Source organism: Notolepis coatsorum (assembly GCF_963971535.1).
Source record: "Notolepis coatsorum genome assembly, chromosome: 2".
NCBI classification, from domain to species: Eukaryota; Metazoa; Chordata; class Actinopteri; order Aulopiformes; family Paralepididae; genus Notolepis; species Notolepis coatsorum.
In genome coordinates this window covers 96,744,061-96,888,239 of record NC_140166.1, presented here as the reverse complement: position 1 = coordinate 96,888,239, position 144,179 = coordinate 96,744,061, and positions in this window count along the sequence as shown.

The window sequence follows — 144,179 nt, the reverse complement described above, 5'->3', positions numbered from 1 at the left end:
GGAAACACCAGTATAAAATAACTGGGTAAAAATCCCCAAATAACCACAGTAAATGTTATTGTAAATAGTTTGAGCAAGTTTGTAGGCTGTGTCAGGTTGGTACCATATGTGCCCAACTACTCTGCCAGGGCTGCCCTCCTCACTGACCTGCTCAGTCAGAACTGTCCCAACCTGTTGAAGTGGACAGATGAGGCTGTTTTGGCCTTTAAAGACATTCAGCATGAAGTATCATTCATAATGTATAACATCTCTCTGATCGTATAGTGGAATTACCCTTCTCTCTGCGTTTGATGCATTTCAATTTGGTTCGTTTGCAGAAAGTAGGCACGGACGAGATGTTTTGAATAAAACAGCTGTGTTTATTCATTCCAATAAACACAAACTAAATGAATCAAACAAGTACTGAATTTACTTTCTATGTCTAAAATCATCGTCTTCGGTTTGGCTGTTGGTTCATGTCTCGTTTGCTGCCCTCCTCACTGACCTGCTCAGTCAGAACTGTCCCAACCTGTTGAAGTGGACAGATGAGGCTGTTTTGGCCTTTAAAGACATTCAGCATGAAGTATCATTCATAATGTATAACGTCTCTCTGATCGTATAGTGCAGGGGTAGGCAACATGCGGCCTCGAGGCCGCATGCGGCTCTTTAGCCAATCAGCTGCGGCTCCCTGGCCCCCCAAAAAAAAAAAAAAAAAAAATCTTTTTTTTTTACTTTTTTTTTTACTTTTTTTTTATTTTGGAGATCGATGTCATACTGTGACACTGAAATTAAAAAATATTTCATCAACTAAGATATTTAGTCAACAAAGGGCTTACCTGTATGCCTGATATGTGGTGCGAAATTTGCGAACAATGAAAAATTAACTTTTTATTTGATAGATTTTCCACAAATAAGGGAAGGACTCTAATATAGCTGCATAGTTCAGGGTTTTATTTCAAAGTAGGTCTACAGATGCCAGTGTTTTTTCTCCTTTTCTGTGTTTTATTTCGAAGTAGGTCTACACATGGTATTCTTTTTTCAAAGTGGACTACTTTCTATTTTATAAATGTTCCACAAATAAGGGAAGGACTCAAATATACCTGAATAGTTCAGGGTTTTATTTCAAAGTCGGTCTACAGACACCAGTATTTTGTCTCCTCTTCTGTGTTTTATAAAAAAATAGGTCTACACAGCCAGTATTTTTTCTCCTCTTCATAAGAGTTTAAGGTTTTCCTTTGATAAAAACAGGTAAAAACAGCAATTAAAAAGTCAAAAATGTTATTTTTGTTGCTTTATAATCCCACTAATGCAACAAACTGTGTGCTATAAGTATAAAGTATAATAAATCGCAAATTACTTTGGGTATGTAATTGTCAGGCGTTTTATGCTAAATGTGGGGTATGCTTGGGGATATATAAAACGTTATACACTGTGTTATCTTCATTTTAAGGGTAAATAGGTTGTGCGGCTCCCTGAGCATTTTATTTTGTGGGACGGGGGAAAAGTGGCTCTTTTGATAGTAAAGGTTGCTGACCCCTGGTATAGTGGAATTACCCTTCTCTCTGCGTTTGTTGCATTCAATTGGGTTCGTTTGCAGAAAGTAGGCACGGACGAGATGTTTTGAATAAAACAGCTGTGTTTATTCATTCCAATAAACACAAACTAAATGAATCAAACAAGTACTGAATTTACTTTCTATGTCTAAAATCATCGTCTTCGGTTTGGATGTTGGTTCATGTCTCGTTTGCTATAGTCTCTGTTCTCGACTCGTCTGGTGCCGGCGTTCTCCCGTTTTGTTGTTTCAGGTCGTCTCGGCAACACGAGGCTCGTCCTTTGTTTGTGCTGGTTGCCCCGGCAACCCTGGTCTCCAGCGATCCTCTAGCACAGCGCGGGTTTCTCCTTCCAGGATCGTCTTCCCAGCGTCTGTCTGTCTCCCATTCAGCTCCACCTGCATTTAAACCTGAAGCCACCTCCCTGGTCCCTCCCCGTCATGTGACGTCGGCCCAGGAACATGGCTTCTCTGATTGGCTGAATTACTTTAGATGGTATCCATTTTGTTTGATACGTCATCCTGAATCTGAGAAATCACCTTTCAAGGTGACCTGTGAGTTGTTTCGGCCATTTTGGATCTTTAAAGGAACATGATACTATTTACATCTAGGGACTATTTGAATCATTTCGTGCCCTTATATGGAAGTTTACAGTTCTCGCGGCCCTCTCTCCTTAAACAGAAATAGAGAATACGTGGCTTCCTAGTTTATCAGCTACAATATACTTTGCCATGCTTTGATTGTCTTTACATTAATGAGATTATTCTTTATTGACTAGACCAGGGGTCGGAAACCTGCGGCCTCGAGGCCGCATGCGGCTCTTTAGCCAATCAGCTGCGGCTCCCTGGCCAAAAAAAAAAAAAAAAAAAAAAATTTTAACTTTTTTTTTTAATTTTTTTTTAATTTTGGAGATCGATGTCATACTGTGACACTGAAATGAAAAAATATTTCATCAACTAAGATATTTAGTCAACAAAGGGCTTACCTGTATGCCTGATATGTGGTGCGAAATTTGCGAACAATGAAAAATTAACTTTTTATTTGATAGATTTTCCACAAATAAGGGAAGGACTCTAATATAGCTGCATAGTTCAGGGTTTTATTTCAAAGTAGGTCTACAGATGCCAGTGTTTTTTCTCCTTTTCTGTGTTTTATTTCGAAGTAGGTCTACACATGGTATTCTTTTTTCAAAGTGGACTACTTTCTATTTTATAAATGTTCCACAAATAAGGGAAGGACTCAAATATACCTGAATAGTTCAGGGTTTTATTTCAAAGTCGGTCTACAGACACCAGTGTTTTGTCTCTTCTTCTGTGTTTTATAAAAAAAATAGGTCTACACAGCCAGTATTTTTTCTCCTCTTCATAAGAGTTTGAGGTTTTCCTTTGATAAAAACAGGTAAAAACAGCAATTAAAAAGTCAAAAATTTTATTTTTGTTGCTTTATAATCCCATTAATGCAACAAACTGTGTGCTATAAGTATAAAGTATAATAAATCGCAAATTACTTTGGGTATGCAATTGTCAGGCGTTTTATGCTAAATGTGGGGTATGTTTGGGGATATATAAAACGTTATACACTGTGTTATCTTCATTTTAAGGGTAAATAGGTTGTGCGGCTCCCTGAGCATTTTATTTTGTGGGACGGGGGAAAAGTGGCTCTTTTGATAGTAAAGGTTGCTGACCCCTGGGTTAGGTAATAATCACAATAAAGAGAATAGCACACTCATATGCTCCAGAATAAACTTTTAATTTATAAGGTTTCGTCAGGTCCATGAGGAGTAGACGCTGGAAATGCGGTCAATGAAAAGTTTATTCTGGAATATATGAGAATGCGGGTTCTATCCTCTTAACTAAACATTAAATACAATTTAATTTCTCACAAAATGTTCCTAAATCTAAAATGATTTTCACTGGCACACAGTGCCTAACTTCGGCCGAAAGATTCAGCACCATGGACAGGTCAGCTCAAACTAATTTATTTTGGGATGACATGACAAACGCTCGTAGGTCAGTTTGTGTGGGTACTAGAGACATGACCATGATCACGTGCAACTGAGTCTCCTGAACGTGTAGAGATAAACTCATTTGGACCTTCCTACACTGGGCTATATGGTAACTTTCACGCACCTACCGCATAATACCGCTGCAACAATGCATTCACCTGTAGGGGGTAGGTGCACGAACGTTACCATATAGCTCAGCGTAGGAAGGTCAGATCGAGGGTTTATCTCTATGTGTTCAGGAGGTGCACGCAAATACATCGAGACATAGTCGTATTTATTATCATTATAATTATTTAATTCCGACGATGTCTGTGGAATCGAAGCGACCGCAATCCCCAAGGACTTGTCCCAAAGAAAGCTGTTGAAAACACGGCGCACACTGGTCTGTTCGACTTACGTCCGATTTACAACTGCCTTTTCGAGTTCGTAAATTCTACATAAATCCTAAAACAAATTTACAATACGAAACCATTCGAGAATGCCGAATAAGTTTGTAAATTGAGTTATGAAGGAATTCCTTGGTAACTTTCACATATGCCCATTCAATAATGAGGACCAATGATAGTAACAGTTACTGTCTATAAGACCTATTACTATCTGCTGGAATGCCGCCATCCTGATTCCACCGGCACCCCCCCACGCCACTCAGCAGGGGGGAAGGAGGAAGCGTATACCAGATGAAGCCCACCCCTACTGACCAGACCCTATTACCAGGCCAGCCTGTCACACTATCAAAGAACCCCCCGAGCCTGCTGCTTGTTTTCATCCCATTCTACTAGGATCCTGTCGGCTGTCATATGGCTGACGTTTATGGGTGATGAGTTTTGCCTCGTATGGATGGATTTGGTTCGTAAAAGTTAACTTTTTTGTACACGTTTTACTCGTGGGAGTGGAGTAGCCAGGCAGGGAGGAAGTAATTGGTGCTGGAAAATAAATAATTTAAATTAGATTTAGGTCTAGTTTCTTTGCAAAAAAAGAAAGAAAATACAAACATGTTCCACAGATTCAAGGAAATATAGACTTGTTCAAAGGATGCATAATGTGTCTCCTTTAAAGTGAGCTGGCAGAAAGACAGAAGAGAAGAGACACACTGCGATGCTGCCTACTGAATGTAATGATGTATTCCATGAAGAGCAACAGGCAAAGCCCACGTAACCTCATGCTGTCCGGTCCCGCTGAGGCGACGTCTTAGGGTATACAACTAAAGTAATGTAACAAGTGATATGTGTAATACATTAGTAAGTAAGTAACGTGTATTTGTACGGCACATTGCACAGATACAAAATCACAAGGTGCAGAATTAACAGCATAAGCTATAAAACAGACAACACAGTAGTTTACAGTATCAGCAGATTAAAACAAGCTATAACTAGTTGAAACAGGACAGAAAGAGATGACCACACATGAGGAAAGATAAAATAATGATGCCATTAATTAAAAGCATGTCTGAATAATCTTTTTTTTATCTGGCTTTTAAAACAATGGCAGGATTCTGCAGGTCGCAGTGGTAAGGGGAGTGTGTTCCACAAAAGTGGTGCAATGGCTTGAAAAGCACAGGTTCAAGGGACGGCTAATAGTTGTTGTTGATATTAGATTCAATTAGATTTAATTCAAATGTATTGTCATCATACAGCACAAGTAGCTACAGTACAACGGAAATCAATTTGACATCCAACCAGAGTGCAATAGCAATAGTAAAGTAAAGTGCAATAACAATGTACAAGTGATTCAATTGGAGTATATATAAATCAGTAGTACTGATTAATAATGCTAATCAGATGTATGTACAATGTTATAGTATTATGTAGAAAGATACATACATAAAAATACTATGGTAGTAAGGTATAGATTCTATTTTATGGCAATAACATTCAGGTTTCTAACGTTAAAAAAATATTTCATGCCAGGACCGCTCAAATGTTCAGAAAATATGGCTATAGGGCTTAACAATGAGAAGAGATCAGACAGTTTCATGCAGGGTGTCCTCCACAAGTAGCCGCATCTCTGGATATAATGTCCATGACTGTATGGACAAATGAATTAGGAGATACACTCATTTGAAAATGTAAGATCTTGGCCTGATGGTGGCGCTAGAGGTAGGGGCATGGGGTCACTGAAATCAATATGGTTCTTCCTCTCGTGGTGATGAGTGTGCACCGCAAATTTTAAATGATTTGAATTAGAACTATTCAAGTTATCGTGTTCACACCCAGACGGACGTGGCAGTGGTACGGGTGAATAAATAATAAATAAATAAGGAACAGGATAAAGATTGTTAAACAGAGTAAAAATAGAGAGGGACAACAAAAACAAAAAAGGACCAGATATCAAATGCCGTTTTGAACAGGTGTGTTTTGAGGGATGTTTTTGAAGCAGGGGAGTGACTCTTCTTAACACTGTCAGTGCCCATCACGTCATAACACGTTTTATCAGCCCAATGCCTGAATGCCCACAACGTTTATTAGCGTTATATTTTTTTATTAGCGATCTGAATTCATATTTCCTCAACCGAGTCTCCCGTTGGTATGCAGCCCCTGTAGGAGCTCAGATGTGAAAAAACCGCCCCCTATCGTCTCCCAGATGGTAATGCACCCTTTTGGAATGGACTCAATGAAAATGGATGAGAAAAGAAAAATCCGGAATCCACATTTTACTTCTCAGGCATGTAACCCGAGCCGATCGGATTCATTGTGGACCCTCAGAACAGCGTGGAATACATATGTACAGTATGTAGCGTTGGATCAATAAAAGCGATCGATATTTGGAATGGCGATCAGGAATTGGAATAATCTTTTTGGATAACATCTGATCTCAGGTAAGGAATCTATTTTACCAGTCTTAGGATAATCAGACCTGTTTTCACGGAGATATAAGCTTTTCCCCTATGTGTGTGTGTGGCTGTGTGCGCGATCGCTGATGAGGAACTCAGATAATCGATTTCAGCTCGCATACGTACACATATACTATCGATAATCTAGCGTTTATTTGAAAACGATTCATGAATAGGCCGAAAAATGACAATGTTTTTGTGTATTCTAGAATATTCCAGTAAACGTCTTTTATCGTGGAATCTTTTTATTTTCCTTGAAAACGAGGGCTTTTCAAAATGCTATAAAACGAAAATGAACCGATAAAAAAACAATCCGCTTCGACAATGTTGACTGGAAAACGAGTCATTGATAAGCGACGGGCAGATTAGACACATAGCCATAATTTAAAACATAGATTAGGCGTTATTAACGCTAAAACATTGAAGTGGATGGTGGGCATTCAAGCACTAAATCGTGCGCCCCCTGCTGTCACTGAAAGTGTTTTAAGGGTTCCAGAGGGCATAATATCATAATCGACACAGTCTCATAATAAAACATAAATAAAGTACTAATTGACCACAGGAAAAAAGGTACATAATGTATCTTATGTTATAGCCAGTGTAATAACAAACAAAGCGACCAGGAGTCAAACCAACAATGATTGTGGTCACAGATGAGTGCTCTCACCACAAGACTAATTAATTAATTACAGAGCAAATTATCGCGTTATGAAAATTAACTCAAAATTATTATGATTATTATTATAATTTTTTTTTTTTTTTTTTACTTTATTTTTTAGCGTTTATCGCTTTTCTGGTCAAGCATGACCGACAGTTGTAGGGTGAAACGGGAGAGAGAGCAGGGGGAGACATTCGGCAAATGACTGCGAGTCCGGGAATCGAACTCGGAGTCAACCAGATCCGTGACGCAGCACGGAGTCCCGCGACGCAGCGCGGTAACATGGTGTGCTACTGGAGCACCCCTATAATTATTTTTTATCTCATTCATTCCGTAAGAACATAGCATAAACATTTACAGGGCGGCCGGGTAGCGCAGCGGACTAAGCGTCTGTCTACCACCACAGAGCCAGTGGGATCGAATCCGGCTGTGGTGCCTCCGGCTTGGCCGACCGTCCATACTAACACAATTGGCAGTGTTAGCGGGTGGTAAGCCGGCGTGGGTGGGTCCTGGTCGTTGTAAACAGCGACTCCTACAGTTCGGTCGGGGCGCCTGCACAGCAAGGGAAGGATCTGGGAGAGGTAGTGTGACCTTCCACACATTACACTCTCCCAGTGAGAGTCCGCGCTCTCCGCGGTGGGCTGGCTACACATGTGTCGGAGGAAGCATGTGATAGTCTCCGCCCTCCCAGACCGACGGTAGGTGGGAGAATGCGCAACGACCAGGAAGGGGATTGGGAATTGGCATAACGACTAACATTGGGATGGGAGAAAAATGGAAAAAGATAACAATACATATTTTTTTTCTTACTTATTTTTTCTCTGTTGAGTTTTATTTGAATTCTCACTTTTTTATGGTGTTAGTATTTTTCTCCACTCTTTTCTTTTTTCTGATGGTTCCAACATAAGTTAGTAGAAGGTTCAAATGAATATATCAATGAAGGTATATTTTTCATTTTTCACACTATTGTTATTACATTAATGGGAAGGCGCAAGACCAAAAGTGACATTCTATTGAATTAGAATGAAAGTTTTAGATCCTATGGCAATTAGCATAGGAAGATTAGGGTTATTAAGCTCAATTTGGGCAACCCGGTGTCTTAAGGGAGGGAGTCATACGCGTAGGATGTGTCTATGGAACACAGTCCTGTATGACTCCCGGAGGGAGGGGGAATTAGGGGATTATTATTTGTATATATGCAGTGTTGGGCAAGTTACTTTAAAAAAGTAACTAGTTACAGTTACTAGTTACTTCTTCCAAAAAGTAACTAAATTACTTACTCAGTTACAAATTATAAAAGTAACTAGTTACTTCAGAAAGTAACTATTGCGTTACTTTCAAGATTTTTTTTACATAAACAACATACACAAATCTAAACTATTTTAATGTTGCTGTGGGACAAAGTGAGACTAGCCTCCAATCAAATGCCATGTAGGCTATGTAGATATTATAATTACTATGTTTATATAGTGGATCATACAAATACAAACAGAATAGATGTTTTGGAACTTTTGATATGTATTGCCCCTCAACAGGCCACAACTGGGCAACATTAAATTATGCTTGTTAAGCACTATACCAAAAATAAATAACAAATATATACTGATTGATTGAACATTTTAATTAACAGATTTCAGAATGGGTACAATACAGTACGGCTCAATACACACAATTGTTAAGGGGATGCAGACCAGAGAAAGAGTTTCGTCTTGTTTACATCAGGGTCCCCCATTTTCAATTCATGACATTTATGACGAAAGTCTTTCTCTGGTCTGCATCCCCTTAACAATTGTATGTATTGAGCTGTACTGTACTGTACCCATTCTGCAATCTGTTAATAAACTTTTCAATCAATCAATCAATGACATACACAACATACAGATATAAGAATCTAATCGAATCATCTAAACTAATCTAATCATTACATTTAAGACATGCATGACATACAGATATATATATATATATATCTCTGAGCACCTGAAGCCTGTGCTATTAAACCAGGAAGTGCAGCACTGTTGATAAGGCTGTCAGCACTGCAGTAGAGCCACTCAGTGCCCTGCGCTGCAAAGAGTGAACACAAAACGCTCATGGACCCGCGGTATCATGTTGACTGAGTCGCTTGTGTTGTTCGTTGGATTCGTTTTTGAGCTCAAAACGTACACTACACGGACCGCGGTCTCATGCTGACTGATCAGTGATCGCTTGTCTTGTCGCGCTGTGTGTCAGACTCTGGATGCTTTAGACACACCCGCCCACCTCCACCTCTGATTGGCTTACCATGACATTGTATTCAACCTCAGCCAATCGTCAGCATGTATGCTTGGCTCGCGCACTGTCCACTAAACAAGGAAGAACATATTATTGCCTCTCGGCGCAGAGATTATGTCTGATGAAAGAAACAGGTTCATTCATAGTAACGCGCCGCATTTTTTTGTAGTAACGGTAACGACGTTATTAAGATTGGAAGAGTAATCCGTTAGATTACTCGTTACTGAAAAAACGAACGCCGTTAGTAACGAAGTTACTTATAGTGCCGTTATTCCCATCACTGTATATATGTATGTTTTTAAGCTCGGCTCTCAACGGGACCTCAATAGTTGGATGTATATCTATTGTAGCTTTGCACTCCAGAAGCATTACCAACAACTACACAACAACATGTATAGATTATGGCTAGTTTGAATATAATGATCTGGAACACTGGGGGAATAAATAATCAACACAAACGCAAAAGCGTACTCACACTGATGAAAAAAGAACAGGTTGACGTGGCTCTGCTAAGCGAAACGCAAATTTTAGAGAAAGACATAGATACATTAGCGGACAACACATAGCATAACATTAGTCACTCTTCCTTTGGAACGAGAACTTGTGGAGTTGCCATAGTCGTTAGAGGAAAGTTGAATATTGAATTGAAGGGAGTATGATCTGATGCAGATGGTCGGATAACTATAGCTAAGATTGTACACAAGAACAGGAAAATAGCGTTATACGCCCCAAATTTGTACGAAGTTAGTTTCTTCACTACACTTACCAGAGCAATGTTAGACCTTCCCGAATACTCATTTATAATTGGTGCGGATTTTAATGCCATTTGGAATCCAAGGATGGACAAATCTTACCCCTCCTTTTCCAACGAACAAAAAAATGCATCTAATGGATTGATTTAAAGGATTGGTCGAAGATTACAGGTGTAAATGACTTATGGCGATCACTCAACCCCACGACCCGGAAGTACTCTTGTCGATCTGCGAGACATAACACATTATCCAGAATAGATTATGTTTTTGCATCCCCGAGACTATTTGATAACTATGATGTGGAAATGATACTCAATGCATTATCAGATCACTGTTATTTACTCCTAAAAGGAACATTTGGTATACTATCATCCCGAGCCCCAAGATGGCGATTTAACTCGATGCTGCTTAATAACAAGGAATTCATTACACAAATCAAAGAAGCTCTTACAGTATTCCTACGGAGGAACGCGAACTCGGTGCAGGACCCTAGAATATTATGGATGTCGGTAAAGGGAATGATCAAGGATTTCACTGATAGCTTTTCCTCCAAAATACGCAAGAATCGATGCTCAAAACTGGCTGAACTGGAAACGCTTTATTCAACGTTATTTAATTCTTTACAATGCAACAACTCGGTTCGACTGGAAAATCAAGTTAATGTACTAAAAAAAGAGATTAACGCCATATACAGACAACAATCTGAAATACAAATACGCAGCGCAAGACAACATCAGTACTCTCAAGGTTCCAAACCAAGTCACCTATTAGCTATGCGATTAAGAGTTAACGCAAAATTTGCAGATATAACTACCATTAAAGCACAACAAGGACTTGTTACAGACCCTAAAATAATAAACGCTACATTCAAATAATTCTACTCCAACTTGTATATATCAGAAACGACCTTCGATCAAAACAAAATCTCAAAACACATATCTCAATCAAATTAACCTCCCTAAACTTTCAGAGGATGACGCTAAACAGTTAGAAACACCGATCACACTAGAGGAACTCAAGAAGGCCATATCCGAAATGCAAAGTGGTAAGGCTCCTGGAAGAGACGGTATCCCACCAGAAATGTACCTCTCTTGTTGGGACATATTTGGACCCTTATTACTAAATATGATTTTATACTCAGTCAAGGAGGGGAACTTCCATAAGAACGACAATATTGCACTCATAACAGTCCTCCTTAAAAAAGACAAAGACCCCTAGTTATAGACCCTTAAGCCTCCTCGGAACCGATATCAAACTGTACTCTAAGGTATTAGCCATCAGACTACAAAAGCATATGACGTCTTTAGTTCATCCGGACCAAACTGGCTTCATAAGAGGCCGCTTGATCACTGATAACATAAGACGATTACTACACGTACTAGATGCTAACAAGGACGACACCACACCTAAGGCGATGCTGTCCCTGGATGCAATGAAAGCTTTTGACAGGTTGGAATGGTCGTATCTATGGGCAGTATTAGAAAGGATGGGGTTAGGAAAAGGTTTCATTGATATGATTAAAGTATTATACAAAGACCCATCGGCCATGATTACAACAGGTATAATCACCTCTGGAATCTTTCCGGTATCACGCTCAGCTAGACAGGGTTGCCCTCTTAGTCCCGGACTATTCAATCTATCATTAGAGCCTTTAGCACAATATATAAGACAATCCCAATCCCTAGAACCAATCGTAATCAAGGGCACACAACATAAAATTAGTTTATATGCGGACGACGTAATACTGTTCATGTAAAACCCTAACACCACATTGCCTCATCTGCTCAAGTTGATTGAGGACTTTGGAGATTTATCGGGATTTAAGATAAATTGGCCGAAGTGGGCTTTCCTTCAACTTAACGCCCCTACAAAAAAAATATAACCCTCCCAGAAGAGATACCTATGGTAAAACACTTTAGATGTTTGGGAGTTGAAATATTCCCTACCATAAGCCAAACGGTGAAGCACAATTACATAGAAATCCAAAACAAAATCAAAGACGACCTTGACAGGTGGTCAAAACTTAAAAACTCAGTACAGGCACGGGTATCAATAATTAAGATGGACGTCCTACCTAGAATCAACTTCTTCAGCTCAATGATACCGTTACCCCCTCCAGAGGGTTACTGGAAAAAATTACACTCCTCCACATACAAATTTATTTGGAATAACAAACCACCACGTATAAAAAGATCCACCGCACAAAGAAACAAAGCAGACGGTGGTATGGCATTTCCAGATTTTTTCCACTATTTTAAGGCGTACACTTTAAGACCACTGACAACATGGTTTGATCCCCAAGCATTAGTATCCTGGAGAAATTTAGAAGAAAATATAGTAGCTCCACATAGACTGAAGGACATAGCATACACCAAATTATCAATTAAGCAATGCGAACGAAAATTACCATAATTACTCATGCGATCCGGATATGGCGTGAAACACAAAAATAATATTCTAACCCACATAAATGGCATAATCATACTCCCTTATTCAATAACAATGCACTCTTGATTGGAAAACGACCTATAAGATTCCCTATATGGGAAAAGCAAGGCATACACTCATTAGGAGATGTTTTCAACAAACTGGGTTTTTGTAGCTATGAAGAAATACGCAAAAAATGTAATCTCACCGATTCCACATATTATTTTTACGCACAGTTATTGTTATGTTTGAAGGCTCACGGTGTTCCATTAAAGATACCAATTGTACACCACAGATACCACAAATTCTTCTATGAAAGAGAGACATTGAGAGGTTTTGTTTCAGATTTTTATAATCAATTACTAACGTCCTCGTATGAAACCCTCTACCTAGACTCAGTCTGGAGGAGGGATATACCACACCTGGAAAAAGATTTTGATTGGCAAGAAGCCTGGGCAAATGTTCGATTTACATCAAGGAACCCGGACCATCAACAAATCAATCTTAACTATATTCACAGGACATACTTGACTCCTATAAGACTGAACAGAATGGGTCTTAAACAAGACTCCAAATGCTCCTTATGTACAAATGGGGACGAGGGGACATTTATGCACATGTACTGGGACTGCCCACCAGTTAAGATATTCTGGAAAGAAGTGACCCAGCAATTATCAAATCTCTTAACTCTGAATATACCTGTACACCCCTCTGTATTACTGCTGAATGATGTTTTTGAGTGTGCAGTACACCCACAGCTAAAGAGATTGGTTTTATCGGGTATCACAGTGGCTAAAAAGCTGATAGCATCACGATGGTTTCAACCAGAAAAAATTTGCCGGAAGGTCTGGATTATTACATATCTCGATGTGATTTATCAAGAAATATCTACAGCAAGAATGTTGGGTCTCAACGAATCCAAAATGACAATGTGGTTAGAAGTGGTGGAGAGAATAAAAGCTATCATATAATGGTAGTGTCTGGTTAGGAGCGAGGGATAATGGATGGATTATCCAATGGGGGGTCCGGGAGGGGGGGGTACGAGCTAGAGCATATGTGTGAAGGGTAATAGATAGCAGGTATTAGGGGTATATCCTGTATAATACATTTAACTAATTGGTGATTTCAATGGATGTGCACTGTTAATTAATGCTTGTATATCTTATCATGTGTTGTCATGTTTGTTTATATGTTTGTTTAAAAAAAGAATAAAAAAATAAAATAGAAAAAAAAATTAAGATTTTTTTTTTTTTTTTTTTTGCATGTTCTTGGTATCTGGTTCTAGGGACATCTATGGATCTCAGGGAATGTATTCCCAGTGTCAGAAATACTGTGTATGTTACAATTTTTTTTTACCTTTGACTGTGAATAACACCATGCTAAAATTGACCAGACCTGAAAAATCTAAGCAAATGAATAAATGGAAGATGATTAAACAGAAGGTTATGTATATACAGTACTGAATTATACCATCCGGACACATGCAATTTGAAATATGATTCTAGAATATAGAATATCAGTCCTAAAATGGTTATGCGATTAAAATGTGATTAATTAGATTAATTAATTACAAATCCTGTAATTAATTAGATAAATTTTTTTTATCGCCTGACAGCACTAGTTTTAACATGTAATGGGTATGGTTAACACTTTGATCGCCATGGTTAAATTCATAATTTACCATCCCTAGCCAGCTCTATTTGTCTATGGAGAAGTTCCCCTTCTTTGCAGGGCTATAACTTTTTAAATTCTATTGCTAAATTGACATTATTATGGCCCATTCAATGTCCTATATCTATTGTTCAGGGTGTAGCAACGTTATACTTTTTCATTCACATATTCATACTAAAATATGGTCTAAAGTATAAGTATGTTTTTATCGTTTTCTGCAGCTTTCTCCAGAACTTGATTTATAGCCCCAAATGCATTATATTGATGATCAAATACAGTTTGTTAGCGATCGGTGCCAGATAAAAAAATTCAACTGGAGGTACTTCTAGAAGTTACTACGTATCATCTGATGTTGACCGGATGGGCGGGGGGTCGTTTATAATTCCGTGGGCAACGTTATATCATTCATCTAGTGTGGGTCATATGATCATCAGAGCAGTTTATATGGAACACGTTAGAAAATAACTTGTCACCAGAGACATTCTTCCCCTGGAGAGAGAGAGCTGTACTCTGTACTTCCCTGACATCTGAGTGGCATTTGTGATGTCACTAATAGGTTGAACCTCCCATGGTGGTAATAGTGGTATAATTTAGACACACATACATGGGAGTAGGTATTGACATGGCTGGAAGGAATATAATCCGCTGATTTGATTCATATTCATTGATCCTTGCATTCTCATTGAGGGCAAAAGTGTAGAGATGATGACATTTTTTTATTAGATTAGATTCAATTGTATTGTCATTGCACAGAACAAGTACAGTACAACAAAATTAAATTGGCATCTAACCAGTGTGTTTGGTACCATGACCTACTGTACCAACACTGAGTGAGCATTATGAAATGCCAAAATGATGGCACGTACACTTCAGTCTTCACCCAGCCTTCACTCAGCCTTCCTCCAGCCTTCACTCAGCCTTCCTACAGCCTTCCTCCAGCCTTCACTCAGCCTTCCTCCAGCCTTCCTCCAGCCTTCCTCCAGTCTTCCTCCAGCCTTCACTCAGCCTTCCTCCAGCCTTCCTCCAGCCTTCACTCAGCCTTCCTCCAGCCTTCATTCAGTCTTCACCCAGCCTTCCTCCAGCCTTCACTCAGTCTTCACCCAGCCTTCCTCCAGCCTTCACTCAGCCTTCCTCCAGCCTTCCTCCAGCCTTCCCTCAGCCTTCCTCCAGCCTTCACTCAGTCTTCACCCAGCCTTCCTCCAGCCTTCACTCAGTCTTCACCCAGCCTTCCTCCAGCCTTCACTCAGTCTTCACCCAGTCTTCCTCCAGCCTTCACTCAGTCTTCACCCAGTCTTCCTCCAGCCTTCACTCAGCCTTCACTCAGCATTCCTCCAGCCGTCACTCAGCCTTCCTCCAGCCTTCCTCCAGCCTTCACTCAGCCTTCCTCCAGCCTTCACTCAGCCTTCCTCCAGCCTTCACTCAACCTTCACTCAGCCTTCCTCCAGCCTTCACCCAGGCTTCACTCAGCCTTCCTCCAGCCGTCACTCAGTCTTCACTCAACCTTCCTCCAGCCTTCAGCAGGGGGTTGAATACGCTTTCATTGATCAAATATGGAATTAAATAATTCCTGAAGCATAATGCTCAACTTGAATCTGGTATCCATCAGTTCACACATGTACACAGCCTCAGAGGGTTGACAGTGTTGACATGTCCACAACATTCCTGAAGTTGTCATACAAAACCTTACTTACTAATATGACTTTTTATTCTCATTCTGTTCTTGCCAGATGAAACAGAGTATTGATTGATTGAATGATTGAAAACTTTATTAACAGATTGGAGAATGGGTACAATACAGTACAGCTCTAATACACACAATTGTTAAGGGGATGCAGACCAGAGAAAGACTTTCGTCTTGTTTACATCAGGGTCCCCCATTTTCAATTAATCAGTACATATATGACATACATGACATACAGATAGACTGCTACATCTATACATTTATGACATACCAGAAGCAAAACTGTACATTGGGATATTGCCAACCATACTAGGTAATTTACATTGGATGGGGGGGGGGGGGGGGGTGCACTGTACAAACAAGCAAAACTGTACATTGGAATATTGACAAAACCATACTATGTAAATTACTGTACATTGGAGGGGGTTGGGTTAGGATATTTACAGGGGCCAGTTTCGAATTGCAGTCTCCCGTAGGTGTTCCTTGAGAGTGGTTTTGAAAGTGGGTAGTGATTCACATTCCTTTACAGCTTTGGGTAGGGCGTTCCACATTGATGTGGCATAATTGCGAAACGTGTTTAGTCCCTTGTTTGAGCCGAATCTGGGTTTAACATGATTTGTGGAGCTCCGTCTGGTGTTGTGATCGTGGTATTCACTGACCTTTGGGAAGTATTTTGACATGTACATGGGTACCTTGTGTAGTGTATCTTGTAGACCAGGCCCATTGCAAGTTGCTGTACTCTGTCGTCTACTCTAAGCCATCCTAGTTTGTCAAAGTGGGCAGGGGTGAGGTGGGTTCTAGGAGTAAGGTCAAGCAGTAGTCTGACCAGTTTGTTTTGAGATGTTTGTAATTTTGTTTTTAGTGCCTTTGAGGTGCTTTGGTACCATGAGGTGCAAGCATAGTCGTAGTACCCTTGAATGAGTGCTCCTGCCAGAGTCTTCATGGTATTCTTGTTTACCAGTGAGGAGATCCGGTACAAGAATCGAGTTCGTTGGTTGACTTTTTTTATTACATTGGATGCCATTTTGTCACAGGAAAGATTTGCCTCTAGGATGGAGCCCAGGTAGGTAATTTCTTCTTTCCTTGTGACAATATTGTCACCCACTGTAACTGAGAAGCCGTCGGTCTTGCTGAATTTGTTATTTGAACCGAAGAGAATGGACTCTGTTTTGCCCATGTGTAATGATAGTTTGTTATCAGCGAGCCATATCCAGATTTTGCCTAGTTCCGAGCTGAGGAGAGTAAACACTTATTGAATAACATTTTGTATAAATGTGTTTTTCTCCAGCTCCAACTATTGCAAATACTACTACTACTACTACTACTACTACTACTACTACTACTACTACTACTACTACTACTACTACTACTACTACTACTACTACTACTACTATTAATACTAATACTAATAATAATAATAATAATAATAATAATAATAATAATAATAATAATAATAATAATAATAATAATAATAATAATAATAATAATAATAATGATAATAATGATAACAACAACAATGTGATTGTACTTAGATTAGCTTAGCACCTTTACTCTGTAGCTTTGTCATATACAGTATACAGAATAGATCAGGCTACTAAACCACCTTACTGGCTGCTAGTAGGGTCAGGCTACTAAACCACCTTACTGGCTGCTAGTAGGTCAGGCTACTAAACCACCTTACTGGCTGCTATTAGGTCAGGCTACCAAACCACCTTACTGGCTGCTAGTGGGTCAGGGTACCAAACCATCTTACTGGCTGCTAGTAGGTCAGGCTACTAAACCACCTTACTGGCTGCTAGTAGGTCAGGCTACCAAACCACCTTACTGGCTGCTAGTAGGTCAGGCTACTAAACCACCTTACTGGCTGCTAGTAGGTCAGGCTACTAAACCACCTTACTGGCTGCTAGTAGGTCAGGCTACCAAACCACCGTACTGGCTGCTAGTAGGTCAGGCTACTAAACCACCTTACTGGCTGCTAGTAGGTCAGGCTACAAAACCACCGTACTGGCTGCTAGTAGGTCAGGCTACCAAACCATCTTACTGGCTGCTAGTAGGTCAGGCTACTAAACCACCTTACTGGCTGCTAGTAGGTCAGGCTACTAAACCACCTTACTGGCTGCTAGTAGGTCAGGCTATGTTACGACCCTGGCTCAGAGGGAAGCAACATAAAGGGGACACAGACATCAACAGTCAAGTTTAAACCAAAAGGTTATATTTATTACTATAACTAGCACAAACAAAAGGTCAATGTGGTGGAAGGGAGGGAGACACTGCTCCCACAGTGTCTTACAGCAGTAGTGTGTCAGCATGTGTGGGCGGGGGAGGGCCTTTGAGCCCTGACAGGCAGCTGTTCAATTAGCAGCAATCAGCTGCAACACAGGACACAGGATTAACCAAAAGCATGGTACATAACAGCATACTGGCTGCTAGTAGGTCATGCTACTAAACCACCTTACTGGCTGCTAGTAGGTCAGGCTACTAAACCACCTTACTGGCTGCTAGTAGGTCAGGGTACCAAACCATCTTACTGGCTGCTAGTAGGTCAGGCTACCAAACCATCTTACTGGCTGCTAGTATGTCAGGGTACCAAACCACCTTACTGGCTGCTAGTAGGTCAGGGTACTAGGTCAGGCTACTAAACCACCTTACTGGCTGCAGTAGGTCATGCTAACTAAACCACCTTACTGGCTGCTAGTAGGTCAGGCTACTAAACCACCTTACTGGCTGCTAGTAGGTCAGGCTACTAAACCACCTTACTGGCTGCAGGAGGTCAGGCTACTAAACCACCTTACTGGCTGCAGGACGTCAGGCTACCAAACCACATTACTGGCTGCTTCCAATCCTACACCTCCTCCTGGAGGCTGTGATCCTCCACACCCATCTACAAACTTTTGGGAGCCTTTAGAGCCTTCAGCGTGTCCTAACGTCATACCCACACCATCACCAGAATAACTGTCTATTAGGACAGCGGTTCTCAACAGGGGTGCCTAGGCACACTAGGGTGCCTCAGAGAGCTGCCAGGGGTTCCTTGAGATTTCTAAAAAAAGAAAAAAGAATATATATATATATATTTTTTTTTAATATGATTAAAGAAAAAAATCACTAAAGTGCTATCTGTTGCAGCTGCACTGTTTTCCATGAAAATACCACATTTGGATAAGTTTGACCATTTCTCAAAAACTGATGTTTTGTTAGATTTTTCATTTGTCTATTGGACAAGTCCGGCAGAGAGGAAGGATGGGAGAGAGATATGGGGGAAGACATTCGGCAAAGGTCGCCGGGTCCGGGAGTCTAACCCGGGACGGCCGTGCTGACACCCTGAAAATCATTATTTAATAAAACACAGAAAAGGATCACCAAGTTACCCTTGATAAAGAACCCCTTTACAGACAACATTGAGACAAAGCTTCCTGACACATCTACATCCAAACTCTTGGAAGAACTCATTGAATAAAGCATTACATCACGCGCAGGAGTGGGTTGTGAGAATTAGAACATGCCTAGGGGTGGTCGTTAGGCCCGAGGCGCAGCCGAGGGTCAATAGACCCCCCTAGGCATGGTCTAATTCTCACAACCCACGACTGCACGTGGTGTAATGGCTTTTATACAACTGGCGCATTCATCCAACCGTATTGCTATACAATAAACACACAATAATTGAAGATTTATTGAAAAAAACACCTGCAGAAAAAGTAGTTCCCATAAAAAAAAGGAGAAGTTGCCTCGATGTGGAAGCAGCTCAGAAGTGCATCCAACTGTTCTCAGTAAGACATCCAACAAACTAACACATCCAACTGTTCTCACTGTCTCTCAACTAAGACATCCAACAAACTAACACATCCAACTGTCTTTCAACTAAGACATCCAACAAACTAACACATCCAACTGTCTTTCAACTAGACATCCAACAAACTAACACATCCAACTTTTCTTTTGTTTTGAACCTACTTTCTATAGAACTTCATTCTTAGATGCTTCTATAGAAAGTAGGTAAAAGTTTTCTTTGCCCTATAAGAGGGGATTTTTCGAAAGAGAGCGACTTCGAAAGAGTGCCTAAACTTAACCAGTTGGAAACAAGGCGGACAGTAATAAAATTAGCAATCACTCAATCAATCAATTCAATAATTCACGCTCACTTAAAACAGTGCACGTCCCAGCTGCTTCTATAGAAAGTAGATAAAAAAAAAGAAGAACAAAATTTGCAATTAATCAATCAATCAATTTGCACGATTTTTATTTTGTTCCACAATGACTCATGACCCATCAATTACATCATCCAATATTGTTTAAGAAACTAACACATTTGCCATGACAGAATCGTTTTTCATTTAGTCTTTATGACCCTATCACCATATCCTTTCGTAACGTTTACTGTCCGGCGTGTCTGCCATCTTGCTTTCACTTCTAAAAACTTGCATGGCGGAGTGATACTAATGCGGTTGTGGGCGGGTCCTGGGACCAAGAGCGTGGGGTTATGACAAATACCCACGTGTAACTTGACTGTTTCAGCCAATCAAAATCGCGAAATTTGCATGCCGTTGTATAAATCTCATCTGATACCACCTGGAGAGCTCGTTTCAGTGAAGTGCCCCTGGAAACATGTTGGTCTGAGTGTGGTGCTGAGTACCAAGTATCTCATGATGCAGCAGTTAAGGTGTTGATACCATTCAGCACCACATATCGATAGGTGATGTAGATAACCTAGTTATATTAGTATTGGCTGAGTGTCCCGCTCTGAGCCTTATGAGATATCCCTATCTCCTATGATACCTATTGTATCTCCCACGAACAAAAAACTACATGCACCCCACCTGTATGGGGCTCCGCCCCCATGGTGGCACCGCCCATATAGCAGTGACTCTGGTCACCACACATCCTTCCTCGCCAAAAAACCCGTCCCAGGAAAAGATTCCTCAAGAGGGAACTCAGGGCCGCGCAGAGCGGGACGCTCAGCCAATACTAATATAACTAGGTTATCTACATAACCTATCGTTATATGCCGTATTTGCTATCGCGTCCCGCTCTGAGCCTTATGAGATATGGGGAAGAGCGGACGCGAAGCCCGACAAATGTACCCCCTGAGGACCCGTAAGGCCACATCAAGGGGTGCGGGGAGCCCTGTCACCCCATCCTCCCTAATGAAGGGGGGGCGCAGTCAACTCCACCTGAATGCGAACAAGAGGGAAACTAGAACCCCTTGAACACACCGTACAGGCGGAACCACGTGTGACTCAACACACTGTGGCCCATACCCATACACTCCTGCTACCCGACCAAAGGACAGGAAGCAGGAAAGGCCACAGACCCCAGAACCGCCTGGGAGACAGAACCCCCGGTCATGTCCATGAGGTAAAACCTTACAAAGGAGCCCGGGGAGGACCATGAAGCTGCAGCACAGATGGCCTCCACCGAGGCCCCACCCAGCAGAGCGGCAGAGGCAGCCACCCCACGAGTGGAGTGCGCCCTGACGCCCCCAGGGGGATCCTGCCCAGCCAACGTGTAGCAGAGGGTAACACCCTCGCACAACCAATGGGACAGGCGCTGCTCCGACAGTGCCTTACCAGCACGAGCCCCACCGTAACAGACAAAAAGCTGGTCGGTAACCCTGAAGTCCTGAGTACGGCTGAGGTAAATCCCCAAGCACGGACTGGACATGACAGGTGAAGGCCTGCATCTAACTCACTAATGTGAGGAGGAGGACGAAACGCCTGAACCACAATATCCCGGGAGCGGAAGGAACTCCGGATATTCTTAGGCACGAAAGCAGGATTAGGTCGCAGAGTGACACCGCAATCGGTCCGAAAAGACAGGCACTCTGGACGTACCGAGAGAGCACAGAGCTCACCTACGCGTTTAGCGGAAGTGACAGCCAGTAGGAACGCGGTCTTGAAGGACAGCTGTCCCAACGGCGCCTGCTCGAGCGGCTCAAACGGGGCCAAGGACAACCGACCGAGGACCAATTGAAGATCCCAAGTCGGAGCCAAGGAGCGTTGCACCGGCTTAACGCGTCGAGCGCCAAGCAGGAACGCTTCACAAGAGGGTGGCCGAACAAGACATCCCCTCAAACCCCTCATGATAGGAGGATATAGCTGCTGCATATACCCTCACCGTCGAAGCCGACAGTCTATCAAGGAGAGACTGGAGGTAACTAAGGACAGCATCCAGGGGGCAGGAGACTGAGTCCCGGCCCCCCGCCTTACACCACACTTGGAACATACGTCATCTGCCCGCGTAAGCGCAACAGTGGAGGGAGCATGCGCATTCCAGATGGTAACACCATCAGGATCAAGAACCTGCGCCCCTCAACGTACCCGTCCCAACAACTGACCTAACAGATGTATGGGGAAGAATCCCTGGCTGCACGGCATCGGTCCCAGACCTGCCTGGCCATGTCCAGACGTAATCCTCACCCGTCAGGATGAGGACCGCCCCGCGACAGTACACCTGCACCCACATTCTCCCTGCCGGGGATGTGGGGAGCCCTCATGCCGCGCAGATGGAGGACGCCCATAGCCAGCCGCCCGCCGCCTGGTGCAGACAGGGGGAGCGTACTCCTCCCTGTCTGTCGATACACGACACTGACGTCGTATCGTCCGTCCTGATCAACACCATTTGTGGACCAGAAGGACCGCTTCCAACACCAACACATTGAACGTAGCGCAGACCGGGCAGCATGGTTTGCCAGCTGCCCCCTACTGCGTTGGCCCCACGCGTCACCAGCGAGGGAGGCGTCGGTGAAAACGCGACGTGAGACAGCGCCGTAACCGTCCTAGGACGGAACCTCCCGAGCGTGTTGACAACACGCTCTGAGATGGATGCCCATAGCCCTCCAACCGTTGACTGGGAAGAGGAATACTCTACATCCAGTCTACAGCAACCCCAGGCTGGTAGAGACCTGCCTGGTACGAGACCTGACGATCCACCTTGACCGCGAAGGACCAAAACGTCATCAGGGCAGAACACTCCGCAACCCCGGACGACGCAGAGGCCCCAGTGCGGCCTCCACGCACTTGGTGAAGATGCGGGGAGCCAGAGAAAACCGAACGGCAGCCTCTGGTACTCATACGCTAACCCTGCAAAGGAAGCGTAGGTAAGCCCTAGGATGGAAGATCGGGAATGCGCATACGCATCCTACAGGTCTATGGAGGAGAACCAGACCCCCACCTGACAGTGTTCAACAGGTAGGAGACGATCCAAAAAATGCTGAACCTTCCCATGGGACAGGTCCAGCCTGGGTCTTACACCCCTCCCTCCCGACTTCTCGGGCAGAGAACACCGGGAGGAGAACGCCACGACGATGGCTTGCTTCGTCCACAGAGATTGGATCTCGTTGACCAGAGCTGTCACAGCTGGAGACCCCGAAAATAGGGTCTGTACCAAACGTGAAAACGGGTGGGGTTGTGTAAACACAAGTCCCCGCCTCAGCGTTTTCTCCATCCACCTCGACATATGGTACTGCCGTAGTCATATGTGACGACCCTCCCAACGCACCCGCCGTCACGTGGCGCAGGTCCACCAGGAACTGTAGATAGTTGGCCCGGTCCCCCCGCTGTGCGTAGCCAAACCTGGAACCGTGCGAGGAGCGCGTTCCGTGTCGGAACACCTGACCCTGACACCACCCACGAGGCAATCGCACCCAAGGGGGAACCCCGACAGAAAGGGCCGGTCTGATACGGGGGGCTTCCGATGAAAAAAGCCCCCCCACTGAACACCCCTCCAGAACATGCTGAAGGAGTTGTTCTCCAGCCGGACATGCAAGGTGTAAGGCCCCCATGGGTTCCTACACACCGTAGCCCTGCAGTGATATTACTACCACCCCAAATCAAGTGAGCTGCGACCACTTGCCAATATTTCAGGAGTGGGAGCCACCAACATGATACCTGGCCTGGCGAAGGCGAGGCCGGGGAAGCCCGCACTGTGTGCCACAAAAGGTTTCGAGCCCCCCTGCTGACAACACTTAAGTTGACAGACGTAACACCAGGCTCAACCAACACAGTTCAAGGTGTGGGAGCCGCTTGACAGCACAACATTCTCACGGACAGACCCAGGCTCAGCCATAAACTGGGTGTCAGCCCCTGTCCCCATGAGAAGCGAAAAGGGGGGGGCCGCCCGCGCATCAACGAAGGCACGCGGCCTGCAGCCAAAGGAAACAATCAGAGCCCACTTCTTCCGCTGGTGTTGGGGAAGGGAGTGATCGGAGAGCGGGCTGCTCGCGGCAGGACGGTGACGGCTTGTTTGTTCAAGCCGAACCCATCCTACATGGCCGATCCCTCGGCCGCCAAGGCTGTCGGCCTTGTGGACACCTGACCGCTGACGAGGCCGTGCTCTCTCTTCTTCTGGCTGCGCGGTGTGAGGCGGTGTAGGGCCTAGGACAATACCGCCCGCGCTCCAGCAGAAGACCAAAAATCCCCTGCGGAGAGGGGAACCCTGAACGGTTATAGCTTGCGGCTGGGTCAAAGCTAATAACGTCAACAACCTCGCGCGATGTGTCGACGTCGGCTGGCCCTCAAGGCCCCTCCACCAGACACCATTTTTTTAATAGAAAAAAACAGCAATTCGAACACAGTTCTAATCGTTGCCAATTCCATACCGTGGCGGTACAAGCCTTAACAGCCCACCAGCCACTCGCCAGGCCGACCCACCCATGGCGTCGGCCGGGCGGGGCATTGTTTCAATATGTCAAAAACAAAGGACTGATGTTAACACGGAGCACCAGTGGTGATTGCAAACAGCAACCTCCACTGTGGTGTGCACCATGAAAAAGGTTAAATGAATAAAAGAACTAAACCACAAAATACTGTAGAATGAGCAAACCCATACACACAAAGTTAAGGGGAGACGGACCAGAGCGAACTAGTCCCGCCTTCATTCAAAATATTCACAACAGGACACCAGCCCTAGTTTAGCCCATTTACCAAAAAAGGTAAACAAAGCCCCCCCCTGCACTACTCCCCCAGTATACCGATTGACCGTCAGTATGAATGGTTGAGAGGAGAGAAAACTGTAGCAAGACAGACCTTCTCATAGCAGAGTGACAAAACGAAACAATAGCCCACTACACAGGGCCGCCTCAGGGGGTGGGGGCCTCGCGTCTAAAAACGCACAGGGCCTCACATTTCCCCCAGGCGGCCCTGCCCTTATACTACTGCAGCCTAGCGCGAGGCGACGTGGGACCCAAAACAACAATTGCCTGCGCACAGACACGCAACATGTTTACCATGTCGGCTGGACCCATAGCCCCACTACCCGACGCCAACCCAGATGGGAACACCGTTCAACAAACCCCGCCGGAACACAAGGTAACATACCTGGCTAGGAAACCTAGCCACGGCCTACCCTGTTGTCAACCCATTTACCCAAAAAAAGGTAAATAGGACTCAGCAAAAAAAACCACAACAGCTACCGACTGACCTTCATTGATGAACCGGGCAAGAGGAGGGAGAGTGACAACATCTCACGGCGGAGACATTAGAACAGCGTAGCAATTAGCAGTAGTAATAGCATGCAGCATTAGCGATAGCATGTAGCATAGCATTAGATGTTTTAGTAGCACGCCCAAGACAGCTTGGAAACCGTTCCCTGCAGTGAACGTTCACCAAACCATCCTGCCCCCGGCGCCAACACACAACAGGGTTGTGTAACAAAACAAACCAGCATTACTAACACTAATACCCATGCCTGAAAGACACAGGGCCTACCTGAGTACAAGCTGGCCCGACAGCCAGTCTTGTACAGCTGAACCTCGATGTGCTGTCATCAACGAGGAACATCAACATAGGCCCGTCGTGTCGCCGAAAACATGCGTCGAAGATGCCAGGGGCCAGCAACCTCCGGTAAGCCCTCAACATTCCGAATCTTCCTTAATCTTTTCATCCTACTAGTTATCGTATGGTGCACGCATCCAAGTACGCTGGGACGAAAATAGAGGAAGGATGTGTGGTGACCAGAGTCACTGCTATATGGGCGGTGCCACCATGGGGGCGGAGCCCCATACAGGTGGGGTGCATGTAGTTTTTTGTTCGTGGGAGATACAATAGGTATCATAGGAGATAGGGATATCTCATAAGGCTCAGAGCGGGACGCGATAGCAAATACGGCATATAACTGTGTGAAGCATGGCTTTTCATCCATGACAGCTCTGAAAACTAAATATAGGGCCAAGTTGAGCCTTGAGGATGACATGCGTGTTGCCTTGTCAAAGATCTCCCCACGTATTGACGTATTATTAGCCAGCATCAGCAGACCTCACATTGAGCTAGAAATGTCCACTGAGTGAACGAGTGCTTATATTCTGTATTTATTTATATTTTTTGAGAAATGGTAACTTGGTGATCCTTTTCTGTATTTAAAAGAAATACATGATTTTCTGTTTTTGAGAAATGGTCACACTTATCCAAATATGCAATTTTAATTGAAAACAGTGCAGCTGCAACAGATAGCACTTTAGTGATAATTTTCTGTAATTTTATTTAAAAATAATATGCTATTTGATTTACTACTACAAGCAGTGTAATGTCAACAGTACTAAGCCATTTAGACCTGAAACGCCATTTACAGTAGACCTTATTTTGAAAGCAAGCACTTTTGTCATCATTGTAGCAAAAAATACAGGACCGGAAAAGTCTTTATCGTATATAGGGGTGCCCTGGAATATTTTATTGGACACAGGGGTGCCTTGGCAGCAGAAAGGTTGAGAACCCCTGTATTAGGAGACGTCCTACCCCCAGGATCCCAGTTTTCTTTTCATTTGTAACATTACATTTTCCAAATAAATATTTACGTCTGTTACACCTTCATCTGTTGTCTTGTTGTATTACTGTGTTGGTAAACTTAGATCTTAGTCACGGTTGATCTCCTCTCCTGTGACAATAACAATCTGTATCGTCCAAGTTATGTCTCCAAGTTAACCATACAAATAACAGGTTTCTGAGTGGAGGCGATTGTTGATCCGTATCTCCAAGGAAACACTGTTTCTCTGCCAATCGATTTTGTTATCACATTTTCATCTGGGCCTTGGAAATAATTTCCCTCGGGCCAGTTATAATAAGGGCATATGCATGAATGAATATTACTTTATAATCCACAGTACAGCAGAGATACAGTATCAATCAATGGCACAACACTTGTCATTAACTCTGAAATATACTAACAGCGGCTAATAGATTGAGCACAGTGTGACAGTGAGCTCTATTTCTACACAATAGAAATTATATCATGCCATCCATATTATGACATAGCGTATAATGAGGGAGTAATAACAGCATGTAACAACTTTGTACACATGCTCGTGCACACATGCAAACAACACGGTTGAGATTGGTTTCCAACAAACAACCAGAAACCATTTTGATTATTGCCTTTAAAGGCCCAATACATGATCCAAACAAAGAACAATGAACAAAGACTTTTTTCATTCACTAGTCGACAGACTGACTTGATACGATGATGTAACACTAGAGTAGATTAGATTAGATTAGATTCAAATGTATTATACAGCACAAGTACAGTACAGCGAATATACGTTTGGCATCCAACTAGAGTGCAAATGTAAAAATTTAGTTAACGGGAGACAGTGGCTCAGGAGATAGATCGGTCGTCTGGTAATCAGAAGGTTCCCGGTTTGAGTCGAAATGTCCTTGAGCAAAGTGGATAAAGTGGATATAAAATATAGAAATTAGTTACTACTGAGTAATAGTGCTAATCAGATGTATGTACAGATCCAGATCTTAAAAATCGAACTTCTGCCAGTGCTGTAACCCTATGGAGATGTTTACCTTTTTTGCAGGGCTATAACAATTTTAATATTATAGCTATATCGACATTACTATGGCCCATTCAACATCGGGTATCTATCGTTCCAGATGTGGGAACGTTATATTTTTTCATTCATACATTGTCGTGTTAATACCGTCATGAATATAAGTATTTTTTTAAGGTTTTCTGCAGTAATTCCTAAAATGCGAGTTATAGGCCCTGACGCATATGATAGATTATCAATTGGCGTTTCTTTCCTATACACGCTATATTAAAAAAATTCAAATGTATATGATCGGTATACATTATGCTTCATCATGCGTGAAGGAAAGGGGGAGGGGGGGTCGTTTATAATTCCTTGATCGTCAGTAGCGTCTTTTTTTTACTGTGGGTTGATACGTTGATCAGATGGATTGCCGTGAAATAAATAAACAATCGGGCTGAAAATAACGTTAGATTCCCCTTATCAAATCGCAGATGAGACTGGAGGAAAAATATTCCAATTATTTGACGTTGATCTGCTAGATCAATTACCCGTTTGTATGACGCAATAAACGCCGAAATCATATTGATTATTGCGTTTCAAAAGCGATCCCAATGCACTCGAGTGTGTATCTAGATCCACGCTACAAGATAGTACTGCCGGAGGATTCTCCCAGATGCACCGAGCGCCACTTCCGGTTTGGCTTGGAGTGTAACTCGCCCGACATCCACCAGGCGGCGGTATTGAGGCATTGCAATATCAGACAGGGTCCAGCTGCATCCCCGGAGGGAGCCTGGATGAATTATGAATGCCATGGCGAAAACATTTAATATTGATCCCAAAAACGAGTTAACTCGTTTCTGGCGTCCAATGTGCAGAGCAGAGCAGAGCAGAGCTCAGAAGCCTGAGAGCTGCATCTGTACAGTGTTGTAGTATTAATATGTACAGTGATACAGGTATACATACATTATGGTAGTAAGTCATACTGGCCAGCAGTGTAACTACCCAGATAGCAAAAAATGAGTGAATCAACGTTGAAATAGGGTTCAGCAGAAATATTGAATCTATGTTGAAGCCTGACATCTAAATTATATAGATCGTTGTCTATGACCCTAACGTTGAATCAACGTTAGGTGTCAACCATAGCTGATACTATATCAATGTTGATTCAACCATCATCTAAATGGTAATCTACATGCACATTTTAGTTGATTTTATATTGAATCAATGTTAGACATCAATGTTTATTCAACCATAATCTAAATGGTACTCTACTTGTACATTTGTAACTTGTACATCTACTTGTAACTTGTAAAGTTAAGGAATCAATACTGATTAATGTACATTTTACATTAAAATATTGCTGCTGATATATATACATCATAACATTACATGTTTTTTTCCTGCTGTTAAACACACTATTGTTAAATAAATAATAATACAATTCTTATATGACCATATTTCCAAAAATGTGTGAACAAAAATGACAACATGGCTTTTAAAATGAAAATTTATTTTTTTCTAGGGTATCAGAACTTCCAGTGACTAAAACTTTACAAAAAACAAATAACAGACCTTATAAAAGGCTTTCATTAACAATATAGCCACTGCCAGAATAGTGACACACATATTGTGTGTGGTGAGCACACGCATTCATGCACAACAAAGACAAGATTGCAATCATTTTAACTATAAATTTATGAGCTCAAAGTATGAGCTCACTACTGACTGAAATGTCCAACAAAAAGCATCAATTGTCAAATAATATTGATCACATTAACTAGACTAGATGTTTGAGGAAATTAGAAAGGGAACAACAACTTAACCCTTGTGTCTGATCAGATTCGTATTTGTTTGATAACTTTGCAGTGATGAGCCAACATAATATGTGGCATAATCTTTTAATTATCTTGTATTTTTTTTTTTACTCTTCATAAATTGTTTATTCCACTTCAGCCCGATCATAACCACCACATATTCTTTTTTTTGTCATATTTAACAACTCTTTTCAGAAAAGTGGGAGTATTTCATTACAAAAATAATATAAAAAATTGTTATGATCAGGGCTGAAGTTGAATAAAATATTTATGGAAAAGAAAGTGGGAAATTATTTCAACATAATCTTTTTATGGAGTTTTTCAATTTAGTCCCCTAATAAGAGTATAATACTTTAGTTTTCAGACACAAGGGTTAAATATAAACAATGGCATAGGATTTGAATTTAAACACAGTGGAGCTTAGATGATCTACAGTTGTCCACGACTTATCCTCCAAGGCATCTGCTATATAATAATCTTCAGATTTACTTAAGTGTTATTAGTAGGTTACAGCAGTAAGCATTAGTTTGCTCAGTCAATTATGGCCAATTCGTTTTATATTGTTTAATACAGTTAAATAAATAGATAAATGAAAAGCAATTTTTTTTTTATTACAACCCCCCCCCCCCCCCCCCCCCCCCCCCCACTGTACCGAAAATAATACCGAACCGTGTCTTCAAAACCGAGGTACGTACCGAACCGTGGATTTTGTGTACAGTTACACCCCTAATGTTTCTATAACTCTCTCCCATATAACTCTCTCCCATACCCTTAACACCAACCGCTAAAGTGCCCTTGAGCAAGGCACTAAACCCCCAACTGCTCCAGTGGAGTCGCTCAGTGGCCAACAGTGTCAGACTGTGGTTGTACTGGGGCCTAACAAAATTAATAGTTGGTTTCAGGTTGGTTGTCAGTTTGGCCATGGGTAGGTAGGGAATTTATTTTATTTAATTTTTTTATTTTATTCTTTCCCACGGCGACTATGGATAGGGAATTTCTTTATTTAATTAAAATGTTCACAACAACATGGATGCATGTACTCTGCCAGCATGTTTAATATCCATAATACAAAATGTTTGACTAAGATTTCTATGAAACTCTATTAAAAAAAAAAAAAAATTTTTTTTTTTTTTTTTTTTTATAATTTTTTCTAAAAACTCATAAAATATATTGGGTCGCACCTAAATCGGCAGGGTCGGTCGGCAACCTGAAACCAACTATTAATTTTGTTAGGCCTGGGCAGCTCCCAGGTGTGAATGGAACTCTGTGAATGTGAAGCAGGGCAGGGCGTAGCTGAAAAAGAGCATCTGTGCTCAGCGAACCTACCCTGGGTAAATAAAGGTTAAAATTAAAAATAAAAAAAATAAACACTGCAAGAACAGGCTGAAGCATAAGTCATTCAAGTAGATGCCGTCCATGGAAGAACAGTGTCCAGGGTAATTCCTTGTACTGTATGAACCAGGGAAACAGTGTGCTGGGGTACCCCAAGTTTGACTCTGGTTCGCTTGACAATTAAGTTTGGGTCACTTCGGTTCCAAGAACAGGCTGAAGCAGCATATTCAAGTAGATGCCGTCCATGGAAGAACAGTGTCCATCAGGGTAATTCCTTGTACTGTATGAACCAGGGAAACAGTGTGTGCTGTGCTGTGCTGGGGTAGCTGTGCTGTGCTGGGGTACCCTAAGTTTGACTCTGGTTCGCTTGACAATTAAGTTTGGGTCACGTCGGTTCCAAGAACAGGCTGAAGCAGCATAAGTCATTCAAGTAGATGCCAGGGTAATTCCTTGTACTGTATGAACCAGGGAAACAGTGTGTGGTGTGCTGTGCTGTGCTGGGGTACCCTAAGTTTGACTCTGGTTTGCTTGACTTAAGTTTGGGTCACTTCGGTTCCTTGAGATGCCTCCCTCCCGGTCTGGCGCATAACGAAGCCACTTCTTGACAGTTTCGCTGTAGTCCTGGTCGGTCAGCTTGGGGTCAAACTGTCGGGCAGCAGCTGATAGACACAAAAATAAAAAAGGGAGGAAGAGAGGTGGGTGAGATGATGTACGATGATAAGAGCACCCGGCCCTCACTTCACACGAGTGCGATTTTTTTTAATCACTCAATTACTCACTCTGTAGGTCTACAGTAACAAGCTACAGTCAGCATCCAGTTAGACTGGACAGGAAAGAGAATTAAGCAATCGCCTAGCCTGACACCATCTAGGCAATACAATGTGTATCCATGCACTTCTAGATCTATCACAGTGTTTAGAGGGTCTATCACACCCTCTAAACACTGCTAGACCCTCTAAACACTGTGACAGACCCTCTAAACACTGATAGACCCTCTAAAGACTGTGATAGACCCGACAAACACTGTGATAGACCCGACAAACACTGCTAGACCCTCTAAACACTGTGATAGACCCTCTAAACACTGCTAGACCCTCTAAACACTGTGACAGACCCTCTAAACACTGATAGACCCTCTAAAGACTGTGATAGACCCGACAAACACTGTGATAGACCCTCTAAACACTGTGATAGACCCTCTAAACACTGTGATAGACCCTCTAAACACTGTGATAGACCCTCAAAACACTATGATAGACCCGACAAACACTGTGATAGATCTATCACAGTGTTTAGAGGGTCTATCACAGTGTTTGTCGGGTCTATCACAGTGTTTGTCGGGTCTATCACAGTGTTTAGAGGGTCTGTCAGTGTTTAGAGGGTCTGTCCCAGTGTTTAGAGGGTCTATCAGTGTTTAGAGGGTGTGATATACCCTCTAAACACTGTAATAGACCCTATAAACACTGTGATAGACCCTCTAAACACTGATAGACCCTCTAAACACTGTGATAGACCCTCTAAACACTGATAGATCTATCAGTGTTTACAGTGTTTGTCGGGTCTATCACAGTGTTTAGAGGGTCTGTCAGTGTTTAGAGGGTCTATCAGTGTTTAGAGGGTCTATCACAGTCTTTAGAGGGTCTATCAGTGTTTAGAGGGTCTATCACAGTGTTTAGAGGGTCTGTCACAGTGTTTAGACGGTCTGATACAGTGTTTAGAGGGTCTGTCACAGTGTTTAGAGGGTCTATCGGTGTTTAGAGGGTGTGATAGACCCTCTAAACACTGTGATAGACCCTCTAAACACTGTGATAGACCCTCTAAACACTGTGACAGACCCTCAAAACACTGATAGACCCTCTAAACACTGTGATAGACCCGACAAACACTGTGATAGACCCTCTAAACACTGTGATAGACCCTCTAAACACTGTGATAGACCCTCAAAACACTGTGATAGACCCGACAAACACTGTGATAGATCTATCACAGTGTTTAGAGGGTCTATCACAGTGTTTGTCGGGTCTATCACAGTGTTTGTCGGGTCTATCACAGTGTTTAGAGGGTCTGTCAGTGTTTAGAGGGTCTGTCCCAGTGTTTAGAGGGTCTATCAGTGTTTAGAGGTTGTGATAGACCCTCTAAACACTGTAATAGACCCTACAAACACTGTGATAGACCCTCTAAACACTGATAGATCTATCAGTGTTTACAGTGTTTGTCGGGTCTATCACAGTGTTTAGAGGGTCTGTCAGTGTTTAGAGGGTCTATCAGTGTTTAGAGGGTCTATCACAGTCTTTAGAGGGTCTATCAGTGTTTAGAGGGTCTATCACAGTGTTTAGAGGGTCTGTCACAGTGTTTAGACGGTCTGATACAGTGTTTAGAGGGTCTGTCACAGTGTTTAGAGGGTCTATCAGTGTTTAGAGGGTGTGATAGACCCTCTAAACACTGTGATAGACCCTCTAAACACTGTGATAGACCCTCTAAACACTGTGACAGACCCTCAAAACACTGATAGACCCTCTAAACACTGTGATAGACCCGACAAACACTGTGATAGACCCTCTAAACACTGTGATAGACCCTCTAAACACTGTGATAGACCCTCAAAACACTGTGATAGACCCGACAAACACTGTGATAGATCTATCACAGTGTTTAGAGGGTCTATCACAGTGTTTGTCGGGTCTATCACAGTGTTTGTCGGGTCTATCACAGTGTTTAGAGGGTCTGTCAGTGTTTAGAGGGTCTGTCCCAGTGTTTAGAGGGTCTATCAGTGTTTAGAGGTTGTGATAGACCCTCTAAACACTGTAATAGACCCTACAGACACTGTGATAGACCCTCTAAACACTGATAGACCCTCTAAACACTGTGATAGACCCTCTAAACACTGATAGATCTATCAGTGTTTACAGTGTTTGTCGGGTCTATCACAGTGTTTAGAGGGTCTGTCAGTGTTTAGAGGGTCTATCAGTGTTTAGAGGGTCTATCACAGTCTTTAGAGGGTCTATCAGTGTTTAGACGGTCTGATACAGTGTTTAGAGGGTCTGTCACAGTGTTTAGAGGGTCTATCATAGTGTTTAGAGGGTCTATCAGTGTTTAGAGGGTCTGTCACAGTGTTTAGAGGGTCTGTCCCAGTGTTTAGAGGGTCTGTCCCAGTGTTTAGAGGGTCTATCAGTGTTTAGAGGCTGTGATAGACCCTCTAAACACTGTAATAGACCCTACAAACACTGTGATAGACCCTACAAACACTGTGATAGACCCTCTAAACACTGATAGACCCTCTAAACACTGTGATAGACCGTCTAAACACTGTGATAGATCTATCACAGTGTTTACAGTGTTTGTCGGGTCTATCACAGTGTTTAGAGGGTCTATCACAGTGTTTGTAGGGTTTGTAATCACTCGTTTAGCATTTCAAATATTTTAATATTTAAATAAATAAAACTTACATCAACTCCGAGCAGCAGTTTCTCCGTAGGCTCCTTGAAGTACACCATAAGGAGTGTTCTTCGAAGCCTCTGGATCATATCTGGCCAGAACTTCCCTGATCTCCGGGTTGTCCAGTTTCTGGCAGAACTGCAGGATGGTCCGTCCTCTCTGACCCAGGGCATCTTGGATCTTTTGAAGGGCATCGGTGTCTGTCAGGAGGCCAAAGTGGGAGAAACAATTAGATCTGAAATTAGTTTCAAAACGGTTGCACTGTGGGGAAAATTTAAAAGTACAGTAGATTACAGTAGATTATTATCTGTTCTTATGCATGCCTGGTGATACTAAATCCAAATTGAACTCAGGCATTTGAAAGATAATATATATATAAATGTGAAATATTATTGTGAAATAATAATTAAATGTGAAATATTGCTATGTTATTGTGAGATTACAAAATCTGATGTGATATTACAGAGGATTTTGATTACAGTATTTTATTGTGAAATAATAATTAAATTATGTGAAATCAAAGGATACTGTATGAATGTCACTGTAATATGACACTCATAGCAGAATTAGTTATCAATAACCTACCTGTATAAATGTTAAAAGTTGTTGCAAATATTTTTTTCCCCTCATAAATATACCACTATATACATTAATTTCTTATATTAGTTTTAAAATGACCATTTAACAGTTTAACAGTGCTCTGAAAATGCTCTGAGAACATGCGGTCATCATTCACTGTTTTAAGCACAAACACATTAGGGAGGGAGGGAGAGAGACAGGCCCGGTTTACCATGACTTTTTAGCAAGCAAGGTAGCAGCAATGCTAAGCTAACTGATTGTGCCAGTGTATCCTGTTAAAGAATACATCATAAGCCACATTTTGAAACGTTACTGAAGTTAGCCTACATAAAATGTATAACAGTATATACAACAGGTGGATATCACTAAACACCAAAATCAAGAAACATTCATCATAGCTAACTGCTAACGCTACTAGCTAAATTAGCTTCAGCTAGCAGGCATGAATAACGGTTAATATAATATTCTCTACCATGTAAAAACGAACACGGCACTACTCCGCTGGCGTTTGCAATCGAAAGCATACATACAACATACAACATACAACATACTCCCATAATCTAATCATCATACATTTCACATCTCTTCCCCTTGTTACACAAACATACAATATCAATATACAAATACAAACATTTGAACACAATGCCAAATATTTCCTCACCCGTTATCCATCCCCAGAGCGAATGAAAAGAAAAAACAGCGATCCGCGTTGTAACGCGCATGCGCAGAAGCGCACACGCACAGCAACCGATGTACACCGCGACAACGTACAACTATTATCACAAAACACTCAGTTTCGTCCTAATACAATGCCACGACATCCACCGCGTCCTCTAATACTTCCTAACCATCATTTTCAAAACTCTAATCATAACACATGTTGCCCGCAAACTCACAAAACAGTCGCACGCAAGCTAACAGCCTAGCCAGCCTCATGCTCCCCTTCTTAGGTCCCACAATATGACGTCATCAACCCGCGACTGCTTCTCCATAACAACATCGTCTTACACTTATTACCGCATTAAATATAACCATTAATACGGCCACAATCACACCAACGAACCACTCGACTCGCTTCTTAACAACAATATCTTCCAGTGTTTCGTCAAATCTCTCACCTCGCCGCCTTAACGTCCCTAGATTTACCGTGGCTCTTCCACAGAGCTAAGCTAGTTAACCCCAACTCCCAATATGACTCCAGTGCTTGCACATTGTATCTACCGCTTGTTACATTACTTCTTTCAATAGTTTCGCTGCACTCATTTTCACCGCGCTTAAGAGCGTTAGCCTACATAAAATGTATAACAGTATATACAACAGGTGGATATCACTAAACACCAAAATCAAGAAACATTCATCATAGCTAACTGCTAACGCTACTAGCTAAATTAGCTTCAGCTAGCAGGCATGAATAACGATTAATATAATATTCTCTACCATGTAAAAACGAACACGGCACTACTTCGCTGGCGTTTGCAATCGAAAGCATACATACAACATACAACATACAACATACAACATAATCGACATTATTGCCATGCAGTACTCACCGATGCAGAGAGACATGAGGTAGCAGCCAGGAAGCTGCCGCACAGGTGCATTCTGGGAGGCGGGGCAGCACAAGTGCAGTGCAGTCTGGGTGATGAGACAATGACGACAGCATGTTGAGCAGCATCCGTTGATTCAACATTTATTAGATATTGGCATTTCAATCATTAAAATGCAACCACAAAACAATATTGATTCAATGATATGTTTTCAACATTAGTCAATTGCTTTAGCGGTTAATGAGTGATTCAACATCAATCGTCGACCTTAACCAAAAATCAAGCATTGTGACCATAAATCAACATTGAATTAACACCTTTTGCTATCTGGGTAGTAAGGGTAGGGATATGTACAGCTATACGTATAGTATCTGCATATGTGTAGGATTATAAGCAGTTATATACAGACAGATGTAGATAACAGGTACATGAGTTTTGATTGTATTTTGTTTTACGTTCGTATTGCTTCTAAACACTGTAATAAAACAGAAATATATTCCTTCCTGTTAGGGTGACGTCTAGGTTTGAACCCAAGAGCAGAACACAAGGTACAGGAGAATGAGGCGGTTTAGGGTGTTTAATGGGTACCAGGCATGACAGGGTTGAATTTACTGGAATGTGCAATAAGGGTGAGGAAGGTCACTCCATGTGAACCCAGGCAGTGTCCAGGCTGGAGACATCCACAGGGTGGATCCGAGGGTGTGTGATCCTACACACAGAGAGAGCAAAGTTAGAACAGGCAGGTTCAAACACAGAGGAAGCATATAGATTAGAGTCCTAGTACCACGGTAGTTGAAGCAACACTCGGACGGGGAGTGGCAGGGGCGCAGGCCTCATATCCAGGCTTGGTGATGACCTGATGAGTCTCAGGTGTGTAGGTTGACCCAGGTAGACAGCGTGGGGATGGAGAGACAGGAATTTGCCCATATACGGGCGTGGAGACCTTCTGCCAGACAGGAGAGAGAGAGGCCCTGGCTGTGGTTGTAACACCTTCCTACATTAAGAAAGATCCAAATAGGGCATTTTCCATCAACAGATCAAACTCCTCCATAAGACCACATGTGAATATCATCCCATATTGATTTGGTAAACAGAACATCACCCCTTGGAGCTTTAAATCAAACAAATAAACATGTTTCATATTATACTCCATCTCCTATCCATGGGCTTCCGGTGAATGTAACATCATCTGAACCCTCGTAAATATTCTGTGTATGAAGTGACAGATTACATGTTCAATCTTTTTTCATTTCTTCAGCTTGCTTCCCGTTTGCCCTCCCAGTAAGCACATGTGACTAACCATCAGACTGTGAAATGATCTAATTTAGTCAAATTGTGAATTAATTGGGTGTTGCTTAGGAATATCATGCCCAGAAAAGTATTCCCTCTCTCGCTCTCTTCTTCCTACTTTGTATCTTTTGATTACAGCATGGATTGTGACAACTATACCATAAATTCTACTTTGGTTCTGTCAGCGCCACGGAATCGCAGATCCTTTATAATTGCAGCCATTTTGTTAGATGTTTCCATGGACACGGCACGCTGGTTTTCTAAGAGAGTGTGGAGCTACTGTTTGTTAAATGATTTTCCCTGCTGGATTATTCGGTGCATTAATGGTGTCCAGGTCTTGAGTGGAATCATACTGCACAATTGTAAGCAAAATATCAAAGCTAAGGGGTGGTATAATTCAAACAAGTGGAACAAGTAAAAGGGCGCAACTATTGCTCTCATTTCATTCAATGCATTTTAAAAAGACATTACGTGTGGGCCTGTCACAAAGCCAGTATTTATATATATATATATATATATATATATATATATATATATATATATATATATATATATATATATATATATATATATATATATATATATATATATATATATATATATATATATATATATATATATATATATATATATATATATATATATAGGGTATATATGCCCTATATATGCCCTATCAGTTTTATTATATGTTAAATAAATATAGGCAATAAAAGGTGGGATACTACCTATCATGCTAATATACTTCTATGCACTCAAGAGTGTAGCATTCAAGTTCAACACTATTTGACAAACAATACCACTTACCATTAGCTGCCAGAGTTGTACCCTTCCTGCTGACTTGTTGTTCGCAATTCGTAAGTGGCTTTGGATAAAAGCATTCAGTTAAATGACTAAATGTAAATGTAAATATTCTGAGCTACACCTGCTCACAGCCGGGGTTGAAGCGCTGTGCAATCAAAAGGATTAAAATGTGTTGCTCTGAAAACAATTGTTATTCAAGCACTCTCTATGATTCAGTGATAACACAAATGAATAGAATACTTAATACAATGGTTCTTCAGACGTTAAATACATTAAATATAACCTGCAGAAATAGTCGTTGTCATAGCAACAGCTATAAGACCAACATTCCCAAATCAGGACCTGACCACACTGTATGTTCAGACATAAGACATTGAACACACTCAGCTCAACATTCTTTACAGTATTAGTTTTCCATTATTTGGTTCCTTTCTGGAATGTGCTAAACGCACACTCATATACACACACACATGCACTGTATGTGCACTAGGCCTCAAACCTGCCACAATATGTATATTTTGGTGCACATAAGGAGCATACAGGCCCGTGTTATTCAGTTAAATTATACAATGACTCAATAAAGTTGTCTTATTGAAACAAGACATCAAGAGACTAGTTCCTTTCTTCTTCACAACAACAATATACTATACATGTGTTGATATCTCTTAGAACTGTGGTCAGTGTGCAGTGTGACTTACTTGACTTAAACCCTTTTGCTCTTTGGGGAGCATAGGTCATTCATGAACTCTCTCCAGCTGGTTCGGTGTTGGGCGATTTTCTCTGCTTCCTTCCATGATGTTCTTTCTTCCTTGAGATCCGCCTCGACAGACCTTCTCCAGCTGTTTCTGGGTCTTCCTGGCTTTCTCTTTCCCTGTGGGTTCCAGGTTAAGGCCTGCCTAGTTGTGTTGGAGGATGGTTTTCTTAGGGTGTGTCCAATCCAGCCCCATTTCCTGCGTTTGATTAGGGTTTCAAGTGGTTCTTGTTGAGTGGTTTGCCAGAGCTGTGCGTTTGTGATGGTGTTTGGCCAGTAGATTCCCAGGATGTGTCGTAAGCATCTGTTTATGAAGGTTTGCAGTTTGTTTGAGGTTGCTTTTGTGGTTCTCCATGTTTCTGCTCCGTATAATAGAACTGATTTGACATTGGTGTTGAAGATGCGGAGTTTGGTCTTTGTGGAGATGTGGTTTGAATTCCATGTTTGCTTCAGTATTAAAAATGCTGTTCTTGCCTTCCCTATTCTTGCTTTGATGTCTTTGTCGCTGCCTCCGTACTTCCCCACGATGCTTCCCAGGTATGTGAAGGTGTCCCCCTCATCCAGTGCCTCTTCGTCCAGTTGTACGGCCTCTTCTAAATTGTGGTTAATCTTCATCTCCTTTGTTTTTGCTTTATTGATGTGTAGTCCTGTGGTAGCTGCAATTATGGCAAGTTTTGTGAGTTTGGTCTGCATTTGTGTTTGTGTGTGTGAGAGGAGGACTATGTCACCGGCAAAGTCCAAATCCTCTAATTGAGACCACATTGTCCACTGAATGGCCAGATTTTGTTCGGCTGTGGTTTTTTTCATGATCCAGTCGACTGCCAGAAGAAAGAGAAAAGGGGACAGTAGGCAGCCCTGTCTGACTCCTGTCTCTACTGTAAAGCTGTCTGTGAGCAGGCCGTTGTGTATTACTCTGCATGATGATTGTAGGACTAGGTACAGCTGTTGGATGATGGTTATGAACTTCGTTGGGATACCGTAATGTGCCATATAGTGTCTCTGTCTAGACTGTCGAATGCTTTGTGGAAGTCGATGAATGGAGAGATGTGTTCCATTCCAGGGTCTGTTCTATGATAATGCGGAGGGTGGCAATGTGATCTGTACCGGATCTGTCCTGTCGGAAACCTGCTTGTTCTTCTCGGAATTCTTTGTCCACTTTTTGGACAGTCTTTCCAGGATGATCCTGCTCAAAATCTTCCCTGGCACAGATGTGAGCATGATGCCCCTGTAGTTGTTACAGTTGTGCAGTGTGCATCCTTTAAAAAGGCCTTAACGCTTTGCATGCCACGCCCGAGATTTCTCGGGTTTACCCCCCGCGGGTTGAATGCCCACTCACGAGAATTCTCTATTTTTTTTTTTTTAGCGATCTGAAATCATATTTCATCAACCGAGTCTACCGATGGAAATTCAGCTACCTCAGGCGCTCAGATGTGAACAAAGCGCCCCCTATCGTCTCCCAGGTGGTAATTCACCCTTTTGGATTGAACTCAATGAAAATGAATGAGAAAAAAAAACCTGCACTCCACATTTTACTTCTCACTCACGCAGCCGGCATCTACCAGCTTCATGCTGGACTCTCAGAGCAGCGGGGAATATGTGTTTTACAGTATACACCGTGAATCAATAAAAATATCGATTTTTTCGAATGGCGATCAGGAATTGGAATAATCCATTTGGATACCATCTGATCTCAGGTAAGGCATCTATGTTACAAGTCTAACGATAATCAGACCCGTTTTCACAGATATATAAGCTTTTGTGATTATGTGATTATGTAATATGGCTGTTTGACTATGCGCGCCGTCAGGAAATAGGAGAAGCGATTTCTCAGCGCGCGCCACGAGCGTGCATGCGTACACATATACTATCGATAATCTAGCGTTTATTTGAAAACGATTCATAAATAGGCCGAACAATGACAACTTTCTAGAATATTCCAGTAAAAGGCGATTATCATGGAAACCTCTTTTTTCTCCGTGAAAACGAGAGGTTTTCTAAATGCTATGAAACGGAAATGAACCGATAAAAAAACAATCTGCTTCGACAATGTTGACTGGAAATAGGTCATTGATAATGCGACGGGCAGATTAGACACATAGCCATAATTTAAAACATAGATTAGGCGATATTAACGTTAACATTGAAGTGGCCTTGGGCATTCAAGGGGGTAAAAAGGAATTAAGCTTGGGCAGTCAAAGTGTTAAAGGATAAAATAATTCAGGAGTACAGTCTTGAGTAAAACATCAAACATTTGTTGTTGTTTTTCTTTAAAAAAAAAAAAATATATATATATATATATATATATATATATATATATATATATCTTGCAGCATCTTTTACGTTTTTCTTTCTTATATTAAAGTATACGTATTTAGTTTTTAAGAATTGTAAAGGATATAGGCAAAAATAAGCATGTGCTTCAGCCTATTCCTTTTTTCGGTAATTGAGTTTGGATTTTGTGTGTGAGCTTACTTTGAATATGTACATTTGTGATATTTTTTTTTTATTTTTTTGAAAGTCCACACAAGTGTGTTTCTGATTGATCTGTAAACAAAGACCGAAAATAAATGATTCATCATCATCATCATCATCATCATCAGGTCTAATGCTGGTGTAATGTGGTCAATAGTGCTCCCACTTGCCGTCATACCAGAGGTGTATACTGTATGTGTGTTTTGGTCTAGTGTTCTGTCACTCGAAAACATGTGTGTAGTTGCTTTTAAAAGGAACATGTCAACATTATGGGAAATAATGTGCTCACCGTCTTCTCCAGAGTCAGGCAAGAAGTTAGATACCAATTTCCTCTCTGTGGGTTCAGTAGAAAGCTGTCCGGCTGCAAGCTAGCATGGCCTAGCACAAATTAAGCCTACCAGTAGTTTGTCTGAATTAACTAGCATACGTTCTTTACAATATTGCACACACAAAGACATATGTAGGCCTAAAGTCAATAGCAACATATGGTAGCCTACAACAAGGATTAAGTAATCAATGACAAAGGCGGTTGCTGAATGGACAGCTCCTCAATAGGTAACATTAGCCCATTCAACCATAACACACAACCAGAGCACACACTGTCTCTGACTGACTTCATACTAAACAGTAGGCCAGACAAGAGACATTTACTGCCTGAGTTTTAACATAATGCATGAATGAATGTCTTACCTGGTGCAGAAGGTGTCTTTTATTATTATTATTATTATTATTATTATTATTATTATTATTATTATTATTATTATTATTATTATTATTATTATTATTATTATTATTATTATTATTATTATTATTATTATTATTATTATTATTATTATTATTATTATTATTATATATATATATATATTTTTTTTACAGCTGTCATACCGATGTCTACTAACATTACATTGACATTACAGTTTTGCTGTCAGATCGCCCTCAATGCAGCAGAGCCAGTACCAAGAATCTCTCCTGAACCATTACAGATCTGAGCCAGTTACTAATCCTCCTCAAAGCAGGGACATTTCACTCCGACATTGCTGAAGGCAGAGTCGGTACCAGCAGGAATTGTTGAAAAACTTTCAGCAGAGTTCCTAGCTAAGTTAACGTCACCAGGGTGTTTCAGCTGAATTCTCATGTGGGCTTCTCCGCCGTCTTTCTGCTGGGGCAGCACCGGCTTTCTATCTGGGCCTCGAAAACTTTTTGCACAGTTTTCTTTTTCAGTGCAGTCATTTGGGTGAAATCTGGGGCAGCTACCTGTCATGGTGCCCGTGTCAGGCAGTCTATCACAATGTCACTGTGTGGTGAACCAGATCTACTGATGTTGTAGTAAAAGAAACACACTGTATTACTTTAAAGGAATTGAAGGTAGATCAGTGCACTACATAAAACTATGAATTCTGTGTTATGAAAACAACAACAGAGTCTTGCTGAGACAGCGACAGGATGTCTGTCTGTTCTCTCTGACTCGTCACCAGCTCTGCAGCCATCACACTGCTGCGGGCGGCGGGAGCAATAGAAACTCCATTTCTTATCCAGTGGGAACACAAGGGAGTTAACCCTTTGTGGGGCAGATGTAAACTATATTGATTATATATGATATAAACTGCATGATGGGAATTAATATCAAATTAGTGGCAGGGACCATTTCAGGTCATCAGAAAAGTGGTAGGAACATGTCCCCACCAGCCCTACCATGGAGGACGCCCGATGCCTGTGCCTATTAGGGCTGTCCCCGACTAAGGATTTGGATAGTCAACTTTGATTGGCCGAAATTAGCCGATAGTCGACTATTAAATACATTTTTTTATCATTCCATTTGGGCTGTGGGGGTGCTTAATGTCTGAAGGAGTCGACGTAAGGCTTCTTGTCCTCTGCAAAAGCATGCAATTGGTCCACTGATGGATACATCTTGATATTTGTCTAGTCTAGTGTGTTCATTAGATGGGTAAACTCCTCTTTCAGTGCCTCTGTGCCTGTTTTCTTAGGCAGTTAGCCTCTGATATGCATGCCATTAGCGTTAGCCACGCTTCTAGGCCTCTTTTCTTTTGGAATGAATGCATTTTTTTTTTTTTTTTTTTTTTTACATTTAAAAATAATAATATTAAAACATTTAAAAAAATTCATTCGACTAAGAGGTTGGCAGTCGACTACGGCTCCTTTCGATCGATTAGTTGACTATTCGACTAATAGGGGTCAGCCCTAGTGCCTATACATTGTTGACCTGACATCTCCCCTTTGTTACATTTGGCAACAATTGTACAAGTTCAAATGTAACCAAAAGTTTCAATTGTACAAATGTAAAATGGCAAGAAATTGGTCCTGCGGTTAACTAACTAGTTCATATTTTGGTTTTAGATTGTGCTGGAACCAACTTCAGTTCTAACGCCGGTGCCTCTGTCAAGGGAAACAGTGTACCTAGTCTACCACAGCATGGGAGGAAACCAGAGTAATCGAGGAGAACGTGAAAACCTTGCTGTGAGGCAACGGTGCTAACTGCTGTGCCACTGTGCCGCCCACGTGTCCCCTATAACCAATGGCAACTGACCTCCACTAACATCTCCTGACAGGTAGACATAGAACACTGTGTGTGTTGGGTTTGGAATAAAAACAATATGCTAAGCAACCAACGTTGTCAGTACCGAATGCTCTTAGATGGTAAGATGAAGATCTTGATCTCGACCCTGCGGCTTATATAACGGTGCGGCTTATATGTGGACAAAACCCGAAAATCGAAATATTGCTTTTTTTTACTGCATTGAAATGTTATTTATCTGTTCCCTTATTTACTTAATACAACTTGTAAATGAGTTAATTCTTGTTATTTGTCCGACAGTATTGTGTCCCAATGGAAGTCATTCTCTGTAGAGGTAGGAACTTAAAGCTCAATATAAGAACGGCCATGCACCACCACCCACAGAATCGAGAAAGAGCAATCAATCTGTCAATCCTTTCCGTGTCCGGGCCAGGTGAGGTTTCCCGTGTTGAGTCAAATTAAGCCGCAGGCTCCACTCCTTACATAATTAATTAAACATTAAAACACATGCGGCTTATAGTCCAGTGCGGCTTATATATGTACACATCATTCAATTTAGCTGCTGCGGCTTATAGTCAGGTGCGGCTTATAGTGCGAAAAGTACGGCATATGTTAGGATGAAGATCTTGTTGTAGGTATATGTTAGGATGAAGATCGTGTACAGTAGGTATATTTTAGGATTGGGAAAGCATTTGCACTCTGTACTGTTTTAAAATTGTGCTACTATGTATTGGTTAATTTATTGTTTTCCATAATGTATTGTGTCTTTCATTGAAAAGTGGGAGGGAGGGGTTGGAGGGGGGAGGGAAGGTGGAGGGCTTTTTATGACTGTATTCTTGTATTATGTGTACTTTTACTGTATATGACTGTTTTGTACATATTCATTTACTGTCTAGGACTACAAATGGAAATTTGCTCCTTGCTAAATCAGGTGAACCCATCTCCTTGTTTACCACAAATTATTAAGGTACTGTCCTTTTCATAAACCAAAATAAACTAAACTCACATTACTACGCTGCACGGGACACCCAAGCTTTAGAAGTACGCTAGTACAACTGTACACATTGTTTGGTAAAGCAGCACATGCAGGAGGACTGTGACATAATAAACTCTGCATGTTTGAAAGCCCACCTACCTGGGTTCCATCCTAGAGGCAAATCTTTCCTGTGACAAAATGGCAACCAATGTAATCAAAAAAGTCAACCAATGAACAAGATTCTTGTACCGGATCTCCTCTCTGGTAAACAAGAATACCCTGAAGACTCTAACAGGAGCACTCATTCAAGGGTACTGTGACTATGCTTGCACCTTATGGTACCAAAGCACCTCAAAAGCCCTAAAAACAAGACTACAAACATCACAAAACAAACTGGTCAGACTACTGCTTGACCTTACTCCTAAAACCCACCTCACCCCTGCCCATTTTGACAACCTAGGATGGCTTAGAGTAGACGACAGATTACAGCAACTTGCAATGGGCCTGGTCTACAAGATACACTACACCACTAAGATACCCATGTACATGTCGAAATACTTCCCAAAGGTCAGTGAATTCCATGACCACAACACCGGAGGGAGTTCCACAAATCATGTTCAACCCAGATTCGGCTCAAACAAGGGACTAAAGACGTTTCGCAAATATGCCACAACATAACAATGTGGAACGCCCTACCCACAGCCGTAAAATTATGTGAATCCCTGCCCTCCTACAAAACCGCTCTCAAAGAGCACCTACGGGAAGCTGCAATTAGAAACTGGCCCCGGTAAATGTCCAACCCCCCCCCCCCCCCCCCCCCCCCCCCCCCACCCACCCACTCAACTCCCTCCAATGTACAATTTATTCCCCCTCGAATGTATACCGGTATATCTTTATATTTTCTTTTAGGATCTCTGTCTCTTAACACATTAACTGCCACAGAGTTTGCCCGTCTCAACCAGTCTCTGCCACCACTCTAAGCCTATGGAGATGTTCACCTTCTTTGCAGGGCTATAACTTTTAAAATTGTTTACTATGGCCCATTCAACATCGATTATCTATCGTTCAGGATGTAGGAACGTTATACCTTTTCATTCATAGATTCATACGAAAATACCGTCTAGAATATAAATATGTTTTTATCGTTTTCTGCAGTAATTCCTAGAACGTGAGTTATAGGCATAAACGCTAGATTATCAACTGCCGTTTGTTGCCGATACACGCTATATTAAAGATTTCAACTGTACATGATCCTAAACGTTATGACTGATCATGCGCGGATGAACGGGGGGGGGGGTCGTTTATAATTCCGTGATCGTCAGTAAATGCTTTATGTAGTATGGGTGATATATTGATCAGAGCAGTTTGCATTAATAATAATAAACAAACACGCTGAAAGTATCGTTACTGTCCTCTTACCGTTCGCCGATGAGACTGGAGGAAAAATATCCCACTTTATTTGACGGCGATCTACTAGATCCATTTCCGGTTTGTATAATAATAATAAACGCCCAAATCATATGGATTATTGAGTTATGGCAGCGATCAATATACACGGATGTGTGTCTAGAGTCCTGCAACAATATGTGAGTGCCGGACGCATTTTCCAGATGCACGGAGATCACCAGAGATCCATTTCCGGTTGTAACTCGCTGATCATCCACCAGGCGGCAGTATTGAAGCGTTGCAGAGTTGTGCAGGCTCCCACTGTATCAGCCGAGGCTGGGTGAGGGAATTATGAATACCATGGCGAAAAAATGAAATATGATATCAATAACGTCGTACGCCGTGGTTTGGCAGAATTAGCATGACCTTGAAACACGTTGTACGACATTATTGGCGCCAGATGTGTTAAACAGTACTGTATATTTGTATATCTTGTATGTCATAAATATCTGGATGTAACAGTACTGTATATCTGTAGGCCTATGTCATGTATGTCATAAATGTCATGATGAATTGAAAATGGGGGACCCTGATGTAAACAAGACGAAAGTGGTCTTGCATCTGGTCTGCATCCCCTTAACAATTGTGTGCATTGAGCCGTACTGTATTGTACCCATTCTGCAATATGTTAATAAAGTTTTCAATCAATCAATCACTGCTTTGTTCATGCTTGCTTTGTTTGCCATGCATCTTGAAGCAAACAATGCAGACGCTATATATTGTAGCGTCTGCGCGTGTCCCCTTGGCTTCAGCAATAGGGTCAGGTTTATTCCTTGTGTGAACAAACAGCTACAACATGGGTTGGGAGCAGTGCTACAACACTAGACAACTAGACTAAAGAACCACTTTACCCAGCTAAATAGACTAAAACACCACTCCACCCAGCCAGCTAAACTAAAGCACCACTCCACCCAGCCAACTAAACTAAAGCACCACTCCACCCAGCCAACTAGACTAAAGCACCACTCCACCCAGCCAACTAAACTAAAGCACCACTCCACCCAGCCAACTAAACTAAAGCACCACTCCACCCAGCCAACTAAACTAAAGCACCACTCCACCCAGCCAACTAGACTAAAGCACCACTCCACCCAGCCAACTAGACTAAAGCACCACTCCACCCAGCCAACTAGATTAAAGCACCACTCCACCTAGCCAACTAGACAAAAGCACCACTCCACCCAGCCAACTAGACTAAAGCACCACTCCACCCAGCCAACTAGACTAAAGCACCACTCCACCCAGCCAACTAGATTAAAGCACCACTCCACCTAGCCAACTAGACAAAAGCACCACTCCACCCAGCCAACTAGACTAAAGCACCACTCCACCCAGCCAACTAAAGCCAGATCCCAATTCCCTTTCCCTTGGCCCTGCCCCCTCATTTTGGAGTGCCCTCCACTGGGTAGTAGCCCTTCAAAACGAAGCTACAAGGGGTAGGGGTTGAAATCTTTACCTAGGAAATGGGACATAACTCGTCATCAATAGTAAAATGATGTAAAAGACTTACGTACTACTGTATGAATCAGCGTATTTTTTATTTTTTGCAGGGCCTAGAAGTTTTATTTTAGCGTTTACATTTGTACTCTGGTTGGATGGTGTATTGTACTTGTGATGTATGATGACAATAGATTTGAATCTAATCTCATTTTCAGATCAGTCGCAAATCGCTTCCGCACTACCTGTTGAATACGGGAGTCAGCACGGAGCAGATTCAATGCTGAGCCTCTCGCTGTTTTGCACACAGCGCTCGCCTTTTAAGGATCTGGCGGAGCCTGTCTGTATGCAAATTCAGGTGTACGAGAACACGCTTTTTCATTCATGGGAACCCAGCTGCGATGATTTTTGCCACTTACGGAGACCGCTTCACGCGTTCAGGAGGATTTTTGTAAATGTGTTAGTACAAACTTTTTACCAAGATATTTACAAAGGTACTTACGAACATGGCAGCGTGTTCAGAAATAGGTCTCCAAACTTCATTCCTCTGTGGTGCCGAGGATTGTTCCGTTATCCGTTTGATATAATTAATCAAATGTCTAATCTAACAAATTTTGTTTGCTCATAATAGATCAATAAAAGTACAGGGACAAACAATTATGTTTCCATGATTTTATTAAAACTCATAATAACACTAACTGCCTATAAATGGTTTTCTCCCCAAACGACAGGATGATGCCAGTCTACTCCGCTGCTCTATTTATAATCAATCCGTTTATTAATGCTTCGTGAGATGCAAACCAAATGGGCTTTCAAGTCAAGTCAAGTCATTTATATAGCACATTTAAAAGCTCAAAGAGCTGACCAAAGTGCTGTACAGTAACTACACAATTAAAAACTATCGACATAGTCACACAGTGGAACAGAGGACAATACAACATGACAAAAGCGAGCAACTTAACCTGGCAGTTTCTCCCCTCCTCCATTTTCAATTAATATATTTAAATGGGTAGGGTTTGTGAAATAATATTTCATGATGATCTTGTATATTTTTGTGGGAAATATTAGTAATCCTTTTTAGAAAGTTGTGCTACGATCAGCAATTTATCTTCGCTGCTCCCCTAGATTTTCAAAAGCCTAGAGAAAGGTTGTCTTAACTTCATATAATCATAGTTATGAATGTCAAATTGATGTAAATATTTTTCATCGTGGGCTATGGCTTTCGAGACCTATTTCTTAAGTGTTGTGGCTATCCTATCAATGCTGCAAATCGGGAACACAACATCACAGTATTCTGTCAGGCGTTGTGCCTCCTGGTGGCATATAACAGAACAGCAATCAACCGCGTTTTGCTGACGGTAGACTGGTAGACAGACCTGTTTGCTCCATCTGTACCATGCTAGACCATGGCTAGCCCCAGCCAGGGTGAACAAGGCATTACTAAGAAGTGATTATTTGGAATCAGCTACAAACCTGGTTCTGTCCCAACCGTCTTTCCATGGTCCACTGCAGACAGTGGGTCGGATGCTTCTGACAACACCACTACATGGCGCTACAGTGATCTCGTCTGCTGTGGCCGTATGAACTCTGTGCTACAGGGACTTTAGGGAACCAGTTCCTTCAAGAAGCGGTAAGGATCCGCCTGGAGGCAGTTCATTTATTTCAATATTCTCCAAATACTCACCACAGACAGTCCAAAGCAAGTTTTTAGTCTATAGTTAATTGTTTGTTCACCAGCTCTGCATTTTCGTGACCACATGCTTATAATTGTATAATAACTCAACTTGGCGCATGCACACTAGGGATGGGTACCGAATTAGGTACTTTTAAAGGTACCTACCTAATCACGTCGGTACTACCGAGTACCGATTCACGTGAGATCCGCCGGTGCCACATTTCAGTACTGTAAACAAATATATATATATTTTAACATCTTTTTTGAACTTTTTCTTTTCACGTCAATGTTCACACGCACAATATACGCTTAACTAGGATTTGACTTGATTCAACAACAAAGCAGTCGGGGCAATGGCAAGCCGAAAATGGTCGAAAGTGTGGTTATTTGAAGTTTGGATTTTGTTTTTTTACAACTGAGGTAGGTAGATTACATTTTAGAGACTAAGGCCCCGTTTAGACGGAAACGCTAGCAGGTGAATCCGCAAAAAAAAAAATTCGGATGTGCCTTTCGGTTATACGGAAACGGCGTTTTTACGGGGTGAAACCGCAAAAAAGTGAGACTACCTTCCAGGGTGGAATTCCTAGAAACGCAAAAGCTTTGCGCTCTCGTCTAAACTGTTAAAACGTATAAATCTGATAAAACGATGACGAAAGGTTTGTCACGGCTCTGGTCGCGCGTACTGCTTACGTCACAGGTAGCAGGTATGCGCCAGTAGCCGAGACGTAAACAAAGCAAGTATGTCTGACTTATATCAACGGAGATCACCTGAAGGCTACATTTGCAGTACTTTTAACCCTTTCACTGCCACACGACAGAAGGTTACCCCTTTACGATCACACAACCGGCTGTCGTGTGGCAGTGAAAGGGTTAAATACACAAGAATCTGTCCCGCGGCGTGAGTGGACCCACTGTCTGTGAGTGACTCTGCTTTGGTGCAATCACATTCCCCATCCACAGTCTGCGAATCAGAGGCAGAGTAGGGCGGGTCTTCACAGCACGTCATGTGACATATGCGCCAATCGTGTGACAGCGGGTCTCCGTCGTTACAGCGTCGTCTGCACGGAGAATTCCACTCCAAAACGCTCGTCTAAACGTAAAATTAAAAGTGAAACCGCAAGATGACTTTTGCGGTTTCTGTTCACAAAACGCTCGTCTAAACGGGGCCTAAAGTACCGAAAAAAGGTACCGTTGGGTACCGGTACCGGTATCGGTTCAAATGTGAAAGGTACCCAACCCTAATGCACACTGTAACGCTGAATTTGCCAGGTGTAGGGACTTATATTGTGGTAGTTGTCAGGTGTCCAGGCGGGTCTTTGATAGGTGATTTGATATCAATGCGCAGATTTGAATGGCTTGTATTAACTCTTTAATTGCCAGACCCGAGATATATCGGGTTAACTCGCCATGTGTTGGCTGCCAGACCCGAGATATCTAGGGTTTTGGTCGTTTTTTCTTTTATTCAATATTTTTATTCATTATTCATCCACTGACCTCGGTGTTGCCAGATGAAAGGATTTTGAGATCGCCAAAGTGCAATACCGTCCGCATCCTGCCTTATACCTTATATCTGTGTATATCTGTGTTACACTCAAATGTCTCAGGGGGCTATATTTAGACCGAGCCGAGTAAGTCGCTTTATCCGACAACTTCGAAACGCATCTGGTCCATAAATTGTGCCAAATTAATACTGGAAATCGCGATCAGACAATTGGAATATTCTTTTTGGAATACCCCCGACCAGAGGTAAGGACTATCTGACGTAAATTTCAGCTTGACCCAACAATGTTTTGATACCGATCCAGCTGATCAGCGTTTTTAGTGTTCAATACGAATGCCGTTACTGGCAATCAAAGCATCAGAAACGACCCCCCCCCCCCCTTTCATGCATTCATGATGAAACATACAGATGCAGCCATTAATAATCTGTCGAACAACGTTTGGGCACCATATTAACGGTAACAATGGCGAGTAGGGGCACTCGAATACAGCTGGTGACAACGGCCCGACGCGCCGGCTGTCTGTTCATTCACGAGCTTCGCGCTCGACAAAGCTTTTTGTTGGGGAGAGAGAGGCAGAGAGAGAATGAGAGAGAATGGACAAAATGCACTGCAATGTTGTGTTCTGACCACATGTTTTGGCTAAAATACATGTATTGTATGCCTCGTTTTATTAAATGTCCTTTGGGCGCAAGCGATTGATAACTGTCAACATTGAAACGGCACAGGCCCTTGTTTTTTTTTAAGTGGCTGCTTTTATTATGAAATTTGTAGCACCGCTTTTATTATGAAACAGGAAACACCTCCACTAATGTCTTCAACTCAGCTCACTACCTCACTATACGACCACAACGCTGTTATTGTAATGCTTTTTGGTAACTAAACACGCAAACATTTCCACTGGAGTTTTAATCTTTTGTGTTTCATGTTCTGTGAATATTGCTGCTTTATTGTGTCTCCTTTCATTGTGAATATTGCTGCTTTATTGTGTTTCATGTTCTGTGAATATTGCTGCTTTATTGTGTCTCATTTCATTGTGAATATGTCTGCTTTGTGTCTCATTTCATTGTGAATATTGCTGCTTTATTGTGTCTAATTTCATTGTGAATATTGCTGCTATATTGCGTCTCATTTCATTGTGAATGTTGCTGCTTTATTGTGTCTGTTTTGTATTTATATGTAAACCTCAGAAACCTAAGATTTTAAATAAAGGTTGAAATCAAATCAAATTGAAGCCAAACAGGTTGTGTTGTGTGTTTGGCTTCATAGGGGATGTGCTGATCCCCTATGTCACTGCAGTGGCATCAGTGGCAAGGGGGGACATTACAGCTTTGTCCAAAACATCAAGCGAGGAGTCTCTGTGTCATGGTCAAATGAAAGTGTGAGTGTAGTGTGATGACCTCCAGGGAGCCATGCTGCTGTCTCTGTCTCTGGTTATCTTACACCAAAGGTCCCCTCAATGACAATTTATTATTGCTCTCTTGCTCGACTTCTCCCTCTCTCTCTCCCTCGCAGTGACATTGCCATCCTTCTTGTGAGAGTACCAGCGGACTGTGTGGCTGAAGCTCCCTAAAAATAACTTGCTTCCAGTCAGGTTGTAAGGGTCTTGATCTGTCTTCCTGCCAAGCTACCTAATCCATTTGAATGTACTTTTTGTCCCTTCTTCTTTATTGGGGGGGGGGGGGGGGGGGGGTGGTCAGCTCAATCTGTTGTCCTCATTAAAGGGATGTGTCACTTTAGCTGCATTTGTTAAACAAACCATCTGTCTTACCTCTATCTAAGGTCATCTATTAGTAAGCTAGCGACCACTGTCGTCTCCTCCCATGTGTCAGGCTCCTCATTCACTTCCATTCATTCTGAGGACAACTTTTAAAATATTACTTTTGAATTATAAACTAATTATACAGCAATATCATTCTGTGTAATGTACTTTTCTGCCATTTTCTAATCATCAGTATAGGAACTATTTCTCACTTGAGGTGTAGTTTGACCAACTGTCAACTTCTCACAGAATATTTAGAATCTTTCTTCCAGCAAGGCAGCAGGTTACCATGGTAACCACTCCCCAGGACATGCCATGCAGGACACACACAGCACACTCAACCCTACAACCCCACTGGGTCTGCTTTTATTTTCCAAAGGTCATAAATGTGTCAATACATCAAATACCAAAACAAACGTGTATGAAATACGCCAAAGTTTGTGTATACTTCAGAAGTATGATATTTAGACTTGGTCCTCAAAATAAATGGAAGTGAATGAGGAGCCTGACACCTGGGAGGAATGGTGGTGTTGACAGAGGATGACAGGGACATCAGTGGTCACTAGCTTACTAGTACAGTACATGACTTTAGATAGAGATAAGACCAATTGTCTGCCATCGACTAAAACACACTTCTTCAATGAATATATGAAATGCTTGATTTTATTTAATTTTATTGATGGATTAAAAACACACAACAAGGATCCAAAGGATAACATGAGAAAGAGTAAGACCCTTATTTCCGTCATGGTCCCAGGGCTGTTAGGCCACAACAAAAACACGACAATGACACAAAACACATACATTTAAAACATTAGAAGACTAACCTATAGCTAACATTTTATATCACACAATATCTAAAAACTGATTGGAAACCCATTCAAACTATAGGGGGCTATTCCTCTATTCTGTCCATGAACCATTTCCTGACGCTTCTCTTGAAGCTGTGGATGCTCGAGCTCTGCTTGATGGGGATAGGCAGCTTGTTCCAATCCTGGTTCCAGAGAAAGTAAGGGAGCACTGGCCCAGTTTGGAACGGAAAGAAGCAGGCATCAGGTTTGCTATGCTTGCTCTAGTTCTGTGGTTGTGGGATTCACTGACCGGGGTGAAGTAGTTCTGGAGGTATCTAGGGGACCTTTGGTTTATAATATTGTGCACTATGTTGAGTCTGAGCTGAGTAACTCTGGCCTCCACAGGAAGCCAGTTTAGCTCCTGAAAGTGACTCCTCCCTATGTGGGTGCGGGGGCCAATACCCATTACTACCCTTACCAACTTGTTTTGGGAAACCTGAAGCTTATTTTTTATGGTCTCTGTCAGGCCCTCGAACCAAGACATGCTACCATATAGTCAAAGTGGCAGAGTACTAGGCTATTTGCTAGTAGCCTGAGACTATCTCTGCCAAGGAGGTTGGCTTTCCTAGCTAGGTACCTGGGCCCTCATTCATCAACGTGTTCTACGCACAGATTTGTGCTTACCCTGTGCGTACGATCATTTCTAAGCAAAGAGTGGGATTCATCAATTTCAACTTGAACTTGACTTCGTGCTTATATTTACGCACAGCTCGGACCATGCGTACCTGGCGCCCAGTGGTAGAATATATTATTACAACAAGGAAATGAGCTTCTGTGCATAATAACACTGGATGTTCTGTATGAACCGTAATTCATTATAGTTCATTGTAAAATAGCAACAGTAGTGTAATTATGGTCAAAACCCTATAAATAGCATTTGGAATAATAGATCTTTCTCTCAGAATGAATGCAGCATGGTTTATATAGCGTTATCGGAATATACGGGGTGTAGGCTACTGACTGACTGCGCTCCGCGTAGCTTGATTGATTGATTGATTGAAAAGTTTATTAACAGATTGCAGAATGGGTACAGTACAGTACAGCTCAGTACATACAATTGTTAAGGGGATGCAGACCAGAGAAAGACTTTCGTCTTGTTTACATCAGGGTCCCCCATTTTCAATTCATCATAAATCATAAAGCTCAACTCGTTATTATTTTGCGCACAGACCGCCGAAACACGGGAACGTTTTGATTATATTTAAAAGGCTTTACGTTAAACGAAACAAGTGGAATTTCGAAGCTGTAAGCAGAATACAAGTCATATGAATATAGTGTTCTTCCCCCTTTTTACTGTATAAGAAAGAATAGAAAACGCATTGCAATGACACCAGATAGTGGACAGACTATGTATATGATGGGATTCAAGTTCATGTATTGAAAGGCAGGCTACATCATACATGCAGTGAGATTCATTGTTCTTGTATATGCTCTCGTATTATTGTTTATATAGTGTTGTGAAGGGCCAGATTAAACCGAATATATATATTTATTTATATATATATATTTAATTGTATTTGTATATTCTCTAATATTCCCTGATATCCCTTGTATATTTCTTGTACAATATGCATTGAATATCCATTCTAGCCTACTGAACATCCCATAATAGTCTCCATTCTACTATTGGTCGAGACCTTGGTGCCAGGCTGCCATACCCCTCAGACCCAGTTCAAACGTACCGCTCGACATGTACGAACAAGTCCTAGTTCCGCGTAGGAATTTGGCTACCGCACCACTAATGGGACTATTTGTTCATAGTATCCAGCCTATAATCATTAAAGTATCATTGCTGTTATTCCTTAACTATTCCAGGTCGTATATTTACCACCTGCGCCTTCAGAGATTGGACATTATCTATTGATATACCGACGAATACTCCTTGCCATAAAAGTGCATACTATTTCAATTCATAAATGTAATTAAGTGATTAAGTGCTTATTCTACACACCATCGCTGTGTAGGAAATAAAGACCTGTTTCTAATTCGTACATTTGTGTTGGATCCGTTTCATCTACGTGAGAGTGTTCATGATAATATATTTATGCCGTGTACTGGGTGGCCGAATATTAAGTACAAAGGTAGTGGTAGTAAGTATCATATCTAGTAATACAGTCAGGGAATTGTACCCCTCAGTTACAATTGGTCCTTCGAGCCGGAGGGTAATTAGTGTAATATTAATATAGTGTTATTAATATTGAAATGGCCTATGATGAACACTCCACGAAACGATCCTCCTAACCAACGCCCGCAGCGCGAACGACGGCTCCCTCAGTACTTAGAGGCTTACGCTGTCAGTCAACAACCTAGTCTTCTACTAACAGTAAACGCGGTAAAACTAGAAAGTAAAAGTATGTCTAACCCCAACGCCCAGACTACCCCGACCATAGAGGCCCCTACGGGCTCTAATTTAACTGACCAAGTTCATGGTGGGGACCAGTGGGAACCAGACATGACTTCACACCCCGCCAGTACTGAAGAAGTAGTCCCCGATGAGTCCCGGGAGGAATACAACGCTACCGAGAGAGAACTCGGCACGGAAGAAGACGGGGAGAGCACAGTGGAGATAGAGCTCCAAGGCTCCGCAAGGAGTACCCCGAGGGAAGGCTCCCCTATACAACCGCCTTCTCCCAGAGAGGCAGAGAGGACCCTACAGCAGGCCTTCCTCATCAGCCTGAACGCCGCTGCTGAACGCGACCGACTGCAGATCCAGCAGCGAAGCGAACGCGAGCAGATACGTCTAGAAATAAGACGCATTCAGATGGAAGAGAATGTGGCCCGAGACCGAGCAGACAGCCAGCGAGCAGCTGCTGGTGCTCTACGGGACGCAGAGCGCGACAGACAGCAAGCGCAACTAATAGAACAGCTGATCAGACGGACAACACCCTCTCCCTCCGCCAGAGGCTCCAGGAACTCGTCTAGACACACCTCCAGGGCGGCATCCCCTAGCCGAGTAAACAACCCTGAACTTGACCAACAGACGAGGTCTATACCCCCCACAGACCACCTCCCCCCACCGGTCCAAGCGAGACCTAGCAACCGGGAAGGAGCAGCATATCCTGTGGAGAGGCTAAACCAGAGACTACAAGCACTGGATGACCTAACTGAAGACGAAGAGGAAGAGGAGGAGAACCGCGCCCGAAGACAGCACAGTACTCTACCGGACCAGGAGGTCCGGTACAGCCCAGGCTATACTCCCGCGGAGCTGCGCTACAGACCCCCGACTCTATACACGGGTGAGCACGACGCACGACCCGCACCGAGGAACAGCACCTGGACAAGCGGGCCATGGTACACTGCCGGTACCAGCCCATACCAAGGAGCGGGAGGAGACTCGCCTAGGAGGCCTCCCCCCCAACGCTCGCCGATGTATCCACAGTCAGCGTCATACATTGGCACGCCTATGGTACCCGACTTCATCCAAGAGAACCGGGCCCAATATACAGAACTCTGCATGTGTCTGGAGACCATGTTGGTGGATGTATTGGATGAACGCCACAAATACGCCATCCTACTGCAGCACTTAAAGGTGCCCCGTGCACATAATATAGCGCTCGCCTACGCGACTTCCACCACCCCATACACAGCAGCGCTGGTAGCATTGGACCAGAGGTATGGGCGCATATGGGATTACGTGATCCAGGAGATCCGACACATCGACCGCTTACCCCCAGCAATAGACAATCGAGCACTGGACGACCTGTCCATCAGAGTGCAGTCCCTGGTAGGGATGTTGGGAGCGCAAAGAGAGAAGGGGAAGTATGAACTTTACGCCAACTCAAATGTGGAAAGGATCCTGGAGAAGCTGCCGCCCGCTCGTCAGGAGCGCTTTAGGCGGCAGAGGGACCACAGAGACCCGAATGGCCCCGAACCGAACCTCCTCGATCTAGCAGACTTCCTGGCGAGAGAAGTCAGCAGCCTACGGCTAGATACATTCGGACGGAGCACCCCTGGCTCCAGAGAAGGAACCAGACGACTAAATGATGGAAGAAGATCGGTGACTGTGATGCACCAATCGGAGTCAGTACCGAGCAGCAGGAGCCACAGTACCCCCTCCAGAACGGAGAAGTGGAAGATAGTGTGCCCCTACTGTGAGAAAGAACACTGGCTAGCGCAATGTGACTCCTTCCCCAAGCTGAACGCGGAGGAAGCAGGTCAATGGATAAAGTCCAACAAGCGCTGTTTTCGCTGTGCGCGCTCACACATGGCAGCCGAATGCCGCTTAAAGAAAAGGTGTACCAAGTGCGATGGAGCCCATCTGGACATACTTCACGACCACAGACGGCGCCCTTCACCTGCACCATCCAGCCGCAAAGCGAGCGTCATGTACATCGATCCCGCCAGCAGCAGTGGAGCCCGAGTACTCCTAAAAGTAGTGCGTGTGACACTAAGCTACCAGAATAAAGTCCTGGACACTTACGCCGTCCTCGATGACGGGTCAGAGAAGACCCTGCTGCTCGCCTCCGCTGCGGCCCAGCTAGGGCTGCGGGGAAGCGAAACCCAAATGACAATTCGGACAATAAGACGAGATTTGAAGACGATAAAGGGCGAGAATGTCTCATTCTCTATCGCAGCAAGCGGCCAGCCTGAGCGACGGTACCAGATTGCAGACGCTTTCACCAGCCAAGAAATAGGACTGTCGCGGTACACATACCCCGTCGCCAAGCTGATGGAGAAATATGCACATCTGCGCAAGTTACCGATCCCGCTCATAGACAATGCTATGCCGACCCTGTTGATAGGCTCCGACCATGCAGACCTCATTGTCCCGATAGACCGGGTTCATACCGGACCCCGAGGCTGTCCTGCAGCAGTCGAGACCCGTTTGGGATGGACTCTCCAAGGCCCGCTCGCCAAATCTCTCAACCGAAGTACAGCCACTAGATGTCTCCACTCCCGAGTCACAGAGGGAGAAACCGCACTCCTGCAACACGTAGAGCGGCTATGGAGCTTGGAACAAATGCCCTTTAAGAATGGAAAGAAAGACATTCGCTCTAAAGATGACATTTACGCCATTCACCTCCTCGAGACAGGGACCAAGAGAGTCCCGGTCAACGGCGTGTTGAGATACGCCACGCCACTCCTGCGGTGAGAAGGAATGCCTACTTTCCACGCCAAGACAGACGCCATAGAACGGTACCTGCTGAACACGGAGCGGCGCTTAGCCAAGAACCCCGCCCAAGAGAGTGTATACCGCGCTGAGATTGAGAAGCTCATCACAGCGGGACACGTCACAAAGATGGACATTAAAGAGGCTGACCAGACCACTGAATCGTGGTACGTGCCCCACCACAAGGTCCATCACAACGGTAAAGACCGCATAGTATTTAACTGCAGCTACCAGATCGGATCCCAAAATCTGAATAAAGAGTTACTGCCCGGTCCCACACTCGGCCCCTCCCTACTCGGCGTTCTACTCCGCTTCCGCCAGGAAAAGGTGGCCATCAGCGGGGACATTAAAGGAATGTTCCTGCAGGTGAGATTAGTAGAGGCGGACAAGCCCCTGTTACGGTTCCTATGGAGAGAGAAGCCAGGAGATGAGCACCCAGCCATCTACCAATGGGAAGTCCTCCCCTTCGGAACGACGTGCAGCCCCTGCTGTGCGACATTTGCACTACAGAAACATGTAGCAGAGGACCCAGCAGCGGACGAAGAGGTCCGACACAGCGTAAAGAACAGCTTCTACGTAGACAACTGTCTACAAAGCCTTTCAACCCAGGAAGAAGCCGAGGCTCTCCTGATTAAACTCCGCGCCTCATTGATCAAAGGCGGCTTTGATCTCAGGCAGTGGGCCAGCAGCGATCCGCAAGTACTGCGCAGCCTCTCCTCCGAGGACAAGGCAGCCAGCAGCGAGACCTGGATGGCTACAATCCCGGGAGAAGCCCAGGAGATGACCCTGGGATTGGTGTGGCGATTCAAAACAGATTCGCTTCACTACAGACACAAGCCCCTGACTACGGAGCAGGGAAGGCCGGCGGCGGCGCCGACCACCAGACGGAGTGTGTACACAACACTCGCCCGACAATATGACCCGCTAGGATGTATTCTACCGTACACCACCAGGGCAAAAATGATTGTACGAGCATTGTGGGACAAGGACCAGGGCTGGGACGACCCCATTCCCGCACACCTTGCATCCACCTGGAGAGAGTGGGAGATGGAGCTCCACTCACTCCCAGGCGTTAATATGCGCCGAAGCTACTTCCCACCCACGGTGAGGCCAGAGACATGTAAAATGGACTTACACGTCTTCAGTGACGCCTCAGAGGTCGCATACGGATCAGTAGCCTACTTGCGGGCCCAAGACCAAGGGGGAGAGATCTACACAGCATTTGTCCTCGCCCGCTCGAGAATAGCCCCACGCAAGCAACAATCTATCCCACGTCTAGAGCTCTGCGCAGCCCTAGCCGGAGCGCACCTAGCCACGCTCATCCAACGTGAGCTCACCATACCGGTGTCTAGAACAATCCTGTGGTCAGATTCCACGACGGTACTCGCCTGGATCAAATCGGACTCATGCAAGTACAAAGTCTTCGTGGGAGTCAGAGTCACCGAGATTCAAGACTTAACCGAAGAGTTAACCGGAGAAACAGAGTGGCGCTACGTTGATACAAAACAGAACCCAGCTGACGTCATCACCCGGGGGATGCCCCTGGATGACCTCACCCGTCGCAATGTCTACAGTGACGGCCCCGCATTCCTAAGACTCCCGGAAGGACAGTGGCCCATGCCTATCCCGAGGGAAGCAAGTCCAGAGGAGGTGGAAATTAAGAAGTCTGTGTTCTGTGGATTGAGCACCGTAGCCTCCACCGACCCTAACATAAACGATTGCACGTCCATAGAGAGTGCACAACAAAGAACATTCCTGCGGTACCACCCGGAGTGCAAGTCCCCCGCTGATATGTCAGCGGCTAACTACGAGGAAGCAGAATTGCTTCTACTGCAGCGAGCCCAGAGAGACTCGTTCCCCGATGAATTGGCCTGTCTACTGGTCGCCTACGCAGAGCCCCCAATCTACCGGATGACATTAAATACCCGATCGTATTGAACAGCCGACACAAGGTCACAGAGCTGATTATAAAGAAATACGATGAGGATGTACATCACGCAGGAGCAGAAACAGTCCTCACGGAGATTGAGGGAGTACTTAACTCGAAGCCCCTCGGATATGTCTCCAGTGATGTGGCGGATATCGACCCAGTTACCCCCAACACACTCCTGATGGGGCGGCTAGATCCTGCATTACCCCAGACAATGTACCGGCCTGAAGAAGCGAACGGCCGACGAATGTGGAGGTACAGCCAAGTATTAGTCGACAAGTTTTGGAACAGTTTCCTACTGCACTACCTACCGTCTCTACAGACCCGCCAGAAGTGGGTAAAGGAGAGAGACAATTTGACAGGAGGAACAGTCGTCATGATTATTGATCAATCACTGCCCAGAGCTATGTGGCCGGCCGGCCGCGTAAGCAAAGTGATCACCGGTGCCGACGGCAAGGTCCGAGCAGCTGAAGTGCTCGTCCAGGGTCGCACTTACACCCGTCCCGTGGCAAGGCTCATAGAACTGCCTCGACTCCCAGACACAATCGATGATGACCATGACCCTACAACCCTATGACTTTGTGAAGTTGACTGACCCCTACAGCAAACCCTTATGTGTAAATAGACAACGCGATTAATCTGTCTCCGTTTAACTGATTAGGTCTGGGACCTATTCAGGGGGTGGCTGTTGTGAAGGGCCAGATTAAACCGAATATATATATTTATTTATATATATATATTTAATTGTATTTGTATATTCTCTAATATTCCCTGATATCCCTTGTATATTTCTTGTACAATATGCATTGAATATCCATTCTAGCCTACTGAACATCCCATAATAGTCTCCATTCTACTATTGGTCGAGACCTTGGTGCCAGGCTGCCATACCCCTCAGACCCAGTTCAAACGTACCGCTCGACATGTACGAACAAGTCCTAGTTCCGCGTAGGAATTTGGCTACCGCACCACTAATGGGACTATTTGTTCATAGTGCGTATATATACTGCGCTACTAAAGTAGGACTTTCTTTTCAGTCCAGTTTCTTACCCTCCTACCATCGGTATTGAGACATCGTGTATATTAATATTTGAATAGTCATATTTGGCACTATATCGTCGAGTTGGACGTAGTCTATTAAGCTAATAATAGTCTGTTAATATATAGTGCTTCGTGCGGTGAGAATACTACCGTAGTCAGTACCCCATCGTTTCGGGCAGAGAACTGGCTGCTTACCCAGGGTGGTTGACCCTATGTGAAGCTGCACCCGAGGAGCCCCAGAGCCGACGAGCGAGTGGACCTGTATACCGGATTATTCTACCGACGACAGCCCGCCTTCCCAGGCACGGATTATGCTTTGGATACTTTGATTATTCTATGGATAAAGACCCCCGACACTACCGTGTGTTGGAACCCCCCCCCTGGAGAGGACCGCAAGGTGAGGAGACGCTCTGCAAGACGAGGTCTCTCCACATCTCTCCCCCGTGGACCGGAGAGAGCCGGCCCACAAAGAGTCCACCTGCTTTCATCTGTGGTCCAAGGATCGCCGGCGCATTGAACGTCACTACAGTGGGTTCTCCTGGGATACCCTTGGCCGGACGAGGCAGCTGGATTCTACCCCCCCCCCCTCCTACTCCTGTCGGCTTACAAGCGACCGGATTAACCCCCTCTAGTGTATCCAGCCTATAATCATTAAAGTATCATTGCTGTTATTCCTTAACTATTCCAGGTCGTATATTTACCACCTGCGCCTTCAGAGATTGGACATTATCTATTGATATACCGACGAATACTCCTTGCCATAAAAGTGCATACTATTTCAATTCATAAATGTAATTAAGTGATTAAGTGCTTATTCTACACACCATCGCTGTGTAGGAAATAAAGACCTGTTTCTAATTCGTACATTTGTGTTGGATCCGTTTCATCTACGTGAGAGTGTTCATGATAATATATTTATGCCGTGTACTGGGTGGCCGAATATTAAGTACAAAGGTAGTGGTAGTAAGTATCATATCTAGTAATACAGTCAGGGAATTGTACCCCTCAGTTACATATAGGCTACCCAATACTGACATCAAAATAGATTGTAGTATGCCTCTAGAAATCATATGCAGCAGGTAGAAAATTTACGGGAGATCCATCGCGATTTGGAATAAAATTGAGGAGAACTTTAATCCCTGGGTATTAATCAAACAACACGGGAAAAGGCAGTCATATTCCAGCGCGGTCTTTATTAGCCGACAACAAAATAGATGCCTCTAAAAATCATATAGCCAATCGAACACAACTAATAAAGGCATTCATATTACAGCACGGTTATAATGACACACAACCAACGCCAAACAGTGGTCAACGAACGGTCTTTATTAGTATTTTGAGCTGTCCAGGCAGAATTGCAGCAATGGTCTTAGGGAGCCGTTGATATCTGACATCACCGTTTACAAGTCCGCCTTTTATTTATCCCATAATACGCGATAGTGTCTTCTTGGTTCGACAGCAGTGAACAATCTTCGTGGAGTTTCTCAGAGTTCCGCTCGGGTCAGTCCATTATTTCACATCCCATGGGGGGTGTTTCCTCATTTTCATGACCATATATGGATAATCATGCACGAGCATTGACGGTAGAACAAAGTGGTATTCATCAACACGGAGGAGCATAGAGCCTGCGTACGCACGTGTGATGAATCCCGACTTCCCTGTGCGTACACTGGTTCTACATTCCGTGCTTACGTGTGGAAATAGAACATGTTCTACGCACACATTGATGAATGAGGGCCCAGGTGCGGGCGTTGACTTTGCCCAGTACTTGGGGCTCCCGTCTATCATACAGCCTAGATACTTAGCTTTTCTTTTGCTGTTTAAGGGTTACAGCTTCTAACTGGATATTAAACTCCCGTGCTTTCCTGAGCTTGGGCTTGGAGCCCAATAGTACTGCCTCTGTCTTACCTAGGTGAAGAGAAAGCCTGTTGTCCGAAAGCCAACTGCTGACCCCTGCAAGTTCTTCTCCTAGCATCTGTTCTAATGTGTTCTGATCCTTGTGTGAGACTAGCAGGGCTGAGTCGTCTGCAAATAAAAACAAGTTACATGAGCATGCTGCTGACATGTCATTATGTACAGTAAAGAAAGGAGCGGTCCTAGCATGCTTCCTTGTGGGACCCCACATACTATGGGCCTGCCCTCTGACATAGTGCCACTGACCTCAACCCGCTGGACCCTATCAGAAAGGTAGGAAGAGAACCATCTGACCACTGTCTCAGACATACCCAAGGCCTTAAGCTTGGAGAGCAGTAGGTCATGGTTCACTGTGTCGAAAGCCTTCTGCAGGTCCAGAAGAACTAGCCCACACAGCTTACCTTAATCTATCTCCCTGATACTGTCTGTAAGATAAAGAAGACATGTTTCAATAGAGTAGTACTTCCTAAAGCCGGATTGGAGATCGTACAGCAGGTGATGGCTGCTTGCATATCATGCTAATGCTTTACTACTATGCACTACAACACTGTTTGATGAACATTGTTACTCAGCTGAAAGAGTTGTACCCATCCTGCTGACCTGTTGTACATAATTTGTAAGTTGCTTTGGATAAAAGCGTTCAGCAAAATTTATGACAAAATGTCAAATGTATTGCTGGATTTTTTTTTATATATCCCTTCATAGGACCCTATCTGTGTGGAAACTTGATTTGACACTTCTTAAACTACGACAAGTAAGTTGAACGGTAAAAGTATGTTTATCTAGGGTGTTCATTGAACTAGTGGGATTTGTGACGTGTGACGCCGGCCTGTTGTTTCAATAGTACCTTAGTATCTAAACTACTAGTATTGCTATACCGGTGGCACTGAGGCCTGTTACTAAAGGAGAACAATGTTTAGATCACCTCTTCTCTCTCTCTCTTGCTCAATCATCTCTCATCTCCCACTCCCCTACCCTCTCAGTCCCCAGCCACTCTCTAGATCTATCTCCTCCCGCTCTCCCTCTATCATCGCTCTCTTTCTATCTTCTTCCCCCCCTTCCCTCTACCTATCCCCTCGCTTCCTCGTTTAAAGGTGTGATCTTACATTGTGAGTTGTCGTGTAGAGTGAATATTATCAGAGTTACCATAAAGAGGAATGTGAATATGTCGCTTATGATTTAAGTGAATATTTTGACAACCATTGATATTGAACCCAAAGGAGGAATATGTAAATGATTTAAGAGAATGGTTTGATAACCACAGATATCGGAACAAGGTAGAACTGTAAATTAAATTATACGACTTGAATGAATATTTTGGTGACCATTGACCTTGATAACCGGAGACACAGAAGTAGACGGACAAATGTAATGAATGCATATGTAATTAATGTAAATAAGATATTTTTGATACAGAGTATTTGGTTTAAATAAAACTCTCAGAGAAGATTTGGAGTAGAACTGAGCAGGTCATGTCTTCATTCCTCTTGACTACTACTCTATGCTTTCAGGGAGTGAATGATGACCGGCCGCAACATGATTTGTGATGTACACCAGGTGGAAAAATAATCAAAACATTGAATATTTTTTTATCATTATTTTAGGTCAGAAAAACCGGAACTCGATAGCCTTGGGACCCGTAACATTAACTCATTCAACGCCATACCCGCCATTTCTCGGGTTATCTTGCCAGCGGTTGAGCGCCATACCCGAGATTTCTCGGGTTTTGATCCTTTGATTTTTTTCCTCTGATCCCCGTTCTAAACCATCATTCTGTGTCCCTGGCTCGTTTGCCTATGTTGGAATTGCAATGCCGATCGAATCTCACCAGGTGGCAGTATTGCCTACCTTTTGAACTGAGAAAGAAATGGATCAGGAGAGGCAATGAATGAACCGGACCATCGAGACTCGCTCTGAGGGGGAGGAGCTCTTACAAAGCAATCTCTAGCAGATCTGCTCGCCTCAAAACCTATAGTGTCCCGTAAACATGTGTAATTACATATAAACAGCGTATAACAGAGTAATCGCGATCGCCGGTGGGATCATTGGAATTATTCTTTTTGGATTATCTTCTGGCTAAGGTAACATAATATGTAACGATCACAGTGTCTTACTTTACCGGACATAAACCGAGCGTTTTCTAATGATCGCATTTTCGGGGTAAGACTACCCCCCCCCTTGATAATTTTGTGAAGGCACATGTGTACATGGTATATACCTTTGATTTGGGAGTATTTGGGGTTTCAGGTGATCAACCAGAATGGTTTGGGCTTATTGTATATAATGCATTTTATCTTATCGATCCATGGAAAAAGACTGGATTATCTTGGAAATGGACGATGTTTAGCGTGTAATAAACTACAATCTACAGTGTGTGGAAACAAACTCTTTTTTACATGTTGGACTAGAAATAGTGTCTGTCAAATGAAATGAGCCATACTCAGTGATGGGCAAGCTACTTGGGAAATGTAGCAAGCTACACTACAAGTTACTCTCGATTAAATATAGCTCAACTACAATGGAAGCTATCCCCAGATAAATGTAACAAGCTACACTACAAGAACATGTCAAAAATAGCTAGCTACATCGGCACTTTTTTTTTTTTTTTTTTTTTTTACTTCATTATCAAGTTTCCACCAAACAGGCAAAAAAAATGCTAAGTTTCTTTTCTATTCTATCTTTATGTATTATTTATCCCTAAACTCTGCATCTTCTGGCTGCCTGATACCCTCTCCTAGCTGAAACCTGCCCACTTTATCAACCAAAAACACTTATTCAATATCTGAATTTTAACTAATAATAACTGTCTTACTGCATTTTACTATTATGCTACCATGTCTATACTACCACCAACTATGCTAATATGTCTATACTACTACAGTATAGTATGTACTACTCAGAGTATAACACTCAAGCTTGACACTGCTAGACAAACAATACTATTTATCCTTGTCTGCTAGATATGTACCACTCATGCTGACTTGTTGTACACAATTTGTAAGTTGCTTTGAATGAAAGCGTCAGCTAAATGACCAAATGTATTTAAATATGTAACTCACAAAACATTCCATGGCCCCAAAATCATGTGGGGACCCCAGACCACAGATCATATCAATCACCATGGTAAGTTAACAGACGAAGAAAGTGCCAACACACAGCCCAATGCTGCAGTGCACGGCGGCAGTTTAACAACATTATTATCCCTTACCTTAGATACGCTGCGCCTGCATCCCACAACTTCATCTTTTCCATTCATTCATTCCATGGAGAGACATTGTTGTTATTGACATCATCTTCATCAATGCCATCACAAGCCCTGGAAACATCGAATCCCTCTGCCATTTCGCGCGGACTGGTTCGTTCATCAGTGGTCTGTTTTGATTTTCACTTCCTGATTTGCGGTTGGAGTCCCGCCCTATCCTGCCTCTGATTGGCCTACCCGTAAAGTTTTGGCCTAACCATACCCAATCGTGAGTCGTCATACTCATATCAAACCAACCAACCAATCATAGTGGGTTTTCTACGTGGAGTTTTTTTTTCTCCTTATAGTCTAGACTGTTTATATATATCTATGATCTAAGATATAGTAGCATTGTCGCCGTTGTAGCGTTTCCTCGTCGCTACTCACTACTTCGTTCTATAAATAGCTGCGTTACAGAAAACGCTACCCTGGTTAAAAAGTAGCGAGCTACCAGCACGCTACTGAGAATTGTAGTTAAGCTATGTAGCTTTGCTACTTGTAGCAAGCTACTGCCCATCACTGGCCATACTATTGTCTCCATAGCTATAATATAGATTATAGAATATACAATAGTGTCCACAAAGATTGTGAAATATCACGGAAATGGTCATGAAAAGATGGCGCTAGACAGTGAAGGATGGGGGAAGCTTATGGAGCTCAATGTGTTAAGTATTTGTTTGTAGTTTAGTTCAAGTTTATGTTTGGTTTGTTTGTGTATTCCCCACTCTGGTTTTTCCCTCTTCCAGCGTTTGCTGAGAGGTATTCTTTTGTAGTTTCAGTTTATGTGTTTTCAGTAAAGATCATATTATCACTCCCCGCCTTGTTCTGCCTGCCTCCTCACCTAACTGTCTGCATATGGATCCCACCACCACTTCCACTATGTCTAACCTTGACATACATACAGATGCAGCCATGAATTGTGGTTGGACCAACATTTGGGCACCGTATTAACGGTAACAATGACCAGCAGGGGCTAACATTACCTCGCCACTCCCTGTCCCTGACCCAGTCCTGGGAGTTTTGAGATCCTGCATAAAATAAAACACACACACACACACACACACACACACACACACACACACACACACACACACACACACACACACACACACACACACACACACACACACACACACACACACACACACACACACACACACACACACACACACACACACACACACACACACACACACACACACACACACACACACACACAGGCCTCAGCATGAATGGAAAGTACTAATCACAACAGTTTTCCTTCAGTAGGCTAACATTACTAACATTGCTGTCACAACCAGGACAACCACTTGTCTGGTAACAAACCATCATTTGACAGTTCTTTTGTAGTGTATACATAATTTATTTTAGCTAGTAAAACAATATGTAATAAGTGGCTTCTAGATTTTGGAGCCCACCAGTCACTGTGGCTGATCAGACAAAGTGTCTTGCCCTGGTCACTAAGCACAACAGGTTATTTGCATAGATTTTCCACTGACAACTGTTCAAGCCACCTTATATTTCTTTTTTAAGTTCTCCCATTTTTTCGACACCTGCTGGGTGGTCACCTTGCCCTCAAGGCCCAATTCTTTAATCAGTGACCTATACAGAGACAATAATACGGGTTAACGTTATAATACGTGGGTGTTAATGGAAATGAACAACGTGCTAACATTGCAAATGTAAACAGACAGACACTCACTCCCACAGCTGTTTGGCAGCATATTTCTTTTTGGTGAACTGCTCATCCTTCTCCGTCCGATAGCGGATCAGCAGCCTGGTTTGTTCGGTTGTCCCTATGGTATTAGATGCATGTTAAATTCGCGATTTTTTCTTGGTTAGTCATGACAATCGAATGACATAATCCAACATATGTGTAAACAACTAACATATTCCATTTAACTGTATATTAACAGGTCACTTTTAACATCTCAACAAAGGTTATGGAGATATTTATGATTTTTGGAAACCTAGCCATACAATCCATGCTGTTCCTCATACCAGCTTAAATGAATTATCATCATCATGAAACATCATCATTGGGCAGAACCATTAAAGTGTTGTGTATGAATTATGAGTCAATGTAGTCTCTCTCAAGCCAGCCGCTCTTCCATAATCCTCAAATGCTCCAGACAACACTTCTGTCTTGACCAGTGTTAATTTAGTTGACTAAAATGATGACGAAAGATGTTCATCAACAAAGGTTATTTTCATGACGACAACGAGACGTGACGTCACGTTATTGAAGACCATGTCACGCTAACGTGACTAAATAGTTTATTAAATATCGTTGACAACAACTGAGGACACAAAAATGTAATTTACAAAAACCAGGATGAAATTTCTCTTCATGTATGTTGATATTGTTGACTAAAACAAGACAAGACAAAATAATTATAACTTTTCTTAATGCCATCGTCCCGAGTAGAGCAGTGTGACGGGGAGCTCTGTTATTAGCATTAGCTGGAGCTATTTGAAAAGCTAGTTTTAGCTTAACGTTACCTTGGCTAAAGTTGGGACTATTCATAATCCAGCTGCAGACCTGCAAGCAAAGTACAGCAAGTTGGCAAAGGAGTATTCCAAGGTAAATCACTTTTTCACCAGTAACGTTACATTATTTCCATCTAGCTCACGCTAACTGGCTAACCTAGTTCATGCTAACGTGGTCACTGATCGTGATCGACCTCTCGCACACAATTAATGACATGTTGCGGACAGCCATACCGGTGACAATGTTTAGCTTTTAGTGCCAAATGATAAGAGTCTGAGGCGGAGTCTCAAAAGAGAATGTTGAATATTTATTGTGCATTAAAAATCACAACAGAGCCTCTAACCTAAACGGAGCCTTCTGGAAGCAAGTGCAACAACGTATAATGTCCGTGTGGAACACGGACCAATGTGCCAACAACCTTTCCGTGGGTGAAGCATAGTTGTCATTTAATGATACTAATACTAATCTATACAATCACCTGTTGTTGAATAATTAAATACTATTACTTTCTAGTTATTACTAAAAAACAGCATATATAAAACAGTAGCTGTAAAAAAGAAAAGAAAAAAAAAGTTTTATAATTTATATAATATAAATTTTTTTCTTTTTTGTACATTAACTAAAAATAGACAAAAATGTCATCCGTTTTCGTCGACAAAATCTAGACTAAAACAAAAAAGACAAAATTGAGACAAAAGCTGACTAAGACTAAAATGCTCAGACATTTAGTTGACTAAAACTGACTAAACGAAAAATAAATGAAGATGACTAAATATGATGAAAACGAAAAAGGAGCACTTGACACATGACTAAGACTAAAACTAAAATGAAAATAGCTGCCAAAATTAACACTGGTCTTTCTTGACACTATCAATAAGATTCAACATTGCCATTAACGTTAGATATTATCACGATAACGCTAGTTGGTTGAGTTCATTTATTATACTGTGCAACCACCACTAACGTTAGCAAAGTTAACGTTATAATTGAGCTAAGCAGTGTTACTGTAGCTTAAAGACGTGTTTCACCATGTTAGGCTACAGTAGGCAGCTGTATTCTAGTAACGTTAGTCATTGTGAGATGAATTGTCGACTGTTAAAAAAACCTACCGTGCTGTTTTTATTGGGCACAAAGTTGTTATTATTAATCCATTTCTGGCGAATATCTTGGTCCTCTCACTGCACAGCCAGGAAACAATCATGAAGTAAAGGCATTCAGCGGCCTCTCTCTCTCTCTCACTCTCTCTCTCTTGTAACACTGTTGACGTACTATCGCTGTTATCGACCAAAGGACATTTAATAAAATGAAGCATTACAGTATATGTCTAATGTATTTAGCCAAAATATGTTGCTTGAACTACGCTATTTAATTTTTATAAATTAATTAAATAAAATACAAAAACGGGAATCAAACCCTGGTCGCCCGGTTCAGAGACATACATTATACCACTACACCACTGCCTGACACATAAAATCCAATGAGATTCTGTCATCTTATATTTTACTAATAACTGTTACAATAGTTGGTAAACAAACGTGATGCTGAAAATATACACGTTGACTGCTGATTTGACATGTTTTAATTATTAATTATTTTTCTATCCACTTTTTCTCCTTATTTTTCTATTTTTTCTCCCATCCCAATTTCATATTTCCAATTCTCCCCTCCCCTGTCTTGAACGTTGCTCGACTATGCCTCCCAATGGTCGGTCGTAGGGAGGATAGAAGCATTGCATCACGTGTCCCCTCCGGTACACGAGGAGGCAGCCTGTCGCATCTTTTCATCAGACAGAGCGGACTCTCAGTGGCGAGGTGTACCAGGGTGCGATCCAAGAGGGGAGCCCGGGGAGCTATAGCTCCCCTAGATCAGACATCAGCTCCCCTGGGGGTCTCTAAAGCTCCCCTGGGAGCTGTATCATCATCGTGTATAATAATAAACGTATGCTATTTTGGATGTATGATTAATGATTTGCGTGTAGTGGCTACTTACTGGGACACAATTCACGGCATTCTAGCCTTTTGTGGTGTTTACTACATCTCCCATGACCCTTAGCGGGGGATGACGTAGATAAAGAGAGACAGTGAAAGTTGAATGGAAGTGTTGTTTGTGAGAGTAGCGTGCGTAATAAACTAGTGTTTTTGCATCGGAACACGACTCCGTCTACGCTATCATTACTGCATTCCTACATTTGTGACCCTTGGACGTATTTCGGAGATTATATCGAACATGTCAACTGAACAACAGAACGCAGATCGCAGAACTTTGAACGCAGTTTCACTCAAGCTGCGCAGAGTGCCAACGCTTGGTTCGCACGAAGCCCAATTCGCTCTCAGGAATATTACCGCGGATGCCACCAAGTACTACTATGTGGTAGCAGCCCTTACGAATTCAACGGCAGCGAGAGTGGTGAGTTTGCTGGAAAACCCACCTACACATGACAAATATGTGACTATAAAAACACGCTCAGACTGCAGACTGCGCCGCGAACCCCCCCCCCCCCCCCCGGGCTCACCCAAAGATGATGCTATGGAACGCATGGGCGGCTCACACTACCCTTGCTACTTCCTGTCTCTGCTGTGCAGGCGTCCCCCAACTGACCTGTAGGAGTCGCTGTCCACAACGCCCAATCCCCACCCATCGACTTCCCCCCACCTTCCCTAACACTTCCCCTCCCTTTCCGGTATAAGCTGATCACCTGGTCAACTGACCCCACCCCTTTCCTGTCCTGTATAACTATCGACTATCGACGTATTCTGTGATTCTAGGCACTCATTACGGGATCCCCTCGGCCAGGGGCTCGTTGAGTCCCCTCTAAGCCAATTCTCCTATTGACCTAATCAATTTGTAACTACCAACTATGAACCAAGTGATTTATTTCCACCACACTGTGATGCCTGGTTGCATTCTGAATGGTGACTTCAATGCAAACCAAATCAATGCTATTTGTCGATACTGGAAATTACTTACGTTGTGAAATCTCAGAGCGTAACAAGGAAGGAATACCTTGCCAGTGGCATTTGGTCAACGGACTACCTACCAAGCCTTCCTTTAGTCTTCCTTTATTAATCCCCTTGGGGAAATGCAGGTGTCAAAGCAGCATGGGGGCCTTGGGGGGGTATATGTAGGAGAGGTAATGATAATAATAATAGAGCATAGAACATAGAACAAAGTGCAAAGTAATAATGATGATAGTGATAATAGTGTAGTAGTAATAGTAGTAGTCAGTGCTAAGTGCAGACGCCTTATGCAGCATCACTTTTCACATCAAAACAATCAAAAGAATGCACGTTTAAAAAAAAAAAGATTAAGGGAATCAAACTTGTCACAAACGGACCATAGGATCCACAGCCAAGCAGTGTTACCAATTGAGCTAGTTGTCAATGTTAAAAAAGGGGGGATTACTGCTACATAATGCCGCCGCGACGGAGCTCCGCCGCGGCAATATTATTAAACAGCGGCTCTGTCATTGAAGTGGGAAAAGTGAGCCGTATTGTATATTAGTACATTGCATGAGTATATTGTATAGCGTATGGTAACTCTGCGGCGTTGAAGGCGGAAAGCGGCGGTGAACCACAGCAGCCTCGTTGCCGCGTCCTGGGGCTACCGCGGGGCGTGGCCGCGGCGGGTCACGTGCCTGTCGGGGCCAATCAGGCCTACCCCGGAAATAGGAACGGTTGCGGAACTGATACAGGCCGCCTGGACGCTCCCGCAGAATACGAGGAGTGCTCCTGCTCGCATCTTTGTACATTCCCGTATTCTTTGTAACCTGTCAGCATGGTACCTATCGGATTAAACAACCTAAACCGCTCCATTCTCCTCTCCCTGTTCTGCTCATGGGCACCAGCTTAACGCCACTGTAACATTTCATTGTTTCACCCCTCACTCGAAAATCTACTCTGCTGCAATCTTGTCAGTTTTACACGTATGATTGTGTACAGTGTAATGGTGACGTGCTTTGAGCAGGATAAACTTATAACTTATAATGTTACAGTATATAAAAAGACTGTTTTGTGCAGTAAGTTAAATGAAGCTGCCACTAGGGGTGCTGCCGCACCCCCGCACCCACGCACCCCCCCCCCCCCCCCCCCCCTTCCAACGTCTCTGTCAGTAGTACTCATTTATATATTTTATATCCAGTTTAATCCCCTGTACATTGTATATTACTATTGTAATTTACTGTCACATTTGCACTCTGGTTGGATGCCACATTTATTTTGATTGTACTGTACTTGTACTGTATAATGACAATAAATTCAAATCTAATCTTGTTGAACACATGCAGCGGCAGACATTTGCCTCACCTCTATATATAGAAGGCATCTCTTCTGAATTCTTCAGTGAACATCCACATAGGTGATTGTGACAGAGCCACTGTTCCACTGAACACAACAGCACTTCCTCTATCTGCATAGAGTTGATTGAGGGACATCGACCCCCCACACACACACACACTGATTCAATCAGCCCATAGAGCGCTCAGCATGTAGTACACTCAGCTGGGGGCTGGTCTTTAAGCTCCTGCTTATGAGTCCTGGGTCCTCACGTCTCATCCTCTGCACAATGTCACAGGGAAACAAGGATGAGGAAACACTCCGAGTCCATAGTATTACAGACATACTAGTATGGTAGATAGTAGTATAGACATATTAGTATGGTAGGTAGCACTGGCAGTTCTAGACCCTTTTTAGGGGGGCTGTAATCTCAGCCCCCCTAATATTGGGGAAGAAATTATTTAGCAAAATTATTTATTTACTATTATCTTTTATTTAATTGTATTACATTTTATTGTTTTTATTCTTGTTTTATTCTTATTATTCTTCTTCTTATTGTAATGTTCTGGGATTTTGTGTGTGTCGCTCAAGTTGTATGGTCTTAGGGGCACCACTGATTTACGACAAGAAATTTGCTCTCAGGCAAATTTCTGGCGATTTAAGACATATTAGGGCTGGTAGCGAGATTCCCCAAATTTTCCTGAGATCGGATTTGGCCGTGGCTGAGAGCAGAATTTAAGAGTGCTGAGGAGCACACTTATGATTGATTGACTGATTGAAAATGTCATTAACTTGACAGACTGTGGGTCTCATTCCCGAATATTTTCCAAAGAGTTCTCTTGGAAGACTTATCTTGGAACCGACTGAGACAGAATCAATTACAAGTCCCCAACGTGCAGGGAAGATGTCTTAAGTGTCTCAAACGGTCACAGCTGTGATATCTGCGTTGGGGAATGAAATCTCACGTGCGTCCCCGTTCAGGTCATTTGCATACAAAACAACGCCTCCAGAGCTCCTTATAAGGCAACTAGTGATGCAGCCGTGTGAAAATGGACGCGGAAGCGCTTTGCGACCCATCAAAATTGTATTAGATTAATGTATTGTCATCATATATAGTACAGCTCATGGTGCACCTGCCGCAGCGTGCGCGCGTGCACACACACACGCACACAGTACTGTATAGCCTATGCGCGTAATGAATGAGCGCAGTATAGGCTTATTATTCCATTAATGACTTGTTTCATTAGGAGAGCAGCAAAGACACACTGCGCTGCCTGCCCCGTAGACCATAGTACAGTCAACCATGCAGACCGCTCATGGTACGCCCGACTCTGGCGGCCTTAATATGTGTACAGTACTGTACAGTACAGTACTGTACACATATTAAGGCCGCCAGAGTCGGGCGTACCATGAGCGGTCTGCATGGTTGACTGTGGTTGACTGTATTACTATATATGATCTGCCCTACGTACAGTATAAGTACAGTCTGTACTTATACTGTACGTAGGGCAGAGCATATAATATAGTATCTACTAAATCCTAATGAAACAAGTAACTAGAATAATATAAGCCTACTGTTCATTCATTAGACACATAGGCCATACTGGCGCACACAAGACTTGTTATTTGCAGTGTTGGTGTACTAGGCTACATAGTGTATTTCAATATCTGTTTTATTGATTAATGATACATTTGAAGGAATGCAAGTTATAGCTATATCAAACAAATGGCTGTCCCATCGTACCAATCATGTTGGCTATAACCTGCATTCTTTCAAATGTATAATCAATCAATAAAACAGATATGTAACAAATAAGAAATACAAATTCCACAGAAGGCATTAAATAATTATTATTTTCAATCATTTCCCAATAATTGCATAATTGTGTTTGAATATCTGAGTAATTAAAGTAATTATACATTATTATCTAGAAATAAAAGTGTATTGCACTTTGAAACGGTTTCCTTGCATTATTATGCTATTATCATTATATCAGTGAACATTTTTCTCAAAACGGCAATAATATCACTTATCGCAATAATTAATCGCCCAGAAAAACGTGTTATCGTGACAGGCCTACATATTAGTATGGTAGGTAGTAGTATAGACATAATTTATTAGTATGGTAGGCAGTAGTATAGATGTATTGTAAAACTTAAATTAATAGCCCAGGTGTTACGATAATACAAAAGGCAGTGTGGCAGAACCCGAGGACAGATGGACCCGAGGACACAGGAGACAGACGGAATACAATAATGATATTTAATATACAAAAGAAAAGAAAAGAAAATCATTGAACATACTAAAACTAACAGGGCCTAAGTGGGGGGAGTGTGTGGATGCCCACGGTTAATGTTAATGAGATGTGTGTGTTTCAATTACAGTATGTGTGTGTGTGTCTAGCGTGCAAAACTCATGTGGTGTAGGATGTTAATGTGACAGACTATAGTTTTCGTGTGCGTGTAGTACCAGTCCAGGCGAAACAGAGTAAGGGGGGGGGGGTTATCCAGAGGAGCGAGCTATGAGTGAGAATGAATGGGGAGCGACACAGGGATTTCTGGGGTGGAGGTACGGTTCCTTGATGGGAGAGAGGAGAAGATAACGAGCGTTAGAACAATAACGAAAACACAGGGGACCGGAATAATCCAACACGAGAGAAATATACAAAGACTTGGAGAGACGTGTGGTCAGTACAATCAAGCACTGAGAGATGGGTTGTCTGGCTCTTAATGCAGCAGGTGTCTCTGCCTCCGGGTGCGCCAAGCTGCTCCGCATTGCGCTTGATTAGACTCCACAGGTTGTGACGAGGTGGGAGCCACAACACCAGGTTTTTATTTGCTTCAAACATTGAACACAACCGGCTTATATTTGGGACAGGCATCCATATGGGACTGGCCTATAATTCCTTTCGCCGAAAATCCTTGCTCAGCAAAAATGGGAAATACTATCAAAGTGTTTATTTAAACCAGTATGAATATTACCTGCATAAAAATGTGGCTGTCAAATTACATATAATTTATGAATCATTAATTTGATCTCGCTCTGAGAGATAGCATTATCATTGTAGTGTCAAGAGAGAGAGAGAGAGAGATTCGGGAGGAATGGATGTTGTCCTCAGAGAGTTTACTGTTGCTGTAATGGTGAGTAAAATCATAGTTGTCATGCAGGCATGCTGTATGTTTGTAGTTAACATTATGCACTAGCAAGCATTGTGTTGTGATGCTGAATAGCAGTTTTAAACCATGGATGATTGTTGTATGTGTATGTTGTGCACAGTAGATGGATTTGTTTGTATTGTGTGAATGTTGAGTTTTGCTCAGCATTAACTTATGATTTACAAATTATGACAAAAAGAAAAACAAAACTGCATCAATGAAAATGATTAATTGAGACCCTGCCGTTTATTTGTCCAAACATGTAGCCACAACTGCCGAGTAAATAATTGGGACTGCGTTTAATTGGGACTCTGCTTTTAAAGATTTATGGTAATTCCAAATACGTTTTCCTACATTTGAATGAATAGGTGTTTAATCCAGCGGTGAGTCGTCCTATCTATGTTTAAAATAACAAAGAATGAAGGACAAAAACTCTATAGAAGAGGTGGAAGAATTATTACTGTTATTATCAAAACCACCGGGTATCGACCGTTTAGATGGAAAGCTACTAAAGATTGTGAGTAGCCAGTAGTCACACCCGGCCTGTAAACAGGACTCTGTTTTAATTGGGGCTCTGCCTTTAAATTAAGTTTTATGGTAATTACAAACACGCTTTGCTACATTTTAATAGGTGTTGGTGTGTCCCTGCTGTCCCATATTAAGCATCATAGCCATGCCTCACTGTTATGCCCTATATCTATACTAACCATCGACCACATTAGGATGAGGTTGAGAGGAAATGCCATAGGTCAGGAATCAAATCATTGCCAAATTGACACAACTAAATGTAGGATATTTCTGTTCACAATTCAAATGTCAAATGTAAATGTCAAATGATAAATGCTTTATTTTTTTTATGTAGTACTAGGAATTATCATTCCTATGATCCTATTCCTGATCCATTGCTATCATCATTCCAATATATGTTGATCTGACGTATGTAAAGAGAGGGACCCAGATGCTGCACTTGATGTATTTATGAAATTGTCGCTTCCAGTGATTGATAAATATGCACCTGTCAGGAAGCTAACTGTCAGCACTGTGGATTGATGAGGAGTTAAATAAATGTATGGGTGATAGAGATACAGCAAAAGTGGCAGCAATTATGTCTGGCAGTTCATCTGAATGGCAGACATATTGTATAATAATAAATGTGTCAATTCCTTCTTTGTCAAACTGAGATTGAGGTCTTAAACTCTGCAACAGAGGGGAGACTGTTGGAGTTCATTCCATGAGCTAGGGGCACCATAGAGAAATGCAGATTCACCCTGTTCAGAGAAAACTTGGGGGACCTTAAGGGGGGACAGCACCCCATAATAGGGGGGAAAAAATACTTGAATAGATATCATTATGAAACTTTCCCAGTTTGTTATGTACATATAAACTAAGAAAAAATATATTACAAGTGTTCTGAATTTTATGTTTATATATGCAAACGAGGCACTTCCACCATTAAATATGCACATATTTGCATGTATCGCCAAGACTCGCATCACCAAAATGGATAATGCCAGATAAAAAAAACTTGGTTTAATTTTGTTGATACATTCAAAATGAAACTTTGTATATGGCTATGTCCTCTTATCAGCCCATACATCAGGAAATATTGTCACTATCACAGTGGCGGCTGCTGACCAAATTTGTTGGTGAAGCACAAATTATTATATTATATAGTAAATTATATTTTTAAAACATCCCCCACTGTGTGTGTCAGTGGTCAGTGGACACAGATGAAAACATATTAACATTAGGTGACGGCGCACCTGACCAGACACAGATGCAAAAAATGACATATTCGGTGATGGCGCACCTGACCAGACACAGATCAAAACATATTAGGTGACAGCGCACCTGACCAGATCAAAACATATTAGGTGACAGTGCACCTGACCAGAACAAAACATATTAGGTGACAGCGCACTTGATCAGATCAAAACATATTAGGTGACAGCGCACCTGACCAGATCAAAACATATTAGGTGAAGGTGACAAGGAAGCCACAGACTCATACCCCCCAACACTCAACTAACCGCCTCGGACAGTCCTTCATACCAGCGGCCATCAGGCTCCACAACAGTGGGCAGGGACTGTTGCCAGACATCGACCTAGAACTAATAGGAACCCAAGTAGGACAATAACACTACCTTATGCATACTGCACCTTATGTGGATACTGTGATACTGTGAATAATGAATAATGTATATTTCAGTTAGTTAGATAGTAAATTATAACACTACCTTATGCATACTGCACCTTATATGACACTGTGAATACTGTGAATATATATTTCAGTTAGTTAGATAGTAAATCATATTGACTATTTGTTTACACCCCCCTTCCCCCATGCTGCTATGATGCCAGCATTTCCCCAAGGGGATCAATAAAGGAATATCTTATCTTATCTTAAAAGGAAAGATGAAATTACCTACCTGGGTTCCATCCTAGAGGCAAATCTTTCCTGTGACAAAATAGGATCCAATGTAATAAAACGAAGTCAACCAACGAACTAGATTCCTGTACCGGATCTCCTCTCTGGTAAACAAGAATACCTTGAAGACTCTAACACCTCATGGTACCAAAGCACCTCAAAGGCACTAAAAACAAGATTACAAACATCACAAAACAAACTGGTCAGACTACTGCTTGACCTTACTCCTAAAACCCACCTCACCCCTGCCCACTTTGACAACCTAGGATGGCTTAGAGTAGACAACAGAGTACAGCAACTTGCAATGGGCCTGGTCTACAAGATACACTACACCACTAAGATACCCATGTGCATGTCGAAATACTTCCCAAAGGTCAGTGAATACCACAACCACAACACCAGAGGGAGTTCCACAAATCATGTTCAACCCAGATAAAATCATAAAAAAATAAATAAAAAATTTATAACTTTTTTTTTAATAAAAGAAAAATCATCATAACTTAGAAATGAGATTGCATAGGTCTATGAATCGATATCGTGATTTTGTTTCGATTAATTGCCCAGCCCTACTGTGTACAGTAAGTTAGCTTGGTGATCATCATTGTGATGTAATATAAGCTAAGCTAAAAGGTAGCTAACAAATTGGCTAGCTACTGTTAGCATACAAGCTTTTACAAACACTGTACTTACTTTTTCATCCACAACTTTCTTTCTGATCCAGATGCATAGGGGCTTGTGTCCACCAGGGACGTTTTATGAGTTCCCAGCGCCGCGCCTCGCGTTTATGAGCTCTCGGCGGCAGCGTTTTTTGGCGGAGCGCTCCCAGCGCATAAAGTTCAAAAACTAGTTCAACTTTTTGAAAGGAGCGCTCTCATCAATGTAACTCATCGAGGAAGGGGCGGAGCCGCGGCTGGCGCGAGCCTCATAAAAACGCTCTGAGCTTTTTTTTTTCTTTTTTTAAAGCGGTCCGCCTTGAAAAAAAGGCTTTTAGTGGACACATAGCCTAAGTCCTCTCCATGTTACTGATTTATACGTCGGCCCTTTGGTGCAAAGTTTCATTTAGCCTACAGTGCTACTGCCACAGTAATGTTACTGACTGGGCTCTCCAAGCCCTCTCAAAGCAGGAAATAGAACCTAGTTTTGGTATCAAATGTACTATAAACCTGGCTATGAATGATATATATCAACAAAACTTTCTAGAGAAAGAAGCATAATATGGATGGGAAGAAATGTGGAAAGTTTGGTGTGTGTAGGTACTAGGGAAATGGAGTTCCAACTCTTTGTGTGTAAGTAAAATGCATAAAAACGAGTTTTTCAGAAAACAACCTCAAAGTTTTGTATTGTAAAATGGCATACATTTTTTTTAAACAGCTATTTACAAACAACACCCAATCAAACCATTAGTAATAGACAACCTAAACACATGCCTGATAACTGAATAATAATAATGATGTTATTGAACTGAACAGAACTACACACAGGCTACAAACAGTGTAGTAACAGTGTAGTACAGTGTAGTACCCCCTAATAGGCAAAATTATTATTGACAAACTTTCCCAGTTTGTTATGTACATATAAACTAAGAAAAAATATATTGCAAGTTTCCTGAATTTTATGTTTATATATGCAAATGAGGCACTTCCCCATTAAATATGTGCACATTTATGGAGGCAATCAGGCAAAATGAAGTCAAATAAACAACTAAATGTGTGTTATTGACATTTTATTGTCACTAGTTTCATAGAAGACATGTTTAGGAAGCAAAATATAACAAAATCTCTATCGTCTAAAAAAAGCAAAAAGGCAATTTTGGGGGTGCTGTCTTGCCTTAAGGACCAGCCAGTCACCAGAACGTAATTTAACAATAAGGGTCTTAAACATGAACAATTGCCAAAAAGAAGAAAATGTTATGAAACTAAGATAAATAATATAAGGCATGATGGAAAATAGCTCTTGGGTCTTTAAATAACAAGCAGAAAGAGCAACTCATGCCATGCTTCATTGAATCAGACGTTTATTACTAAACCTTTAGACATTGGCAATTATTGTAATGATTACTTTATGGGCAAAGTGAGTAAATGAAGGCAGGGAATGCCAACATTCAGCGGTGAGTAATCCAAAAAATAATAAAGGACAAAAACTGTACCTTTGAATGTAAGAAAATGAAGTCATTCCACTACCCAAGAATGCTAGGAATGCCTTTACTGGCTCTAACAGCCCATAAGCGCATCGCCTGTTCTTAACAAACTCTTGGAAGGAATTGTATTTGACCATAATCTGACGAGTGACTTGCAGCTCACTTAGAGAGGGCCATTCAACAGATACAGCACTTACACAAAGGACAGATGATTGGCTGAAAGTATTACTTTCAAGGAGGAATGAGTTCTTTCATTATTTTCCAGTAGGCCAAGCGTATATTATGTTTCCATTGCATTATAGCAGGTAGGACACAGTTATTAGTATCTGCACCTTTGGTTACACTGACTACATGCTCATGTGCTTGTTATATTCAGAGTTAATTGCTGCTTATTTTTACTTTTTCTACTGTACTATAATGTTTAAGCATTACATCATGAGACAGAGTGGGTTATAGCAATTAGATCACGCCTATGGTTGGTTGTTAGCAGTGATGCAGTGGTGGTCCCACGGGGTACCACGCCATCCTAGCAGTTTTCTGAGCAGAAGTACGCGCAGTCGCGCACGGATGTGTACGCGCAGTCGCGCACGGATGTGTACGCGCAGTCGCGCACGGATGTGCACGCGCACAAAAATGCACTCCACTCATTCGTTGTGCGCTAAGTACCCACTGTCTTATAACAATAGCGCAGGTCGTCAGGTGTCTTCAACTACACTACCCGGCACTTATCTATCACCTAGACTTTGCATAATAATAGGATACCAATACTAACATAACAAAGAACGAGAAGTGAAAAACCAAAATACAAGCCCTGTGGGTGTTTGCTTGATCTGTAGAACTCTCACTATGTGACAAATGGTCCCGACTGCAGGTGAAAATCTGCATAAAATGTATACCTAGGTAAATGGAATATTGCTCCACTTCTACAAGGGCTATTTGCATATTCTTGGTATCTAGGAACATCTATGGACCTCAATGAATGTATTCTCAGTGTCAGAAATATTGTGTCTATTACTAGGCTTGCTTAAATTGTGATGAAACAAAGAAAAATATGAATTATGATTTTTCTTTTCATCTTTGACAGTGAATAAAACAATGATAATAATGACCAAACTTAAAAAAACTGCCACTGAGCTCATTCAGTACTCTCTTGAGATCATGTGTACAAAAGATCTAAGGAAATTAATAAAGGGAAGATGATCAAACTGAAGGTTCTGTATATACAGTACTGAATTCTCCCATCCGGACCAATGCAAGTTGAAATATTAATATAGAATATATGCTTATACATTACCTTATTATAGCCAATTCGCACATTTATATATATACATATAGTATCTTTCAAATGGCCGAGTTCAATTTGGATATAGTATCACCAGGCTTGCATAATAGCAGATACTGATATTTACTGTAATCGACTGTACTATTTTATTTCCCCCACAGTGTAACTATTTTGAAACTAATTTCAGATATAATTCTTCCTACATGGTACCAATAGTGTGGAGAAACTGACTGCGTTTCAATATTTGTCAAAAACGTTACCTTTTGTAGCTTATTATCGCGAATCATAACAATTATTGATATGATTCATTCAGAACGCTGAACTTTGAACCACCATAGTATGTGACAGGAAGTGTAGATCGGAGAAATTTCAACGCTGGAAGATAGCTAGCGATCTCCTCTACAACAATTCCCATGGTTCAACATTTCCATTTCCGGTTCCGGGTCAAAATAGACGATCGCAAATAGAAAACTTAAAATGATATAAGTACACTTTTAACCTATTGCTAAACTATTGCCAACCTAACGTTTTACATTCTACATGTATTTGTGACATAGTAGTGATGTTTCTACTTGAAAACGGTTGATTTTAAAATCACAAATTATTTTCATCTTCATAAAAATATGCCTATATGATAATAAGGTCAAAAGGGGTCAGTACCGACCCCGTCGAGTGGAACAGGAAGTTGTGCTTCAGAAGGAAACGGTCCTTCTATAAACTGTAAGTTACATTGTTAATTTAGTTTGTATTTACTTTTCTAGTTTAAGTTAATTCAATTAAAGAAATTGTAACTACAATATTGTATCTACAATTACATTTAAAACATTGTTTGTTTTTCAACCATATCTGTTGACAATATAATTTCTTTATATATTGAAGGCTACATCCTGCTACCTTTTTCAGCTTCTCTTTCAAGGCAATATTTACAAAAACTAAACTAAAACTAGTAATTTCCTATACAAACATGTTTCCTACTATTTATGCATAATAATCATCTGTTCTGTGCTACCGCGAGGGAACATGTATGCGCATTCGCGTGCACGTGGCGTCCAGGCAGTTCTGATATTACGACTGCATCCCTGGTCGTTAGATCCCCATAGGCGTGATATAATTTCTATAACCCACTCTGTCGTGTGATGTAATGCTTTTATACAATGGCCGAATTCATCCAACCTTATTGCTATACAATAAACACACATTAATTGAAGATTTATTGACAACCATCAGCAGAAAAAGTAGTTAAAAAAAAAAAGAATTGCCTCCGTGTGGAAGCAGCTCGGAGGTGCGCTGTTTCAAGGCAAGAATGATGTGACCGTGTGTTATTGGTTTGATTCAGGGGTCTCAAACTCAATTTACCTGGGGGCCGCTGGAGGTAGAGTCTGGGTGAGGCTGGGCCGCATCAAATATTCCACACAAAAATGGTTTCAAGTATTTATTTTTATTTTTATGGAAATGTATGGTTGAAACATGCAAACGTTCAAACGCACACACACTAATAAGCATTGGAGGCTTTTAACCAGGGCCAGACTGGGGAAATCATTCAGGCCAGGAAATATAGTGCGAAATACAGCCCCAGTCAGGCCACTTTTTAAGCGGGGGGTCCCCCACCAGGAGATTTTGTGTTACAAAGACTTCATTTCCTGCATTCTGGTGCAGGAATTGTTTTATTTGTACCCTTTAAATGCCAGTGTTTGTGATGACATGACTGCAAAAAAATTTTCTTTTAATAAAAATCTTTTTTTGGGATCATCTGGGGGGCCGCAAAATATCATCCAGCGGGCCGCAATTGGCCCGCGGGCCGCGAGTTTGAGACCCCACATTTTATTAATGTCCACCTTGTTTCGAACTGGTTAAGAACTGTTAAGAACTTCATTCTTAGATGCTTCTATAGAAAGTAGGTGCAAAAAAAAATAAAAGAGAAGTTGCCTCCCTATGGCTTTGTGTCCACCGGGGACGGGGAAAAATATGCATGCTCAGAGCGTTTCCAGAGCGTCTCGTGACTCCCGCGGCTCCGCCACTTGCTTGATTTTGATTGGTCGGTGGAAAAAAAGTTACCTTGATGAGCGCCGCTCCTCTCCAAAAGTTGAACTAGTTTCAACTTTAGGCGCTGGGAACGCTCCGCCCAAAAACTCTAGCCGCTTAGAAAAAGGAGCACGCCTGTCGCGTCTGTATCATAGAAATGAATGACAGAAAGGAGCTGACAACTCATAAAACGTCCCTGGTCGACACGGGCCCTATAGGAGGCAATTATATTTTTTTACCTACTCTCTATAGAAGCAGCTGGGAGGTGCGCTGTTTTAAGTGAGCGTGGGTTATTGAATTGATTGATTGATTGATTGAACATTTTATTAATGTCCGCCTTGTTTCAAACTGGTTAGGCTTAGGCCCTCTTTCGAAGTCGCGCTCTTTCGAAGTCGGTTATGCTTAGAGTTTGGAATCAGGGCTGGTGGTCTATCTAAAGATAAACTCTAAGCATAACCGACTTCGAAAGAGGGCCTAAGCCTAACCAGTTTGAAACCAGGCGGACATTAATAAAATGTTCAATCAATCAATCAAACACTGTGGCCCATACCCACACACCCCTGCTACCCCACCAAAGGACGGGAAGCAGGAGAGGCCACAGACCCCAGAACCGCCTGGGAGACAGAACTCCCGGTCATGTCCATGAGGTAAAACTTTACGAAGGGACCCGGGGAGGACCATGAAGCTGCAGCACAGATGTCCTCCACCGAGGCCCCACCCAGCAGAGCGGCAGAGGCCGCCACCCCACGAGTGGAGTGCGCCCTGACGCCCCCAGGGGGATCCAGCCCGGCCAACGTGTAGCAGAGGGCAATGCCCTCGCACAACCAATGGGACAGGCGCTGTTTCGATAGTGCCTTACCGGCACGAGAACCACCGTGACAGACAAAAAGCTGATCGGTAGCCCTGAGGCCCTGAGTACGGCTGAGGTAAATCCCCAAAGCACGGACCGGACATGACAGGTGAAGGCCCGCCTCCAACTCACTAGCGTGAGGAGGCGGATGAAACGCCTGAACCACAATATTCCTGGAGCGGAAGGAACTCCGGATATTTTTAGGCACGAAGGCAGGATTAGGCCGCAGAGTGGCACCGCAATCAGAACGAAAAGACAGGCACTCTGGTCGTACCGAAAGAGCACAGAGCTCACCCACGCGTTTAGCAGAGGTGACGGCCAGCAAGAACGCAGCCTTAAACGACAGCTGTCCCAACGGCGCTTGCTCAAGAGGCTCAAACGGGGCCAAGGACAACCGACCGAGGACCAATTGAAGATCCCAACTCGGAGCCAAAGAACGTTGTACCAGCTTAACGCGTCGAGCGCCAAGCAGGAAACGCTTCACAAGAGGGTGGCTGAACAAAACCTCACCCTCAAAACCCTCATGATAGGATGATATAGCTGCTGCATATACCCTCACCGTCGAAGCTGACAGTCTATCAAGGAGAGACTGGAGGTAACCAAGGACAGCATCCAGGGGGCAGGAGACTGGGTCCCGGCCCCCCGCCTTACACCACTCTTGGAACATACGCCATCTGCCCGCGTAAAGCGCGACAGTGGAGGGAGCATGCGCATTCTGGATGGTATCAACCACAGAAGGGTCCATCCTCTCCAGACTTACCCTCTCACCAGCCACACCAGCAGACGTTGGCCAAACACCGGGTACTGAAACAGCGACCCATGTGCTTGAGAGAGGGCCGTCGCCGACCAAGGAATAACCCATGGCGGAGCGACCAGTAGCTGGATCAAGACCGGGAACCACACTGCCGTGCCCCGGTCCGGCGCGACCAGGATCACCGGCCTGCGCTCCCTCCGTATCCGCTCCAACAGCTGACTCAACAGCTGTAGAGGAGGAAAGGCGTAAAGAAGGCCGGGCGGCCATGAAAAGATCGAGAAGGCATCCACCCCCAAGGGGGGATGATCTGCCCGACTGACCGAGAACCACAAGGGGCACTTGTGAGAGCATCGGCTCGCAAACAGATCTACCAAAGCCTCCCCGAAGCGATCCCAGATCTGCCTGACTATATCGTGGCGCAGCTCCCACTCGTCGTGACGAGGACCGCCCCGAGACATCACATCTGTGCCCACATTCTCCGCACCAGGGATGTGGAGCGCCCTCAGACTGCGCAGCTTGCGAGACGCCCATAGCCAGAGTTCGACCGCCGCCCGGTGCAGGCGGATGGATCGAGTCCCACCCTGCCTGTTGATATACGCCGCTGCCGTCATACTGTCCGTTCTGACCAGAACCTGCTCGCCTACCACCAGGTGGTCGAACCGTTTGAGGACCAGGAGGACCGCCTTCAATTCCAACACATTGATGTGCAGGGTAGACGGGCCAGCATGGACCTTCGTCCAGCTGCCCCCCACTGCGTTGGTCCGACACGTCCCTCCCCAACCCGTGAGAGAAGCGTCGGTGAAGACCGTGACGTGTGAGTGCCTGCTGCCCATGGGGACCCCAATGGTGAGGATACCCAGCCTCCTCCAATGGGCGAGATCTCCCCATATCGACAAAGGAACCGTCAACCGTTTCCATTTGTCCCTCACCGAATCTATTCCCATACTGAAAAAACACCTCTGTATCCTCCTCATGAAGAGGAGGCCAAGAGGAACCACCGTGTGAGCAGATGCCATCATACCGAGCAGGCGCATCACTTGCAGCGCCGTGACCGTCCCTCCCAGACGGAAACCCCCGAGCGCGTGTAGGATAGACACCCTCCGTTGCTCCGAGAGGGTTACAATCATGGGCCTTGACCTCAACGTCAAGCCCAAGTACTCCACCTGTTGACTGGGAAGAGGCGTACTCTTCTTCCAGTTCACAGCAAAACCCAGCCTGGTGAGGAATTCCACCACCAGCCTGGTATGAGACCTGGCAACCTCCTCCGACCGGCTGAGGAGTAGAATGTCGTCGATATAGACATAGAGGCTCCAGCGCAGTCGCTACACACATGGTGAATGTGCGGGGAGCCAGATAATAGCCGAACGGCAACCTCTGGTACTCGTACGCTACGCCCTGAAACAGGAACCGCAGGAACTTCCTGTGAGGAGGGTAAATCGGGATGTGAAAATACTCATCCTTCAGGTCTATGGAGGTGAACCAGTCTCCCCTTCTGACAGCAAGCAGCAGGAGTTTGACGGTCAACATTCTGAATGGTCTCGTTACGCGGACAGATCCAGTATAGGTCTGACCCCTCCCATTTTTGGGCACCAGAAAATAACAGAAGTAGATGCCTGACATCGCGTCCTCTCTCGGGACCACGACTACGGCCTGCTTCGCCAACAGAGATTGGATCTCGTCGGCCAGAGCTGTCACTGCTGCTGACCCTGACAATAGGGTCGGCACCAAACCTGAGAACGGAGGGTGGGGCAAAACAAGCCCCTCCCTCAACGTTCTCTCTATCCACCCCTCCAAACGGCATTCTTGTCGCCATATGTGAAAATAATCCCACAGTGCACCCGCCGTCAACTGACGCTGGGCCGCAAGGAACAGTAGATAGTTGGCCCGGTCCCTCCCGCTGTGCGACGCACCCAAGGGGGGACCCCGACAGAAAGGGCCGGTTTGATACGGGAGAAGCTGCCATCAAACTGGTTGACACACACCCTCCCCTGAACACCCCTCTAGCGCATGCTGAGGAGCTGTTCTACAGCTAGACATGCAAGGCGTGAGGACCCCATGGGCTCCTACACGCCGTAGCCCTGCAGTGATATTGCTATCACCCAAATCATGCTCGCCTCTTCTTTGCAGACCACTGCCGCTCTCACAGGAGTGGGAGGCATCAGCGTGACACCCCGCCTGGCGAAGGCGAGGCCGGGATAACCCTTGCTGAGCATTCAACCGAAGAGGCCTCGAGTCCCCCTGCTGACCACTGTAAATAGTCACAACGTGTGGTGCAGGAGCCACGTGACAGCACAACATTCTCACGGACAGACCCAGGCTCAGCCATCAACTGGGTGTCAGCCCCTGTCCCCATGAGAAGCGAAAAGTGGGGCCGCATGCGCTTCAAAGAAGGTTCGCGGCCCGCAGCCAATGGAAAGCGATCAGAGCCCTGCTTCCGTAGGTAACGGAGAGAGGATTGAACGGGGAGCGGGCTGCTCGTGGCAGAATGATGACGGCTTGTTTGATCCAAGCCGAATACACCCAAAATGGCGGATCCCTCGGCCGCCAAGGCTGTCGGCCTTGCGGATCCCTGTTGACTCTCCGCCCAGGGTACCACTGGCGGGGGAAACATGGCCGCCTGTCGAGGGCCTCGCCACAGTCGTTGACGAGGCCGTGCTCCAACCTCTGGCTGCACAGCATGAGGCGGTGTGGGACCCAGATCAACAACCGCCTGCGCCTCCACAGAACAACCAAAAAGTCCTTCTGTGGAAAAAGGAGTCGTGAGGAGAGAAAATCTATCTTCTTCCCGAAGAGGAGAGTGCTCCAACCAGACATGCCTATTAACAAATGTTGATAGCATCCTAATCCTCCCCACAGTTATAGCTTGCGACTGAGTCAAGATCTCTATAACACCACAAACATGCAACATATTTATAACACTGGCCGCCGCTAAAAAACATCCTGCAGCAGTATACCACTCATCCGTCCATACTGCCACCCTCCGAGCCGATTCGCTCTCAAGCATCGGCCGGGTGGGACATCGTTCATCCCCGCCGGGGCACAGGATCAAAGCTACATGGCTACTTAGCCACGGTACACCCGGCCTGCACCCTGTTGTTAACCCTTTTACCTGTAAAAAAGGGTAAATAGGACTCAGCAAAACCCCCCACATTAGCTACCGACTGACCTTCATTAATGAACCGGGCAAGAGGAGGGAAAAGCGGCAAAATATTAGAACCAACGACCCATTTCAGCATTAGCATTAGCATTAGCAGTAGCATTAGTGTTAGCAGCATGCTCCAGGATCGCCCGGAAACCGTCCACTTCAGGGGAACGTTCACCAAGCCATCCCGCCCCTGGCGCCGACACACACTTCACAGCATTACTAACACCAACATCAATGCCTGATGACACAGGGCCTACCTGTGTACAAGCCGGCTCGATAGCCAAACCTTGCACGCTGCTCCTCGATCTGCTGCCACAAGGCGAGGAAACATCAGAATAGGCCCGACGTGTCGGTGAAACATGCCCCGAAGATTCCAGGGGTAAGCAAACCTCCGGTAAGCATTCAACATTACGCAATTTCTCTAATCTTTTCATAGCACTAGTTACATAGGGCGACTTGCGACCGCTATGATGGAAACGAAAAAGAGGAAGAGTGAGTGGTGACCACGCCTAGTACTTTATAGTACGCCACTATAGGGGCGGGGCCTGGCAGGTGGTGGGTGTATTTGTTTTTCGTTGATGGTGTACAGTAGGTACATGAGATGAGGTATATCTCGGTATGGCTTAAGAGCGGGATGCGATGCAAGTACGCTATATAACTTCTCTTAACAGCGCATTCATTTAGTGAGATGGCTACTAAAAACCGCAGATTTATTTAATTCATTATTTATTTGATTATTGCCTGAGCAAATGCTCGAGTTTATAAGACTGGTCTTTGATAACTTATTCCGTCTTTAAAATAAGACATGTCTGTCAGGAGATCATGTTCCGTACTAAATTACTTTCTTCTTGAACACATTCAAAAACCTCCCGATCTTTGTTTCTATTATACTCCGTTTCTGTTATACCTGAATACATTCCTAAAATGTATCAGATACCTAGGAAAGGTCAGATTGAACCCTGAGATACTAAAGAACATTTAGAAATGCACCGCAGAGAGCATCATGTCAGAGAATATTACCTCACAGGACCGCAATGACCTGCCGATAGTTTTGTAACAAGCTGTTCTCACTGCCACAGTAATGCAAATGTAACCGCCGCCTCAGGGCCAGAACAGAGAGGCTCAAGAGCCACTAGGTATTATTCCCATGCCACTTGGATACATACATACATAAATACATACATACATACCGGATACATTCATACTGTACAAATCTTAAATGAGGACTCTGAATGATATACCCAGACATTGGCCCCCAAGAAAAAAGAAAAGAGGGGGGGAAAAGTGAGGATTCAGGTTATGTTGCATCAATAATGCAAAACTATTTCCAGACTTGAATGCATTATGTGCACTTTAAGCACCACGGACAGCTTATCATAGACATAATCCAAACAATTCCATTACTTAAGGTGAGACAGCACCCCCTAATAGGGGGGGAAATACTTGAATAGACATCACTATGAAACTTTCCCAGTTTGTTATGTATATATAAAGTAAGAAAAAATATATTTTCTGAATGTTATGTTTATATATGCAAATGAGGCACTTCCCCCATTAACTCATTGGACGCCAGACCCGATGATAGTCGGGTTAACTTGCCATAATTTGAGCGCCAATCACGAGTATAGTCAGGTTTTAATCGTTATTTATTTTATTAGCAATATCCATACATTTTCATCCATCCAGCCTGATGTTATTGTTGGGAATGGGTCTGAGCTCGCAAAAGGGCAAATACTGCCCCCTACGCCTTCCGGCTGGTATTGCACTCCACTGGGAATGGTATCGTTTTTTTCTGGGACGATCCAAGCCGTGCGGGCGTGGTTTAAATAATCAGCCGAGGTAACCCCCCGTCATATGCAATGCTGTTGAACGTGGCACGGACCTCCACGGCCAGTACTGGCGGTCAGATAATTGGATTATTTCTGTTGCATTACATCAGATACAAGGTAAGAACATTATATATATAAATTTGATCGTTGATCTGATATGTATTTCTACCCGATCTAAGCTGTATCTGTGTGTGTATGTGTGGCTGTTTTCCGTTGGGTGGGAGGAGGGGGGCGAGCGGCACGCCGGTCTAAACAACATTGCATGCGCGCACGAGGAAGGATAATAATTATGATCTAGCGTTGATTTCAGGAAGATTCGATAATCAGCCGAAAAATTACAACGTGTTTTGTGTATTCCACTAAAGGGCTATTATCACGTCTTTCTCTGGAATTACTAGAAATCACAAACTATACTCGTATTCAAAACGGTATAAAACGGAAATGTACCGATGAAAAAACAATCCGTTTTGTACATGTTGACTGCAAGCAACTCACTGATAATCGAAGAGTGTATTAGACCCATAGCCATAATTTAAGATATTTGAAGCACTCGCAAATCTCCCACTCCTCCAATTGATTAAAGCGGTGGCCATCTAGACCTATATCGGGCATATAGCTCCGGCGCTGAATGAGTTAAAGGGGAGATGAATCGTTGAACAATATAAGCCTGGTTTGTTTGTTGTGTACATTGGGTAAGACAGGGTCCTATAATCAAATGTGAAATCCTGCTTATTTGTCTGAAAACTCAAATGTAATTTCCCCGTTTTCGCCATGGGCGGCGCCATTTTAGAGTTACCTAGATGGTGACGTCACCGTAGTTGTTGGGCTGGCTTCTGTTTTACACTGCTGGTTACCTACATGTACATAATAGTAAACATGGAGTGTCTTGAAAGTCTGTCAGTAAATTGTCAACCAAATGTAACGTTACCTACCGAAAAAATACTTGTATACTTATACTTGTAGTTGTATTATCTGCGAGACATCGCCACCACACAACAAGTCAAACAGCTCCACTGTCTGTGTGTATACTCTGCTTTGGTCAAATCACATTCAAGTATTAGGTATCAGTTTCCTTTTTTTCCTCCCTCAATAATATTATGTTATTTATGTACATTATCATTATGTAAACAAATGCACATATGGATTGTTTGCTGCAACGTTTCTGAATGAATTGAAGCATTAATAAATAAGCAGATAATTAAATTAGATGTCCATAACATTTGTGTTTTTAATGAGCATATAGCCTAAATAAATATGAATTCAAAGAACAAAGAAAGTTCTAGTTAGAGGTATTTATTATTAGAGCAGCAACGGTAGGTTACAGATTGAGAATTATGATTGCGCTTGTAAGGCGAAGAACACTTAAGTAAGTCAAGAGCGTAAGTCCATGAGCATAGTAAGATGGGTATAACTGACGCCACCTGTAGCATAAGAATTACATAAGGCACACTCGTAGTCAGCTGGAGACACTAAGGGGTTCCCTCCGGTTGTAAGCCAGCAGGGTAGAGGAATGTTCGGGAGCAAAGTCTGGATCAACGCGGAATAACGAGGCTCCAGATACAGGAGCCAGTGCAATATTCCCTTGGTCCGTAGACAAAGCAACAGCTATACTCCAGTATGCACGACAGCATGGATGAAAGCTAGCCAGCCTCTGTGGTCCTAGAGGCGGGCTCGATGGTGCTCCTCACAGGGTAGATCCCACACAGCAGTGGGGTAGACGGTTCTCTGCTCCAGCAGCCACAGTACCAAAGCAATATAATCCAGCCGGAAAAGGCTCTGCATTCGCCGGTGTAGATTCTCCTGTGCACTATACTTCACATTAAACTATGTTGAACTTGACGTTATTTCACTAAACTCTGACACTTTTACTATCTTATTCGCACATGTTATAAGTGCTCTATTTAGACGCAAAGTTGCTCACTTCACTTGGTCGTTGACTCGTGGTGAAGGCTTCAACTTTGGGATAAGACTACTGCTGTATCCACCTGCGACGTATTTATACGTAAGGTGAATAATCTAGTGCCAACCTCAGTTCTGTCTCGTATTACTGCGCAAACCTGGACATGTTGAGACATGCCTTGGCGGTGGCTTTGAACTTGCCATTGGGGGTATGGCCGTTGGCGCCTAGGGGTCGCTGTCCAATAGGAGAACGAATATTATGGTCTGGCTTGTACCTAGGTAAAGGGATATTCCGTGTATATATACAAAGAATATACAAGGGATATCAAACGATATACAAATATTATACAAGGTATCTCAAGTAATAAATATATATATTCGGTTTAATCTGACCCTTTGTAACACTGTCCTTTAACTTTAAAATGTTCTGGTAAACTCGCAATTTTCCAGGATAGAGAGGCTATGGCGAGACATGTGGACAGCTGTTACAGTCATCTACTATGATGCTCTACACTACCTTGAAGAAGAGGGGTTCCTCAACATTGGCAATGCTACACACCTCTTCTGTTGCCATTATGTGTTCCTGCCAGTGCCACGGCGACAATGACCTGGACACATTCCGCAGTGGCTGGGCAAATCATCCTATAAGAACAGAAGGCCATATGACCCTAAATCAGCTGTGGGAGCTGGGACGAATCCATCACCCAATTCCAGTTTCTGATAACATGGAGGTAACTTTGTCCAATTTTTACAACTTCAATGCTTTCAATAGTATTGATCCCTCAGCCACTCAAAAACTGAAACCGCTATCCATGCTCTTGCAAACACCTACCAGACTCCATTGAACTTCCCCTGTATTTTCATCCCAGAGCACCCTTTTAAGAGAGCATACTGTAGGTGGCTATAAAGCCTGTTCCCCACCAGAAAGGGCTATCTGACAGCAAGGTAAATAGGTGAAAATATTTGAACTATAGCATAGTTATACTGTATGGCAAAAGTTGGGATGTGTCAAATGCATAAGAAAGGTTTCCTGATGAGAAAATGTAATTTCTCTTACATGTGGGAACAATTCATATGCTGAGTGAATTACAAAAGTGTAGGTCAGAATAAGAGCCATGAACATTTGCTAAACAACATGGGCAGTGGTTTAGGGTTTATAGTCCTAGCAAATGAGTTACAGTATGTGAAAACAGAAAGATAAATGAGTAGGAGCATACAGATTTCAAAAGCCATAAGTGCCCACCTTACTGCTGCTGTCTATCAAGATAATTAATACCACAAATAAGGCTTTCTATTTCTGTTGGTTTTAGGGTGTGGATATTCCTCAGATTGAGTGGGAGAACAGTGGATTTGCTCCTGATGGCCACTCTAGTGTCATTGTCCCAAACACAGAGAGCCCACTGACTGATGGACTAATGGCTGCTTTAAGAGAAGCTGTTGACCTACGAGCTGCATCCCAGTCTGTGAGATCTACATTGCTGCTGTTCAATGTTGTGAGCATGTTCTATCTGATGACTGAAAAAGAGAGGTTAGGTCTTTTTCTGTAACCAAATTTTTTCATTTCAACCTTTATTTAAAATCGTAAGCCTCTGAGGTTTCCCTCATTTACAGAAACGACGATTGTACAAAATGTAAACTGTACATAATACAAACTATATTCACAGAAATGTAAACACCAGAGTAAACATAAAACACGTTTAAAATAAATGTGGCACAATTCACCTTTGTTCCCTTGTTATTTTACAGATGTATTATGTTTTTATGGCAGACAAGTGCTCTGATTGGTTGTTGTCCTTTAGATCTGTAGACCCTCAGTTGTGTATAAACTACAGGTTATGAAGTTATCAGTATTTGCCATGAGCAGCAGGTAGTGATCCGTTATCGGCTGAAAAAACATCCATACTGTGCATCCCTAATACATATACTGGGCTGTTCAATATACAACAGGCTGGCTGATTCTGAACGGAAGAAAGGAATAACTTTATTATGTATTTTCACAGCAGAAAAACACTCAACACTGGAGTCAATGAACACCTCTGCTGGAACGCACCCTTGGAACGCCCCCGAGTCACGTCTTGAAATCAACTTTAGTAATAGCTGGGAGTTACCATGGATAGGAGTCTGAGGCAGGGTGTTGAAAGACGACGATAAACATTTATTAAACATCAACAGTAACAAACAATTTATTAAACAGTAACAAACAATATGGTTGAAAGATAACGATAAACATCAAGGTCAACACTCTTTCCATGTTCCACTCAGGGGATGTTGGGGTGAAGTCATGCCTGCAAAAAGAAAATAAATTGTAAACTGTGATATGAAGAAACAAACAAATAGATTTCTGTCTACTACAAGGTCATTGGATCAAAGAGATGTCTAACTTCTAGAAAAACTTCTATGAAGCACAATCTCAGGAGGCTCATACAGAACCAAGTGTTTCACTGTAATGTACATGTACCTTATGTGACAAATAAAACAAAACCTTAATTCATTATATTGTTTAAAATATATAAATCAGTACTACTGAGTAATAATGCTAATCAGATCATATGTATGTACAGAGTTGTAGTATTATTATGTACATTGATACAGCAGGTATAAAGACACTATGGTAGTCATACTGGCCAGCAGCGTAACTAGTAAGAGTAGGTAAGGGATTTGTACAGATATAGATATAGTAGTATCTACAGATATGTAAAAGGTTTATATGCAGTTATATGTACAAACACATGTGGATATATATACAGTAAATTAAGAATTAACATTATTACATATTACATACATATTCATTTCAACCTAAATAACATACATGTTCATCTCATAACCTTATATAAGACTTTTGATTTGGATTCTTGATTTTCGATTTGGATTCTAGCTAACGTTACCTAACTAGTAGTAGTACCTAATGTTAGCCAGGCCTGAATGAATGATTGAAAACTTTATTTAACAGATTGCAGAATGGGTACAATACAGTACGGCTCAATACACACAATTGTTAAGGGGATGCAGACCAGAGAAAGACTTTCGTCTTGTTTACTGTACATCAGGGTCCCCCATTTTCAATTCGTAGTGGTGCCTGCCGTTAGCCTACCTGTTAATTATTGTTTATCATTGAGATCAAACTTACTGTATCAACTTCAGGCTTCAGCCACCTTCTCTTCTCTTTGTCGTCGGGAGGAAAGCGGTAATAAGATACCGTTTTGTTGACATCGTTGAACGTTTATTGCAACACGGAACACAGAACTAACTGACTATTACCGGAGCCCGGCTTCCTGGGTTGTTGTGATCACATGACTGACAAAGCCGTGCAGTGATAGGCCAGAAGTCAGTTCGATCACATCCAGCTCGATTGCTTTATCCTGTCTGGGTAACCCGGATGTTGGGTTTTTTACGTCGAAATCCACACACCGCAATTTTTGACATCGAATTATATACACCGCAATTATGCATCGAATTTTTTAATGAACACTGCATTTTTACATTGAATTTTATTATGCATTCGAATTTTTTTATTAACACTGCATTTTTGGTAAACTCTGAGCAAAAAAATTCAGATACATGATTTTCAAAGTATTTATTTGCAATGCTATAAATTCGGTGTCTGAAACTATAAATGCGGTGTCTGGAACTATAAATGCGGTGTCTGAAAAAATTCAGATACATGTTTTCAAAGTTATTATACATGTTTTCAAAGTAATTATTTTCAATGCTATAAATGCGGTGTCTGATTAAATTCAAATACTCATTTGCTTCCATATAGTGTGAGCCTCCCACACGTTACACCTCGCCAATGAGAGTCCGCGCTCGCAGGTGAAAAGATGTGACAGGCTGCCTCCTCGTGTACCGGAGGGGACACGTGATGCAAGGCTTCTATCCTCCCTACAACCGGCCAGTGGGGGGCATATGTGAGCAACGTTCAAGACAGGGGAGGGCAGAATTGGCATAATGGAATTGGGATGGGAGAAAAATAGAAAAATAGGAGAAAAAGTGGATGCAAAAAAAAAGTATTTTTTTTTATGAACAACGATATTTGAGGAGCCTAATAATATTGCTACAGCGTGCTGCAGGTAGTAGTAGTAGTAGCTAGGGACATGGGAGGTTCCGGGGGAAACCATCTCTGTGACGTCAGCATTTAACGTGAACAAAATGGCGGTGCACTGGTTGATAAATGCTACATGAAGGGAAATAACAAACGGCTTATTTTTATAACGTGATTTTTTCGGTTGTTTATCTAAATACTAATTTGATGCTATGACTATGTTTATATCGCTATTCAACATATCTCCTTTAAATATGCACATATTTGCATGTATCGCCAAGACTCGCATCACCAAAATGGATAATGCCAGATTCACAAACTTGGTTTAATTTTGTTGATACATTCAAAATTAAACTTTGTATAGAAAGACTTTGTGGCTATGTCCTCTTATCAGCCCATACATCAGGAAATACTGTCTACTGTCATAAAAAAAATGATTTTTCACCTAGTTTTGGTATAAAATGTACTATAAACCCGGCTATGAATGATATATCAACAAACCTTTCTATAGAAAGAAGCATAATATGGATGGGAATTTTTTTTTGGAAAGTTTGGTGTGTGTAGGTACTAGGGAAATGGAGTTCCAACTCTTTGTGTGTAAGTAAAATGCATAAAAACTAGTTTTTCAGAAAACAACCTCAAAGTTTTGTATTGTAAAATGCCATACATTTTTATTTGAAACAGCTATTTACAAACACAACACCCAATCAATATTTTTTTAATGGATAGGGCTAACCGCTATTAGTCGAATAGTCGACTAATCGATCAAAAGGAGCCGTAGTCGACTGCCAACCTCTTAGTCGAATGCAAAATAAAATAAAAAATGTATTATAATACTTTATTTTTTGTATTATTTACATATTTTTTATCATTCTTTCCAAAAGAAAAGAGGCCTAGAAGCATGGCTAATGCTAATGGCATGCATACCAGAGGCTAACTCTGCAAAAAAAAAAAAAAAAAATAAGAATTATATATATTTTTTTTCATAGTCGACTATCGGCTAATTTCGGCCAATCAAAGTCCACTATCCAAATCCTTAATCGGGGACAGCCCTAGTAATAGACAACCTAAACACATGCCTGATAACTGAATAATAATAATAATAATAATAATAATAATAATAATAATAATAATAATAATAATAATAATAATAATAATAATAATAATAATAATAATAATAATAATAATAATAATAATAATAATAATTATAATAATTATAATAATAATATAATAATAATAATAATAATAATAATAATGATGTTATTGAACTGAACAGGCTACAAACAGTGTAGTAACAGTGTAGTAAGTGTAGTACCCTCTAATAGACAAACATAAAATGTAATAGATATCACTATGAAACTTTCCCAGTTTGTTATGTACATATAAACTAAGAAAAAATATATTGTAAGTGTTCTGAATTTTATGTTTATATATGCAAATGAGTCACTTCCCCATTAAATATGTGCATATTTATGGATGAAATCAGGCAAAATTAAGTCAAATAAACAACTAAATGTGTTATTGACATTTTATTGTCACTAGTTTCATAGAAGACATGTTTAGGAAGCAAAATATAACAAAATCTCAATATCGTCGAAAAAAAGCAAAAAGGCAATTTTGGGGGTGCTGTCTCACCTTAACACTAGCACAGCCATGTCACTGATTCCCGCCGGAACGGGTCAGATGACCCGATAGCTTATATGAGAAATATGAGAAAAATAAACAGTGTAAACTATATAATCACCTCTTAATATAAAAATATGAGGTTTACCACAGGTTTATAAAAAAAAAATAATGAATACAAATATTATAATAATAATTTTTTGGATGGAAGAGCCACACATTGACGGGCAAAGAGCCACATGCGGCTCGCGAGCCACGGGTTGGCCACCCCTGCGCTAGACACTCGCAAAGTGCTGTGACTTTCCACATATATTCCATATAACGTTCTAATGACATTTTCCTGAAGTCATTTTGAAATTTCAGAAACCATGCCAGATAAAACGGGTACTTTTAGGAAAAGTCATTGAGTGACAGAGCTGGAGCTCCACCGAGTGACGAGGATACATTTATTGAAAATGCCTAGCGGTTATTTGACCCTGCTGTGCTAGTGGACATGATGACATTTTTGCTTTGGAATGACGAGAAGCCTCTGAATATACAGACAGAAACATATGTAGATACTATATCTATATCTGTACATATCCCTTACATACTCTTACTAGTTATACCACTGGCCAGTATGACATGATACTACCATAATGTTTTTATACCTGTATCACTGTACATGATAATATTATAACGAAGGGTTATGTATATAACCCAGTTATATGAGTTAAATGGTGCGCTCAGCACCTGTTCTGCTCTGTACTTCACTTCATGCACGAGCACTGAATAAAAAATTACACCATGTACCTTTACCTCCCAACATCCGTCTGACCACACCCCCTTCCGCTTACCTTCATAAGCAGGTGTGTGGCCACCTACTCGCCTCCTTCCCAAACTTTCACCACAAGGTGACATCAAGGGCCGCAGCGGCGTCCAGGTGCTGAGCGCACCATTTAACTCATATAACTGGGTTATATACATAACCCTTCGTTCTATGACGTTAATGGATTGCTCAGCACCTGTTCTGCAACAGGGGCTGAGCGGGAGCCATAGCCCGACAAATGTACCCCGCTGAGGCCCCCCACAACCATCAGACCGGGGAGGACCGAGCCCCCCCGACCCTCCCTAATGGAGGATACCCCCCCTATTGGAGGTTCACGGGAGGGCGACGGATCCGACCGTGCGAAGAGGCACTCAAGCAACTCAATGCACAGGGTGAGCAGACCGTGGCTTGACCCCACGACTACACACACGCACAACCCGCATGCCACCCGGGAACGAACGGAAGGAACAACCTCGTTACTGCCCCCAGAAATCACGGGGTTTAAGAGCAAACCCAACCCTGTGGCAAGGCCGTAGCAGCGGAGCGCGAGGGAAGACCCAGACCCACTGAAGGGACTGGACCTCCTGGAACGGGGGCCCGGAGAGGTCAATGACGCCAGGCATCAAGACCCCACCAGGCGGTCACTTAGTGACACCACCCCCCACATCGCCAGCGTATTCGGTTAAGGCCCCTCCAAGAGCGGGCCCTTACCCCCCAATAGCACACCGCCTGGCACACTTACCCTGCAGAACAGGCAGTCAGCATGGCCGTAAGCACACAAAAAAGGTTAACCAACGGAAGCAGGCAGCATACCAGGGAAACCAGGCAACAGGCTGTAACCTGAGCCTGGAGCACTGTGGACGAGACAGGCGCCAAAGGAGTCAGCTGAAAACAGCCCCCCCGGCGGAAGGGGCGTATGCTGGCGTTGGTGCATGACAAAGCCTCCATTAAAAAAACCCACCCAGAGGGGTCGAGGCAGAGAAGGCTGACATGATAGGCAGACGTCATGAACGTGCAGGGGCACACTCAACCGGGTAACCCGGGAGTTGACACTGCTCCAACATACCAGAGAATCAACCACCCTATTGGTACCGACGGTGGTTGTTCCTATAACCCCTCAAAAAAAAGGGTTATCCCAGGCCTACGGTATCAACGAAACTATACTTCGGACCGGGCCCGGCGGCTCGGGAAGTACACAGGGTTACCAGAGGAGGTCCAAAGACCACCCCAACAGCCCTCTCCTCGCCATGCGTGAAAGAGTGAAGAAAAAAGGAGAACCAGCCCCCATGATAGTGCCAGGTACAAAGTACCGAACAAGGATCTCCATAACGCCTAACCTTGTAACGCCCCGGCCCGACCCGGCCTTTTTTCCCCCTGGAAAAAAGCCCAAGTCCCTCAGGGTACCAGAACAGCAGATCTGCATCCCCGGCGGAAAAACAGGTTAACTGACCTGGACCAGCGCGACCAGAACCAGTCCCGTGCCCTAACCACGCCGACATGCCTACTCCAGGAGAAGGGGCCGATATGCGTGTTTGAACTAAAACATGAAAAGAGGGCGCCACCCAGACTGCCGGTGTGAACCGCGCTCGGTGGCCCACCCCAAGGGCGTGAGACCCCTCTACATATTTTCAGAACCATTCCGTTATCATCCCCCAAATATGAACGAGAATCCGTCGAGAACCAGTAACAGGTTGTCGGAAGAGGAAAAACCTCCATCCCAGTTGCTTTATAAAAACGCTGTTTTAACCACAAGCAACCAAGGCGTACTAGCTATACGCATGATCTGTAACAGAACAACCCGAGCTAGCACTATGCATGCGTCGGGACACAACCACATCAATGAACAGGCTATTTAGACCTTTCAGTGAATCCCCAAGGCGCCCAGGGGAAACGACAAGAGGGGTGTGGTGCTTCCTATACTCCAACTCTTTTTATAAAAAAGAAGGAAGCACCAACAGACATGAATCCCATTCGACACAGCCGGGGTAAAAACTGTTTACATTTTTACATCCAGTCACCCCTATCACAGAGGATTTCAGACTGAATTCCCCAGAGAGCCTTCCCACGTGAGTCGTAGAATGAAAAAGCCATGGTAACTATGAGTCATGTGACCAACCGACTCAAGTTACACATAAAATCGAACGTAGAGGACCCGTAAGTCCTACGTTCTATCCCGACACTTTGACATCAACAGATCGTACGTAAAGATCTAACTCACGGAAGCCATCGTCAACAGCAACATGCGTAGTGACGTATGCTATGACGGGGGGAAACCCAACACTCAACGCCTGTTTTTAATAGGAGCAGAGTCAGGGTAACCCTTCCCCCCCCCCACCCCCTCCCTGCCAAGTCGCCTAACGGCTTGGCCCCGACTGGCCTAACAGGAGACGAGTAAAACCCCCTGACCAATCAGAAGAGGGAAGGAGGGGTTTATTCGGCACCCCCTCACAAACCCTTCCCCCTGCACACAATAACAACTGTAGCATATGATACCTTTGGTAGAATGCTAATGAATAGCGCAAGCTAATACAATGCAGGCTACCCACAGAAACTGTGAACAGGGTTTACAACAAAACCAAGCCGTGTGTGCGTGTGTGTGAATCCTACACCCGCATCCCATGTTGTACATAGAAAAGACACTGATAGAGAGAGCGAACGGCTGGGCCGTGGAACGTGTGTATACGATCATTACTGCAACTAACACAACAGTGTTGTAGCTCAATATTACTTGTGTAAGCAACAGACCATACAACCAGCCTCTACCTGCATGTGGAGTGTCAGGCCGAGGTAGAAACCCTTCTATAACCGAGTGTATGCTGCAGACCTTGCTTAAGCTCATAACACGAACTCAACCCTTCTATCAATGTATACTAGTGAAGATTCACACTTTGCAACCTCATCATATGTTTTGGTGAAGAAACACAGTTTGTTTAACAAAAAATACAGTCCCCCTTCAGAGGGGACTTTTTATTTTTGAACAAATTATATGAGAGGCCGGGGAGGGAATTAACAGAGGGGACCACAGGGGGAAAAAGTCACTGGGTCTAGCGGCGCCGGCCGCCTCGAGCCGCTCGGGATTTGCCACCCCGGGAAGCCCCGGAGGGACCGTAGACAATCGGCGGCTGGTCACGACGATCCCTACCGAGAGTCGCCAGGGCGCGCACTTTCCCAGCGGATATCGAAGGCACTTCCTTGTGGTGAAAGTGAAGAAGGAGGCGAGTAGGTGGCCACACACCTGCTTATGAAGGTAAGCGGAAGGGGGTGTGGTCAGACGGATGTTGGGAGGTAAAGGTACATGGTGGAATTTTTTATTCAGTGCTCGTGCACGAAGTGAAGTACAGTGCAGAACAGGTGCTGAGCAATCCATTAACGTCATAGAACACTGCCAGGGCGCGCACTTTCCCAGCGGATATGGCCTGCAGCTGAGTCAGATGCAGGACAGCTCCTGCCGCCTGGGTGAGCTGGTCATGTTGGACATCACCCAGCTCCATGCCGCCCGTCAACATCCCGGACATAAATCTTGCCAGCTGCGCGGCGTTAGACGCGGCAGCCAGAGATTGCGTTCCAGAGATGAATGACTGGTCGCTCCAATAAGCCAACCGCCTCGCCGATTTCCCTTGAGGAACCGGCTTGCGTAACGGCTCCCACACCACCTCCGGACAGAGGAGAGCGGCCATCGGCCTATCAAGCCGTGGCACGCCCTCTCTCATACCGTCGACCAAACCCGCCACCCGCGTGACTGGCACGTAGGCGGGGGTGAGGCCAATGATGTGGGACACCACCTGGCCCCGACGAACATAGGCCCCCATTGAGGGGAAAAATGGGTAGACAACGTCCACCCCTCTCACCGGGCGACGCTGCCAGAGATGACCTATTAGATCATCGGGGACAGGAACCAGCAGTGCCACCGCCATAAGCTCGGGAAACAAAGCCCGCAGTTCCCCCTGCAGACTTTCCCCCACCGAGCCCGCATCCCTCACATGCAGCAGGCTACGACTGATCAAGGAGCCACATTCTGATGTGGCTGATAGTAGGGCATCCTGCCGACGAGTCAGAGGGTCTTCCCCGACATCCTCAAACAAGGCGCCCCAAGGAGACTGTAGTAGAATCCTATCAATGTCTAAGGTTATTGTACAGTACAAGGAGGTCGCTAACTGGAAGGAGGGGAAAGGATCATAAGTGATAGAATTTGGTCCCCTCATCTGACTTCCAATATAGCCAGCAAGGAATAAAAGTGCAGTCCAGACAAGAGAGTTCGAATTCAAACTCCTGGATTTATTTGTCTCGGCGGCCAGGAGTGAATAAAAAGGTTGCTTTTCACATACAAGGATTATCAGAATACATTAATCATGTCAATCATGTTTTGTACACAGGATCAACAAGGTTTGCATCTCAAAACCCCAACATGTAGGTACATACAACAGTCATTGTTAACATAAATGTAATTGGAGAAAATACTGTAAGCATTACACATGAGTAAATCTGGTTTACAGATCAGGGATCTGTACATTACTCTAATCTAAACAACAATTGGTGTTTCCCATGATTTACTCACGTATAATCAGCAGTCTGGATGGGAGCGGTGGAGCCGCAGACCTGGGGTGGGGTCTGGGCTCCTGAATAACACTATGTTTTGCTCTTAAGTACTATCATTTCCCACCAATAATAGCACATGTTACTAATACATTTTGTCCAATCCGATTGGTTCTTCTGGAAGGGCGGTCCGCCCTTCCCCCTGGTTTCCTCTGGGGGGGCTGGTTGCCCCCACCTCCTCGATTTCCTGTGTGGGTCTTCCTTTAAACATAGGGGGGCCGCCAATGGCCCCCGTCGGTGTGGTTCCTGTGTGAGTCTTCTTTCAGTAAACAGAGGGGGCCGCCTGATGGCCCCCGTCGGTGTGGTTCCTTTGATGAGTACCGAGGAGGGCGCTTTTGATGGCCCCCCTCCTTGGCTGCTCAAATCTCCTCTGACTGAATAAACATCCCTTCTATATGGTTATAGATGTCTAATATCACCCAAGTACAGTCAGTGCTTTCCCAGACTGATACCAGACAGTACCAACTTTCTTCAGCAAACAACCTCGTCAAGTGGGGATCTACCGAAGGCACTTCCTTGTGGTGAAAGTGAAGAAGGAGGCGAGTAGGTGGCCACACACCTGCTTATGAAGGTAAGCGGAAGGGGGTGTGGTCAGACGGATGTTGGGAGGTAAAGGTACATGGTGGAATTTTGTATTCAGTGCTCGTGCACGAAGTGAAGTACAGTGCAGAACAGGTGCTGAGCAATCCATTAACGTCATAGAACACTGTATACAGTAGTACATACATCTGATTTGCACTATTACTCAGTAGTACTCATTTACAGTTTAATCACCTCACCTGTACATTGTATATTCCCATTGCACTTTACTGTTACATTTGCACTGGTTAGACGTTGTACTGTACTTGTGCTGTATAATGACAATACATTTTAATCAAATCGAATCGAATATAATCTAATCTTCTAGGCAACTACTAGTCTGCATTTAATAGCACTGTTTTATGTATCAGCTCACATACACACAGTTTAAACACAAACAATGCCATATTGCTTGGGGGTGAAAAGTGTATGAAACTACTGGTATTTATTTATTATTTTACAATGAATTGCACTAGCCGCTCATTCAGTGCCACAGACACCTCATGTCAGGCCTGGAGTCAGGCTGCTTGCTCCCCCCCTGTCTCTTTCACTGACATGAGCCTGACACAAGCTGTCCATGGTGCTGACAGAGCTTTGGGAGGGCAGGCCTTTCAATTGGAATGGGAGAAACATAGCTATGGTATAATACTGAACTATACCTATAAGATACTAACTATCTATACTATATACTACTATCTATACTACAAATGACACCTGCCTGGATATTGCTATCTATCGATATATAGATATATAGATAAAAAGATATAGTTGAGTGCAGAGTGAATAGTAAAAGACAGTACAAAGGTTAGTTGTTTTTCTTTTCTTTTTTTAAGATATTGATTGTATTGATGTAGTGATGTATATAGTAGATGAACCATATATGTGCTTAGTGTGGCTGTGGTATGTGCATACATGTGTGTGTGTCTCTCTCTCTCTCTCTCTCTCTCTCTCTCTCTCTCTCTCTCTCTCTCTCTCTCTCTCTCTCTCTCTCTCTCTCTCTCTCTCTCTCTCTCTCTCTCTCTCTCTCTCTCTCTCTCTCTCTCTCTCTCTCTCTCTCTATATATGGGTTAGTTGTTAGTGGTCTTCAGAGGACTTCTTAATGAGCCAAGACAATCAATGCCAAGAGAGGTGGCGGTAATGCTCTTTTAACATGGATGTCATTAGAAGGCAAGAAGAGGAACGCCAAACCAGATGGCTTTGACGGATGCCTTTGAGAAGACAAAGTGCCCTGATTACAGCTGCCTCAAGGAACCGTGGACCAAAGGATCCAAAGAGGAAGGTTGACCTTCAGGGAGGTGTTGTCCTTAAAGCAGTCGATGGTTTACCGCAAGGGGGGGTCCCTGTGTACCATTCCTGATCCTAAGTGTTGACTTAAGGTTAGTCACCTTGTTAGTGGGCAGATAGAGGATAGATGTGTGTGTGTGTGTGTGTGTGTGTGTGTGTGTGTGTGTGTGTGTGTGTGTCTGTGTCTGTGTCTGTGTCTGTGTCTGTGTCTGTGTCTGTGTCTGTGTGTATGTGTGTGTCTCATATCTCATGTCTCATTGGAAAACGTTAATCGAAGTACTGTTAACCATCAGTAATGTAATGACACCTCCTCTGTTAACCATCAGTAATGCAATGACACCTCCTCTGTTAACCATCAGTATAATGTAATGACACCTCCTCTGTTAACCATCAGTAATGTAACGACACCTCCTCTGTTAAGAGTCAGTAATGTAACAACACCTCCTCTGTTAACCATCAGTAATGTAACGACACCTCCTCTGTTAACCATCAGTAATGTAACGACACCTCCTCTGTTAAGAGTCAGTAATGTAACAACACCTCCTCTGTTAACCATCAGTAATGTAACGACACCTCCTCTGTTAACCATCAGTAATGTAACGACACCTCCTCTGTTAACCATCAGTAATGTAACGACACCTCCTCTGTTAACCATCAGTAATGTAACGACACCTCCTCTGTTAACAGTCAGTAACGTAATGACACCTCCTCTTGAACACATTCATGGCCATTTGGATCCGCCTAAAATCACTGTAGACGGCCAGCATTTCTAAACAGACTTGCATAGTCCGTGGGGCTGTTTGTAGAGCTAAATCTATACTTTATAGTATTGCTATCTGTCCATTCTCATTGTCAAATGAGACCATAAACCGTCCCTTCAAAATGGCTTAAATAATTTTTTCATCAATACATTCTCATTTTATAGCGTCTTGAATATAAGCGTTATAAGGGATTTCGGCTGGGATATTTCCTGGAACACGGGATACAGGGCTAATAGCTACTAACGTTAAATCCAATGGCATTTTGGATATACAGAAGCTACAGTTAAAACTCAGACTGCATATGATCGGTATGATGGTCCACCACGAATGCATGAAAGGGGAGGGGGGGGGGGGCGGGGGACGTTGTTTCTGATTATTGATTACCAATAACCGCATTAGCCTCAGTCGTTGAGGCTAATTCGTTGAACAAGCCCTGATCAGCATATAATTTACATGAAAAAGATCTTACCGTGGGCCGGTTGGATCCCCCAGAGCATTTCTTAGTTATCGATCGACATCTGGTAGATCGATATGTCCATTGGCTGATGATATATTCCTTTACTGCATAGTGAATTTGGCGTTGCAAAAGATATTCCAAGCTACTATGCTGCACATCCAGAATCTAGCTAACTGGAAACTCCATTGAAAGTCAAAAAAAGAGTGCACCGTTCTGCCACAGGGCACACTGCATTATCGAGACATTATCCTAAGAGGATCTGGCCGGTAATGCACTTTTCAGAATTCGAAGAGGAGGGTAGATCTGCAGTGCAGCTCGGTGACATCGAGTAGGTTAATACAATGGAATAAAAGCCAAAACAACCTTGCCACGGACATGTCCGTGGTTGGTCCTCAACCGTTGGATTCGAAACACAGATTTATACGTGGCCGGCCCCGAATGTGTTAACCGGCAGTAACATAACGACACCTGGTCAAGGAAAAGTAGAGGGCTTGCTATCGGAGAAGAATATGAATATAATTAGATACTCTCAACAAAAATAAGCATTTCCACACCAAAATGGTATACCGTACCATATTAGACCATGGCTAGCCCCAGCCAGGCTGAACATAGCTCTAATGGAGACACAAACTCAACCATACCATACCATGCTAGACCATGGCTAGCCCCAGCCAGGCTGAACATAGCTAATGGAGACACAGTATAAGCTAATGGCATTCCACCAACTACACTACTACAGTAGCAAGTATTACAATGTATGTCATACAATTTGACTAAAAAAATTCTAACTGTAACTGAGGGGTACAATTCCCTGACTGTATTGTTAGATATGGTATTTAATACCACTACCTCTTGTACTTTAACTTCTGGCCATCCAGTACATGATATAAGTATGATGAACACTTTCCCACCTGATGAAACGAATCCACACAAATGTACCAAATCGAAGGTTTAATATAGCAAAAGGTATATACAACGTTCACTTGTTTACACTTATGATTTGAAATATGCACTTTTATGGCAAATGAGTATCCGTAGGTAAATCAACATTGAATGTCCAATCTCTGGTTACGCAGGGAGTAAGTATACAACCTGGAATATTTAGGAAACGATAGCGATGGTACTTAAATGATTATAGCTGGATACACTAAGGGGGGGGGGGGGTCCCGCTGGTTGTAAGACAGTAGGAGGGGGGGGGGGGGTTAGAGAAGCCGCTGGCGGTATCCCATCTGGCCGACGGTGTCTTGGGAGAATTCAAAGTCTTGAACACGGTGCCCACAGAACCTCGGTCCGCAGACGAATACAGCTGGACCCTCTGTGGACGGTAGCTGCCGGTCCACAACGGAGAGACGCGAGGCGACCTCACTGGTGTAGAGCGCCGTCTCACCTGGAGTCCTCTCCGGGGGGTAGTTCCAACACTCCGCAGTGTTGGCCTTTATCCATGGAATAATCAAAGCACCCAAAGCATAATCCAAGCCGTGGAAGGCTCGCCGTCGTCCGGGTAGAGTAATCCAATATACAGGTCCAGTCGCCCTGGCCCGGAGCTCCTCGGATGCAAGCACCACTAGGGGTCTGCCCAGCCTGGTTAAGCGTCCAGATAACGTCAGGAACGATGGGGGTACTGATAACTTTAGAACTCTAACCGAACGATGCACCATACATAAATAGACTATTATTAGCTTAATAGAATACGTCCAACTCGACGGTATAGTGCCAAACTATGACTATTCAACTATTAATCTACACGATATCTCAGTGCCTATTCTGAGGCCAAGTAGGCCTTACTACACCACACGTGCGTCGTGGGGAGGCTTCGCGTCTGTCACTCTGTTGGAGGGTAAAGAACTGGACTAAAAGGAAGTTCTACTTTACTTGCGCCATATATATATGCGCTATGAACAAATAGTACCATTCGTATTTCGCCCGACATATTCCTGCGCGGAACCGGGGCTTGCCACGACATGTTGGGCGGCACGATTGAACTTGGACCTAGGGGTATGGCAACCTGGCGCCAGGTTCTCGTCCAATGGTAGAATGAAACTATTATGGGCTGTTTAGTAGACTAAAGGGATATTCAGTGCATATTGTACAAGGAATATACAGGGGATATCAAACGATATACAAATACAATTAAATATATATATATAAATAAATATATATATTCGGTTTAATCTGATCCTTCACAACACTAACTATCCCTTTAATTTGGTGGAATTCCCTGAAGGGACATGGGACGATGCCGGCTAGGGCCAAACACAGTGGCTAATAAGTCAAGTCAATAAGCGTCTCAGTTGTTGACAAAAAAAAAAGAAAAAAAAACATCTAGTTCTCTTTTTACCTAATTGGTTTACTTCAGTTCACATCAGTGTTTACCACTGTGACAGTCAACTATTAATAAAATACCAGCGGCCATAAATACATTTCCCAAACTGACAGAATGATGTACTCTTGTTTATGTGTAAATGTAGCCTGCACGGTCCTTATTTTGATGCCGACAGTGTGTCTTACCAACCCCTTGCCCGCCTTCGCCATAAATAACACAAGATCTGTGGAGAAACACTGCATGCAATAAGAAAATGAGCCTTTGCTGTGGGAAGACGATGACATTGTGTACACAGATTACTCATCCATATTGTTTTGTAAATATAGCCCATTGTTGTGCACATGCACGGCATGTAAACAGGCACATTTGATATCATGCACAGGGTTGGGTATTATGCACACATACAGTGTATTGGACACATAAATCAATACTAGTATTGTTTTTTAGTTTTTTTACAACTGGGCCTCTCTACCTATCTTTTAACATATGCTCCAGAAAGACAATAGAGGAAGCAACGGAGTATAAACACACGTTTTCCCGAATAGATTATAATATATTATATTATATTATATTCGATTAGATGATTATATATGATTAGATTCGATTTGATTAGAAAATATTACATTTCATTAGATTGGATTTGATTTGATTAAATTAGATTCGATTACATATAATATATACGATTTGATTAGATTATAATATATTAGATTCAATTCGATTAGATTAGATTTGATTAGAATAGAATAGAATATATTTGATTAGATTAAAATAGATTGTCATTATACAGCATATTGTACAGTACAACGGAAATACATTTGGCATCCAACCAGAGTGCAAATGTAACAGTAAAGTACAATAGTAATATGCAATGTACAGGTGATTAAACTGGATATAAAAGATATAAATTAGTACTACTGAGGTAGAGTGCTAATCAGATGCACATACAGAGTTGTAGTATTAATATGTACAGTGATACAGGTATAAAGACACTATGGTAGTAAGTCATACTGGCCAGAAGTGTAACTACTGTAGTAAGAGTAGGTAAGAGATATGTACAGATATATAGTATCTATCTACATATATGTAAAAAGGATTATATGGTATGTAAGATATATATATATATATATATATATATATATATATATATATATATATATATATATATATATATATATCTTACATACCATATAATCCTTTTTATATATATATATATATTGGGATGCTCGATATTGGCTTTTATACCGATATACCGATATTGTCCAACTTTTAATTTCCTATACCGATATCAACCGATACCGATATATGCAGGGTTTCCCCCCCACATTTTTTTTATAATTTCAGGTAATTAACATTACATATCTCTTGTTGTGGAATTAACACAACATTATGCATACTTTTGACAATAAATAAAATCAGAATTTGTTCTTACTTGCTTGCCTGGGTAAATAAAGGTTATAGAAATGTAAAGAAAAATGAAAAAAATCAAAAAAATTATTGAAAACCGATACCGATATTTTCCGATATCACATTTTAATGCCGATATCGGCCGATAATATCGGACATCCCTAATATATATATATATATATATGTTAAGAATAAATATATATGGTATATACAGCATTATTGTAGGCCTATATAGAATGATTATAAATGATGCAGGTATATCCAGACAGATATTATATATATATATATATATATATATATATATATATATATATATATATATATATATATATATATATATATATATATATATATATATATATATATATATATATGCAGTAAATATAAATATATACATGTATATATATGCAGTAAATATAAATATATACATGTATATATATGCAGTAAATATAAATATATACATGTATATAATAGCCTACATAATAGGTCAGACAAATTAACATTTTAATTATACAACACATTTATATCCACCCCCCGAAGTCGTTTTGAATCTCAAACCCTGCCCCCTCTTATCTCGTTGGCTTTCCTCTGACAAACTTTGTTCTGGCCCATTTGAAATCGTGAGATTTTAAATATATAATGTTTCTATTTGAAACACGTGTAAAAATGACATAGGCAGAGAAGAAAATAGAGGATATATAATATAACTCAACATTTTCCACAAAAACCTGAGGTATAGCAATTTTAATAACCCACAAAAAACAATCACCGATAAGGAGAGACGACACCTGGTTGTAACACTATTTTTTACCTTAGTAAACTCATGCCCCAAATATACTGTAGATAAAAGAAAAGTTGCATTAAAACCCAGATATATCTTGTATTAATACCAGATAGACCAGATATATCTCAAACTTGATAATATGAGAAGAATGTAATACCACTCTAGATCCATATCTCAGCCGCTATAATATGACTGTGAATCATTCCAGCAGATATTATTTATTCTACTCCTCTGTACATAATTCACAAGAGTAGAATTTATTATTTCTTAGTTGATGCAAAATTGATACCCTTCACAACACATTGAATATCATAATGTTGGTTTTTCAGACCACAAAACCCTTACTGTCTAAATAAATACTATATTTAGAAGATAGTACTAAATAAAAATAAAAAGATACTAACCTTTGTACTGTCCTTTACAATTATGCATTGCTACTAAGTGCCTTTATCTGTGCCTATATTATTACCTATTATGCTAATATTGGGTCTCATTCCCGAACGGATTTACGACCAACAATGTCCTCTTAGGCAGATTTCTGCTCATTTAAATAATATTAGGGCTGGTAGCGCGATTCCCCAAATGTTCCTGAGATCAGATTTGCCCGTGGCTGAGAGCAGATTTAAGAGTGCTGAGGAGCACACTTATGATTGATTGACTAATTGAAAATGTTATTAACTTGACAGACTGTGTTCGCATAGTGATTCCTTCATGTCAACGCTACAGGCCTCCTTGGAATTAATTACTTAATCATAATTAAAATAAATATGACAATATTTGTACGATAAGAAATTACGCATTTGATGTCGGAAAAATAAATAATATGGATTAATCTGATCACAGGGCAGCTAGATTAACCATATCTGAACCAGCTATTTTGGACAAATGTATAATTACTTTAATTACTCAGATATTCCAACACAATTATGCAATTATTGTGAAATTATTGAAAATAATTATTATTTAATGTTTTTTGTGGAATTTGTATTTCTTATTTGTTACATATCTGTTTTAATGATTAATTATATACATTTGAAAGAATGCAGGTCAACATGCAATATATCCCATTGATTGGTATACAATGGGACAGACCTTTGTTTGATATAGCTATAAACCTGCATTCCTTCGAATATATCATTAATCAATTAAACTTATATTGAAATACACTATATATCCTATACACCAACACTGAAATGACAGTGGATAAATAAATAAATAAGAACTAAAGCTAATCGTGTGGAAATAGACTGCATTAATATTCCATAAGTCTTGTGTGCGCCAGTATAGCCTATATGTGTCTAATGAATTAACAGTATATAGGCTTATATTATTCTAATTACTTGTTTCATTAGGATTTAGTAGATACTATATATATCCTCTGCCCTACGTACAGTATAAGTACAGTCTGTACTTATACTGTACGTAGGGCAGATCATATATATATAGTATCTACTAAATCCTAATGAAACAAGTCATTAATGGAATAATAAGCCATACTGCGTTCATTCATTACGCGTGTAGGCTATACAGTACTGCGTACACGCGCATGTGTGTGTGTGTGTGTGTGTGTGTGTGTGCGCGCGCGCTGCGGCAGGTTATATGATGACATTAGACATATGAGACCCATTATGTCTATACTACTGTGCCTGTAGCACTCAAGTTCAACACTGTTTGATGAACAATAATAATTACCTTTAGCTGCCAGAGTTGTATCCTTCCTGCTGACTTGTTGTACAGAACCTGTATGTCACTTTGGATAAAAGCACCAGCTAAATGACTAATTGTAAAAGATGTAAATGTAGGCCCTGGAGATTAAACCCTTGATTGTTGGCTGAAAAGTATATCCCAGAGAATACTCCTTTTTGAGGGCTGTGTGATGTCGTTCCAAGCTGCACGAAAGAAAAATAATACAACTAAAATATGAGAAGAATATGAATATAATGAGATACTCTCAACAAAAATAAGCATTTCTACACCAAAAAATATTTTTAATTTGGAGACAAACCACACAGACTACTAGCATGACAGGAGGCAGGATGGCCTAGAGAGGTAAAGAGGTTGGCGAGTAACCAAAAGGTCGCCGGTTCGATCCCCGCCACTGACAGGAGGGTGTATTCCAGGTGTGAGCTGGTGACTGAAGGGTGGCTGGCAGTGGTGCAGTGGTGATTTTACATCTACAGTGCCCACCATCCTGCCTAAGTGCCCTTGAGCAAGGCACTGAACGCTAAAACTGCTCCAGGATTCCCTGCACTCTGACCTCTCTGATGAAATGCATATACTGTATGTGTGTGTATGTGTAATATGAGGACCGTGTGTATGTAACAGAGGTACTGCAGTCTATCCACAGTCACGTGGTACAAGTAGTTTGGTGGCTGTGGATGTTAAGCGGTACTGCAAGTAAACTCACTCCCCAGAGGCATCCAAACTGAGCGCTTAGAGAGGATATCCTTTCTTGGCGCAGCGGTTTGTGATGTCGGTCCCGGTGCGGGAGACCGGGGTTCAACTCCCACTCAGGGCAATCCCTTAACAGGGGTCGAATCGGAATTTGAAACACAACACAGAGCAATACGAGACCGGTTACATGTATGTAACTAGGAGGGATATGAGGACTGTGTGTCTGTGTGTAACTAGGGATATGAGGACTGTGTGTATGTGGAACTATGAGGGATATAAGGACTGTGTATGTGTAACTAGAAAGCATATGAGGACTGTGTGTGTATGTGTAACTAGGAGGGATGTGAGGACTGTGTGCATGTGTAATGAGGGATATGAGGACTGTGTGAATTTGTAACTAGAAGGGATATGAGGACTGTGTGTATGTGGAACTAGGAGGGATATGAGGACTGTGTATGTGTAACTAAGAGGGATATGAGGACTGTGTATGTGTAACTAGGAGGCATAAGAGGACTGTGTATGTGTAACTAGGAGGGATATGAGGACTGTGTGTGTGTAACTAGGAGGGATATGAGGACTGTGTGTATGTGTAACTAGGAGAGATATGCAAAAAGGTAATCTTCTTCTTAGGAAATTAGAGAATGATCCAATGATACATACGATTAAGAGTAAGAAAGGAACTGCACTGACAAAACCCACATAAATGATTTCTACTATTTTATTCAAGCTTACATACATCAAAGAGCACCACGGAATAGTCAATTATGAATGAATTTCTTGATAAATGTAATCGTCCTAAAATAAGCGAGGAGGACCTCAATTCTGAACTTAATATCACAGGAATTCAAAAACCCATTAAGTCTCTTAAAATGGAAAGGCCCTGAGGCCCAGACGAACTTCCAGGGTAATGCCACAAGAAACCCAACAACATTCTCTCACCATACTTAACACACAATGGACACACATGACCAGACAAATGTCATTCCACCAACAACCTTAACTGAAGCAACAATCACAATCAAACTATAAAGGAAGGTCTGCCTGTCTCTGTGTGTGTGTGTGTGTGTGTGTGTGTGTGTGTGTGTGTGTGTGTGTGTGTGTGTGTGTGTGTGTGTGTGTGTGTGTGTGTGTGTGTGTGTGTGTGTGTCTGTCCTTCACATATCTCGAGAACCGCTCATTCGATTGGCTTCGCGCTCAGCAGGTGTATTGCTGAGGACCCAGGGGAGGATGGTCCGGTGTTGAATTTGGTGCTGTTTGACCATGATGTTATTTTTATTTATTTTTATATATGTCACATTCCATCACAAAAAAGAATAGCACTTTTATTGATAGATGTGATATATCAGAGGTAAATGGCAAATGATAACTTCTTTGACCTTAGACCCTATTTGTGGTCTGTCCATGTACCTGACACATAGGCTACATTCACACTGCAGGCAACAGTAGCCCAAATCAGATGTATTTAATATGTGACTCAGATCAGTGTGGACAGCATAAATCACACTGAATATGATATTTTCAATTCTGATTTGGGCCCCTTTCATATTGGTCCTAAATCAAATACAGGTTGGATAATTTGTCATGTCAGAATTCATGTGACTTTTATTTCACTCTAGATTGACATTTGTCACACTTCTAGTCAGTGGAGGGTGTTTACCTTATAAGTATTTGGGGTGATATTTCTGTACAAGCTAAACTTGAGGGGACGTATCATAACCGGTCTGTGTTTGAAAGCATATTGAAAGAAGAAATTGCTCTCATTCACCTCCTCCTTGCTCCCATTATCATCTGCTCACGAATTAGCTGGCTTCAACTGCACATCAACTTATAAATATAACTATAAACTGTGACGTCAGTGTCCTCCATGTTTACATCCGTCTTCGTTATTGTTAATTTTCCCATGCAGGTCAGTTCAGGAGCGGAATCTGATATTGACCACATTTGAATAATGTGAACAGCCAAACAAAAAATGTGTATCTGAGCAATAAATGATAATTGAGCAGTTCCTTAGTTGTAGTCTATAAAGCAGTTTTCGTATTGGCCTTGGACTAAGGTGATGTAATTTATAGGAATGCTGCGGCCTCAACCCTTAAATCCCTGGGCCCTCATTCATCAACGTGACGTAGAAAATGTTCTATTTCCATACTTAAGCACAGAATTTAGAATGTGTGCACGCACAAAAAAAACGGGATTCATCACACGTGCGTACACAGGTCCTACGCACACCTGTCATGATAAATATCACCTTGGTCCTACGCCGAGGCTCGTGCACACTTTCACGTATTTGCATACCAGAACCGCCCCGATTAACCATATACGGTAATGGAACACCCCCATGAAATGTGGAAAAGTGGACTAACCCAAGCGAACTCTGAGAGACTTCACTGAGAGCGAGATTGATCACCGAGGTCCGACCAACAACTTGAACGTATAATCTTCGGTGCGCCGGGAGCCAAGGATGTTGACTGACCCAGTCCTGCTACAGAACCAGCACATTGACAGAAATAAATGACAAGAGATGACCCGACATTAAGCACTGTAATGACTGAAATTAAATCAATTTCAGCACGCCAACTCTGCGCTCTACAATGCCTATTGTGTGCGCTCGTCATGAGCCCGTGGTTCTGGTCAGAGTCATTATGGCTTCAGTGGATAACCCTGATCTACATTGTGATGTTTTAGATACCCCAGTAATAACATTACAATTGAATTAAATACAATTAGGCCTGAATGAGACTCCGGCAACCGGCACATTATCAGCCAAAATGCACGTTTATTGATGGAGCAAACTCTGAGAGATTGTTCACAGAGGCGCTGCCGAACCAAGATATAATATGATGTGTATAATATAATGTGTGTAGAGGCATATGATACAATCTATTTCGTTGTTGGTATTAGGTAGCCTATGAATTACATATAATAGCAGCCAGCCTACATTATTATGCAACAGTAACTTGCGCCTATATAACACACAGCCCTGTGAAGCCTGCATACAGTAAACTAACTTGATCATTAATCTAGCTGTTGTATCTTTACGCTTATGAAAACATTAAATAATATGTATAGGCTATAGGCCGCCTATATTCTCAAATGGCTTAATGGCTATCCGAGTCCTCGATATCCTCGCGGACGGACCAGTATTTATATGATCATATCATATTCATATTCATATCATAGTTTACTCTATCAGCCTACCAGCATGTAATACGTTCTTTGTTAGAACTCAACTCGTTATTATTTTGTGCATAGATTGCAGAAATACGGGAACGTTTTGATTTAGGCTTTGACATTGTAAAACTAAATAAGTGAAATTCTGTAATATCACCCACACGATATATGCTCTGTGTCCAGAGCATGTATGCTTTTCATTCATAAGACACATTTATTGCAAGGGTTTTGTATACACATACACTCAACAAATAACCTCTGTCTGTTCTCGTTGCAATGCGTTTTTATATCGTGGGTGTTCATATGACTTTTATTCTGCTTACAGCTTCGGGGTTCCACTTATTACGTTTAACAATGGCAAAGCCTTTTAAATATAATCAAAACGTTCCCGTATTTCTGCAATATATGCGCAAAATAATAACGAGTTGAGTTACGCAGAGCACAGTCAGTGCTTATTTCCGCGTTGTGAAAATATTCTACCACCGGCGCCACCTACGCATGGTCCGACCTGTGCTTAAATATACGCACAAAGTCAAGCACAAGTTCAAATAGATAAATCCCACACTTTGATTAGGAATGGTCGTACGCACGGCTTAAGCACATATCTGTGCGTACGTCAGGTTGATACATGAGGGCCCTGTCTGTCTGTAACTGTGGCCATTATATGTTCTTAAGTTTGTAACCCTAATGTAATATTTGAGAATGTATTTGTTGCATTTCTTATATCTTTGTTATTTAATTTGCTACAGGATATAGTACCTTTTATTTTGAAGTCTCAGTTATATATAGTGTCCCGTTGGGCTACTCTCGCATGTGTTTTTTGGGGCTAATTGCGACACCTGCAAGCAAGCAGCAGGGATGGTCAGCATTACACTCCGGTAGAAGTTTGATAATTTAACTAATATGACTTTTACAAGAACAGACGACTGAAGATTTTCCCCCTTTGTGTAGCATGATGCAGCCAACAAGGTATTTAGTGTTTGTTTGTATTTTGCTTTGGTAAAGTGTTGTTTCTCATGCTGTGCATGTTATTATTTTGTGTTGAACTAACGTGGCTTATGTTTATCTTTTTAAGTTTTCACGGTGGATTGGAGTAACAAGGCTTCAATAAACCTGTAGCAAGAAACCCACTTCTGTCTGCCTGTGCTTCTAGGGGATTACACTGTCTATCACACTTTGCTCTGAACAGGGTAAATCAGAATTTTGCTATGATGCCCCTAGCTCATGGAATTAACTCCAACAGTACTTAAAGCTTGACATTCTCCCCTCTGTTGCAGCATTTGTCAATCAAGTTGTGCATGTTTTAATCGATTAGTTATCTTTGCTCTTTGCCTCATCTTGTTGTCTTATTGCTATGATTGTATATGCTTTTTGGGGGATAATTTCTGCATGTATACTCAACGTGACTGAAAATGAGGGAAACCTCAATTGCCTTTTGAGTTTTAATAAAGGTTTGAAATAAAATACATGGTATTATATTTTATTTAATGAGTGAGCGAAAGATAGAGGAACAGGGAAACGGGAGAAGAGGAGGGATGTGACGTCTGTGTGTATGTGGAAGATGAGGAAGACTAAAGTACAACATTAGCGTTCTTAGATCACCTTAATTGAGTTATGTTCCTATTCTTAGATTTATTTTATATCTCTTTTATTTATCTTTGTCGATTTAAATTTAAAGGTGCTATAGATAACATTAATTTACTAGATCATGCACTAGAGCACCAACATGTAATTTATCCAAGCAGGTGCATTCCATGTGGGGAAATGGGAAGTAGGGATGGGGTATATGCCTGCAACATGTAAACAACAACATTCCTTTTGGACCTGCAAATTTTTTTTCAATTCATTCATCAATTCATTAATCAATAGTTTTCTCAGGGGGAAAACAATACTTTTAATACAATAATTGTATTCTGCAGTTTACTAAAATCCCTGTGGATGTATTATAAAAATATATATATATATATATTTGAGAGAAAAGACAATAGAATAGAATGTCCAAGTCCTTAATGTCAAGCATGATGAATTAGTGGTTCAACAACAACAACAACAAATAGTGGTTGGCTGGAGATTGTAGTTGGACCACATTTAGACAGTCATGGACTGTGTGCATTTAGCATATAAATGAAACAATTACACAGAGATATTCCCACCTCCCTGCAACACCACAAACAACAACACAATAGCAGAATCAGTCAAAACGGTTCCAGCCATTTTGAAACAGAATGCCACAGGTCGACTGTGAATGTTTAATTTCCACGGTCGTGTCAACAGCAGATCAAGTACCTTGTGCTTGTAGATGGCCCCGGGGCCAAGGCACCTAAGCAACATTGTGTGACAAAAAGGGCAGCCAGAGGCTGATGTTTAAACATCTGCGACACTCGTCTTTCCCCCAGAGAATGACCCTGCAGATAAGAGGCATGCCTTGGTCCATGGTGGTGGGAGGCATTCTATTACAACGATGAAAGAAAAAAAACCTGACCTCTGCTAAATGTGTTTGTGTGCGCGTATTGATATACGCCTGTATGCAACGGCGTAGGTTTGGATTCAACCTTCAGGGGGATCCTATTCAAGCGGGAGAAATTCAGCATCAAACACACTCCTGCATTCTGGTGTACTTTTATGAGGGGCACGTCTGCAATGTTGAGATGGTATATGGTCCTGTAGGGGTGTCTGAAATTGTTGGTTAATATATAGTAACAGGTAAGAAGGACATATCAATATTTTGACCCCCTTATTTTTTACTTCTTTTGGGGAGGGGCTTGTCTTTCATATTAGCTATATTGTTGGAGGGATACAAATTAACCTCTTCTCAATATTGAGGCGTTCTCCTGCAACCCCTCCTAAATATATGCCTATGCGTGTGAAGTAACATTGTAAATGCATATGACCAATAGATTTGATACTGTAGTGTATTTTTTATTGATTATTAATGGTTATTCAACATTATTATAGCATTATTCAGAATGGCTAGTTGAGAGCAGACCACAGTTTGGATTGACCTTTTGTTACCAACTGAAGTGATCACAACACACACACACAGACAGACAGACAGACAGACAGACAGACAGACAGACAGACAGACAGACAGACAGACATACACAGACATACACAGACATACACAGACATACACATACACACACTTTGTCTCACATGACCTCCCAGGGACCAGTTTTGGTGTAAACCTGATTAACGAGAGACACACACACTAGTTCATGTGACAGAGATTAAGACTCACACACTTTCACCCATTAGAACCCCACTCAGACAGAGACCTAACCGGTTTACCCAGGTAGGGATAGCGAATCACATCACAGTATTAGATTCGGTTTGGGCACATATAAACCACTCATCTTGACATTAGGACACACACGACAGGACAGAGCTGTGTGTCAGAGAGATTTTGATATCCTGTGTATGCTGTGGAAACTGCCTTGCTGATTTTTGCCAATAAACCAAACTAACACTTTTGGACCATTGCTCCGTAACCACTGTTTCCAGCCTTTTCTTCTCCTCTGAACGTATACTGAATAAAGCGTGCCAAATTAAGTCACGTTACATGTATATCTGTCTTTTCCCACTGAATAAAAGAGGTTTTATGTACTGCGCGTCAAAAAGATAGCGCTGCAGGGCTACAGCTGTGTTGTGTTCAAGTAGCACATAGTAGTAGAGTGCTGCAACATGTCTCTGGCAATATCTCTCTGTGGAGATGGTTTGTTGCACCGTGAGCCCTTCCGTTTCAACATGAGTATAGTCTACTATGGTCTCACGCGACAGCGCTCCCCTTTTGCACAGGACGAAGGATAACAGATAGATAGTACATGCATTCACAACATCTCTATGGATACACATATATACCTGCATATAATCTTCCTATATACCTACTCATACACCTGCATATAACCCATATAATATGATAGCATGTACAATAATGCTGTATATATATACTGTATATTTATATATATTAGGGGTGTAATGGTCATGGTTCGGTACGGGTTTTCGGTACAGTGGGGGAAACTTAGGCTTTCCATGTTCCGCTCAGGGGTGATGCATTGTGCAGTTACTGTTAAGTAGGGCTGTCAACGAATATTCTATATTCAAATTAATAATCGACCTGTAAAAAAAACAAAAACAAAAAACAGCCCCTGGTGGGCGTGGGCCTGAATGCGCTGCATGATAGATAGGAGACACGCAACGTCACTTTAATTGAGCTGCCAGTAGTAACAAATGGACAGCAACAACAACAACCGCAGAAGACAGTGATTAGCCATCTCAAGCCCTGGTTGGAAATACTTCAGATATTGTATCAATTTGTGGAACCTCGAGACAAAGTTGTATGCACGCTACTGTATGTAAACTACAGCTGGCCTCTGCAATTTTTTGTATGCTAATGCTATTTTGGGAGTTCTAGTGTCAAGCATGTAAGTAGCCTACTTTTAAGTTTTTAGCACTTTATTGTAAATCATCCCTCAGGGTAAAACTTTATTGAATAGAGAAAGAAGCGTCATGCAGGTCCCTAATGATTTGATTACTATTTCCTGTTTCATGCCAAGGAAATAGTTTCATGTTTATCACACCTTGTTCGGAGGTGCGTTGCTGTGTATGAATGTCCGTTCTATAATTTTATGCCATAAACTTGCATTAACCTGTTAAGCTCTAGGGTCCCCCAATTGCTGCTCTTCTCGTCATAAATCGATCAATACAGACCTATTAATTAAGGTTGTGCTTCTTTTTCAAATGTAGCCAAGAGTAAAGACCTTAACCCTATAAAAACAGCAGTCAAAGTATATTTTACAGCACTACGTTTGTTTACATTGATTACATTTTCTTTTAAATATAATAGTTTCTCTGAATTCTTTGTGCATTGCATCGGAAAAAGGTGAGTTGTCACGCGAGAAAATTACTAAATCCAGATTTAACACTGCCATTGGAAAGAGGAGATTTGGCCCTATCCATAGATGTATGACTTGGCCATAATAAGGTAATTTATAGGCCTGATATTCTATATTCTATATTCAAATGCATTATAATTCAAATTGCATGTGTCCGGATGGCAAAATGCAGTACTGTATCTAAAGAAAAAATGCTGTAAATCATCTCCCCTTTATTCATTTGCTTAGCTTTATTTGTACACTTGATCTCAAGAAGGTGCTGAATGAGCTCAGTGAGCAAAAGTCCTCCAAATTCAATGTTAGCATGGTGTTATTCACCGTCAAAGATGCAAAGAGAAATGATAATTTATATTCTCCTTTGTTTCATCACAATTTACTCAAGCATAGTAACAGACACAATATTTCTGACACTGGGAATACTTTGTACTTTTAGGCAGATTATCTGAAAACAGGGCTGCAGTTTAACACTTTCCGTGCCACACACGAGAATACTCTGGTTTATTAATAGGTGGTTGAAAGCCACTCACGAGATTTCTCGTTTTTTTTTTTTTTTTTTTTTTTTGGCGATCTGAAATCATATTGCATCACCCGAGCCTACCCGAGTATAGCCGAGCGGCGCCGGCGATCATTGTGGAAAAAAGCGCCCCCTGTCGTCTCCCAGATGACATAAGGGATTTTGGAATGGACTCAATGAAAATTAATGGGGAAAAAAATCCGGTACTCCACATTTTCCAGTCCACTGATGCAGCCGGGGTTATCAGAGTTCATTCTGGATCCTCTGAGCCCCGCGGATCATGGAGTTCTACTGTATCGCGTTGGATCTATACACTTATCGATTTTTTCGAATGGTGATCAGGAATTGGAATATACCAGTTGGATACCATCTGATGTCAGGTAAGGACTCTATGTTATCAGTGTTAGGATAATCAGAGTAAGTTTGATGAAGTTATACGCTGTTTTGTGAAATGTCCTCTTTCGGTTTCACTGTAAAAGTCCAAGAGGAAATCAACGCGGCGATTATCCGTGCGCGGCCCGAATGTGCTTGCGTGCACGTATAATATTGATCATCTAGCGTTTATTTGAAAACGATTCATAAAAAGGCCGACGAATATCAACGTTGTGGAATATTCCAGTAAAAGACGATTTTCATAGAATGCCCCAGAATGGGCTGTTTTCTTTTTCAAAACAGGGGCTTTTCTAAATGCTCTGAAACGGAAATGACGCGATGAAAAACCAATCTGCCTTGACAGCACTGACTGGAAAATAGTCTTTGATAATGCGATGGGCAGATTAGACACATAGCCATAATTTAAAACATAGATTAGGCGATATTAACGTTAACATTGGCGCCGATGGTGGCATTCAGCGGGTAAAAAGGAAAACCCGGCGTGGCGCTCAAAGTGTTAAGAGGTTAATTGTATTTCACTCCGAGAGACAGCCCCTAGCTCTGGCTTGTCGTTTGCGTTCGCCATATTATGAGGCTATTATGCTAAATTACAGGTAATCTCTCAGTGTTGTGTGTGGGCTGAACGACAAGCGCAAGTTATATTTTGGGGGTAAACTTGGCCGGTCGTCATACTAACTTGTGTGGCTGAGTTAGGGGGAGGGAAGTTGTGGGTGGTAATCTGGCATTGTGGACAGCAACGCCTACAGGTCAGGTCTGGGCGCCTGCTCAGCGAAAGGCAGGAAATGGTGAGGGCAGTGTGACCTCCCACGCGTTACGCTTAACCAATGAGAGTCCTCGCTGCCAGGTGAAATAGGTGATTGATTGATTGATTGAAAAGTTTATTAACAGATTGCAGAATGGGTACAGTACAGTACAGCTGAATACATACAATTGTTAAGGGGATGCAGACCAGAGAAAGACTTTCGTCTTGTTTACATCAAGGTCCCCCATTTTCAATTCATCATAACATATATGACATACATGACATACAGATAGACAGTACTGCTACATCTATACATTTATGACATATCAGATTTGCAAATACAGTACTGTTTGTGATACAAAAGTGTCCAGAAAAAGAGTGTATATACATTTGGCGTAGAAACTGTACATTGGAGGAGGTTGGGTGGGTGGGGTGGGGTTGGGTGGGTTGGGTGAGGGCTGTACATTGGAGGTGGGGGGGGGGGGGGGGGGGGTTGGGTAGGGGACACACACACATTTTACACTGTACATTGGAATACTGACAAAGCCTTACTTGGTCATTTACTGTACAACTAGGTTAGGACATTTGTAGGGGCCAGTTTCGAATTGCTGTCTCAAGTAGGTGTTTTTTGAGAGTGTTTTTGAAAGTGGGTAGTGATTCACATTCCTTTACAGCTTTAGGTAGGGCGTTCCACATTGATGTGGCATACTTGCGAAACGTGTTTAGTCCCTTGTTTGAGCCGAATCTGGGTTTTACATGATTTGTGGAGCTCCCTCTGGTGTTGTGATCGTGGTATTCACTGACCTTTGGGAAGTATTTTGACATGTACATGGGTACCTTGGTCGCGTAGTGTATCTTGTAGACCAGGCCCATTGCAAGTTGCTGTACTCTGTCGTCTACTCTAAGCCATCCTAGGTTGTCAAAGTGGGCAGGGGTGAGGTGGGTTCTAGGAGTTAGGTCAAGCAGTAGTCTGACTAGCTTGTTTTGAGATGTTTGTAATTTGTTTTTTAGTGCCTTTGAGGTGCTTTGGTACCATGAGGTGCAAGCATAGTCGTAGCACCCTTGAATGAGTGCTCCTGCTAGAGTCTTCAGGGTATTCTTGTTTACCAGAGAGGAGATCCGGTACAAGAATCGTGTTCGTTGGTTGACTTTTTTTATTACATTGGATGCCATTTTGTCACAGGAAAGATTAGCCTCTAGGATGGAACCCAGGTAGGTAATTTCATCTTTCCTTGTGATAATATTGTCACCCACTGCAACCGAGAAGCCGTCGGTCTTGCTGAGTTTGTTATTTGAACCGAAGAGAATGGACTCTGTTTTGCCCATGTGTAATGATAGTTTGTTGTCGGCGAGCCATATGCAGATTTTGCCTAGTTCCGAGCTGAGGGCTTTTTCAACCTGTAACTTGTTCTTGTCAGAGACCAGCAGGGCTGAGTCGTCCGCAAACAGGAACAAGTTGCAGTCACAAGCTGACGACATGTCATTTGCATAAATCAGGAATAGTAGCGGTCCTAGTATGCTTCCTTGTGGAACACCACAGCTCACTGTGAGGGGGGGGGATAGGGTACCGTTTACTTCCCCCATCTGTTCCCTCCCCTCCAGGTAGGATTGTATCCAGCTCACTGATAAACTATCAAAACCAATTGCTTTTAGCTTGTCAATTAGAATGGTGTGATTGACAGTGTCGAAGGCCTTTTGTAGGTCCAGCATGACCATGCCGCAGTATTTGGTGAATAGGTGTTACACCCCGCAAAGGTGAGAGGTATCAGACACTCGCTACCCCCCATCCAAATTCTAAACAACAGATTGGCTTTTCATAGTATGAATTATCTCTTGCAATAATATCCACGGGACTCGACTTTTTGCAGTCGTTGTGTTTGTGTGTGTCACGAACACACACGCCAACTTTCTCCTGCGTGAGGAGGACATTCGCGGACATTCTCTCAGATAAAGAAGAAAAAAAGCTTACATACTTTTCTGCTTTTTGGGTCATTTCATAATAGCAGCGTGGACCAGCTCAGTAACAACGCATCTCGAGCTGCTTCTATGTGCAGCTGTCTAAACACCGACTGCTAGTTGACAGCTTATGCAGGAAGGAAAGATGACGTTATCTCTCTCTCTCTCTCTCTCTCTCTCTCTCTCTCTCTCTCTCTCTCTCTCTCTCTCTCTCTCTCTCTCTCTCTCTCTCTCTCTCTCTCTCTCTACTCTCTCTCTCTCTCTTTCTCTCTCTCTCTCTCTCTGCAAACAATGCCATAAGGTTGAGAGATATACAAAGCGCTGTTATAGAGGATGACAATATCTTTGGGAATATTGAATCTGTTTCAATCGCTACAATTGACAGAGTGCTCAGTGGAAATTAAATGTGCATGAAACAATTGTAGTACAATTGACAAATGAGTAGCCATTTGACTGGAACAGAGTGAAGGAGATCTGCCACCAGTATGCACAAGTAAAACATTTATGTGTTCTATGCATACTCTAATGTTCAGTGCTGTAAACTGGTTACTTTGTGTAGTGCCATGCAGTACACTTACATGACAGTTCATACTGTACAATATGTTGTCCAAAATACATTATGTTACACAGGAAAAGTTTATAGTTTTTATCTCTCTCTCTTCTGGGATAAAGCGTGTACCAGGGAACCGCTGCACACATTATACGTTGATGAGGCGGGTTTCAATCTGGCAAAAGATAGACGCCGTGGAAGATATAACATTGGACAGAGAGCAACCATTGATGTCCCAGACCAACAAGGAGGGAATATTACAATGTGTACAGTGTGTACAGTAATGTGTAACTGTAGATTTTGAATGGCTGTGCAAATAGTGTATAGTGCTGTCTTGAGTATTTTCAGTTAGTGTCACCAATATCTGACTTTTTTGCATTGGAAAACACTTACAGAGTGATCTGTCATAATGAAAACATGACAAAGCCATTTGACTATCTTGTTCATAAACAATGGTGTCAGGACTTTTTATTTTGATGACACTGACACTTTCATTGACATGAATACTTGCTTTTGAAGAAGGAACTCTCTGGAGTGCCTTCCTGTCCTGGGCCGTGCTGTTTCCATACCAGGCAGTGATGTTTCCAGTCAGAATGCTCTCTACAGCCCCGGAATAGAAGGAGTGGAGTATCTTCCCCGATACTCTGAACTTCCTTAGCTAGGCGTGCCAGTACATCAACCTCCTCCCGATAGGCTTTCTCGTCATTGTTAGAGATCAGCCCCACCACCAGTAAATATTGCAGTGTCAAATTAACACTATTCCCGAGTGTATTTGTTCCCATTTGGCAAGATTTACTGTGTACTTTAGCTACTGTCCATCAATATCTTCCTTATGAATGAAATAGGTTCAGGAGAGATGTAGGGAGAGGGAGAGAGAGCAACACACACACACACACACACACACACACACACACACACACACACACACACACACACACACACACACACACACACACACACACACACACACACACACACACACACACACACACACACACACACACACACACACACACACACACACACACACACACACACACACACACACACACACACACACACACACATATGCAATATTTACTGTGTATATAGCTCAGTAGCTGTAACAGAATAATTGTATTAATTAACTATTATTCAATAGCGTTTAAATTATAATGAATTAAATAATTGTATAAATAATTTTCCATGTTCTGTCATCTAATAATATATTCCATTACCTTTCCTATCTCTATCAAAGTCAAAATGTTGGTATTGTGTTGGTATAATATGCTATCTAGCTTGTGTGTCACTCTAGGGCTAGGCCTCCTGCTGGGTCCATTCATTGGAATAACAAACGAACGACAGACTAGAAACTGGGCCTTTGTTCCAGGTGTGAATTGGTCTAGTGACATTGATCACATTGCATTCTGGGAGTGTAGTTTTTTCATCAGATAGCTGAATTCACTTGAATCCTTTCAAACTCTTGTGCTGGAATGTAGTTAGGATTTTACCAGAATGTTTGATATGACAATGATTGAAAACTATCGGCTAAAATGTTACAATTGATGGCTTATTTTGAAGGTATCTGTGTAACAAAAAAAAGGGACAATTCTGAGGAGGAGGAGCTCTTGAGGGTTAAGGACTGTTGGAGTTCATTCCATGAGCTAGAGGCATCATAGCAAAATACAGATTTACCCTGTTCAGAATAAACTCAGGGGACCTTAACTTAACGGTTGACTCCATGGCACATTCCACCAAAACGGCTCAGAACCTTATCAGATGAGATCAGCAGCTGTCTTAAAATGACCACGTTGCAACAGACGATGGGTCAGCACAACAGCCCCCAAATAGCTAAATGTGTTTATACAGGACTACAGTTCAAAGGAGCAAAATCTGACTCTTTTCAAATAGCTGTGTTTAGAGAAGACCACTGTTACTGCAGTGGCCCCCAGGGTTGTCACGACCAAAACAGCTGTGGGGGACAGAGACACACAGCTAGTGTCCAAAGCCCTGCCCATAGAAGGCAAATAGGGGTAGTTGGATTAAGCAGAATATCTAATTAATATTGGCAATCAAGAGACTCAGAAATATTGGAGAAATCTTCACCTTATTACTCAGCGGCCCGCCTGATCTCAAACCTACCGAAGTCGGCCCATGTCACCCCACTTCTTAGGGACCTGCACTGGCTCCCCATTGCTGCACGAATCCGCTTCAAGGCCCTCGACCTAGCATACCGTGCGGCAAAGGGAACCGCTCCTGCCTACCTCCGGTCAATGGTCTCTAACTACACACCCTCAAGACCCCTACGCTCTGCATTTTCTGGCCGCCTCAGACCTACTCCTATCCAAGCTCCGGGAGGGTCATCAAAGAGAAGTCGCCTATTCTCAGTCCTTGCCCCACAATGGTGGAATGAACTACCCACCCCAGTTAGGACAGCCGAAACACGTCCAATCTTTCGCCGTCGACTAAAGACGCACTTCTTCAACCATTATCTGAATAAAAAAAAAAGATATTTAAAAAATTTAATAAAAATCTAACCCTAACTAACCATACTGTCATGCACTTTTCCTAATAAACTACCCTACACTGTAGCACTCAACACTTTGATGAACATTGTTACTCAGCTGATAGAGTTGTGCCCTTCCTGATGGCTTGTTGTACAGAACTTGTAAGTCGCTTTGGATAAAAGCGTCAGCTAAATGACTAAATGTAAATGTAAATGTCTGAACACTTACATACCAAAGATGGGTTAATATTGTAATGATAAACTGGAATTATTAACTAACTTCTATAGAAGCACTATAAGATAAAAAAAACAAATAAGGTCAAAAACGTTACTCATTCAGTGTTTGATGACTGCAGCAATTACATGTTATTGGAATATAAAGAAACCTTTTTAAATTAATGGAATTATCCAAAATGCTTATCTGATAATCAAATCTGTTCAGGGATTTCATGAGGATGTATATTAGGAGGAAACTAGAGACAAATGTTTAACAAGAGATGACATGATATAATGCAAAATAGTCCTTTTTAATCAATCAAGAAATTAACGGTAGCATTAGGGAGAGGGAGGATTCCCGCTCACATTTCAGAGATGGCCCCCGGCTGCTCTGGTTGGCTGTATCTGTGTCTGTGTCATCGAGAGGAGGGTCAGCCAGGAGGCTGGAGACTTTTGTTTATAAGGACAGTCCCGGAGACAGAGGGGCAGAGAGAGACGAATGAAAAAAGAGAAGACGGAAAAAACAACATCATCCAGAGATTGGACTTGGGCGACGATGAATGCCTGCTCCTACTGTTGAAACTGCTAAAGAAGAAACTTTTATACGACCAGAACTTTGTAACTAAATACTTTTGAATACTGGGAAATCCAGAGCGAGTGTGTATTTGCCATAGAGGATGCTTTGAGACGACCGTTTTGCCAGGACGCCTTCAATAAAAGCTCTATCCTTGATACCACTCAAATTGCACCGTGTGGGACTCGATTCATCTGCACTTCTACATTTGCATCTGACCGGTGGTCGCCCACACACGTAGACAGAAGTACTGGCCAAATATACGACAATAAGCAATGTGTTATTCACATAAATCAGTTTAGTACCAGCATTTCTTATTCCCAGTCAGTTGTATTATCTTTTTTTTTTTTTTTTTTTGGGTCTTTTTCCCCCTCCATTTTCCTCCGATTTTCTCCCATCCCAATGTTAGTCGTATGCCAATTCCCAGTCCCTTCCTGGTCGCTGCGCACTTACCCCCCACAGTCAGATCATCTGGGAGAGTGGAGGCTACAACGTGCTTCCTCCAACACACGTCCAGCCAATCACCGCTTCTTTTCACCTGGCAGCGCGGATTCTCATTGAGAGGGCGTAGCGTGTGGGAGGACCACACTATCCCCCTCAAGTCCAATCCGCGCTTAGCAGGCGCCCCGACCGAACTGTAGGAGTCGCTGTTTACAACGACCCGGACCCACCCCGCCAGCTTCTCCCACCCTCTAATACAGCCAATTGTATTAGTGCAGACGGCCAGCCAAGCTGGTGACAACCCCGGAGCTGTGAGCGAATCCAGCTCACAGCTCCGGGGCTGGTGACGAACGCAATCTCCGCTCGGCCACCTAACCGCCTCAGTTGTATTATCTTTTAAACCATTGTCTGGTGGTGGCATAAAGGTCCCATACCTTTACACCCCTAAATATTTATCGCATTCATTTGATTAATTAATTACACAGCAAATTATTGCGTTATGAAAATTAACTCAACATTCATTCATTCCATTCCATTTTAATATGGTCCATTTGCATGTTCTTGGTATCTGATTCTAGGGACATCTATGGATCTCAGGGAATGTATTCCCAGTGTCAGAAATACTGTGTCTGTTACTAGGCTTGAGTAAATTGTAATGAACCAAATGAGAATATAATTTTTTTTTTTAAACAATATCAATTTTTTTTTTATCTTTGACTGTGAATAACACCATGCTAAAATTGACCAGTCCTGACAAATCTAAGCAAATGAATAAATGGAAGATGATTAAACAGAAGGTTTTGTAGATACAGTACTGAATTCTGCGATCCGGACACATGCCATTTGAAATATGATTATAGAATATAGAATATCAGGCCTAAAATGGTTATGTGATTAAAATGCGATTAATTCGATTAATTAATTACAAATCTTGTAATTTGTAATCGCCTGACAGCACTAATATATATATACCGGTGATGAGGTAACAGAGATGCTCACAAGTCATTTTGTACAGGTCCACAAGTCCACGTCAAGTCTCCAGTCTCATGACCCTTGGGTCATTTATGGTTGTTAATGTCTCACTTAACCTGCTCCTCTTTCTCCCCAGTGTGAGCAATTAGTCTGTGTGTGTATATGTGTGTGTGTGTGTGTATACATATATGTATATTATATATATGCTGTATATATAAATGTACATATGCAGTATATACAGCACTATTGTACATGCTATCATACAGAGTTATATTGTAACGTTTGGGGTTTTGCTCTCCTCAGGGAGCAAAGCCCTAGCGTTACCTGGTGGTAATTGACCTGTCTATCTGCCCTGATTCCATTCATTGGCACCTGGTGTGTCTAGTTAGGATGGCTTCATATGCTCTTCCTTGTTACTATTGAGACTGTCAGTCGATCACTGAACCTTCCCGTGAGTACACCCGTGGGTAAACTCTTATCGTTCCTTGCCATAGGAAGATAAGTGCATTTGTTTAAATTTTTTCGTTATAATGTCGCTTTGATTGCTGTGCCAATTCCTTATGTAATAATATTATCGCTGTGTGTATATGCTGCATCATCGTTCGACATATATTCCTGTATCGTGCCTTTTTGGAGACTTGATTTCTCCCCTTTGCTTTCCCCCATTTATTATATAGTTCAGTTTATTGTTTGTGCTTTATTGTTGTTTTCTCCCCTTTATTTTGGTCCACCGTGACGTGCGTATCCTTACACTACTTGAATTAAAGGAGCAGTGCTCAAATTCGAAAGTCAACAACTGTCTCTCGTCCTTTCTGCTCTGTATTGCACCTGGGTCCAACACACCTACCCAAACCATAACAGATCGACTGACCATAATGCATCTAGCAGAGGCAGAACAGATTCGCTATGTGCTGACGACACAGGGAGCGAAGGTAGCCCTCCAAGACCGCAACCAGCAGGCGATGATCGCAGAGATTCAGCGCCTCACCTCCGTTGTCACCGACCTCATGGACGCCCAGGCCAGCCATACGTCACCTCACCAGCAGCGTCGACAGCAGTAGGAGCGGTGTCTCCTCCAACGCAGATGATGCCTCGGGAGCCCCGACTTCCTCCTCCTGAGCGCTACAATGGGGGTCCAGAGGGCTGCAGAGAATTCTTCACCTAGTGTTTGCTGATCTTCAATCTGCAGCCTCTGACGTTTCCCACCAAGCAGTCCCGAGTGGCCTACATCATCACTCTGTTGACGGGCCGCGCCTTTTCCTGGGCCACGGCCGAGTGGGAAAGCCAGTCGCAGGCGTGTACCAACGTTGCCACATTTACCCCGGGAGTTATGCAAGATTTTCGACACCTCCTGGGTGATATCAGTGCATGAGGCCTGTCAACGGCTCACGGTATGTCGTCAGGGGAACCACTCTGTGGTTGACTATGCCATTGAAAGTTTTGCACCGTAGCCAAGGAGGCGGGTTGGGAGGAGAGGGCCGTAGTTGTTCTCTTTGCTCAGGGGCTCTCGGAGAGAATGAAGGATGAGCTGGCTCTCTGGGAGCTCCTGGAGTGGTTGGATGGGATTGTAGAGATTGCGGTGCGAGTGGACAATCGTCACCGAGAGCGATCACGAGAGAGAGACTCTTTACAGAGTACACCGTCCCGGCTTCCTCCCAGCAGAGAGACAATTAGACAACCCATGCAACTAGGCGCAGCACAGCTCTCTAGTGTTGAGAGGCGGCAACATCTGGAGGAGAGACGCTGCTTCCCTTGTGGACGTAGCGGTCACCACTATGCCACCTGTCCAGGGACCTCGGGAAACGGGGCAGCCCGTTAGTATCGGGAGGGGTGCTAGCGGGTAGGGACTTATCCTCTGGGGTTAATTACCCTCACTTTTTTTTTATGTCAGTATACGGTGGGGGGCATTGTATCAGACAGGTACAGGCCTTGGTGGACTCGGGAGCAGAAGATAATTTAATGGACGAGGGCTTGGCCTGGAGATGGGAGGTTCCGTTAGAGGAGTTGAAGGAACCAGTCCCTGTCCAGGCTCTGGACGGTCGACCCTTGGGTACAGGTATCATTACGCACCGCACAGCGCTAGTGCGTCTTCAAGTGGGAGGGGGACAGTGGGAACAAATACACTTTTTTATCATTACCTCACCAGCGTGCCCTATTGTGTTAGGTCACCCTTGGTTGGCAGCTAATAACCCCAGCATTAACTGGTCGACAGGTGGGCTCTAGCTGGAGAAGGGCTCCCTGCCAGTCTCCATCGAGGGTTCACCCACCATACTCCCATTTCCCTCACATCCCAAGCTAGCAGTTGGGTCTGCAGGCCCCTCCTCTCTTCCCAGTCTCAACCTGACAGGGGTGCCCAGCATGTATTGGGACCTGGGGGAGGAGTTTAGTGCTAAAGCATTGAGGAAGCACTAGCCCAGGGTCATATACGTCCCTCCACCTCACCCGCTGGCGCAGGCTTCTTCTTTGTAGCTAAGAAAGACGGAGGACAGTGTCCCTGCATAGAATATTGTGGCTTGAATGACATTTCTGTCAAAAACTACCCCCTTCCCCTCATGGACACTGCCTTTGAGTCTCTGCAGCGGGCTCAAGTCAAGTGTTCTCCAAACTGGACTTACGTAATACATACATGCAGTTTTGGAGACTTGTTTTCTCCCCTTTATTTTGGTCCACCATGACGTGCGTATCCTTACGCTACTCGAATTAAAGGAGCAGTGCTCAAATTCGAAAGTCAACAACTGTCTCTCGTCGTTTCTGTTCTGTACTGCACCTGGGTCCAACACACCTACCCAAACCCTAACATTATATGGGTAGGCTATAGTATGAGGTAGGTAGTTGTGATTATTGATTACCATGATTACAGTGCAGGGCAGTTCCAGACAGTGAAAGCAGTAGGTAGGTATAACTTGAGTTCATCCAAATGTCTTCATTCATTGTATTTACTTACTTAGTTATTTTATTTTTAATTTGTCCATGCTCCACTGAAATGCACATGTCGATAGGACCACAAACACACTACCTTATCCACTTACCACTCTCCTATAATCCCCCCAGTCCAGTACCTCCACCCAATGTACCAAATCAGTCTGGGTTTAGATCAGGCAATAGTGCCATAACAGCAGTTATAACAAATTATATTATCGATGCCTTGGACAGAAACCGGCACCGCGCTGCCCTGTTTGTTGGTCTGTCAAGGTGTTTGAATCTGTCGACTGAGCTGCTGTTAGGGGGACTCAGACATAATCCATACATACGTGGGTATTTTTGATCCCATCCACACCAAATGTGTTTTAGAAAATCTCTCAGTCTACACGAGAACGCAAAAACGCTCACATGAAATGACAAGGAAGGGAGGCTGTAGGGAGCTCTCCATGGACCTGATTGCAGAGAAAATACTCAAGTTAAAAAAAATACCCAGGGCCATTAATCATGATGTTAGCGTTTTCCACTCAATCTTTTTACTGTCTTACTATTTTGTACTACTATGTACTATGTTACTATCCTTATACTACTAGCTATCATACTATGTCTATACTACTATGCACTCAGAGTTTGACACTATTTGACGAACAATGCCACTGACCCTTAGCTGCCAGAGAGGTACCCTTCCTGCTGACTTGTTGTTCACAATTTGTAAGTCGCTTTGGATAAAACCGTCAAGCTAAATTACTAAATGTAAATGTACCCATCCACGGAGATGCTAAGGGACTCCCCCAGGGTTCATGGAGATGCTGAGGGAGTCCCCCAGAGTTACATTTTAGCCCCATCTTATTTAAAATGCAAAATAACATTGAGAAGGACATGCAAGGATGGATGAATGTGAAATACACAGCCCTCTCTGTGTTGGGGAATAGTGAAGTAGTTGTAGTTCAATTACTAGTTTAACTAACGACGGCAGACATTGAGGACTATTAGTAATGTCTGACCCATTGACCCCTGAAGTGTTTCTGACTCTTAATTACCAAAACCTGCATAATAACCAGTGTTAATTTTGTTAACGAAAATGAAAGCTTTTTCCCCTGACGAAAACTAGATGAGATGTCACGTTAATGGAGATCATGTGACACTAACATGACAAAATGATTCATGCAATGTCGTTGACTAAAAACGACAACACAAAATGTAGTTTGCAAAATTAAATCTTGCTAAACGTTTATTCAACTTCAACATCAACACTGTTTACTTGATACTTGCTAGCTAACAGGAACTCATTTTCCGGCAGGAAAGTAACAAACATAAACACATAATGTCTGTGCGGAACCCTTATCCCCAACACAACACATCCTTCCGTGGGTGAATTATTGTAATGTTCTGGGGTTTTGTGTGTCGCTCTAGTTGTATGGTCTTAGGGACACCACTGTTTAGCTGGGGGTGTTGTTTCCCCCCAGGAGATATGGGAGGACGGACCGGATGTTACGTTGTTGTTGTGAAGCTAGTGTATTAGCAGGTAGCTGTGTTGTGTATAAGAAGGGAAGTATCAACTTGTAAAACCCCATATTGAGCTGGAAATAAAGCACCATACAGAAAAGGAAACTCTCCTCTTTATTCCCTACATTACTGCATGACGGATCGCTACATTATGTTGATCCACCACAATAGAACACATTAAATAGCTTACATAGGTCTTTGAGGACCACAATGGAAATAAACCGTAAGGTTTTAAATTATATGTGATGGGTGTACATGTTGTGTATCAGTATTGTATGTGATTTTAGATTGTCCAATACATCATAACCAGCTAGCACTAACGTTAGCTTTTTATGTTTAGAAAAAGCTCACACCAGCGTATGAGGCTGTAACTGAGTGGCGAGACTAAACAAAAAAGACGAAATCGAAACTAAACAAAAAAGACAAACGAAAATGCTCAGACCTGTAGTTGACTAAAACTTGACTAAACGAAAAATAGATAAAGGTGACTAAATATGATGAAAACGAAAAAAAGCATTTGAGACATGACTAAGACAAACATTTTAAATAGCTGACGAAATTAACACTGACTATAAGGTATATCATGCCATTGACCCTCACCTGCACATTGTGTATACCGTTTACTTTTACTAATAGTATATTCAGATTTAATTATATTGCCTACAGTATATGTTTTTCTACTATTACCCTGCCCATACATTGGATCACTAAGCTCAGAATCTGGGACCAGCCCACCAGTAAAGAAGCGGGCTGATGACCAGGAAGATATTCAACAGCCACCTGGCCAACAACAAAGCATCCAAGTCTCAACCAAAGCAGGTGCCATACCAGAGATGGCCAGCAGGCCACCAGCAGGTGAACATGGTGTGACAGGAGGGGCGCTCAGTTAGCCCCAGGCGACATCAGAGGAACAGAGTGCCCACCCAGTCAACTCTGGGGGTCCCTGCCCCTGATCAAGTGGGGGGCCTTCCACAGGGTTCAAGAACGAAGAGTGATCATCCATCCTAGAAGACATGTTACATTCACTATTTTATCTATTATCACTTATCACATTAACCGTTTATTATGGATGCCATAGTCAACCTGCCGAAAGGCCTAGTCCTTGCTCACATTAATATATGTAGCCTGAGGAACAAAACTCATGACCTTGCTCTATTTTTTTTTTTTTTTTTTTTACTTTATTTTTTAGCGTTTATCGCTTTTCTGGTGAAGCATGACCGACAGATACAGGGTGAAACGGGATATAGATCAGGGGAAGAGATTCTGGCAAATGACGGCGTGTCCGGGAATCGAACTCGGAGTCCACCAGATCCGTGACGCAGCACGGTTTTCCCCGACGCAGAAATAGCGCCGAGATATGCGGTGAGCTACTGGAGCTCCCCGACCTTGCTCTATTCTTGGAGTCAAATAAGGTTGATATTCTAGCAGTTTCCGAAACTCATCTGGACAGCTCCTTCGAAGATTCTGAGGTTGAGATTTATGGTTTCACAATTTACAGACATGATAGAAACAGGTTTGGTGGTGGAGTGGCCATTTTTATTCGTGAACATTTCCCTGTGAAACTTGGGCAGGATTTAATGATAAATGATATTGAAGCTATATGGCTACAAGTGCAACTCCCGCACCTGAAACCTATACTTATTTGCTGCTGTTATAGGGCACCCAGTGCCAATATACAGTATTTAAGTAGCTTGTGTGACATGTTGGACAGGGCCACAGAGGAAAATAGAGAGTTGTACTGTCTTGGTGATTTTAATATTGATTGGCTTTCTGAAAACTGTCCTCTGAAGAACAAGCTCAAAACCATAACTGACACCTGTGGATTATTGCAATTAATTTTCCAACCAACGAGAATTGCCTTGAATAATTTTGGGGTTAAAACGTCTAAATGTATTGATCACATTTACACTAATACTCGCGATCTGAGCTCTTCACCCATTTCAGACCCAGTTGGCTTCAGTGACCATCATTTAGTTGCTGTCTCCAGGAGAACTAAGCTACCTAGGGCCTGTCCCAAAATTATAATTTCTAGATCATATAAGACATTTAATGAAGATGTTTTTCTTGAAGATCTTAAGAATATTGAATGGGCTGATGTATGCACCATTGACAATCGTGAGATCTCTTTGAATTTATGTATGGATCATTTTAGGAAAATTGTGAACATTCATGCTAAATTCACGGCTAAAGCAAAATGTGCGCCATGGATAGATATAGTACTGAAGAACTTGATGGCTCAAAGGGACGAGGCCAAAAAGGTTGCTGCTCTTTCTGGATCTTCTGTTGACAGAAAACTTTATTGTACGTTAAGAAATCAGGTAACCAAAATGAATAAAATAAATAAAAGAACCTACTCTCAAAAGAGAATCGGCAGTAAAAAATTATGGAATGTAATGAAGGAAATCATGGGTAAAAAGATGACCTCCATTTCTTTTATAGAATCAGATGGCGTCTACTTGACTAAGCCACTTCAGATCGCAAATTATTTTTATGATTATTTTGTCAACAAGGTCTCTAAACTTAGAGAGAATATGGACAGTACTGTCAATTCTAACTCTGATGTGCTTATAAAAAAGCACATTATGAATAATAAGATGTGCACTTTTGAATTCCACCAGATTTATGCTGGAATGGTTGAAAGGTTGTTGAGCTCTCTACCTGTTGGCGGGCCTGTTGGTACTGACCTCCTTTACAGCAAGTTGTTAAGAATATCTGCGGCGGCATATGTTTCGAAACCAATCTGTCATATTTTTAATAATGTTTGATTAGTGGCGTGTGTCCAAAATTGTGGAAGGAGGGAAAGATCATCCCACTACCTAAAGACACAAAAGCAACTTTCTGTGGTCCCAATAGCAGGCCTATCAGCATTCTGCCAGTACTTAGCAAACTGTTGGAAAAGATTTATGAGCAAATACAAGTCTATTTCTCTGCTAATGGTTTAACTACTTTATTCCAACATGCGTATAGGCCTGGTCATTCCACCTGTACTGCCATCACTCAAATGTCTGATAGTTGGCTCACCTCTATGGACAACTCAAACCTCATTGGTACTGTATTACTTGATTTTAGCGCAGCCTTCGATGTAATCGACCATGACATTTTAATGTCTAAACTTGTGTGCTATGGTTTTAAATCCTCTGCAATCCAATGGGTTAGGAGTTATCTGTCGGCCAGGACGCAGAGAGTTTATTTGAATGGGGCTCTATCGAGCAGTAGGGCCCTGGACTGCGGGGTCCCGCAAGGAAGTTGCCTAGGACCCCTCTTATTATCAATTTTTACAAATGACATGCCGTTTGCAATTAGTAGAGCTAATTTGACAATGTATGCCGACGATTCCACTATTTATTATGCGGCTGCAACATGTACAGAGCTTAGTCAGGTTCTGTCTAGTGAGCTGAGCATTATAATTAATTAATTAATCAAAAACAAAGTGCATAATATTCGGCTCTAATTATAGACTATAACACAATCCCAAATTGAATTTACAGATTGAGGGTCAAACCATTGAACCAGGTAAAGGCTGTGAAGCTTTTAGGACTCTGGCTTGATGGTGCATTGTCTTGGTCCGATCACATCAACAAGGTGGTTGCCAAAATGGGCAGAGCGGTTGCAGTCACACGGAAGTGCTCACCTTATCTCACATCAGTGCTGTTTCGTGAAGTTGTGTGCTCTATGGTTTTATGTAATTTAGACTACTGCTCTGTAGTATGGTCATCTGCATCCAATGGTCTACTCAGAAAACTACAAGTTTATTGCCTCAACGACTACCGCCCTGTAGCTCTCACCTCCATAGCCATGAAGTGCTTTGAGAAGCTAGTGAAGGGCTACATCTGTTCCTCCCTCCCCATCAACCTGGACCCCCTGCAATTTGCATACCGCCCCAACAGGTCCACGGAGGACGCCATAGCCCATGTGCTGCACACAGCAGCATCACACCTGGACAAAAGGCAGGGGAACTATGTGAGAATGCTATTCATCGACAGCTCAGCATTCAATACCATAGTCCCCTCCAAACTCATAGCCAAGCTCAGGGACCTGGGCTTGAACTATGACCTCTGCCAGTGGGTCTTGGACTTCCTGACGGGCAGACCCCAGGTGGTGAGAGCAGGCAACTGCACCTCCTCATCCATCACCCTCAACATAGGGGCCCCACAGGGCTGTCTTCTGAGTCCCCTCCTCTACTCCCTGTACACACATGACTGTGTGGCTCAGCGGAGCAACAACACAATCATCAAATTTGCTGACGACACAGTAGTGGTGGGCCTGATCTCTACAAACAACAAGAGGGCCTACCTGGAAGAGGTCAAGGTCCTGGCGGGATGGTGCCAGGAGAACAGACTCTCCCTGAACGTCAGCAAAACAAAGGAGATGATTGTGGACTTTAGGAGGTCGGGGGTCAAGGACTACAGCCCCCTCAGCATCGACGGGGCACCGGTTGAGAGAGTGAACAGTTTTAAGTACCTCAGAGCCCACATATCCGAGGACTTGACATGGACCACACACATTGACAGTGTTGTGAAGAAGGCACGACAACGCCTCTACTTCCTCAGGCGCCTAAGGAAGTTCCAAGTCAGTCAGAAGATCCTTAAGAACTTCTACTCATGTACAATAGAGAGCATCCTGACTGGCAACATCACCTCCTGGTTTGGGAATAGCACTGCACAAGACCGAAGCAGACTACAAAGAGTGCAAGTCATGAGCGGCTGACAACATTCAGGAATACAATGCCTTTTTCAATGATGGCCCCGGAAAATAACAACGATATGAGACTTGGTCAGGAAATAGATGTGAAGAACAACGACCACCATAACAGATTAATGATCACTCATGACGGGGGACGATCTGCATACAAGTATTTAAAAATATCCTTGTCATTTAGATGTGTAAAGTTATTTAAAAAAAAAGTTAAGTAGTTATTCTGAAAGGTTCTAACCAATACATGTTAGTAGAAGGTTTAAAAAAAAAATTAAAATAGGTTTAAATGAGTATACGAATTGAGGTATATTTTTTATTTTGTTTAATTACATTAACGGGAGAGTGGCTTGGCCACAGGTGACATTCTATTAAATTAGAATTAAAAGTATAGATTCTATGGTATACATAGGAAAGCTTAGGATAAATTGCTCATTCTGGGCTGACCGGAGGTGCAGGAAAGGAAGAAGTTGTACGTGAAGGAGGTATCAAATAGGTACCTTGTACGGCTCTGTAAGGGAGGGGGGATCAGGGGTTTATTTGTATGTTTTTATGCTCGGCTCTCAACGGGACCTCAATAGTGGGATGTAAATCCATTGTGAATTCGCACTCCAGAAGTGTTACCAACAACTACAAAACAATATGTATAGATTATGGCTAGTTTGAATATAATGATCTGGAACACTGGGGGAATAAATAATCAACATAAACGCAAAAGCGTGCTCACATTGATGAAAAACAAACAGGTTGATGTGGCTCTCTTAAGCGAAACGCACATTTTAGTGGGAGACAAAGCTACGTTAGCGCACAACACATACCATAACATTAGTCACTCTTCCTTTGGAACGAGAACCTGTGGAGTTGCTATAGTCGTGAAACGGAAGTTGAATATTGAATTGAAGGGAGTATGGTCTGATGCAGATGGTCGGATAACCATAGCTAAGATTATACACAAGAATAGGAAAATAGCGTTGGTAGCGGTATATGCCCCAAATCTATACGAAGCTAATTTCTACATTACACTTACCAGGAAAATGTTAGACCTTCCAGAATACTCATTTATAATTGGTGCGGATTTTAATGCAATCTGGGATCCTGGGTTGGATAAATCTTATCCCACCTTTTCCAACGAACAAAAAAATGCATCTAATGCGTTAAAGGATTGGTCGAAGAATACAGGTGTAAATGATCTATGGCAATCACTCAACCCCACAACCCGGAAGTACTCTTGTCGATCAGCAAGGCATAAAACACTTTCCAGAATAGATTATGTTTTTGCAACCCCGAGACTATTTGATAACTATGATGTGGAGATGGTACCCAATGCATTATCAGATCACTGTTATTTACTCCTAAAAGGATCATTTGGTATACTGTCATCCCGAGCCCCAAGATGGCGATTTAACACGATACTGCTGAATAACAAGAAATTCATTACACAACTCAAAAAAGCTCTTTCAGTATTCCTACTAGAGAATGTGAAATCGGTGCCGGACCCTAGAATATTATGGATGTCGGTGAAGGGAATGATCAAGGATTTCACTGATAGCTTTTCCTCCAAAATACGCAAGAATCGATGCACAAAACTGGCGGAACTGGAAACGCTTTACTCTACGTTATTTACTTCTTTACAATACAACGACTCGGTTCGACTGGAAACGATGGGTTATGACTATAACCAAGTTCTGTTAGTTAGGGGCGATGCTTGGCATCACTACTGCACTATCTCGCGTACGTGCACGCGTACTGAATAAACCACAAATGTACCTCTAATACCAGTATTAGTCTGACCACACCCCTCATCAGCTTACCTTCATAAGCAGGTGTGTGGTCACCTGCTCTCCTCCTTCCCAAGCTTTCACCACAAGGTGAGGACAAGGGCTGCAGCGGTCGTCTGATGCCAAGCATCGCCCCTAACTAACAGAACTTGGTTATAGTCATAACCCATCGTTCTGTATCGTTAGTGGCTTAGCTTGGCATCACTACTGCACAAGGGAGGCCAAGCGGAGCCACTTGGCTGACAAATACACCCCGCTGACAGCCCCCCAAAACCATCAGAACAGGGAGGGCCGAGCCCCCCCGACCCCCCCTAATGGAGGGTATCCCCCCTATTAGAGGCTTCACGGGAAGGCGACGGACCCGACCGTGCGAAGAGGCACTCAAGCAACTTAACGCACAGGGTGAGCAGACCGTGGCTTGACCCCACGACTACACACACGCACAACCCGCATGCCACCCGGGAACGAACGGAGGAACAACCTCGTTACTGCCCCCAGAATCACGGGGGCCAAGGGCAAACCCAACTCCGTGGCAAGGCCGGAGCAGCGGAGCGCGAAGGAAGACCCAGACCCACCAAAAGGACTGGACTCCCTGGAATGGGGGCCCGGAGAAGTCCATGATGCCAGCATCAAGACCCCACCAGGTGGGCACGTAGTGCCCCGCCCCCCACATCGCCAGCGTATTCGGACAAAGGCCCCTCAGTTACCGCACCTGGTATTCCCAGGCGGAACCAACCAGGCCAGAACCTGCCCAGCTTCCGAGATCGGACGAGATCGGGCGTGTTCAGGTCGGTATGGCCGTAAGCCGAGCGGGCCCCGTCCCCCCAATAGTACACCGCCTGGCACACTGACCCTGCAGAACAGGCAGTCAGCATGGCCGTAAGCACACAAAAAAGGTTAACCAACGGAAGCAGGCAGCGCACCGGGGAAAAACCAGGCAACAGGCTGTTAACCCTAGCCTGGAGACTGCGGACGAGACAGGCGCCAGAGGGGACAGCTGAACACAGCCGCCCCGGCGGAAGGAGCGTAAGCTGGCGGTGTTGCATCACCAAGCCTCCATTTAACAACCCCCACCCAGAGGGGTCGAGGCAGAGAAGGCTGACACGATTGGCAGACGTCATGAACGTGCAGGGGCACCCTCAAACGGTGAACCCGGGAGTTGACACTGCTCCAACACACCAGGGAATCAACCACCTCGGTGTTACCCAATGCGGTGGTTGTTCCTATAACCCCTCAAGAAAAAACTCCAAAACACACCTGCGGGTATACACCGGCTATACCGCAGTACAAGTGTTTCAGTTTCCAAAAAGGGTTAACCCAGGCCTACGGGTCGCAAACATCACTTCGGACCGGGCCTGGCGGTACGGGAAGCACAGGGTCACCAGAGGAGGTCAAAAAACCACCCCCACAGGCCCCTCTTCGCCATGCGTGAGAGAGGAGCGAAAAATAATGGAGAACCAGCCCCAAAGCACAACGTACCTGGTATTCCCCGGCGGTCTCCCAACCAAGTACTAACCAGGACCAACCTGTGTAGCGGCCGAGATCCGACGAGATCGAGCGCGTACAGAATGGCATGGCTGTAAGCCACGACGACAGTGCTGAGTAAAAACATACCCAACCAGGGTCTCCATAGCGCTTAACCCTGTGACACCCAGACCGACCTGGCATTCTTCCCCCTGAAAAAAGCCCAAGTCCCTCAGGGTACCAGAACAGCAGATCTGCATCCCCGGCGGACAACGGGTTCAACTGATCTGGACCAGCGTGACCAGAACCAGTCCCGTGCCCTAACCACGCCGACATGCCTACTCCAGGAGAAGGGCAGATATGCGTGTTGATCTTAACATGAAAAGAAGGCGCCACCCAGACGTTCGGACGAACCGCGCCTGGTGGCCCACCCCAAGGGCGTGAGACCCCACTACATATGTTCAGATCCATCCCGTCATCATCCCCCAGACATGAACGAGAATCCGTCGACAACCCACCCAGGTCATGGGATGTGGTCGCCGGAAGAGGAAAAACCCCCATCCCAGTTGCTTTATAAAAACGCTGTTTCAACCACAAGCAACCAAGG